Raw genomic sequence first — 128,152 nt, forward strand, 5'->3', positions numbered from 1 at the left:
GAGAAATCCCCGGAGAATCAGACTCTGAAAGCCAGTGGGATTTGATTGCAGGACCTCCACAGGACTGGGGGAAACAGAGACTCCACTCTTGGAGGGCACACACAAAAAATGTGCTCACCAGGACCCAGGGGGAAGGAGCAGTGACCCCATAGAAGACTGAACCAGATGTACCTGCTGGTGTTGGGGAGTTGCCTGTGGAGGTGGGGGGTGGCTGTGGCTCACCTAGGAGACAGGGGCACTGGCAGCAGGGGTTCTGGGAAGTGCTCACTGGTGTGAGCCCTCCCAGAGTCTGCCATTAGCCCCACCAAAGAACCTGTAAGCTCCAGTGCTAGGTAGCCTCAGGCCAAACAACCAACAAGGTGTGAACACAGCCCCACCCATTAGCAGACAAGCAGATTAAAGTCTCACTGAGCTCCACCCACCCAGCCCTACCCACCATCAGTTCCTCCCATCAGGAAGCACACACAAGCCTCGTAGATAGCTTCCTCCACAAGAGGGCAGACAGCAGTATCAGCAGTATTTCACCTGTAGAACTGAAAACCACAGCCACAGAAAGACAGAGAAAATGAAAAAGCAGAGGACTTTGTACCAGGTGAAGGGACAGGATAAAACCCCAGAAAAACAACTAAATGAAGAGGAGATAGGCACCCTTCCAGAAAAAGAATTCAGAATAATGATAGTGAAGATGATCCAGGCCTTTGAAAAATGACTGGATGTAAAGATCAAAAAGCTTACCAAAGACCTAGAAAAATTAAAGAGCAAACAAACAGAGATATACAACACAATAACTGAAATGAAAAATACAGTAGAAGGAACCAATAGCAGATTAACTGAGGCAGAAGGGCAAATAAGTGACCTGGAAGACAGAATGGTGATAATCACTGATGCAGAAAAGAATAAGGAAAAAAGAATGAAAAGAACTGAAGACAGCCTAAGAGACCTCTGGGACTATGTTAAACACACCAACATTTGCATTACAGGGGTCCCAGAAGGAGAAGAGAGAGAGAAAGGACCCAAGAAAATATTGGAAGAGATTATAGTTGAAAACTTCCCTAACATGGGAAAGTAAATGGCTACCCAAGTCCAGGAAGCACAGAGAGTCCCAGGCAGGATAAACCCAAGGAGAAACACACCAAGACATATAGCAGTCAAACTGACAAAAATTAAAGACAGAGAAATGTTATTAAAAGCAACAAGGGAAACATGACAAATAACATACAAGAGAACTCCCATAAGGTTAACAGCTGATTTCTCAGCAGAAACTCTGCAAGCCAGAAGGGAGTGGCATGATATATTTAAAGTGATGAAAGGAAAGAACCTACAACCAAGAATACTCTACCCAGCAAGGATCTCATTCAGATTTGACGGGGAAATCAAAAGCTTTCCAGACAAGCAACAGCTAAGAGAATTCAGCACCACAAAACCAGCCCTACAACAAATGCTAAAGGAACTTCTCTAAGTGGGAAACATAAGAGAAGAAGAGGACCTACAAAAACAAAAACAAAACAATTAAGAAAATGCTAATAGGAACATACATATCAATAATTACCTTGAATGTAAATGGACTAAATGCTCCAACCAAAAGACACAGACTGGCTGAATGGATACAACAAGACCCATATATATGCTGTCTTCAAGAGACCCACTTCAGACCTAGGGACACATACAGACTGAAAGTGAGGGGATGGAAAAAGATAATCCATGCAAATGAAAATCAAAAGAAAGCTGGAGTAGCGATACTCATATCAGATAAAATAGACTTTAAAATAAAAAATGTTACAAGAGACAAGAAAGGACATTACATAAAGATCAAGCAATCCATCCAAGAAGAGGAGATAACAGTTATAAATACATATGCACCCAATATAGGAACACCTCAGTACATAAGGCAAATGCTAACAACTATAAAAGAGGAAATGCAAGGCAGAAATAGAGACACAGATGTAGAAAACAAACACATGGACACCAAGTGGGGAAAGTGGGGAGGGTTGGGGGGAATGAATTGGGAGATTGGGATGCCAACTTGTACACTCTAAATATATGCTGTTTATTGTCTGTTAAGTGTATCTCAATAAAAGTTCTTTAAAAAAAAAATCCAAGCAGAAGAAATGAAAAACACACCTATGTATTTCAGTTATGTATTTCACTGGTGTATTTCACAGTTAAACTGCTGAAAATCAAAGATAAAGAGGCTATTTAAAGCAGTCAGAGAAAAATAACTCATTACTACAACTATCTTTACTAACCAACTTCTCATCTGAAACAATGAAGGCCATAAGACAGTGATGCAACAGCTTTAAAGCAGCTAAAAAATAAAAAACTTTTGGGACTTCCCTGGTGGTGCAGTGGTTAAGAATCCACCTGCCAATGCAGGGGACACAGGTTGGAGCCCAGGTCCGGGAAGATCCCACATGCTTCGGAGCAACTAAGCCCATGCACCACAACCACTGAGCCCACGCTCTAGAGCCCATGAGCCACAACTACTAAGCCCACATGCCGCAAATGTGAAGCCTGCATGCCTAGAGCCCATGTTCCACAACAGAAGCCACCTTAATCAGAAGCCCATGCACCACAACGAAGAGTAGCCCCCACTCACCACAACGAAGACCCAACTCAGCCAATAAATAAATAAATAAATAAATTTTAAAAAATAAAAATAAAAAACTTTCAACTCAAAATGCTAACTCCAGTGAAAATATCCTTCAGCAATGAAAGCAAAATAAAGATGTTTTCAGATAAACAACACCTAAAAGAATTCATCACCAACAGAAGTACACTATAAGAAATGCTAAAGGAAGAAATTCAGGCTGAAAGAAATGATACCAGATGGAAGTTCAGATCTTCAGGGAGACATAAAGATAACCAGAAGTAGTAAGAATGTAGATAAATATAAAAGACAATCTTTTTTTCTCTTAATTTATTTAAATACATATGACCATTTAAAGAAAGTTATAATCTTGTGATATTTTTAGCATACTTATATTAATAAATATGACAACCATAGCATAAACAGGAGGCAACAAACTTTTTCTGTAAGGGGCCAGATGGGAAATACTTTAGACTCTGTAAGTCACTAATACTTGGTCTCTGTTGTAACTGCTCAACTCTGCCATCACAAATGAATGGTTAGGGCTTCCAAGGTGGCACAGTGGTTGAGAATCCGCCTGCCAATGCAGGGGACATGGGTTCAATCCCTGCTCCAGGAAGATTCCACATGCTGTGGAGCAACGAAGCCCGTGTGCCACAACTATTGAGCCTGCGCTTTAGAGCCCATGAGCCACAACTATTGAGTCCACGTGCTGCAACTACTGAAGCCCATGTGCCTAGAGCCTGTGCTCTGCAACAAGAGAAGCCACAGCAATGAGGAGCCTGCACACCACAACGAAGGGTAGCCCCCACTCACTGCAACTAAAGAAAGCCCACATGCAGCAACAAAGACCCAACACAGCCAATAAATAAATAAATAAATTTAAAAATAAAAATAAAAATAAATGAATGGTTATAGTTGTGTTGCAATAAAACAAAAGTCGGTATGGGGCGAGATTTGGCCCAAATGTCACAGTTTGTCAACCTCTGGCATAAAGGATTGAGAGTAAGTGAGACTGTATGGTTGCAAAATTTTTATATTTTACATTAAATGGAACCAAAACTCAAAGTAGACTCTAAAAATTTAAGTATGTATACTGTAATCAATAGAGCAACCATTCAAAACAAAAATGTGAAAAAAGAATAACTAAAAAGCCAATACAGAAAATAAAATGGAATTCTAGAAAAGAAAAAAAAAGGAAAAAGAAAAAAAAAAGAAAACCTAATTGACAAGAGAAAACAGTGAAGGAGAAACAAAGAAACAACAACAACAACAAACAAACAAAAACACCTCAATAGAACCAACAGAAAACAAATAGTAAAATGGTAGACCTAAATCCAAATCTACCAATGATTTACAGTAAATATAAATGGACCAAACATTCCAATTAAAAGGCAGAGATTATCAGACTCAATAGAAAAGCAAGACCCAACTACATGCTTTCAAGAGACCCACTTGTGCCAATTATCAATGTGCTGCCTCTCAGCCCCAAATTCATCTTTCATTTTAGGCTCTGTAAAAATGGAGTTAGGCATCTACATATTTTCCCTTTGCCACCTGCCACATTATTAAGCTTTGTCAGTGGTGACCACTGGAGAAATCTTGCAGGAAGAAAAGATTTTCTTTGCTGGCTTCAGAGTGCTCTCTCACCAGACAGCTACAACACTATCAGCTTCGCTAGTGCCCAGCTCCTACAGTGCACAATGGTCAGCAGCACCCAGCAGCCAGCAGATTCTCCAGAACCCCTTGGGCAGTTTCATAGCAGAAACCAACTCTGTGTGAACAACTTTCCTCAGCACCCTAGAGGGCAAGTTTCTGAGAAGTTCCAGAGGGTGGATTTCCAGCAAGGTTTGTTGATGTGGCACCACAATGACTTCCCTGCCATACTGTGACCCAAGGTCCAACCCTCTCCAACAAGATGGAGCCTTGCCTCAGCCTTGGCAAGAGGGAAGTGGAGGAAGAGACTCTTTGTTGGGCACCCTATCTCAGCCTTAGAAATAGTGGGTGCTACTTATATCTGCTCTTCTTACATTCTTGAGATTCTTTTTTTTTTTTTTTTTTTTTGCTTTTTACTAATCAATCCCTCATTACTCCAATCCCCTCTTTTACATAATAATTATTTATATTAAACTTTTCTGGTTCAAATTACTGTGTAATTTTTGTTCCCCAGTGGACTCTCACTAATATGACACTTTAAATATAAAGATATATAGGTTAGAAGAAAAAGATGTTTTAAAAAAAACCCTGGAAACCGTAAGCATAAAAATATCTCAATTAGCTATATTATTACTATATAGTCTTCAAGACGGAGTATTACCAGAGAAATAATGGGACATTTCATGATTATAAGAGATCTAACTAACCAGGAAGACATAAATATGTATGTGCCTAACAACAAAGTTCAAGATATATAAAGAAAAAGTTGGTAAAATTAAAGGGAAAACTAACACAATCATTATTGAAGACCTCTCTCTCAGCAATTGATAGAAGGAAATAAACAAAAATAGTAAAAACAGAAATTCTCAACAATACCATCAACAACCTTGACTTAATTGACATTTTAGAACATTATACCCACAGCTACAGAATATACATTCTTTTCAAACACGTTTATTACAGTCACTGAAACAGACCATATACGGGGCATAAAATAAGTCTCATTACAGTTCAAAAGATCAGAATCCTACAGAGTATGTTCTCTGACCAAAATGAAATTAAAGTAGAAACACATGTGAATATATTTCAACTTTTCTGAATTACTCAAGGCTTACTATTCTAAATATTAATAATTTACCATGTTCATCAGAACCTAATCAAGGTATGTCAAGATATTCCCCTATGCTAATTAGCTTCAAATTGCTATATTTGGGAACCATATATCAACTTTTCGTAGATTTGCTATTTCCATCCTTCACCATCAGTTTCCTTTTATCTTGCTTTCCTTTTATCTCAAGAAACAATACTTTAAACTCCTATTTCCATTTGTAAAATGGAGATAAGCAATATGTATTTTCCTATTTAATTCATAAGGATTAAAACTAGTTTATTGTATTAGTATCTGTCATTCATTTTCTCAATAAATATTAGATAATCACACCACCCCACCCCACCCCCAAATTTATCTCCAGACCAGACCTCTCTTCTAAGAGTCAAATGAAACCTGATACTCTACTTGGAAACCTCATAGGCACTGCAGTAGACTGACTGCAAAAAAATGTCCCAGTTCTTCCTCCCTCCCTATAACTATGCCTTTTGCAAGACTTTGTAGCTCCTCCCGCAAAGAGGTGGAGTCTACTTAGAGTGACCAGCCATTCCAATTTACCCAGGACTAAGGGGGTTCCTGGGACAGAGAACTTAAAGTGCTAAAGCCAGGAAAGTCATGGGCAAACCAAGATGAGTTGGCCATTTTAAGTCTACTTCCCCTTTTGACTCTGGACTGGCCTTATGACTTGTTTTGGCCAACAGAATGCAGCGGAAGTGGCAGTGTGCAAAGTCTTAGTTGACTCTGGTTCCAGCCAGTGGAAAACGAGTAGGGAAGAGTCTCAACTCTGTCTTAAATGCCCCACTCTGAGTCGTACTCGTGACTCCCACTCTGTTCCATTCATTGCCTAGAATTGAAGCACATCATTAACCTAACTGCAAGGGTCTCTTGGAAATGGTGGTCTAGCTATGTTCCCCAAACGATCAGATTTTGGGAGACAGCACTTGGTCTATTCCACAATTTTCCATTACTAGTTCAGATGATGAAGTTTTATTCTGATTAAACACTAAATTGCGGCACAGAGAAGTTAAGTAATTTTCCCAGGGTCACACAGCTAGCAAAAAGCCAAGTTAGGAATTGAGCCCAGAGCCTATACTTTTAACCACTCCAATATATATCTAATACTGCTTGATTCTCTGACAAATTATTTGAAATTTTTTAAAATTTATTTTATTGGCTGTGTTGGGTCTTCATTGCTGCACACGGGCTTTCTCTAGTTGCGGTGAGCAAGGGCTACTCTTCATTGTGGTATACGGGCTCCTCATTGTGGTGGCCTCTCTTGTTGCAGAGCACGGGCTCTAGGTGCGTGGGCTTCAGTAATTGCGGCACACGGGCTCAACAGTTGTGGCTCACAGGCTCTAGAGCACAGGCTCAATAGTTGTGGCACATGGGCTTAGTTGCTCCACGGCATGTGGTATCTTCCTGGGGCAGTGATTGAACCCATGTCCCCTGCACTGGCAGGCGGATTCTTAACCACTGGGCCACCTAGGAAGTCCCTGTAATTTTTTAACAATAACAACGTTTCCTTTTATTTAAAAAAAGGATGCAAGAAGCTGGGCATAGTCAGCTCCCTATGAATAACCTGCAGGGCTCTTCTTCATCCCCCTCTCCAGTTTCAGAGTGGTATAAAAGCAGCCAGGGAGTGCCACACAGCGAAACTACCTAAGGCTCCGCACAGTGGGGCTCTGCCCAGGGGACTAAATAAGGGTAGTGCAATGCCACATGAGTTAGGAGTAGCCTTAGAGCTTTACCCAAATTCAGTGCTGCAGGCAGCCCTGCACTCCCCACATCCCTGCTCCTGACCTCTTCTTAAGACACATGCGCCTTGCACTGAAGACTGGGAGGCGGACGTCCATATCTCTTTAGTGTGTTATGGGGGGGGGGGGGGGGGGTGGAAAGAAAGGAATCCGTGTACCCAAAAGGGCACTCTGACTTTCAAACGGTTCCTTCCAAGTTCTTTTCCCGGGGCGGGGGGGGGCTGAGTGGAGTGGGTAACCACTGAATATAGACAAAGTAAAATGGACCTGACTAGAGTCTAAGACCTGTAAGGCAGAAGGCGAAATTAGCTCTGAAAGTTCCAGAAGCATGCTATACCTAACAACCCAGCACCACGAGCCTCAGGGGCTGACGATGGAGTTTGGGCGCCCTCACGGGGGTTCACTTCCGCCCCTCTAATGGGAGGAGCTGCTCTTTCAATCCGACAGGCAGCAGCCAGCCGGGGGCCGGGCACGCAGTGGGCAGGAGGTTCCAGGATGAAAGCAGCTCTTCCCGCCACCACCGCCTCCTCCCCACAGGCACCTGAGCTCGCCCGGCGCAAACGTCTCCTGCGGCGTCTGCGCGTGCAGTGCCCGGGACAAAGGGGCTGAGACTGTTTTCTTTCAGCTTCCAGAATAAACTTTGTTGAGAGCCATTTGTTTGCACACCTCTTATCACGCCACGAAGGTGCACCTGGAAGTGCAAAGTGCGGGTGCCAGTGTTTGGAGCTGGGGGTGGGGCTGGGGCGGGGGCGGTAACTTACTCCATCAGCGTGCCTGGCCCGCCGCGCCCGCCGCGGAGAGAGAACGCCTCCCTCTCGCCCACTGAGCCGGCGCTGCCTTGCCGAGTCTCCAGTTGGGAGCTCCAACTGGCCGGCCAGGCCCCGCGCAGCGCCTCCGAGCCTGGCGGACCCTTCGCCCCCGTCTGGGTGCCCTGGCGGGTCAGGAAACCCCGCGTTCGCTCTCTCCGCCTCAACCACTGAATGGCTAATAAAGCGAAATGGGCCTGCACCTGGTCAGGGAGACCTGGAAAGGAGTCGGGGAAACAGGTCTGAAAGTTCCAGAAGCATCCTGCACTGACCACTCTGCGTCAAGACCCACCCGCGGAAGGGTCGGGGCTGTGAGCGCGGTGTGGGCTCACGCTCGCCAAGCGCATTGGGCTTACTGGCTCCAGCAGGGAGCAGGGGTGCCGAAGCGCAGCGCGCACAAAACACCCACGCGGAGCCGGGGTTCACGTGTGGAGCGGGAGGGGGGCGCCCGCCTTCCGCCCCCCCCCCGCAAACAGTGACCCTCGAGTCGGTTTCGGGGTCTTCCCGGGTCCGCCGGGTCCCCTCCCGGGCAGTGCCCGCACAGGCTAGTCTCCCAGAGAGGCTGCTCCTTCCAGTCCGCGTCTGCGGCCGCAGGGCCCCTTCCTAAGCGGTCCTGCTGCCTCGGAGCCCCTGGCCCGTAGGTGTGCCGCGGCGATATCCCGTGACCCCCAGGCCTGAAACCCGCCCCCACCCCCACCCCACCCCCGACCCCCCCGCGGCAGCGGCCTTGCCTCTATGGCCCGGACCTGAGTTCAAGTCCTGACGCTGCTTCCTGTTCTGAAGAAAAAGAAAACAGGAAAAAAAAAAAATCAGTCTCTCTAAGCCTTGGTTTCTTCGATGTAGATAATTGTGTACCCACCACATCGGATGATCCCCAGGGGTCAGTGCTTGGCAGAATTCCTGGCGTTCAGGAAATGCTCAAGAAAGACATGCTGGCCATCACTATTAGTTATCGCAATGTATCTGCTTTTTCCACGAGACTTGAAGGTACTGGAGAACAGGAACTCCCAACCCCTGGCACAGTCCCTGGCACAGTAAGCGAGACTGGCTGGCTGAGGCCCTCAAGCTCGTGGGGGAGGTCGGGGACGGAGAGGTGGAGCACGGGACCGCCAAAGATGCGGAAATGCCAGACAGTCTCTGAGCTGAAGGCAAAAGGAGAGGTGAGGATGCGGCTGGGGCTTCAAGGGCAGCAGAGGGCAGAGCACCCAAAGGCCATCTACGTTCTGCACGGACCCTGGGCCTGACGCATAGTCCCCAAAGAATTTTCTCAAGGGTTTTATTCCTTCCAGTGGATGTGTTTCTATTATGTCCTCTCCTCGAGTCTATGGGGAGGGGGGAGTGTGGGATTCGAGAACGCTGATCCCAGAGTCAGGGATCCCGCCTGCCTATAGGCCAGAGGGGCTGGCCACGCCACGAGTCCCTCGAGGCCGAGTTAGGGGCCAGCGGGTAAAACCAGGTTGAGGACACCAGAAACGCAAAAAGATTGGGCTAGAGTTATGCCCCAAAGATGCAACGGCCGATGAAGAAGGGATGAGAGCATGGCCATTATAGTCCTGGAAAGGTGGAGATGGGAGGCTGCTATAAACCAAACCCCTACCCTCTCCCAATGTCCGTGACTTCTGGAATGACCCCCCCACACACACACCCCCAAACCGCAGGGTCCTAGAGCTACTGCTTCGGGAACGAAAACACGGAAGAATGCCTCTCGGACCAATGGTCCAGAAACCCGTGTCCCTGGGACCCTCGACAGCACAGAGCAGAGCGGGGGCAGGGGGCAGTCTAGCAGCTGCGCGTGTGACCGCCAGTGAGGTAGGCGAGTGAGACTGCGCCTGTCCCGGCTGCGCACAAAGCACTCTGCCGCCCGCGCCGCGCTCCCTGCCGGCAGGGCGCATCCTCTCGCCCTCGGAGTCCGCTTTCTGTGGAACAGAGACCGCCCAGGGGTCCGGCCGAGGCAGTGCGCGGAGCCAGGGGAAGCCCCGAACTCCTGAGCTGGGACAGCGGTGGGGCAGGAGCCTGAAAGCAAGGCGCAGCGGAGCTCTTCTCCAGAGCCGCTCGCCGTCTGCTGTTCAACCAAGGCTTACAGTAAATACCCTGCGGTTTACACTCTGGCAACAGAGAAAGGAGGCGTACCTAACTCAAAGGAAGTCGTTTCTGCCTGGAGCCTCAGTGTTCATGTGTACAATGGGAACGAGGATTCCGTCCTTGCCTGCAAGGGTTGTCACGAGGCTCCCAAGGGAGGAAGGAGACAGTGAGACTCCGTGACCAGATAAAGTGCCGTCGTGACCACCTGGTGGGCACAGGATCCAAAGCAGGAAGGTCTCAGCGATGGTGTTGGAACATGCAAGACCAGAGCAGAGACACTGAGCCCCCTTCTTCCCCCATCCTTCTCTAGAAAAGCGAAAGCAGAAAAGAGGAAGGAGGGAGCCCCGAGTCGTAGGAGGAATTTTGGCCGCAAGGAAGCATGTCTGTTACCCCCAAACTCAGTCTGAGCCCCTCTAAACTCCTCTCAAATCACTATGGGGCCGCATCCACCTACCCTGAACTGGGGCCCAGAGTGTCAATTCTGGATAGCAGGGGTCCCCAAGCCCTTGGGGCCACAGACACGTACAGACAGGTCTGGCCTGTTAAGAACCAGGTCACACAGCAGGAGGTCAGTGGCAGATGAGCCAGCAAAGTTCATCTGCGCCTTCCACCGCTGGCGTTATGGCCTGAACCATCCCACCAAACCCTTTGCGGCCCCTGTCCGTGGAAAAACTGTCTTCCATGAAACTGATCCCTGGTGCCAAAAAAGTTGGGGACCGCTGCTCTACAGTACTGTCTTCCTGACTTTAGACCAAAGTGAGGAAATCATTTGGATATTGTGATGTGGTGATCAGATAATTTAGGCAAACACAGATTTAGTGCCCAGATTATCAGAATAAACATCTCTGGTTGTTATTTGATTCTCCAAATGCACTTGTGAATTCTGCCTTTCTCTCCCTCTCTTTGCTCATTGCCTTCTGTCTATTCTCTCACATACACACACGTCCCTTGTTTTTCAGTTAAAGGGGAACTGGGGTCATATTTCCTTCCTGGAAGATGCCATTTTTCCAGATCTCAGCTGACCTGGACTTAAGGCTGTTAAGGCAGGTTCTCACAGTCAATAAAATTAAACACACTTGCCACCATGAGAAAGTCTGGAGTACATGCCTGGGGTGGGAACAAAGGAGCAGAGAGAAGACAAGACTATGGAAATTAGATCTTTTATATTTCATTTTCAATAGGAAAAACAAGTTTCTACCTTAGGTCAAAACAGCTACCACTGTGGTGACAGAAAGAGTTGTAATTTGGTGTCAAGACACCAAAAAGCAATCTTGATTACATATCAAGAGGTTAACTTTGTGACTGGGGGCCACAAAGCAGCAGGCTGATCGCAGTGATGAGGTGATGCACCCCGTGGTGAGCCCCACCTCCCAAAGCTTTATCTAATCCAGCTCACCCTTCTCCATCCAGGGGTCTTTTGTAACCAAAAGAAAGGCTGGGAACTAAATCCAGGCAGATTTGAAGGCGGATTACCTTCCTCACTATTCCGCAGAGAGAGAGCTCTGTGGATGCTGGAGTTTTAATTACACACCTGCTTTTTCTGAGGAAGAAAACCAAAGATATTTTTCAAAGTATCAACTTGTTTTCCATTAGGCAGTTGTTGTAACAAGTTCCTTCAGCGACATGTTATGTGTTTAGAACGCGGTGCTTCAGATGGCGCGCACTAGCACAATTTTGTGGCTTTTAATTACTATTTTGTTCTTTTGGGGGGTTTCAGTGGCTGGCGCCTCGGCATGATTAGACCGTCTACTGGGCCCACTGCAATCGCAAACAGCTCCACCAGGTGGCGCCACAAGGCAGGACCTGCGGAGTCCAGTGAAGGCGAGTGTCCCTCAACTCCAGGCCATGGTTTCCAACCACCAGGAAACAGATATAAAGGAAGCCAACAGTTAAGATTTAAGAGAAGAAGAAATTGCAGTGATAGTGCCAAACAGAGCCCTAAAATGAAAAAACTGTAAAATAGGGTTAAGTGCAAGAGATAAAACTTTTCTATTTGTTTCTGTAAGTTTACTAAGATTTGTAGTATCGAGACAACACTCTCACCGAAGTATTATCCCATTTCCTTCTTCGTAAAAACACGGAATTTAGAGTTAGAATGAACTTTGAAGACCACCTGGTCGGTCTGGTCTAGCTTTCCAACCTAGAGAGGAAATCCCCGGGATCGTTTTTTGGTTGTCAATTAGCCATCAAATACACGTAATTAACCAGAGTCTCGGTGTGTCAGAAGAATACGAGGGAAATGGTTTCAAATATTATCATTGGCAATAATACCTTTGAATTTATATAGCTTTTCTCTCAAAGAACAAGGAAAATAGTTAAAATATTATCGAATCAATTGTCCTAATATCCTTGTGCGTTGGCTAGGAAGCAGGTATTATTATTATACATGGTTTATGGCTAATTTAAATCAATTGACTATATCAAGTGCCGAGTAGCTGACCACAGTAAATGCCAGACCCTTCGAGGAAAAGCGGAGCTAGAACTGGCCGGGCTCTCGACACCGCTTTATTTTGATTAATGTCTGAAAGCTGATCTCGGATATGAAAATACCAATCACTGGAACTGGACGACACTTGCACACAAAATGGGATGCGAGACCTCATTTCTTCTTCCTCGGAGGTGAAATGACAGTCCCCGTCTTCACGCCTTCTGTCCTCCCGCCATCGGCCACCCTGATTCCCTGCCCCACCCCCACCCTCCCAGCCCCTCGCCTCGCAACTAACATTCAGCAGCAGCTTGTCTGCACCCACGACCGCAGCAGCCGCAGCTCGGGCCCTGTGACACCGCCCCCCTGCCCGGCGTTCCGGAGCGCCCAAAGCCTTGAGGCCCCGCGCTTCTGATTGGCCGTTGCTAGGTGACGTCGCCTGAGCTCACGTGACGAGTGTTAAATGCCCACCCTGCAGGAGCCCGCCCCACAGACAATCGTAAAGCCGCTCGGGGCTGCTCACCTGCTCCCACCTCCTCCAGGAGCCCTGGCCAGGCCCCGCCACCCCTGCCCCCTCCACTGCCCGCCCCCCACCCGAGCCCGCGCTGGGCAAGGAGCCGAGCGGCCCGAGAGGCGGAGAGAGGATGCGGCCGGCGGCAGCTGTCCCAAGCAGTGCACGGTGATCGCCTCCCCCGGAGGAGGAGTCGCCTAGACCGTTGCTACATTTCTTGTTTTCCTTCCCCCTCCCCCACTGTAATTACATTGGCTGCTGGAGGGGACAGGAGAGACAGAGGAGGCGCAACCCCCCTCGCGCCCGCCACCCCTGCTCTTTCCCGTCCTGGGCCAGGATGACTGGAGTCTTTGACAGTCTGGTGGCTGATATGCACTCGACCCAGATCACGGCCTCCAGCACGTACCACCAGCACCAGCAGCCCCCGAGCGGCGGCGGCGCTGGCCCCGGCGGCAGCAACGGCAGCAGCCTCCACAAGCCTCAGGAGTCGCCCACCCTCCCGGTGTCCACAGCTACCGACAGCAGCTACTACACCAACCAGCAACACCCGGCGGGCGGCGGCAGCGGCGGCAGTGGGGGCTCGCCCTACGCGCACATGGGTTCCTACCAGTACCACGCCAGCGGCCTCAACAACGTCCCTTACTCAGCCAAGAGCGGCTATGACCTGGGCTACACCGCCGCCTACACCTCCTACGCGCCCTACGGGACCAGTTCGTCCCCGGCCAACAACGAACCTGGTATGCACAACGTTCGCGTCAAGGGTGCCAAGTCGGTCTAGTTACTGGGATGGGTGGGATAAAAATGTTTGGGACGGGGATCCATCTGGAGCCCTGGCCTTTCACATTGCTTCCTCCCCGCTCGCCTCGCGCCCTTTACCGTCCTCAACCTCCAATCGGCTGAGGGTCACCGGGTACGTCCCTCGGTACCCTGCTGGTGGGACCAAGTGGCCTCGGGGGCCGAATGGGCGCAAGGTGCATGCCTCACGGTAACTTCATCTCCCTACCACCTGCTGCTCCTTTCTCCCCGGTTTGCGCCAGTCTTGCCCCTCCCCGGAGGGGCTAGCTCCTGGGGTCGTCGGCGGCGGGGATGTGAGCGTTGCAAAGTTGTGCCTAAGCGCCGCGCAGCGTCTCCAAGAAGCCGCCTCCCAGCTTAGGCCAAGTTCCACGCTGCTCTCCCGGCGGGCGGGAACTCCCGGGCTCCCGGGTTGCGCGGTTCTCACGATTCCACTTTATTGCAGAGAAAGAGGACCTCGAGCCTGAAATCCGGATAGTAAACGGGAAGCCAAAGAAAGTCCGGAAACCCCGAACCATCTACTCCAGTTTCCAGCTGGCGGCTCTTCAGCGGCGTTTCCAAAAGACTCAATACCTGGCACTGCCCGAGCGAGCCGAGCTGGCGGCGTCTCTGGGCCTCACCCAGACTCAGGTGAGGGCTCGCGACCTCGGAGGCACAAGGAGGACGCTGGCCTGGGATAGACAGGACGCAGGCGGGTTTAGGACTATGTTTTTAAAAGTATTTTTTAAAGAAATGTCAGTAAGTTTAAAGTAAGGATTTCGAGGCCCGCGCCTTGGGCGGCCTAAACTTCTACGCCCGAAGCTGAAACCCCCCAGGGTGCCACCTCGTGTGAGAGAAGAAAAGGACGGGGTGGTCAAAAATCCCGGACCAGGGTGTCCTTCCGCGCACTCCTGATTGAGCGGGTAAAACAATTGGCCCTCCTGACTCCCTCCGCTGTCATCATCAGCTCAGTGCGCACTCACGTCGGCGCTCTCGGGTTTTTTGAGAATACCTCCCGTTGGAGTAGGAACCGACAGAGCTTCCGAGGCCGCACGTGATCGGCGTACCTGCCCACGGTGACCCCCTCTTACTGGCCGTCTTCCTAAGCTTCCTCCCCTCCCCTGCCCCAGGCCGAGGTTCCTCCACTAACGCTCAGGTCCCTTTTCCACAAAGGTCAAAATCTGGTTCCAGAACCGCCGATCTAAGTTCAAGAAGATGTGGAAGAGCGGTGAGATCCCTTCGGAGCAGCACCCGGGGGCCAGCGCCTCGCCGCCTTGTGCTTCGCCGCCGACCTCTGCGCCGGCCTCCTGGGACTTCGGCGCGCCGCAGCGGATGGGGGGCGGCGGCGGCGGCCCGGGCAGCGGCGGCAGCGGCGCGGGCAGCTCCGGCTCCAGTCCCAGCAGCGCGGCCTCCGCTTTCCTGGGCAACTACCCGTGGTACCACCAGGCCTCGGGCTCCGCCTCACACCTGCAGGCCGCGGCGCCGCTGCTGCACCCGACGCAGACCCCGCAGCCGCACCACCACCACCACCACCACCACGGCGGTGGGGGCGCCCCGGTGAGCGCCGGGACGATTTTCTAACCCCCGGAGACGGCTCCAGAGACTGAGAGAGCGGAGACCAGTGATCCTCACTGCTCGTCCCCAGAGCCAGAGGGTCCCTCCGGCTGGCCCGACGATGCCACCCGCCGCTCCCGGGGGTGGCGGCCCGGGATGGCCTACGAAGGCCCTGCTACCCTCGCGGGGCCGCCGGGCGGCCAGGGACTGGAGGGCGTCTTCTCGCACCACGGGCTCCTCTCGGAGAAATCGGGCATCCGCGGGAGAAACCCTGCCACGGCCGCCTTTCAGACCTGAGCTCCGCCTCAGACTTGCCTCCCCTCCCGTCCCCGCCCGGCGAGGCAGTCCGGCGCCTTTTTCGCCGCGGGCCGCGAGCAGAGTCCCGGCGAGGGACGCCTCCCCCCGCCCGCGAGGCTGCCCGGGCTCTCTGAGGCTCCTTTCTCCTCGCCCGCCCCCAGGCTCAGCTCCCGTCCTCTAGGGTTATTGACCTCCCGGGTCCTGCTTGTCCGTCCTCCCCACCCCCCACGCCCCCTTGACCCCGGCGGCCCGCCGCTTTATTTCTGTCCTGCAGTTTCCAGCCCTTGGCGCCCCTGTCCCTCCCTGCCTTAGCTCTCCTCCCAACAACTCTCCCTTAGCTCTCTCCTCATCCTTCACCAGTGGAGTTTTTTTATTTTTATTTTTTTAAAAGTTTAGGTGCCTTTGCGGATGACCTCATTTTGATGTTGGGAAAAAATGATTTTTTAATATGTGGACACTGCAAAAAAATTGTTTAAATTATCTTTTTTAAAACCTATTCAGGATTATTAGCCTGGACTTCGGTATAGCGTTTGTAAATAAAGGTGTCTGTGCAGATTTTCCCACTGATTTATTTGTATAAAAATACTCATCTTTTCAGACATTTTTGTAAACCCCCACTTGTGAAAACTGCGGTTTAGCGGTGACCTCAGCAACTCCTCCGTTTTATTTTCCCCTTTGAAAAGTTTTCTCAGTTTAACTAAGCTACTGATTTGGATTTGTTTTATCTTATCCTAAAGTCTTTGTTCTTGAAATGAAAGGTATTTTGGGGTTATTTATTATGAAAACAACATGCTCTTAATGTTGATTTTACAATATGAAGAGATTATTTAAATAAATTATTGTTTTCATTGGATGTGTGCGCTTTTTCCTTGGTGTCACGACCTGGAAGCTCCAGCCGCTGCCCAGGCGGGGAACTAGATCAGCCAAGAGTAACATTTACATCTATGGAGGCTGCGAGTTGCGGTGAGGTGCGGCGAGGCGAGGACCCGCCCTTTCACCGCAGGGCCGCCGCAAGTGTTCACGCTCTGCCCGCATGCGAGTCCCGGCGCGAGGTTCGCCAGCTCTCGGCGCGGTGAGTCACTCAGCGCGGGGTGGCTCCAGCCTCCGCCCGCCCGGCCTCTCCGGCGCCGGCGCCACAGCCCCGCGCCTGGGCGGTCTCAGCCACCCCTGCGCCCGCCGTGCTGGCCAGGCAGTACATTGGAGCCGCCGCGGGGAACCTGCTGAAGCCGGGGTCAGACCCCTACTTTGGACCCTCCCCTCTGTTTGCCCTGCAGCCCTTCTAGGGCTGGCTGAGCTGAGAATTCAGTGAGTCACCCAGGCTCTCGGAGACTCTGGAATGCAGGGAGACCCCGGGCACACAGGGCTGTGCTAGCACACATGCAATCACACACTGCAACTCTCACAGTCACATCCATACTATCACATACTGAATCACACTTAGGCTCATACACAGAACACTGACAACAAATTTATGCACATTCGCAGGAAGACCCATGCAAATTGCTGTGGAATCGACACTTCCTCCTCACGATCTCCGAGGGGAAATGTCCACACATGATTCAGCTCTGCTTTCCACCTTGGGTCTCACACAGCTAGTGCCCAGCTTTGGAAGTGACCTAATTTCTGACATTCCCTTCAAAGCCCAGGGGAAGGTGGGTAATGCAGTCCTGAACTAAAAGTCTTTTTCCTTGAAAGCGCTAGGGCCTACAGTTGGAAACTTCTTGGCTTCAATCACTAACTGTGTGACTTTAGGCTACCCACTTAACCTTTCTGTGCTGCAGTTTTCAGATCTGTAAGAGGGAATAAATAATAACAGCTACCTTGGAGTTGTGAACCTTTAACCAGGGAAGGATGTAACACAGTGTGTGACACATGGTAAGCACTCAATAAATTTTTGCTTAGTAGTATATAGTTTTATCCCAATGCCCCCAAATAGTGAGGCTTTACTTCTACCTGCAGTTATGAGGCCCAGAGTTACCCAGAGGCATTTCCAACTTTACCTTGTGTGGAAGAGCAGCATTCTAGGGCTGGGAGAGCTCTGGCCCCTTCCTATAGGAGAGGCTGAACCCTAGCCATCCCCCTATCATCCACCAGCGTCTGGTGGAGAGCAGGTTAGGGGCAAGCCAGAGAGCCTTGCTTGCCAGATTTCCTCTAGAATGGCTATTCAGGCCGTGCTTGTTGTGTGTCCTCAACTAATCTCTGCCAAAACAAAACAAACAAACAAAAAAAACACAGGCGTGGGAAAAGGGTGACTTTCTAGGCATTACTGAGAGGAATCCTCACTTTTCTGGCCAGATTGTTTTGAGGCCTGCATCTAACAGAGTATGGTCCGCAGAGTTGGGAAGCAGGGAGGATACTCAGTCAAGTGTCGGTTTGCATTCCTGCATTGTTTTCCCAGGCTAGGGAAGCCTGGGGTGAAGCTCATTGACTCCAGGATTCTGACTTCCCTAAGAAGTCGCTGCCTAGCAGACCCCCATTCCTGCCACCCCTCCCCCTCAGCTCCAAATTCCGTGGTTTTCTTTGAGTGCCAGTAGCTGGTGCCAGCCTTCTTTCTGCGGTTGACTGTGCCCTCCCCTCCTTTGCGCGTACTCTCCTCCCCCTCCTGAAACCAGCGAGGAGAGACGGGGCCGTAAATTGGCTGGTGTCGAGGATCTGCAGCAGACAAGATGATTAAGAGGCCTACGCCGGAGCGCCCGGGGCAGGGAATGTCAGCCCAAGTTGGAATCACGCAACAGGCCTTGGCATGAGCGAGCCTGGGAGCCGGGAGGGCGGGCGGCCCCAGCTTCGGGGTGGGCCGAGGCCCCACAGACTCGCCGGAGTCACCGAACCTGGCACCCGGCGGCGGCGGGGTCGGGCCGGGCCACGGCGCGTCTTTCCCCGGGAAGCCCTTGAAGCAGAGAGCAGAAGGGTGCAGGGGGCAGAGGAAGGGGGCGTTTCCGCAGACAAGGAGAAAGGCAAAGAGAAGGGAAAGCAAGGATGCGCCGGGGTCCCAGAAGTAAGGGGGCGGGGAGGAGGAGGGGTGAGCGAGGGGAGAAACAAAGCCTGGCTGGGGGAGGCGGGGGCTGGCTCCAGCCCCGCCGGGGGCGACGCGCTGGCAAGCCCTTCTCACAGTCTCGCGGCCCGCCGGGAGACGCGGAGCCCTGTGATCAGCCCGCCGCCGAGCAGACACGCTCCCCCCGCGCCCGGCTGCGCTCCCCAAAGCGCGAATGAAAAATGGAAATGGGAAGCAGCGAACTCGGCTCCCTACGCTGGGAAACCAGCCGCGCTCGGAACACACATAAATCTTCATTGTAATTCCCTTCCATTTGCTCGCGTGAAATATCAGGCCAGAGACAGGATATGACAAGCGCTGGGCAGCAGGGGTAGGGAAGCCGAAGAGTGAGGGGTGCCGGGTTCTCTCCGCTCCACCCCCAGGCGGGCTTGCCCGGAACTCAGGCAGAGCACTGGCACGGAGTTCCAACCCCGGTTGCAGGCACTCCCGGCGCGCCTGAGTCCCCTGCTCCTCGCAGTTCCCCCTCCCCCAAGCCCCCTCCCCCTGCCCCGCGCGCGCTACGCCTCGGGCCACCCAGCCCCGGCTGCTTGCCCGGTGTAGACACACACCCTTCCCACCGCCCCGAATTCCCGCCGCCCGCCCCGCCGCTCCCGGGCTTGGGGGGCGCGGGGGGGGTTGGCAGGGAAGAAAAGGAATGGATCCCGGGCCTAATCAGTGCAGCTGCAATGTGGGACCGTTTAGGAGGCTTCCCCTCCGCCTTCTTTCGGGGTTAGTTGTGAAAATTGTGAATATCCGTCCTGTGTAAGGATTTCCGAGACCAGTGGGGCGAGTTTGGGGGAAGTATCAGGTTTGAAGGGGGCGGAGAGAACGCTGGAAGACCGGAGCTTTGTTTACAAACAGTTCTCTGGTAGAAGGTGGGGGAGGCGGAAAAGAGGGGTAAGGAGAGGAGTGCAGAAGTGGTCGAATTGTTCCCCCCACTGTTAAAAGGTCCCGAGAAGGAGAATGATGTCGGGGAGCAGACGGCCCCCTTACCTTTCTAACAAAGACGTCCTCACTGACAGTAAAACACAGGAGCAACTCCTACACTCCCCAAAACACCCCCTCCCCTGTCCCTGTCCCACGCACTTGCTCAAAAGTCACAAGCCGGGTCTTTTCCGGCTAGGGAACAGCGACCACCGGTGCCTTAAACCTGATCAGAGACCTGAGAATGAAACTACAGATTCTCTCTTCCTCCTAAAATACTGGTCCCTTTGCATTTGATTTTGGGGGTCCCCGTAAGCCAGTGGGTGGGACGCGATCCTGCAGTCTTGATTACGCGGGCCCCTGGCCTGGTCTGACCAGGCTCTCCGGAGATTGGCGGGCTCTCGCAGGGTCGTAATACCCAAAACCGCCCCAGGGAAGCCTCCCTCCCGATCTGGGATCTGCCCCCCCCCCCACAAGCCTAACCCGCTGTCCAGTCTCCCAACCCCCCAAACTCAACCGCGCAGTAGGATGCGGAGGCCCCCACAACCGTCCGAGGCCCCCCTGCCGGGAGTTCCCCTCGCCAGGACGGGTTTGGCAGTGGTTGCCACATTACAAGATGTTACATTACAAGATGTTACATTCCGCCCTGGGGCCTGGAGCCGGGCGGGGCGGAGGAGACGCTGTGTTTCACGAAAAGAAAGGGCAGGCAGGTCTTGGAGGAGAAGCCACTCCACCTCCACGTGAGAACACAGGCAGAGCCTCTAGAGAGACCTTTCCCGGGCCGCCTCCACTCCCCTCTGTGCTCCCGGCCCGGCCAGGCCAGACCGCAAACACCGCAGCGTCTCAGCAGTGTGCGGGAGGCGCCGCGCTCGCACGGTTCTCCCGAGGCCCGTTTCGGGAATCCTCGGGAGTACTGTCCCACTGACTGCGGCCCGGGTCCGGTCCCGCCAGCGCTAGGAGCTGGAGGGCGCAGGCCGGGGGTGAGGGTTGGGCGCGGAGCCCGGGAAGGCGGAGAAAGGCTCCCTGTGGCAGGCCCGGCCTGCGGGCCAGAGGATTGTTACTCCGGGGAAAGAGAAAATGCGAAGGAGGGGGAGGAACTGGACTTGGAGCGCGCCGGGTGATCCCAGGGGCCCAACGTGGGCGCTCAGGAGCAAACGTGGCGGGCTCTCCCCACCCCCGCTCCTGCCCTCCTTTTTGTGGTCCAGGAGACTCAGATACCCTAGAGGCGAAATCGTCGCTCACGGAACAATGGCGAGTTCTGGCCCTGGAGCCCGACCGAGTCCCGGCTGCTCCGAGCGGTGGCCGCGCTCCGGGCTGCTGCTCCCGCCGGGAGCCGCGGCTAGCCCCCGCGCCGGGGCAGCCCCCGCCCCGCCCCAACCCTCTGCGGCCCTGGCCTTGGCTTCTTAAAGTCGCAGGCTGCCTCAGTGCCCGAGAGAAGCGCCGCTCCAGAGGGAATGAGGGTTTCTGGGGGGCGCTATCTCTCGGCGGTGGAGATCAAAGAAACGCCTAGGAGGTCGCGGGGCGGGCCCCGAGGATCTTCAGATCCTCCGCTTCCCAAAGCTTCCAAAATAGTAGGCTGGTATCCGATGGCACTGGGCGGCACTCTGTCTTGGGGTGTTGACCGCCTCACACCAACTCCTCGGCCAGCTACCCCCGCCCCCTAGATTCGGCCCTCAGAATCCCGGGCCCTACCCGGCAGCACTTCGGAGGGGGTTTGCGAGAATCCAGGAAAGGGGCCGAAGGAAGGAGGAGGGGAGAAATGGAAAGAAAACGAAGAGGTGGTGGGGGGTGGGGGGGATCCTGCTTAGGCACTTTCTTGTTCAGTTGCCGCATTTAGGGTCGGGGCCCCAGGCCTCTCGGACATCCCAGCTGGGGCCAGCAGGCACTCGAGCAAAGGGATTCTCTTCCCGACTTGTTCAGGGGAGAACAGTGAAAATTTGCCTTGGGTGGCCAATTTTCTCATTTGCCCCTATTAAAAGAAAAAGACCAAGAAATTCAATTAAAGCCACCCTGGCCAAGGCGCTATTTGAGGCATGAATGTCTCCCCTAAAGCTGCAGCAATCATGTGGCATTAGACACTTCCGGAATCCTATAGCCAACCTGAAAAATCCCAGACCCCCTTTTTCCCTAATTTTTGCTCTGATCTGTAATTTTATCCACATTTGCACTAGTTTGAGCATTCTGGCTCTCCCATCTGAAAGCCTGCAATTACTATATAATTCTTCGCAATTTCAGATGTCCTAATATGGACTGTAATTTTTGCGCAAGACAATTTCCTGCTATTTCAAGCATCAACATTGTCAAAGTTGTATGTACATAATAAATGGGAATATCAATGCATAGTTTTTAGCATAACATCTTGACTCCTCGATAATTATATCCGTTCGGAGCCTACGCAGAATTAGCCTGAATTGCATGGTAACTGCTGCTGCTTTAAAATTTTTAAAAATTACTCATAATTTTCCCAAAGATTACCAAGATCTCGAGTGCACAATGTCATCAGCGTAATGAAGAGTAAACATTTATGCTAATAATCTGCAATTTTTTTCATCAGCTATAAAGACAGAGGCTATATAGCCGAAATTTTCAGTCCTATTCTGCAAGCGCAGCGCTGCAAAAAGCCTGCGGCGCTCGGAGGCGCCTGGTCCTGGGGACCTCTTTCCACTCTTTACCTCAGGATAGGAGAATGGGGCTGGGGGATTCTTTTTGGTTTTCTGGTTTTGTTTTGCTCTGGTTTGGTTGGTTTTGTATTTCCTATTTTCCTTTTTTTCTTTTTTTCTTTTTCTTTTTTTGCCTTTTCTTTCCTGTCATTCTCCCAGCCAAAAGCCGCCTTCGACCCTTTTGATTTGATGTAGCAAAGATTGTGTCCAGATTATCTGAAATTGACACTGAAGAAGGTAAGGGTGGAAACCGGTTTCATTTTTCAGAGGGTTGGAAGGCTGCGCTGCGCCCGCCGCAGCGGCTCCCGCGCCGGGAGTAGGAGGGTGGGGGAGTGATTATGTATGCACCAGCTAATTCTTCCATCAAAACTTCTTGTCAGCGATGTCAGGATTATTTTTTTTTCCTTTTTATAAAAACACTTGATGTTTCAGGAAGTGTTAATCCCTGAAGGTTGGGGAATGAGGGCGGGGGTAGGAAAGGAGTGGGTGGGGGTGACAGTTTCTTGAGACTGGGGAAGGCACCCTTTAGAGCCGTTTGCCAGGCTACACTGAATTGGGGTTTGTTGTGGAGCTGGGACGGAAGGAGGATTTCTTTGAGTCCTGGGAGGGAGAGACCCTTACCCTCTGTACTGCATTTGGTAGAGGTTTCTATGGTCATGAGGGATGAAAAGCAGAGAAGTTCGCTTTAGCCTTTGATTTCGGGATGTTTAACCCAGGCGGTGGGATGACAAAAACTAGAGAATTTTGAAATTGGTTTTTTAAAGATACAGAATGAAAGACATGAGTAGCAGGATCAAAACATATAGCTAGGGGCCTGGATTGCTTCTTTCCTCCCACTTTTTCTTGGGGTCGAGTATCTCAGGTTTTATATCCAGCACCCAGACCTACCTTTCCTTAGGTGAGAGAAATTGACAGTTTCTTCAAGGGGAGAGATTTAGTTAATTTCTACATCAAATGACTCTAAGAATAAATTCATACTTCGGTGCATATAGGTGAGGGGAATTCTAAAACTTTTTGTGGCTCTTAAAACTAGTGCAGAATATAGAAGACTGGAGAGAAATCTGACCCAGCATGGTGCAGATCTCAAAAAGAGATAAAAATAAAACATAATAATCAATGAGGGAAAGCTGTGAACTATAAACATGTTTCCAATTTTGTATTTAGAAATATTGCCTAGATTTAGGAGCTTGGTTCTTCCGCAATTAGACAACCACTTGCAGGACCTCTCAGTCTCAGGCTTATGAAACCCAAGACCAGTGAGGAGGGGGCCGGGGATTGTTGCTTCTGCCCCTCCACCGCCACCCCTGCTCCTTTTAGAGTGAGTGTGTGAGAGAAGATATTAAAGAGGTATCTGTTGTTTGGCAATTTTGCTAAGTCTGTCTTCATTACTTCGAGGCTGTGCATTTGCTAATTTGGAGGCCCGGCCATTGACAAGCTTGCTCCATACACCTGCAAGCAATTTGCCGGCTCCGGGTACCGGAGAATTGCAGAGATGGCAGCTCGCACCTATTTGATTTTTTTTTTTCCTTTTCTCAATGCACAGCAAATTTGGCTTTCAGTGCGTTATCTCTTTTGTTAATGCAAAAAGATTCCCTGGGCGAAAAAATTGCTCATAATTACCAGAGAGATGGGGAAACTGCATTAGAATAAATAAACCTGAAATTACTGTAATTATGTTGTGTTTGATGGGCCCGGCTTGTAATCAAGAAGAGAATACAGTGAAATGATGCTGACCCTCTTGGGTTTGCAGCTGTACGCGCACTTTGGGGTCTTTTTTTGCAGAAAAGAGTCATTTTGATAATCATTAAGCTGTGTGTAACCTATTTCAGAAGTGTTTTAAAATGAGGTTCACATTTTTTGAACAAGGGGGAAAAAAATCCCAAAATTGCATTTTGCCATTACAGACTCATACATAAGGAAAGGTTGTGTTTTCTAAGTGACAATTGTTAAGACATAATATTCAAAATCAGTATTTAATCATTATAATGAGGTATTGTTTAAATATAACCACCTTTAGATTATTCATAGTTTAATTAATATACTCATTATAAAAATCTTTGAATCAGATATTTGATGAACTACTTGTCAGTAACAAGGCAGCATTAATTAGGCCTATATTGAGATTAACATTTTTAAAAAGTACACCGCTTATAATTATAATAGAGTCTAACTAAAGACCGCCTTCGTTGAGCTAAAACTAATAATTTCTCTATTTGAACTGTTAGCAAGAGATTATTAAATTAGTATAAGCTAATATCTAAAAGTATTAAAATCCGCTTGACCAAACAGATTTTGCCTGTGGCTTCAAACGCTGGGCCCTGTCTGCCGTCTGGGGTACCAGAGTTGGATGCGTGCAAGAAATCTGCCAAAACCTCCCCGCTAGCAAACTCACATCTCGCAGGGGGAACCAAATCCAGGAAGGTCCCTGTCCCCGCGCCAGAGCCCAGCCCGGGAAAACAGGTCCCTCTTTTTAGCTTCGACACCCATTTGCCCGCCCGCATCCTGGTCTCCGAGGTCCGATTAGCGCTGCAGGTTCTGGGGGCCTGTAGGAGAGGAAGAGCCCCAATATCAGGCCCAGAAGGAGCCTCGAGGTCCCCGACTCCATCCCCCACTACCTCCCCTGCTCCCTCCATCACTTCCCCCCGCCCCCCATTCCCCTCCCTTTCCTAAAGGGCGTCGGAAAAGCCTGGCGCATCTGATCTTTCACCAGCACCAATTGAAAAATGGGTGCTTGTCACAACACAGATCACTGCCTTCCCCTCGCTGCTCCCCACCGCGCGCTGCATAGGGCCCCCCCAAAGGCGTAGGGCCAGCCCCCGCGGGAAGCATCGTGGGAAGGCGAGTTCGAGGGAAGCGGGAATCTTTCAAAGCAGCCCGTCGGGGGCCCACAGCTTTCCCGACCTGTCTCAGCTCCCTGTGGGATCTGGGGCTGAGGATGATCTGAGGCCCGGGAGGAGGGTGCCAGACTCATACTAGCGGCTCAGAGCCCACGTTCTTCTGGAGTGAACTCATCAAAACGGCCCGCCGGAGGTGCCCCTTAACGGCCTGGCCTTGGGACCTTGGGGTCTGTAACGGGTGGGGGCTTGACTTGACAAGCTCTCAGGTTCCAAAGAGTCGGAGGAGCCCACCTGCCCCTCCCTCGGCACCTCCGCTTCTCCCAGGCCAGAGAAAAGCCCGGGGTCATTAGGCAGGAATGGGCCTCTCATTATGGCCGGGCCCGAGTGGGTGGGAGTGACTGTGGAGGGGCCCGGGTGGCGCCTTGGGACTGTCCCCCGGAGCTCACTGATTGATTGGGGGGTAGCATGACAGACGTGTCCTTCCGGCCCCTTTCCGGCGTCTGGCCTAGTCTTTTCCGCGTCGACATCCAGCGCCCTGCGGGCAAGCAAAAGCCGGGAGGCCAGATCCTGGCGGAGGCGAGGGGCAAAGTCGGGTGTCTCCACTTTCAGGCCTCCAGGCCTCTCGCGAGGTGACTGGGCGCAGGGGGCACTCACATCTCACAGGGCGGCTGCTTGTGAGCTCTGCTTTCATCTCATATCAGTCCCTTTGGTTTCTGAGTCCTGGCTCTGCCAGGCCGCACCTGTTCCTGATTCCCCTTCCCAGGGACACTTGCCACCACCCTCTAACCCAGGCAGGGATCAGACCCTTGGAGGTCAGGAGTTAAGCCTGAGGAATTGTCCCAGCGAGGGCTTCACAGGACTCCGCCGTTATCCTGCTATGTCTGGAGCCAGGAGTTGCTGCCCCTGCCTTATCTGTCCCCAGAGGTGGCAGCCTACTGGCCCAGCCCCAGCACCCCCTCACACAGCACACCAGACGGCAACTCTTTCTCGAAACCATAATTTTACTGTCTCAAAGAAACTTTATAACTTATTTACAAAGTTCTGTTTCCCCCCAAGATACAAAGCAATAAGTTAACATTCTCAATATAAAACTAAACTTTGACATAGAGAACACAAAACACGGTTGATTTCAATTGATCACATTTTCCAAATTTCACAAGTAAAATGTCAAGATTCTCATTTCACAAAGCATCGGGTTTTACAGCCACACACAACAGAACGAAAAAAAAAAAGCTAAGCTTGTGCAACATGTTTACCGAACAATAATAATAACAATAATAATTAATAACAATAATAATATGTACAACAATTAGATCCTGCACTGGAGACTGTGCATTCAGGGTGATGACTGGCATTATTCTGTGGTCGAGCCTCTGGGGTTTGCCGTAAAGCTGCTTTCCTCTTACTTTAAAGCCCACTGGCATCAGGGCACTGGCGCACCCCTGCCTGTTTTCTCTCCCTGCCCATCACTCCTCTCTCTCTCTCCACAAGGAAAGAATTAGGATTTTCCTTCTTAACCAGGCAAAGCAATCAAGCGTTCTTCCCGAGATGAGGAACTTGTGTTGGCTTCATTTCTTTCTCTGTTTTTTCCTTTTTAAAATAATACGGGACATGTAAAAAAATGCAAATCATTCGGCTCCAACCTCTCCATACCAGCGAAGTACAAAAGTTATTGTATAAATTAAAAATCACCAGGTCCTCCTTATTCGTTTTCCGAGTGCGTTTAAAATAATGGGTACGTTTGGACCCTGCGCTCCTCGCGCCCCACAGAACCGAAAATTGGCCAAACATTCAGCCTCAGGCGAAGTCCATTTCTCAATAAATAAAACCCCCTCCCTCCAATTTCCCCCAGTCCCCGAACGAGCCACACAGATGATCAGGCAGGTCCAGGAAAAGGTCCGAAAAGACAAAACGTTCCAGTATCCGGAACTGGGTGGCCCGGCGAACCAAGCCTCCTCCGACCTGGTGACTTTTTTCAGAGGCCGAAGAACGAGGACAGCGGACGGACGAGAACCTCGACTTCGTCAGCGCACAGATACAGAGCGAAAGGAGACAAGAGACGGACAGGACAGAAAGAGCTTTTGCTTTTTCTACATTGTTTTTTGTTTCTTGTTTTCCTGATAGTCGCGTACAGCTGCAGGTCGGCGGTCGGGTCCGGCGGGCGCTTGCTGCGGCTCCCGCCGTCTCGGGCCGCTGCGCCTGTGCTCCGAGGCCGCGCTCTGCTGTCCCCGCGCGGCCGAGGCCGCGGTTCGGGCAGGGGCGTGGGCTCCAGGGAAGTCGCCGGGCCAGACCGCCCGGGACTCGGAGGAGGCGGCGGGCGTCCTGCCTTCACTGTTCCTTCTTCTTTCCCTCTGGGCCCTTCTCCTCCGGACCCAGGGCACGCGGACGGGGTGGATGGACCCGGAGGCGGGAGGGGCCCGGGCCGAGGGAGACGGGAAGGGGGCGGGCGGGTGCGGGCGCGCAACCTCACATGAGCTGGGGTTGCTGCATAGCTTCTTGGTGCGCCGAGGGGTACCACGACGTGTAGCTGGGGATGTAGGAGCCCGCGCTGCCGCCCGAGCCCTTCCCGGAAGAGGAGTTGGGGTTCCAGCCGGGCGGCACCGGCGGAGAGCCGGCAGACAGCGCCCGGCCGTTGGCCAGCGCGCTACCCTCCAGAGCCGCCCCGCCCTGTTTCATCAGCTTCTTGAACTTGGAGCGCTTGTTCTGGAACCAGATCTTGACCTGCAAAAGCGGACAACAACGTGACTCGGTCTAGGTCCATTGTCCCTGCCTTGGTCCTCGGGAGATTAGGGGGCCGTGGGACAGCGAGAGAGGATTCCGTCCCCACCCCCACCCCCGCTCTGCGCGACCCGGCAGCTCCCTGCTGGAGAGGTACACCCACCCCACTTCCCCCATAAGAATCAAAGAGGCCCCACCGCCGGTCGCCGTTGGCCGGCAGGGGCAGCTCTCTGAGAGCCAGAGAGCGTGGTGGTGAGTGGTGCAGGGATCCAGGCCTTCGCCTGTCCGGGACCCAGCCCGAGCCCAGCAATCGTCTGGGGAAGACGCCTGCATAACGTCGTCTTCAATTCCAGTATGAACATCAATAAAAGAATCGAATGGAGAAAAGAAGTGGAGGAAATTTATTTGCAAGGCAACCCGCCTTCTCTTTGCCTTTGAGTGAGTTGAGGGCTGACTGAGGAGGCCACAGGATTTTGTTAAACTTTTCATTTGGACTCAAATCAATCTTTCCTTAGTTAGCTTCTCCCAACTCTGCTCCAAATCCCGGCCCGGATGTTGGACACCCGCGCCAGTCGTGATCAGAACGCCCAAAGGGTCCCTGGAATCTTAGAGAAACCAGGGAAGGAAGGTTCCGTTTCTCCTCCAGGGTCTGGGACTTGGGAGGTGAGAGGGCGGAGGATAGGATCCGCCCCCCCCCAACTTGGTGAGAAACAGGAGGAGGAGGAGGGATACAGAGGCTCGGGCCCAGGCCCTGAGTGATTAGCCACACACTTTAAAGGCAAAGAAGGGATTAACCCCCGAGTCTATTGTTCCAGTTGTTCGGGCACGTGTGACCTCAGTGTCTCCAAACAAAACGCCTAGGGAAATCCTTCTTGCGCCCTAATTAGATTGTCCAGGGATGGAGGGCCGGCGGCTGGCAGCGCAGAGTACAGAGTGCAGCGACAGAGCCAGGGCAGAGAACTACGGAGGAAGTAGAGACATTGGAAGAGCCAGGGGTGGGACACACACACACACGCGCGCGCGCGCACACACACACACACACACACACACACACACATACACACACACACACACACACACACACACACACCCCGACCCCTGAGGCCCAGAAAGCAAGAAATGAAGCTCCGGGCGCAGGTGGGCCGCGGGAAGCCTGCGTGGCGCCACTGTGGGGCAGCGGCGAGGTACCTGCGTCTGCGTGAGTCCCAAGGAGGCCGCGAGCTCCGCCCTCTCGGGCAGAGCCAGGTACTGAGTTTGCTGGAACCTCCGGTTCAAAGCCTGCAACTGCAAACTGGAATAAATTGTCCTGGGTTTGCGGATCTTTTTCCCCTTGCCATTGAAGCGGACTTCACCGCCTTCCACCACTGTGCTCTTCTCGGAGTCAGCTCCTGGAGGGACAGCAGAAGTGGGGGCCGTTGTGAAGGCGAGGGACTGCCTTTAGCGCGGGGAGCCGAGAGCAAGTGACCACAGAGGGGTGGCAGAGGCAGGACCAGAAGTGAGAACGCTCAAGAAACTCCTAAAGCCAGGGAAGGGCCCCGCCGAGTCCAAAGGGCCCGACCGGGGCCGCCGCAGGCGGACTGGGGCAGTTCCCAAGGCGCGCAGCTCCTGCCTCTGCAGCGAAAGTTTGCTATTTTTTGCAGGCGGTAGTTGAGGTTTAATTACCCTTAATTGCATACATTGTTTATAGCGCTACGCAATAAATAATTACCGAGACTAATACGTGCACATGTGGGTTTCTGTTTCCCAGCAGGGCATTGTGTGCTCGGCGCACGGAGCCGCCCAGAGGCCCAGCCAATGCCAGGGGACGCTCTCGGATTTATCCTTTGCTGGATAGTTGCAAGTTGGGGTGGATATATATTTTTTTAATTTCTTTGCTATGACAGGGATGGATTTATTGATACCCGAAACCTTTCACTCCTCCGGCGCCCTCCCCACCCCTTTCCCACCTCTCTCTCCTCCTCTCCTCTCCCTTCTCTCTCTCTCTCTCTCCCCTCCTCCTCCTCCTCCTCCTCCTCTCTCCCTTCCACTCCCTCCCTCCCTTCGTACCTCTTCCTCTCCCTGGCAGGCGCACGTACCTGGGTCCTCCAGGCGGCTCTGGGCGAGGCTGGCGCTGCCCGGGTATGACTGCACCGAACTGATGTAGGGGCTGGACGCGTGGCTGCTGACAGAGTTGACGTAGGGGTAGCCCAGCGGTCGGGAGAAGGACGAGGCCGAGCTGTAGGCTCCGTCGGGCTGCGAGTGGCCCGCCGAGTGTAAACAGTGCATGGAGTAGTGCCCGTGGGACATGGGAGAAGGAGACATTTGCTGGTTGGGCGGCCCAAACTCCATAAACACCGCCTTGCCCGACACGGGGCTGTTGAGACTTTCTGGCATGGTGGTCATGGTCATCTCTTCTCGCGGGGTCTGGGTGTGGGTCTCTCTCTCCTCTGCTTCCCTTTTGGGGGTCTCTGTGTTTCTCAGGACGGGAAGGAACCCAATTTAAGCGGAACAGGGGTTTTCACTTTCCATTCATAAGAAAATGGAGTTTGTCTCTTTGAAAAGTCTAAGCATGATGCTGCCGAGCTCCCCAAACTCGCTTCAAAGCTTTGACTCAGCCAAGGTCATAAATATTCATAAGCTGGCGGAGCTGATTGGTCCGCTGTCTTGCATAATCACCGGGGATTGGTCCGAGGCGCTCCGGCTCCGCTGGACTAGAGCGGGCGAGGCGGCCGGGCCTCGGGAGAGACGCATCCACACTTCTCGGCCGGGGCTCCTCTGCAACAGAGCGCGCAGCGTGGGGCGCACAATGGGCTGCGGCGCCCGCGCCGGGACCTCCGCGGCCCGCGGCTCTTCAGCCTCCCGCCTCCCCTGCGCGCCTCACTTCCCAGAAGCCAACCAGTGGCTCGGCGCTGCCGCCCACCCCCTCCTACTGTCCCCACCCTCCGCCCGCCCCCAGCACCGAGGACCAGGGCACCGCTTCTCCTAGCCATCTCCACCCGGTCCGGTGCAGAGCTAGGGCGGCTCTGGTGCCCGGCCGCGGCCTCCCGTACGCGGAGTCGCGCAATGGGGGCGCCGAGGCAGTCAACAGAGCGCTATCCTCCCGAGAGTCCTGTGCCTAGCGCAGCGCTCTCCTGGCGGCGCCTCCCTGGCCTGGGTCCGCTTTGCCACATCCCCGGGGGCGGGTTTGGGGCCCTCCGGGCCAACTCACTCACTCGGCCGCCGCGCCGCCGCCGCTCCCTGGGGCCCGCTCGCATTGCTCCAGGCCAAGCTGGCCACACCAGCTCGAGGCTGCACCGGTCTGATTAAAACGGTGCGCGCGGAGAGCCAGGAACCCGCGCTTCTCCTCCCAGGAAAGGCGGCCGCACCGCCCCCCTCCCCGCAACACCCGCTCCCTCTTTCCCTCCCAACCTTCCTCCGCCTCCCCCTCCCCTCTCCACTCCCTCTGCGCGGAGCGCCCCGGCTCACTCGCCCCAAGGGCGCAGCACAAAGTGGAGCCTAGGAGCTGGCGGGCTCAGTTCTGCTTTAGCTGCGGACGCCAGGTGGTCATTTTCCGGCCTCCTGGGGTCTGGCGAGAGTACCCGGGGTGGAGGAGTCCTGGGGGACACCGAAACCAGCCGCAAAACCAGGCCAGTGGTGGGCTCGCGTGTCTGTGTGTGGACATGTCTCTCATTGTCGCCCAGAATCCTCCTCATCTCCAGGGGTCAAACCGGGCGCCACTGGACCTGGGGCAGGGCTGGTAGAGGCAGAAGCTGCCACGGCGCCTTCTATCTAACGGGGCGCTAAGCACAGAAAAGCGCACAAAAGCCCCCCGCAGCCGCCACCACACAGCCACCCCCGTGAGGCGTGGCGCGCACCACGTTGGCTGCGAAGGGGCTGTTGGTTCCCTATCCCGCCAGCCCCACGGTGAATCCCAAATTACTTTGTTAGGTAATTAGAAAGTGTTGATAATTATTTCTTTCATAATTTAGCGGTGTGACGGGAACGGGGAAATGATCTTGTGAAAGTTCACACGTGCAGATGTATTAGTTACTGATTCATTTGATTAAATGGTAGTCTCAAGTGCTCGGATCCGCAGCTGAAGGCGCCCCATTAGCATAACACTGATGTTTAATTTTCATACGCATAATTAGCCATATATTTAACACTAATAGCAACATGCAGCCTTTCAGCGTTAAACAGCCCGGGATTTGATCTGGCCTGAGCTGAACCTTCGCCGGTGCACCTTCCCCTGTCTAGAGTGCGCAATGATCACAGGACAAACCTCTGTAATCAAAGCACATTTTGGCAGAGGGAACACCAATAAACATGAACATTCAAAACAAATTACATCGGTGCTGTCCTTACAGATATTAGTGGAAGGGGCTTCTCTTTTTTAACTTCTGTAGCAGCAGCTGCAGCTCGCGGAATTCCTCTCCTTTGGTTTAAGGGTACAATGTTGGGGGTAGAAATATTTCAGGGAGCGTGGTTGGAGCAAAAAGAAAAACAAAAGCCAAGCAAAACAAAGCAACCAATCCTCCAAACCAATAACGGGTTTGCCAACGTTTAAAAAGATTTTTCTTTCTTTCTTTCTTTTTCTTTTTTCTTTTTTTTCTTTTCCCCCTTAATCACCGAAGCACACGGTGAGGCTTTGTAGCAACAACCAGCTAATGACTCCGCCACTAGACAACTCCTGGAGCCGTTCCACTCCTCTTGATTTCCGTGTTGCACTTGTGGGTTTAATTGCTCTTTCCTAGCGCCTGTTACGCGGTGTGGAGTGTGGTGCGCCCTGCGCAGCAGCGGATGCCGCCCGGGCCTCTGGTCTCCCGCGCGCCTCGCCGGCCCTGTCCACGTAAGTGACCGCCGCGGCTGGCGCGGGTTTGGGTTTGGGAAGGAGGGAAGCAGGGCCGGAGATTCCGAGTGCCAGGGCAACGCTTGAGGAAACCCGACGGCTGGGCTGCCCAGGACCAGTTTATTCCCGAGAACTGCAGGGTGGGGGATGGAGAGAGAGGTCGCGATGGTCTCCAGGACTGTCTACCGTTCACATCTGGAGGGGGGATCCAAGTCTTTTGCAGCGCAGGGGACGGGACTGGCTCCATGGAACAAAGGACCCGCACGGGAAACGGTTTCAGAGCCTGGCTTATTTTAAAAATGAATTATATCTGGACAAGGGAATGTCTACACTCCGGAATTATTTCTTAGCCCCAAAGAAGCAGGTCCCGGGAGGGATGGCGGCGCTGAGATGCCCGGCCTTGACTAGCTTCTCAATGTGTGATCTTATCTCCATCCTAAGAGCCCAGGGTGGATCCCTTCCAACCCCCACTGCTAAGGCAACACCTGTTCTGAAACATCAATTTGCTTAGATCTTCGCTTGTCCCAACTCATAGAGGAAACAAAACTCTCCCATTTATCCTGGGAGCCCTGGATTCCAAGTAGAACCTGTTGGAGACACTACAGGACCGGGTGCCTGGTGGTGTTAGCAGTGGTCACACGTGGCTGGAATCCCTGCCCCCCGGGGTGAGGTTTGGGGCCAGTTCATTTGTCAGGATTGGGAGTGGCAGCATGGACAAGGTATTTTAAAATCTGCTTCCTAATTTCAACTTCAAATCGTGTTAAATGGAGTTTGTTCTAATTCAAGTTTTTTTCCTACGGAGCTGCTGACTATTGGCTGGTGCTAGTATATATACATATATATGTATAATATTTAAACTTTAGGTTAGTCACTTTAATACGTGGGATTATAAACCTGTCCCATAAATACCTCCACCTCGGAAAAAAGCAGCGTGTTATCCCACTGGTTGGTAAAATTCTGTGGTCCTAATGAAATTATTCTTGGGGAATCTCCAGGTAAACAGATCTGTAGATAAGATACTGGCTAATCGTTGTGCTCTGACTAATCTAGGAGAGAACTGAAGTCATTCTCTGGCAAAATTCTCCCAACACCATCTGGGCCTTGTTCCTCTCTAGAAAATCCGGGTTGCTCTGGGGCAGCAGCCTCAGTCTGTAGGCCTTTGCTTGGCCACCTCACTAGCACCCCAAAAGTTTTCCTATGAATCTTGTAAATCTTCAACCCGTCTCATCTTTTCCAGCTCTCAGATCCACTAGAATCAGAATCACCTCTGTCCAAATGCTATATCCTTGGATGCAGAGAAGGGGGGCAGGAAGGGTTGGAGGATGCCCAAAAGAATCCCGAATTCAGGGAAAAGCTCGAATTAGCCACTTTTCCAAGCGCGCTCATTGGCCTCAGTTTCCTATAACTTTTCCCACACTCTGAGTGTCACAAAGATGGCAATGACACGTGTCCATATTTCCTTGGTACTCTGGAGCTGAGCCAAATCTATATTTAGTGGATGGCAGCTTTGTAAAACCCGCCTCAGTAGAAAAAAGACTTAGAGCAACCACTGACAGGCGGGACACACTCTAAAACCATGACCAGAGGGAGACTAATTTCTACATGGCTTGCTAGAAGCCCAACCCTCTCCACCTCTGAGCCCAGGTGTGAAGAGGTCCTGAGAAGCGTGGGCAAGGGAAGGGAGGGCACTCAGGATGGGAATGAGCCTTGGGAGATGCAGAATGTGGACCCTTGGATTTCCTGCTTCTGAAGCAGATGGAGCTGCTGGCAGACTGAAACCAGAATTAAACTCGCCAGCTCCAGTCCCGACTAACTAGGCCCTTGTCCTCAGAAGTTCCGTGTCTCCTCTTGCAGGGATGCTCATTAGGGTGGGTCTGAAGAGAGCCAGTATTGGGAGACGTCAATTTAGGGACCAGACACTGCTCAAATCTGGGCGAGTGGAACCTACGCTCAAATTCCTAGGGCAACAAAAGGTCTAGCTTACCTTTGTGTGTAGGACAGAGGGTCTCTCAGAAGTTACCTTTGGGATGGCCAAGCAGGGCAGGTTGTGGGCCAGGGAGGAGGAGCCACAGGTCACCAGGAAAGTCATGTTTTTGGAGTGATAACCCCTGCGGAAGGGCCAGGCCCAGGGTCCACAGGCAAGGAAATATTTGCAGTTAACTCTTTCATTCGCGGGCTAATCTTTTCATCGCAAAGTAGCTATGAAGGGGAAAGAACCGGGAGGGTTGGAGGGCAGCTGGCCGCGGCGAGCGCCCCTGGGGCCAGCCAATGTGGGATAAAAAGAGACTTTTGAAAAATTCCTAACAGCTAGACTCGGGTTTTCCTTTCTGCGCGCGCGCGTGTTAAAAGTTCAGACCCCCAAATTAACCACCTACCCTCTTCCCCTAGTAACTGTCACAGACGCAAGGAGCACAAGACGCAGTGGTTTTAAGAGGTGAAAGCTTTTTATTTGGGCTGCGTCAACACAAGGGAAAGAGAGAACTATGCATTTCAAGGACTCCCTCATCTTCCAAATGAAGGCGTCCATACTCCTTCCCAGATGCGTTTCCCGCGTTGGGAAGCAGAGCCCGGAGTCAAGATCCGACTCTCCGAAGCCGCACTGCCAGATCCCAGCTTCAGATCTTAAGTTTCCAACTGCCCCCAACCCGCACCGCGTTTCCCCAAGGCTCTGCTAGGTGCTAGGTAGGTTAGGCGTGCCGTTAGCCTGTCTCTTCTAACAGTTCTCCAGCTGGATTTCAGCAATTTAAGAAAAAAGACGCCGCGTCTCTGAGACCTTCGGGTCTCTCTTCAGGCCTCGTGGGGCAGTTTGGTCAGGATCTGCGCACCCCCCGACGTGATGAGAACTGTGTGCTCGAACTGGGCAGACCTGAAACACACAAGGTAGCGATGAGCACGCGCGCAAGCGCCGGCGGGACGGGGAGCTGCTCACCCGCGTCGTCGGACAAACCTTCCCTTCCTATTCAATTTAAAAGCAACCGGGCAGGAAGCAAACACCTTTGATTGTCCAAGGAGACCACAGTCCATGCATCCTCCAGCACTTGAAATTCAGGGGATCCCTCGGTTATAATTGGCTCTGTAAGAGGGAAGATATTTACTGCAGTGATCTAATCATATTCTTGTCAAACATTATTTCGGCAGATTATCAAAAATGAGAATAAGAAGGTTCTCCCCCCTCCCTCCAAGTGCTTCCTCCCACGGGTTCGTGTTGTCATCTCGCAAGCGCTGATAAGTGATGTTGCTTACATAGTATGCTACAAACTAAACAGTAGGAAAAGGAAACGCTATGGCATTCAAAAATGTATGAAGTTGTCTAGATCGTAATTTTTTCGAGAAAAAAGGGCATTTTAATCAAGCCTTAATTAGGACCCTGTGGATAATAACCACCCAAACACCAGTCCCTCTTATAAATATCAGTCAGTTTTTTTAAATATTTGAATTTTTAAAACATGCTCAAAATGTTCATTAATCAGCAAATAACAATTTTCTTATTTCACTCTAATTGCTTCTCCATTAAGCCCCACAGCCAGAAATATGATGCCTTCGGGGTCTCAGGTGACTGGAATTTGGTGGTGACACCAATCACATGGTCGCCAGAGAGTATATGCCACTTGCTGACAGGAAGCAAGGGACATAATCGCCTCTAGTTGCTGGGTGTTAATGAAAAAAAAAAATCACAAAACACAAAAAACCAAACACCACATTACGCTGGTAACAGAATTAAAGGTTGGACGGCTGCCGTCTCCTAAATGTGTTGGTAAGTATCTCATTTAGGAAGATGGGGCTCGAGGATATTATTTAATCAGATTTACTGTGCATCTGAATTATTTCATTATGCTGATTGGCTTTATTAGTCCTTCATCGGACTGCCTGGCTTAGGCCAGCGCCACTGCTTCTGCTTGGGGAGCCACTGCTTTCTGAAGAGGAGCTCAGCACTGACCTATGGTGAACGCCATGCCCTCCTCCATGAGTAGATCGCTGTCATTCGCTGTAAAACAAAACAAAACAAGACAAAACAAAACAAAAACAATGGGTGTGGGGAGTGGGAATGGGAAATGGAGAGAAGGACAGAGAGATGGAATTAGAGGGGTTAGGCTGCTCAACAAACCTGTTTTTTTCTTTTAGGAAGAAAGGGTGGAGGATTCTAGAATGTGGGGTGGTGGCTACCACCCAGGGATTAAGCACAGAGCTCCTATGCCTCAGCCTTTGCATTTTCTGAGCTTGGGGTCAGGGACCCTAGAAAGGGTGCACCAAGGCTGAGCAGGGGCACCCTGGGTGCTTGAGACACCTGTTGGGCTCTCCCTTGCCCACTGTCCCCTAGCCACTTGCTCTGAGGTCTCCTGGCTTCGCTGGGTTTTGCACCTTGCCCTCCATCTCCAACCCAAAGAGAAAGACATCTTGGGAACGGAGACAAAGGGAAGGCAGGTTGGTAGGAGGCAAGAACAGGGGTAACTTGAAATATTTCCAGGTGCTGGTGCTGGGTGGGCACACGCCTGAGAGGCCCTTTCTGCACTCCAGCCTGGGCCTCTTAATGGGCTGCCTCGGGTAGAGCTCTTTGGCCCAAAGGGAGTTCTGACCTGCTGAGTCTCTAGGGATATTCCAGGGGATGGATTCCAGCCAGTAGTTCCTCCAGGGGCTGCTCCCACCCCAAGCACACAGGTCAAGGCCCCAGGACCAACTTTCCTTTGGTCCGCGTCCAAGTATGCACCCCTCTTGGAGGCACTCCATAGAACTTCTTCCTACACTAACCCAAATCCCCCACCCCTTCTGGCCCACTCTTGCTTTCTCACTGTAGGGTACACATCCAAGCAGTGAAAAACAGGAGATTCTGTGGGAAGAACACAGGGTGGGTATAATCTAGAAATCACTAAAGAATACACGCTGCTAAATACATCAGCTGTCAACGCTGGGTAGGATGTAATGAAGTTTAACCACAACAGTCAGCAGTTAGAGACGGGGGTAGAAAAGAAAAACAGAAAACAGTCATATGTGCATGCTGCTGGGACATTGATGCTGTGGTGTTTTGTTTTCAGTAACTTTTTCTAGACAAATATCCCTTGTGCCTTCCAGCTATCACCCTTGAGGAGAAGACAAAAAGCAAAACAAACCTTATTTTGGGATTGAAACGGCTGGGCTCTAATTCAATAACATAGTAATGTGCTGGTTACGATCAAGCAGGACCTCCCCGCCACCCTCATTCCCACCCACACACTCATAGGAAAGGATGACAATGTGGATTCAAAATTGCAGCAAGAGATTCCGGAGCAAAACTGCTTTATCCTGATTCTATTCAATAAACAGTTCCCAAACTCACTTCTTACCATGATGCCAAATTTCTGGATGTCCATGAAAGTAAGATCCTATCCCATGTCCCACAAAATGTGGACAGACTTGCAAACCATTCTGATGAGTTATCTGGCTTTAAAAGCGACCAAACAAAATATTAAATTGGATCATTTGAAATGCATACATAGATAAGACAAAGTCACTTCAAAATATTCTCTGAAAAAGAAAAAAAAATCAGTTCTATTTAGAGTCAGATGGTAACAGTTTGTTTTCATTACTCAGGAAAAATTTTTTAACTTTGTCACAGCTTGTAACAACTCCCTTTGGATAAATGAAGAAGAAAGGTATGTATCTAACACAGTAGTTTGCTTCATTTACTTTAGTACAAGGCCACTTTTAGATGATGAGTGTGCATGCACACGTATAGAGCTCAACAGAACCAAGATACACGTGCAGGAAATGCAGGTCATAAAAACATGCCTGATTTGTATGGAGTTTCACAAAAAAACTGTGCAAATTACCACTGATTTGGGAACCAAACAAAGAAATTACAATCTGAAACGTGACTTCCTACTTCTAGAATTCCCTTATTCTGGTCTATTTCAGAACATTAAACATTTTACAGACACACTCACACAACAGGTCGCACCTGCTTTGTCAGTATTCTTGAAACACTCCAAAACGTTGTGATTATTTGGGATTTCTACTCAAGACCTTCACCGTTAAAAAAATTCATAAAAATGCTTTTTAATTGCTATGATGATGAAGAGAAGCTAGCATTGTGATTCCTAATTCTTAATGCTTCATTAATTACTTCCACAGGCAAATCTTTTGAGGTCTGTCTATTCCACGTGAGTGAAATCTTAGACTCTAACACGAAAATCTTCACCTACAAGGTTAAGAAATTGTTTTTGAAATTAGGTGAACATGTTCATTTCTGGGAGTACCAGAAAGGCAAGAACATACATATCATTAACAACCTATATTTTCATGTGGATGAAGGGTAAAGTGCCTTCACCCTAACCATAATAATGGATTGGGATTTACAGGACCACTGTTTAAATTCTTAACAAAACCAAAGTTCTTAGATCCCAAACTAGAGTTTCCAACAGCTCTTCAGTTTAGTTTAACATGAACTCAAAGGCATTTAGCCAGCATCTCTGTGAGCATTCCTGTCAATACACTTTTCTCTAGATATTTTTAACCTTCATCTCCAGACCTGTAAAATGTCTTCACTTAGGCCAGGATGTCACTATAAATAGCAGATGGGCAGCCTCTCCTTCAGATTTAATTTCCATGTAGCAGTGCAGAAATAGGTGAGCTATGCATGTGTTGAGGAGAGGAATGGTAAGTGAATGTTTTTATCTCTAAAGTTATTCTTTATGGTTAATATAGTTATTTCTGTATGTCTTTGCACTTTGGACAGGAGGTATAACAACTTTTCCAAGATGTTTCTAATTGTACCACACAATTTCTGAATAGACACTCAGGATGGAGAGTGGATAAAGGGTGGAAGAGAGATTATTTAGTAAGATATACTGATCTAGATTTTTTTTTTTTTTTACAAGAAAGGGTTCTATCTAAACCTGTAAGTTATGTTATCTATGTTCCAACAAACCTCAATAATTCTAAGAGGATTCATTATAAACTGTTCTTCTATTTTCTTTTCTTAAAAAAAAAACCAAACTAGTTTTTTATTTTTTTTAAGGCTCTGATTGGCAGGCATCACAGCTACATCGTAAATGTGTGTTACAACGGCGATCTTCATTTTAATTTCCAATGAGAGGAAAGGAAGAAAGCTCACTCAAAAAACACTTGGGATCCCCCCCCCCCACCCCATACCTCTCATTCCCCTTCATAAAAGAAGCTGTGCAATTACTAGGTGGCTAAAGATATCTAAGTGCATTGTATGACAATTTACTGCCTGGATCCTGCTGGAACTTCTGGTTATAGGAGGATCATAGAACGTATGTGTCATAGATGCAAAGGTCAGAGGATTTCACAGTCATGTGGAAAGAGGAAAAGAGCAGGACAAATTTCCCTCAGTTCCGTGGTTGAGCACCCATCTCAGTGCTTGATTCTAAGGCACTAAGTAAAAACTCCTGTCTGCTTTTTAGGGTATTTTCCTTTTGGATTGGTAGTTAGCTTTTTAAAACATACTTCCTGGGACCGAATGGAATAAAATCTCATGAATGTTTCTAATTACTGTTGAAAAGCATGCCCCTTCTACTATTCTACTGTGTACTGTTCTTCTTCTATTTTGGAATATAAGGGAAGCACAAGATTATTTATCTGACTCTAGGGTTTAAATCTAACCTTATGGAGGCAATCCAAGCACTTTGTAGTAGCAAATTCCACTCTAACATGAAATCAAGTGCTAGGAACCCTAGTTGTGGCACAGAAAGTAGAGCACGTGTGCTTCTCTTGACTGGTGTGTTGGGGAAAATGGAAACTGCTGGGCGGGCAGGGGTGCCCAAGAAGTATACAATTGCTCCCCAACACCAGCCATCGAGGGTCATGACCCATTTCTGAGCATGAGGGTCTTCTTGCCTTGGACATTTCACAGATAAAAGCTGCCTTCTTTTTGTTAAAATCCACTGAAAAGAACTCTCCTGGTATTAGCTCTTCTGTTCTGATTTTCTCTAACTAAAAATTTTCCAAGGCAGCAGCTCACTTACATGAGCCTGAGCACATCTATGATTTGAAGCCCTTCAGATGGAATATTTGGGGAGGGAAAGAGGGGAGAGGAGGAAGGAGATGTATAAAAGGAGTTTATGAACCTACTTGAAAATTATACTGTATTATTACAGTTTATGTTTCAGGTACGGTTCAGAGTTGAAAGAGAAATTTCTCTTAAGGAATTTCATCTTGTGACCATTTTCTTAATTGAATTCCCTTTTAATTCCCTGATAGTTTTCCTCAATTGAAGTTTTGCCTAGATAAATTAAAATTCTTGATACCTTTAAACAACATTTTATGACTTAGAATACATTCCCCAAGAGGGCAGAGGAGTACTATATTTAAGTACATACTCTTCTAAAGAAATAAAAATGCACATGAAAATTGTTTTATTATCATTTTCTCATGAATCCTATAAACAGCACTGATTTCCAAAAGATAACATCTCTAATTAAAGGACCTCAAATGGCACCTGATTTTCTAAGTTATGGAATTTTAATCTTTCCAGACTTTTATTTTAAGCAGTAGTCTTTAAATGCAGGAATGCACAAATTCAAGGATTCCCTTTAATAACCAGGAATGTTTAAGTACAATTAGTAATATTTTTGAAAGCCAGCAACTGTTTTCCAAAAGAGTGGTACATTTTTTTGTTTCAAACTGGATCACAAATTACTGTATTTTTCTTACAATAGTGCTGAACTTTTATTTGAGGTTTTCTGTTTCTGAAAAGCAGACATGATGGATTGAAATAAAAGATAATTTATTGCAATGCTTACTTTCATGTGCAGAGGGAAGCAGTGTAATTGTAATTTACAGTAGCTGTCAAGAAAAATCCATCACAGATGACATTAAAATGACTTATTTTGCCTGAGCCACTTATTGTTTAAATGTGCATAATCTAATAGAAAGAGATTATTTTTTAAAATCTGCTTTATATTCTTCTAAATTAATATCAAAACATATACTTATGAATTAAACATTAAAAACCATTCATTGATACTTTCATCATGACATTTACAAGCATAAGTTATTTTTGATTGAACTGTCACATATTTGTAATGTATGAATCTACACATCCGCAATATCCTCATATGTACAGCTTGTATCATCTAGAAATAATTACAAAAGTACAGATTTAGAAATATTTTAAAGCAAATGGAGGTACAGTGAGTATAATAACACTGTCACCTAAAGATCACTAGCCATCGCTCACGAAGCAGAAGGGCACAGAGAGAACTCTTTTCATTAAACTCTTTTAGCCAATATTTCTTTGAGAATATCATCCTATCCTTTAGGTCAGAGAATTTCAAAATTTCCTCTAAAGATCACCAGGTTTTTGGTGACATAATACTACTGAAAGACGCTTGAATGTTCTTTTCATGGTGTATCAGTAGAGGGAGGCTATGCAAAAGATGGTGAATATCTTAAAATAAACGAGGCTGAGTTGAAAGATGTTTGTAAACCTTCAGTCTGTAATGATTCCAAGTACTTTTGGCTTAAAGGTGGGGACTGTTTATTTACTCCCTTGGGATTTTGCCTGAATAAGAAAAGGCGATGTCCAGAAACACTGCCTGAACACATCAGAACAAACATTTGTTAGAATCGGGGCCAGTTTCCTCCTCAGTGGCAGACATAAACCATCTAAATAATGAAATGCATTAGGGTAAAGGAAAAAGTTCATTGTCTGTTATTTTTCACATAGTTCTGTAAGTGCAGTTGTTGGGATTGATCTGGTTTTCAAAGGAGCTTGTACATGCAAATTCATCCTCTGCGAAAACTGACCTTTGCATCCAGATAGCTAAAATCCAATGTCACTTTCAATTTTACTCTTCCTCTTCTTCTCTTTTTTTTACGTAGCTAGAATTAATGTAGTGAATATGTAATGAAATGCATTATCCTGCATGGAGATTTATCAGATTTTCCGACTGAATGCTATGCTTTGCTAGTACTAGCTGGAGTTCACCTGCATGTTGGTGTGGCGTGTGGCTCTTTTTTGTAAAGAGTTAAGTCGTACACAAAAAAAGGGAACAAAGGTCAGCACCCAGCCGCCACTTGAATGTGAGATTTTTCTTTTTATTCCCCTTGATGTATACTAGGCTCTGTGTTATTAGTCTTAATGATGGAAAATTGTAGTGTTGATACAAATCTTTTTTTCAAAGTAGTAGGCGGGAGCTCCATTTGTTAGTAAGTTTTTTTGTGACTAAAAGCCACGGACAGTACATTTATGTAGCAGTAAAAGGCCTAGATGCTCTTTCCATAGCAGAGCTAATTATTCCTACTGTGACCTTACTGATCTAGCCTGTTCCTAGTACATCTCATCTGCACGCCTGTTCCTCTGTGTAGATGGTGTCAGAGAATATGAAAAACCCTATAATGAAACCATTTTCATGATGGAGAAAGGCTACTGGAGTTGCACTTGCTACAAAGAGGCTCAATTATATGAGTAATTGTGATAATTTTCTACATTCATAGCCTTCAATGGGGAAAAAAGAATGAGAGCCACAAAGGAAAATTACTTTAACAAGAAAGTACAGAGAGTAAAAATGGAAGAAGAGACAAAAAAGGGGAAAAAATAACCAGAAAAAAAGTTTAAAAAATAGATCTGGAGGGAGGAATAGCGAGACAGGGAGAACAACAGAAATGCTCAAAGGCCCATGTGCAGCTGTGTTGCACAATTAAATTGAATTTTTTTTTCTGCAGTTGATGAATGTGACTACTGCAAATGTGCCTCTGTAGTTAGCTATCATTTGTTGTTCCGTGACAGGAAAAGGATAATTACCTCTCAGAGAGAATCAAAGGCTGACATGCCCTTTAGACACAGCCATGAATGCAGAGCTCGAGAGAATGCCTGAATAAGAATCTAGTGTTCTCTGCCCCCTTCTACTGAAGAATAAATTTTGTTAAAATGCAAGAGCACCACCAGTAAATTTGTTGAACCCTAGGTGTTCAAAAATATGAGGTACATCTATCGACTCATCCCATTTGCAAAAATAAAACTGCATTTTGAATTCATTTCTATTATATTCATGGACAGTAAGATAGTGAGATATGCATTAAATTTCTTTTCCCAGTAGGGGTCTGATTCAACATTTCCTATGAAAGAACAGAGAGACACTATCCTTTTTTCCCAGGCTAGTTAGCCTATAATTTAAAACTGTCAAAAACACAATTTTGTTCAAAGTCTTCAATAAAAGCTTCTCCGATATAACCCGAAGAGATTTTACTAAAGTTTGATTCAGACACTGTTACAATATTTTTAAAGCCATAAATACATGTAACTGATATTTCACGGCCTTTTTTCTTAAAGTATTTGAAGGCTTACGAAGAAAAAAGGCAATATCTTTTCAAGGTGACTAAGCCTTCCATCCTTCAGACAAACGGGAAGTATTGAATGGTTCATATTAATGAGAACAGTACTTTAAAAGGTACTGATGTGATCATCTTGAACAAAATATGCTACTTTTAAATGAAAACACGTACTCTGAATGTCTACTTCAAACCAGTTATGGGGGAAAAAGAGATCTAAAGTAGGTAACAGATTACAAAGAAAAGTCTTGAATTCAGAAAATATACATACTCTCAAAAAGCAAGCATAGAAGGCTGTGTGGAAAGTAAACAACGGTTTACAGGAAAAATGAACCAGCCAAAAAAAAAAAAGACAGACGATCAGCCTTTCAAGCTGTTTGCTAATCCACTAATTTGAAAGGTAAGGCTTGCTTGAGCTAATGCTTTTTATCTACCACAGAAATACGTTCCACTTCACGCCTTTATAAAATCTAGCTTTTCTCCGGTCTCATTACCCAAGAGTTGGGATGCTTACCCCTTCTTAGTTACTCTTCCATGTTTGGCGTGATTTTGAATATAGGGACACTACAGACCAACACGTCAAGCTAAAACTAAAGCAGTTTTAGCTGCCTCTTATAAGTTTTTTGCTGACCTGATATAGTCCATTTTTTTTAAATCTTATTATTTTTTTAACTCAAGGAACAACACTGCAGCCTGGCAGTTCACATACTGATATCAGACTGAAATGATGGCTCTGAATCATGAAACATGTCATCAACTTTGTACCAAGCCACCAATAACCTTTGTACCATTTGCCAACCCTCCCTTTACTTGTCAGTGTAAGGCTTACCTGATTGTGTTTCCAATTACAGAGAAGGGAGCCCCCGCTCTGCAAGCAGCAATTGCTTCATCTCTACACCTCCTGGCAACCTCCACTAACTTTTTACCACATTCATCCACATTGCCCACCAAAAATGTTTCAGAGGTGTCTCCATGGTAGCCATTGTAGTAAACCTAAACGCAGGCAGAAATTGAAAAATACGTCCTTGTTTAAAAATCTACTCTCCTAAAGTCTACATTGCATGCATTTGCGTATTTAGAAGAGTCATGTGTTTCACCCTTTCAGAGTTACTGTCAAGTTTCCCTACAAAAAAAGAAGAAACAGCCTTACAGAAATTATGAAGAGGAAAACATGCAATGATATTGCAAAATTTTAAAATAAACTCGTGACTAGTATGGCTCTTTCAGCATTATGATTAGCAATGTTCTTTAACATTCTCAGCCCTCATTTTACTTCTGAGACAAAATTATATGAGCAAAAATAGTGACCAAAGACATCGACCCACAATTCCACAATAGGTTTAGAGAATCCAGGTATGTTTAACACAGTGAAAAGCTTCTTCAGTGTCATAAAGATACTTCTCGTTTATTTACCAGTCCTACACTTGGAAGTGACAGACAGTGGCCAGAAGAAATAAGATAGACACGTCAGTGTTAGAAGAGACAGAAGGAGAATTCATTTCCAAGAACTGAAGTGGCTCAATATCGGAATGAAATATGTTATAGAAAAATCCTGTCTGGAAGTGAAATCTTAAATGTTCCAGATAGCAGAAAGTTGACAGAAAACACTATACACGGATTTTTAAAGAATCAGAAATAAACAAAACAGGCTTAAGATTAAAATTACAGAAAACAGCATTTTATCCGTCTTCAATGACTCAGAAGGCCCTTGAAGAAGGATCTTGAAAGACACCAGATTCATTATAAGAATCAATAATTACTAAACACTGTAATAAATATAGAAGGCAGAGGAGACTGGTTGAATATTGATCCTTTGATATAGCATGGAATTTGCTATTTTGCATAAATTTGTCCTGTGTAATCATTTTTCACATTTTTCTTTCTCATGAAGTAGAAAGCAGAAACTATAATAAAAAAGATATTTATCTGAGCTTTCTGTTTTAATAATGAATTAATCTGTACACTCTTCTGCATGAAACCATACTCTTGTATACTCTGTGAGGAAGGCAGGAGAAGTTTTTCTTTTATCTTCACTTTATAAGTCAGGAAACTGAGGTGCAGACAAGTAAGTTGTCTAAGGTGAGTGGCAGAATACAGAGGCAGATCCAGCTTACTAGGATGGATTATTGGCTTCTAATCAAGTGTCTTTGCTACTACATCAAATTACCTTAATTACCTTGCAATAAAACAGTGTTTTACACATTTATCCACATTTGTAATCCAAGAGAGTACAAGTTTTGATTTTATACACAAGCATATAACAATTATTAAAACAAAATTGTAACTCTGAATGTTTGTATAGTTGCTATGTAAGTAAAAATGTATTTCAAAAAAACCTTTATTTGCCTTTTCATGTTACTTTTTGCTAGCCTGCAAAATGACTACTTGAAAGATTCAATATATATGGAAATAATACTCTCAGAAGTCTGTGGCAGTTATCTATAATTACTGTTTTTACCCACAAACTATTCTTGTTTTATACTTCATTTATTTAACAAATATTTATTGAGCAACTAATATGGGTATCACATTGTTTTAAGCATTCAACTTTCAAGGGGGAAAGAAGTCTATTTTCCTGTCATATATACTAATGTAAACAATTACAAAATGCAATGAGTATTTTCTGATAAAAGTATAGGATCTAATGATGGACTCTTTCACTTCATAAAATATTTCATAAGAAATATAATTTAATATACTGACCCGTATGTTTCCTTAGTTGCTTCACATTTCTAGACACTTGAAAATATTTCACTTTGACCATTTTAATATAAAAATGGAATTGTTTATTGAGAGTCTTCAGGAAACTTAGAAAAGGCATAGACTATTCTCTTTGGACACACTGGAAACAGGAGGGAAGAATATGCTACTTTCATTCAAAGCAGCAACATTTTGTTAGGGTGTGATTAGGTGAGATCATAAATGGAAAACCCCAGAGTGGGATAGGGAGGATGGGAAGGAGTCAGGGGAGGGAGGGGATATGGGGATATATGTATACATACAGTTGATACACTGTTGTACAGCAGAAATTGGCACAGCAGTATAAAGCAATTATACTCCACTAAAGAGCTTAAAAAAAAGGTCCCAAAATCAAAGAAAAAAGGTGTACATATACACACATATGTATATATATCTGAATCACTTTACTGCACAGCAGAAATTAACACAACATTGTAAATCAACTCTACTTCAGTAAATTTTTTTAAAATAAAAAAATAAAGTTTTCATTGAGTAGCAAAAAAAAAAATTAAAAAAATTAAAAATAAATGGAAAACCCCCAAACCAAGTACAATTCCAAAGAAAAGAGCTTCATGAAAAATGCTTCCTTTCAGGTACACGTCATAAAATACCTCCTTCTACATATTCTGAGTTGGGAAGACAGCAACCATACATGTAGAGCAAATGCTCAAGTATTCTAGGTAGGACAAAAAGATATAGGAGAGAGTATCAGCAATAAAAGAATATTTGGCTACATCCTAAGACAAATTGATATGAAGAAAAAAGGCTGAATTAAGTTAAACTAAAAATCAGACAACTAAACTACTGGATGCCAATCTCTACCACATTCCCGCTCCCACCTAAGGTTCGTGGTCTGGATATGAAATCATTATTATTAAAAATATTTCCTTGTTAATAGAAACTGTACTCCTTGAATGCTGACTATCTCAACTAGTTCTCATCAGATGTTTAATTTATTATTTATTTATTTAAAATGTATTTATTACTCACCAGATGTACAGAATTTATTGACAGTCTCCATAATTGAAAGGTACCATTACAAATTTTTTTAGTAAAACAAACTGCCAAAGCACAAATAACCCAAGTCTGAGAATAGCGAAAGGCTAAGAAAATTAGAAAAGCTTAGAGCTTGTACAGTTTGAAGTTCCTGTGTTAAATTACTCGGGGCTGTTATTTGAAAGAAAGGCTGTTAACCATTTGGTGAAAACTTAAGTTCAGAGAGAAAAGCACTCTGCTTGTACACTTTGAGTTCAAGGCTCTCTATACCAGAAATGGAACACAACGTTACCTTCAGGGATTTTAATAAATCTAAGGAACACTGCTAGCGAAAGAGTTGCTGTCCAAATAGACTGACACACACAGGCCAATGTAGCCCCTAATGACAGAGTAAGATAATGACAGGCCCCACTCAAAATCAGCAGGAAGAGGAAGATCAATCTTGGCAGAGTGAAGGAAAAATGCTGGCTTTCTTCGCGTTAGCTCATCTCATACATATCTAGCTTCAGCAGCTGCCCAGTGCTGTGGGCTCTGCATTAACCACACAGTGGATCAATAACAATTACACCTTCTCAAAAACATGACACATAGCAGGATTGGGCTGACATTTCACTTAGGCCAACATTGATCTCAGTGCATCTGATTCCAGCCCTAAATTCAAGTCAGGCCTGGGTTTACTTGGAATAAACACAGAGTTAAAGACAAAAAAGGAAACCAGCTGCTTGCGTCTGGGTCTAGAAGTAAACAGCACTTCCATCGGTGCAGTTCACATTTTCAATCCACTCTTCTTCCTGTTGCTACCAGCAATTCTGAAGTTGATCAAAGACTATTTTTTATATGAGTTACTCACCGTGACATCAATGTTGATAATATCTCCATCCTGAAGAGGTCGACTGAAACATAAACCGGAAAAGAAAATGGTGATAGACAGATCCCAATAAAAGGAATACAAAAATAAATATCTAATGACTACTATCACAAGCCCAATGAGTTGCAATGATAATTCAGAGTGGAGAAGCAATGAATGGAATAACTATATATAATCTTTAATTTATGTTAGTCATATCAATTTTTACTAGAAATACCTAAATGAACATGTATCGCCACTGTTTAAAAATCTACTATTCTCAACAAAATATACTTACTAGTTACCTTAATTTTGCAAAGAGCCAAAGCAATAGCAGATGGTTAAAAATCTAAGATGCTAAAAGAAATATTTAACGCACAACCGCTCTTTTGTATTACATGTTGCTTTAACAAACATTAAATGGTGTATTATGTCCATTTAGAACCAAAATACTTCAAAATTGTTGCTTTACCATAATCAGCTTCAAAAGTTTGCAGGTGGGGTTCAATTAAACTACAGTGTCTTTCAACATATGTTACAGATCTTAGTTTCATGTTTTAGTTTCCAAAGGAACAATATGTTATTAAGCAATGAATACCTGTCAGGAATACCATGACAAAGCACGTTGTTTACAGAGGTACAAACAGATTTCGGAAAACCTCCATAGCCTAGAGGTGAGGGATAGGCATCATGACTGATGATTTCCTGATGAACAAGAGCATCTATCTCTTCAGTTGTCATGTCAACCTAAAATATTAAATAAAGAAATTGTGGAGCGACAGTTGAAGACATTTCCTGTATTTACTGAGTATGCCTATAGCTACAGCACTTTCAGATGAGACTGTATAAATTTACTGCGATAAACTTGTGGTACAACATTTTAATTAATTATGATTAACCTTAAAATCCTATTGTGCCTTTCTGACAATCATTAGAGTATATGATAGTATTATGGACTATTAGGAAATGTACATTTTAAGCTCTAAGATCCTTTCAGTCATTTGTGAGTCATTAAATGACATGACTCTTTTTAGCCTAAAGATTTAAAAAATATATTTTGAGAACATTCCTTCCTCTTCCTCAATGGTTAGTGTCCCGGGCTGACTGAAGCATATAAATTCTCAAAAGGATCTTTAGTTTAGATGACAAAGCTTGAAAAGTAGGTCAACCCACACCTTTTTATCTCCGCAAAACAGTACATGGGTTTTGCAGTAATGGCATGGAGGTCACGGATCATCATTTAAAAAACTAAGTCTGATCCAGTTTGTAGAGATTTAGGTTCACTAATCTTGATTTCTTTCATGCCTAAATAAAGTGTTTTTAGAAAATATTTTTCTTTTACTAGAAGGTATTCAATTGCTCCCAAGCTAAGAGAAAACTAAAATCAAGTTTTGTGGGCACATGAAGACGATCTCCATAAACTTATACATTATGAGTAAAATTCTAAAACAAAATCTTTTATTAAAACTTAACTACTTCTTCAATAGATTTCTTTATGTTATTTTACATTCACATTATGGTTAGTTGTGTTGCTATAACAAGTCTGTTACACAAATGATATACTAAGTATTTCATCTTTGAGTCTCACTTCCTAAATTCTGCCCACCTTTTGGAAACTATAGGCCAGTGTTTTCTTTTATGATTCTTACACAGCAGGACTCAGATTCAGTTTCAGATTATTCTGAAAGACCTAAATCTTGTAGTAAGATAGTGGCACATAATTACATTGCTGAATTACATGTAGCTTAGTGTATCTGGTCTGATCTTTCTTTGCAGAGCCAATGCAAGAAAATAGGAGACAAAAGATAAGGCAAAGCAACTCTCCAGGTACATGGAAATAATGTGGGGAATAAAAGCAGAAACTACAAGCAGGAGTAAGAGGGCAAAAGTCAAAGCTGTCTGCCATGGATCAACTTGGATAGGCTGACTGAGCTCAAAGTATCTCCAGAATTCTGCTACTTAACATTGAATTTGGATTTTAAATTCTCTCTTAAATAAACACAGAAAATAATACAATCCCTTTCCTCCATCCTAAGGCTCTGCTTGATTTTTAACAAATTAGATGTGTACAAAAGAAGAGTTAAAGGGAAAGGGAAAAATGGGGAGGAGGGTTTGTTGCCCCTTATGTAAGTCTTCTGAGGCTTGGTGAGACACCACCTTTAAACTCTTCCCGGCCAGAAGGAGGACGTGACGGGCCAGCTGACAAGCCTGACGAAGCCCTTGAATCTGATCTTCATTCTTCACTTCTATGCTGTCTCCCCAGTCGGGTACAATGCCTGTCGTCACATAGTCTGGCTTCTTTATGTGCTTGAGGAAAAAGGATTGAAAATGAAGCTCAGAACCCAGCGCACGACAATGGGATCATTTTCTCGGACACAGCCTCCTGCTTCATGGAGCTCTGCCCTTCCTGCCGGAGCACCGACCTCCGAAGCCAGCACAACACACCCTCCAGGCTGCCCCCAGTTCCTTCCCCTGCCCTTTTGAACTTAACATGGCCTGTTAGTGCTGCCTCTGGATGGTCTGTTAACCTTACTGTGCTTTGAGTCACACTGGGCTGAAGGAGACTTCTGGTCAAAACAAACAGGAGTTTTCTTTTCTTCCTCCTCCAACCCTGTTCGAAGCCTATTGCCATTGATGACAAATAGCGCCAAGCTTCCCAATTGCCCAATGGTTAATTAAGAGCACTTTCATCTCCTCGACACAATGATAAAATTTATGCAAAGGATAGTTCACAACACACTCTCCCAATGAATGTATGTAAAAGGCTGACTGTCAAGTTCACGGATGCCTATCACATATACACTTCTCTTACACTTTGCAACTGTACCCAAACTAAGAAGGAGCTAGAGGACAAAACAAAACAGCTCTCTTTCCTTTCTCTTTCTTTCTTTTTTCTCAAGTACATAAAAATGCTTTGAACAGTTCCATCATTTGTCAAAAACAAACAAACCCCCTCCTCTTCCAAAACTCAAAATGTTCAACTCTGATCACCCTTGGAGAACATTCTCCACAACTAAGTTAAATCCATGGGCAGTATTCAGAAAATAAATACTATCTTACACACAGAACTCCTTTCAGTCCCAAGGTTTTGCACAGCTCTTTACAAACTATTTATGGCAACTGCTACATAAGTTTTGTTGAACAGTACCCAGTAAGGCACACAGCAGTTGGGGACAGGAAGCTGAGGGAGATAACACTATGTAATGGACATCACAGCAACTCTGGAAGGGCTGAGTTTAGGGCTCTGCGTTTTGTGAACTGCATCATGCAGGATTTAAGGACCTTCACTTATTCTTGTGTTCAGATGGGCCTTTCTGACACAGGTAACACCATTGCTTGGGCTGCCGCAGCCGAGCTCAGGGTGAGCATCTTCTCTCCTACAGCTTTACCACCAGTGCCCACAAAGCACACCCGGTCTCCCACAGCCCTGCCTCCTCTCTCTTTGTGATCTGGCCAGTTATAACCACAGGCAGAAGGGCTACTGGCTTGTCACTGAAACCCTAAAATAATACATTCACCTCTCTGGAGACTTTTCTTTTTTCTTTTCTACTAAGGAAATGCCAGAAACATAGTCTGAGCTCTGGTGGCCTGTCTTGTCAGCCCTTGTCACAAAAATGGGCCACTCACCTTCAGGGGGGTATGATACACTTAATATGGGTTTACTGGAAAAAAAAAAAACAAAAGCCTGAAAAAGAGGGAAAGCAGGTGATTTCTGTGACAAATCTACATTTCTTTCCGCTATTCTCGTTCTTCCTAAATGATCCCCACACTTCCTGTACACTGCATTTGGAAAAACGGATAGATTGTCTTTCACACAGCTGTAATCTCTGAAAAAAAAAATCAAGAATGCTCTGAGACAAGATGTTTTATTTAATTTACTCTAAAGGACGATTCAAAGACAGCATCATTAGTAACACAGAAAGGACAAGAGCAAGCTTTAGGAAAAACCATATAGTGTATTGGTTTCAAGGAATCTTTCTTAAATGATTCCAATTGTATAGTCAATTCCTTTTTTCTTTAAAAAAGTTAGGAAACTACATACATATGGAAAATTTCATGATAAAAATTTAAATTCTAAATGAATTAAGCAGCTATAAGCTCAGTGCTTTATTTAAAAAAATGAATATTATAGAACTGCAAAATGTTAAAACTTCCCAAATCATAGTTTTAAATCACAGACCAAGTTTAAAAATTATGATTCAAATGGCTCAGAAATCAAAGGTGCAAAAACACTGGATAGCTTATTGGCTGGAAAAAGCAGCAGATAATAGGCAATACAGTACCTTAGGGACTGGATGAGCTGAAGAAACTGCAGCCGGCAAAACTATCCTGTGTGAAATCTCTCTTTGTCTCCGGAAAAAGAAATTTCTTCTTTGTTGACTGCTTGACTGCTTGTGTAAGTAGATATGATTGAGTGGTGAAGAGAAAATCCTATGACAACCTAGGAGCAGAAATAGACACATCTTAAGTTAAAAAAACTACTTAGTGCTACATTTTAAGATGTTGCATTGTTGTCTATTAAATCATTATTATAATCTTTTATTGGCTCAAAAAGAAAAAGCCCCAAATAGAAAGGAAATCAGTGGTATTCTGAGTTCTAGTACAATAAGAGCACAGCATATTTATTACCAAATACTATGTTTACATAAATGTTTGACAATGGAAAACTCTATTCTAATGAGAAACACACCTATAGAAACATCTGCTAAACACCAGGTCTATGAGAAGAGCAATTTCTGCTGTGGTACCTTAAACGCAGCCATGTCCAGGATGACCCTAGATTCAGGGCACTGTTTGGGTGGCTTTATATCCTTTATAGCCGTTTTCCTTTCACGAATCCTGGACAAATTGCCAGCTGCACTTTTTGCCCTCGATAGGATTACTACTCTGTGTTAAGTTCATGTGCAGTGAAGCATTTTACTGAAATTCACTGCAATGAATGCTCAAGTCAGATAAAGACTAAATAGCAAAAATGTAGGGTGTAACTCTGAAAGAAAACTAATGTAGGATCCTAAAGTACCCACAACAGGAACTTGGAAATAGCTATCAAAATTTTAAATGCACACATCCTTTAACTCAACAGTTCACCTCCCAGGACTCTACTGTATATAATGATGGATGTTTGGAGATGAACTATAGCACTGTTTGTGGTAGGAAAAAATAAGAATCCAAATGTCCATCCGCAGGGGACTGGTTACATATATTATGGTAAATCTATACGATAGAAAACTACATAGGTATTGAAGAGAATAAGCTAAATGATCTCTATGTATTGATATGGAAAGAGGTCACAATATATTGTTAGGAAAATAGCAAATGCTGAGCACTACGTATTAAAACCTCATTAATGTAAAAAGAGCTTATATATTTATATAAGCTTGTATATGCCTATAAAAATTCTGAAAATTGATATTCATCAATAGTGGTTATTTCTGGGGCATCTGATTGGGGCTGGGGTGGGGAGGAAGACTTCCTGATTCATCCTACTTTCTTCTATACTGATAGACTTTTAAAAATATTCACTTGCATTACTTTTATAATTAAAACAATAGTTTTAAAAATCCCCAACATGCCATAATTACATGTCAGGGATTGGCAAACTATAGCCCAAAGGGCAAATCTGGCCTGCTGCCTGTTTTTATACAACCCACAGCCTAAAAATGATTTTTATATTTATAAATGGTTGAAAAAAATCATAAGAAAAATCATATTTTGTAACGTGAAATTATACAAAATTCAAATTTCAGTGCCCATAAGTAAAGGTTTATTGGAACATAGCTACACTCATTCACTTACAATTAGCCACTGATGCTTCTGAGCGGCAGTGGCAAAGCTGGATAGTTGTGACAGAGAACATATGGCTCACAAAGCCTAAAATATTTACTACCTGCCTCTTTGAGAAGGAAGTTTGTCGACTGCTGGTCTAGCGCACTGGTTCTCAAATTGTGGTACCCAGACCAGCATATTAGTGTCACATGGGGAAAAGATGTAAATTCTTGGGCCCCTCCTCAACTTACTGACTCAAACTCTGGGACGTGGTCAGCAATCTGTGTTTTCACAATCCCTCTCCCAGGGTGATTCTCACGCACACTAAAGTTTGAGAACTACTGGCCTAGAGTAATCTTTCAGCTGTGAAACATAATGGAAACATAAATTACAGGTGAGTATTGGCCCCAAAACTCAAGAGCTCTAAGTGAATTGGAAAAAGGCACAGATGCAAACAAACCCCAACGGGCACTGATTCAGTGTCATACGTTTCACTCAATTATGTTCTTCCAGAAAGCTGAATGTAATATTGTTGAATCAAATGTAAAGAGGTGTTTTCGGTATTATTTTAAACAATTCCAAATACCAGACAAAATGCTGCCAGTAATATCACTTCTTTAAAAAAAAAAAAGCTTGATAGAGGCAGGTACATATTCCCTAAAGCTTGTAAAGTACAATATTTCCCTAAAGACACCACCACCAGCCCCAGGATGTTAGCTGTCTGTGAGGGGCAAGGTAGTTTCCTAGCAAAAGCAGATGGCTGGAAAGCAGAAGCCTGGACTTTTGTCTCAGCTCTACTACTTACTAGCTGTGTGGCCCTGACCAAGTGTCTTGTTTTGAGTCTCAAGTGCGAATTAATTGGAATACGTATGTGAAAGTGCCTTGCATTTAGTAGCTGCTCAAAAAAATGGTAGCTCCTTCAAGAATACTTAAACAGTAAAATGAGAAAGAAACCATGGGCTTCACTGTAGCTTCTAATACTGAGAACTTATGCATCAATTACTATGCTAGGCCCTGTACATATTAATATTAATATCCGTGAGAACCCTGTAACTTGTGAACTGTTATTACCCCATTCCACAGTTGAAGATATAGAAGCACACAAAGGTAAGTAACTCCCCCAGAGTGCCAAAGCTGAGGGAAAGCAGGTCCAGTTGCCTTCATAAACTATATTACTCTCCCACATGTGAGAAAAAGATGAACTAACAACACACAAGGAAAACACTCTGAAAATGTAAAAAGCTTCATAAAACTATTAAAAGTTGCTACTATTATTACTGCTTTTTTTCAAGTGGTGATGGGTTGACCTAATCCATCCTCTCACTCAAGCCAAACTCCCTTTGCTGACCAAATACATGATGCAGAGGCTGGGTTGGGCAGTTTGCAGACACAGGATGGAAAATCTGGGCCCCAGTTAAAGCCAAGGAAAGGCTCAGGTGGAATCAATCCATGATTCTGGGTTCCCTAACTGCATCCCTAGGTGGACCAAAGACAAACTCTCAAGTGTTTCCCTTCTGAGAAAAGCATATATTATGATGACTATTAATAATGATAGCACTAATAGAAATAGAGATAATAATACTGGTTAACACTCAATGGCCAGTGTCTTTAATTAAGCACAGTGCTAGCTGCTTCACACATATTAACTCTTACCAACGCTGTTAGGGAGGCAGGTAGCTGTTGATGTCACTATTTTATGGGTGAGGAACAAAGGCTCCCACCTCTGGTGGCCCCGGCTAGAGCCCTCGAAGTCCAAATCCAAGGCTGTGTCGCCGCTCCAAGCTGCCTTTCAACAGTGTGCACAGGCACTAGTAGCTGGCATGCCTGGCTGTAGAATGTGTTTTTTTCAGGGATTCAAATTCAAAGAAAGTTTTTTTTTAAATCATGAAAAAAATAAACATCATGGGACCAGCCAACATTCAGAATGAAGGTATTTTTCATGAAAAGTCTTAGAACTGATCTAACTGGGAGACACTGTGTAGCGAAAATAACACCAGCTTTGAAAGTCAGACATCTGAGTTACCAAAAGTTCTGAGCCCCACTTTCTTCACCATTACATGGGAATTGTAGTGTTTTCCTCACCAGGAGGCTGTTGTAAGCATTAGCTGACATAATATGTATCCCTACACCATCTTTAAAGAGTAGGCTCTCCATGGGGGAGTTCCCAGGTGGCCTAGTGGTTAGGATTCCAGGCTTTCACTGCTATGGCCTGGCAGCTACATGGTGCAGCCAAAAAAAAAAAAAAAAAGTAGGTGCTCCATAAATGTTAATGTGTCTTTTCCCTTCCCTTCTCAATATTCAACATGTTTACCTGTGGGCCTCAAAATTTATTTATTCTTTTATTTGACAATTAGTTACTGAGCTCCTCCTATATGCCATGCTTTGGACACAAGGTGAACCAGGTGACAAAAACCCTGCCTCATGGAGCTCATATTCCATGGTGGGACACAGACAAGAAGCAAACAAACACACACATTTGATTATATCAGATGGTGATATTCCTGATGAAAAATGGGCCTGAGTGACACTGCATTGGAGCTAGAGGTTCTGCTCCTGATCCTGCAGGAGCTAACTGTGACCTCGAGCAGTCACAGCAGTGAACACTGGCTGAGAGCTTACTGGGGCCAGGCTCTGTGCTGAGCACTTCACAGACAATACCCACTGCTACAGAAGGCTTAGTAAAATCAGGGAGTGAACTTCATAATCTTTGAGGCCTCTTTCAGCTCTGACATCTGTGCCTTCATTCAGCAGCTTCTGACTGTCACGCTATGTCCCAGGCAATGGGACGATGTAGAGTTGGATCAATTTTAGGACTCATGAAGATTTTTTGCAATGCAGCTGATAACATGAAAGAGAGGTCATCTTTATCAGTATTACCGAGTTCAAGTACACAGTCATCACAGGGGGAACCTTCCCTATGAACTTAAACTCAACGCATGAAGTCATCAGGCCTCTACTAGGATATCTGAAGGAGGCTTCTGAGACATTCTCATCTAGAATGAACAGTGTTGCCAACGTACCTGTTCTGCTAAGTAATGGGCTCGCTGCCAAAAAGAGGCAAGCACCCCCACATATGACTTAAACATTGGGAACACAGCTTGAACATATCCAATCTGTTGACAATTATGGTTTTGCAGTGTACTCAGCAACTCTACTTTCATAAGATACTTTTTTACTGGAAGCAAAATCTTTTCTTTCAATCCGATAAATGACACCCTACAAATGCTGTCACAAAGTAACAGGATAATAAGGTACCATACCGTGTTTATTCCACTAACTATTCATTACAAACCAGGAAAAAAAAAAACAATTTAGTGTTTTCACAGGTGAAATGAAGAAATGGTCTTACATCAATATGTGCCTTTAGAGGATAATAGCTCTCCAATTAACATGGCAAAAAAATGGGGAGCGGGGAGATCCTCGACTTTGCTTATCATAGTGTAATTAATAAATAGCAATCAACAAATTTTCTACATGTAGAGGGAACAAAATTAAAATCCCCCATCCCAATTATATTCAGGGTCATAAACTACAGTATCTGCTATAGATCATTCTAGAAAAGGCTTGAATTTCCTATATATTTCCTTTCTTTATAAAAGCACTGCTTTGTACATCCAAAACGAATACATAGGTTACACAACAGTTATATCCCAATTCAAAAAAATAATTAAAGAGAAGAACTGCTGATGCCTCCTTATAACCACATCTAGCTTCCAACTTGCTACTGTCAGTGTTACAACGAATCTGATGCACCACGTCCATCATCAGAGGCAGGGATGCCAGCCAGGTTTCCATCAGCCTGAGGACTGGCCCCTCAGTCTTGGCACCATCATTCACCCAGGAACCACAGCAAACCCTCTTTTGTTAAAGCTGTTTTTAGGAAGCAAGGGTTAAGTTGACTAATCTGAAGTTTAGGAGACACCAGTAGGAAATCATCAGAAACCTCAGAAGAGGAGAGTCCCAGATCAGCAAGGAGCTGCTTTGGACTAATTTGATCTTAAAAGTCATAATCACAGTGGGTGTCGTTCCTGTCAGTTATGTAACAGAAACTCTGTACAGGGTTTCCACAGGCAGTAAATCTATATGTTATTTGTTACAAATACTTAGAATATTTACTGTTATCACAGGTAATAATAAGAATTTATTTTCAGTGTTATAAACATTCTATCAGCTCCTAGTTGGAGCTGAACGTCGAAAATTATAGGCAACTGTTTCTTTCCTTCCACAGAGGAGCACACGGTGCGGCCTGAATGTCTTTTGAAATTGCTATATGTCCTTTGGATCCTGCAGCACATTTTTAATATTCTAAATTTGTATTTCCAATGTAAATCCAGGGTACATCAACTTCAAAAAGCTGCATTTTATTTCCCTTCACAGATGAAGCCTGAAAGGTGGGACTACAGAATCCAAGTATGATGGGGGAGGAATGCATTTAAAATAAATAATATTGCTGCACACGACATGCCCTATATTCACTGGCCTCTTACTCAGGGTCCATTTTAATTGTTATCTGCGCGTGCATTCTATACTACATAATGAAACGCTTCCATTTCACCCACTGAGCCCTGGGTTTTTATGTGCACCTCTACTAATGACCCTTAATTAAGCTGATTTTACCCTTGGAAATGCAAGTTTTCTTTTGGTCAACAAGTATTTTTAAGGGAGAGCTCTGAATGAACTTTCAAAGAGGCATTTAAAATGCTTATTATCTTCAGCAGTTGTAAAACTGAACAAAGTACATTTGTACTCAAGTGTGGGCTACCAACACCTCTATGTTTCATTGTACGTTTCTGGGGAAGCACTTTCCCCCTGCAGAGTGCCATCAATCCTCAGTTATGTTATACATCAGAGGCTTCAAGTATCTGAGTAGAAAACAACACGATAAAGTAGCCTGTATCACTTTACATTAGCCAACAATGTCAACCAGAGATAATATGTAATTTAAAAGACACCCTGTAAAATGTCTTGCTGAATGTATTTTTTCATAATGATCAGCAAATGCCAAAAGCTAGTAACAAAACTATTATTTATAGCATATCAACATCTAATTGATTTTACAAATGGAGGCAATTATTTTGGATGAAGGGGGGAATGCCTGCCAGATTTAAATGATTTATGATTACTAAGAGAGAAAACAACGTTTTGCTAATTCATTTTCAAATATGGCTCTTACACTCATTGATGATTTTAATTTTAAATCAAATAATTTGCCAAAATAATACATTAATGTTAAAAAAAGCAACTTTGTGACAATAACCTGAGATGTTTTTAACTGTTTAGAAATATTGCTTCCTACAGTAGGCTCAGGAGGGACTGTACCACAGAAATACATTTTCAAGATGCTGATTTAGAACCACAGAAAGATCATACTTCATGAACTCCAACCAATTACCCAGGGTAGGAGCACAGGCTCTTACAGCACTGCGAATGCAGCCATGTCTCGTATTTCCTGACCTAAAACATTGACTGTCCACTTGATAGGTTTGATAACTTGCACAAATGTCATGAAAGGAAAATTAAACAGTCTGCCTCACTTGCTGTAACTCCCACTGATTTTTAAAATCTGGTACTAAGAGGTACCTGTTTCAAAAGCAAATGAGAAAGATTGAAAGTTCCTTCCCATTTCAAGGAGACTATAAAGCAGAAGAGAAGCTCATATTTCACACGAAATAACCTGTGCATCTGTTGAAGAAGCAGAAGAAGAAGGAAAGAAAACCTGAAACAGTTAGGGCAATGCCCCAGGCTGAAGCAGATACTGATTGGGCAAAGCTTAAGGACAAGGGCCCTTGGAACTAAACAAAAGCAAATTCATTCCGTTGACAGATGTTGATTACATCAAAGCAACAAGGAACTCCCCCAACTCCCAATTTTTTAAACAATTAATACCGCTCTACAATGTACACAATAAGGACAAAGTAAGTTTTTAAACCGACCACAACAAACATTATTAAACTTGTTTTTTAAAAGTTTCAGTTGAGTTCTGGTGTGTTTTCAGCTATGGGCTTCGCCAAACAGTGCTTTATTCATTCCCATGGACATGTCTGGGGAGCTAAGCTGGACATGCCATCGGCCCCTTCCTTCCAGGGGTTAACTGCTCTGGCTGCCAAATAAAATACAGAGCAAGCCATGTAATTATGGAGACAGTCAAAGGGCAGGCTCTATTTTGAAATCTATTTGCACAGACAAGGTCTTCCAATTGAGCTTACAGGAAACAAGCTGGTAAAGAGCCTCCTTTTCCCCAGATGCTTTCCACACTTTTTCTCCAATTCAGGAAATCATGGATATGGACACCATACACCATTACTTCCTGGATTTCAAGCTAAGATGCCATTACAAGGAGAAGAGTTGATCTGTTTCACAAACCTGTAAAAAAAAAAAAAACAACTTTTTTTTTTTTTTTTTGCTTAATTGACAGCATTTGGCAACAGCCTCCCGACAGTAAGGCTACAGTGTTTATTAAACAACATTTCTCAAGAGGATGCAGGCCAATTGTTATGCAGGTGTTGGAAAACAGATCATTTTCTTTAATGCTCAAAATAAACCACATAGTCAAGTCTAAAGTATACTGGCATAAATACTTACCTGAAATAAAGATTCTACTTGACATCCAAGTGTTGTCCTTGAAGTTATCTATAGCTAAGACTGCTTAAACAGGAACACAGATTCCACAGAAATAAAAAGAAAAATGTGTAAAGCATTTTAAGTGACAAAAAAAACACAAGTCACTTTTATGCTGAAACATAAAAATTTGTCCTAATTGCTTAAAGCTCTAAGTTTGCAATTTCTATGAGACTTTATCATTCTCATATTAAAATAGAATTGGGCCACTACACCTAATAATGCTACGTAGTCAAAGGAAGGTGAGACAGTAGTCTTCACCACATGTACGAGGTTATGGATGTCAGAACTCATCATCAAGCCCACAAACCAAAGCCTGGGAGTCCTGGTTCTAAAGAAGATGAGCTGGAAAGCCAGCCACAGAGCACTTCTGGGAAGAGGAAGAGTGGCAGCCTGAGGGCACCCTCTACCAATAATAACAACATTCAAGAATGATGCCCAGGTCACGGCAAAACATGACCTTCCCCAAGGCTCCATCAGGAAGTTGGCTCCGTTCTACATCCCTCTTCCTTTTAAAACATGTATCAACAGCAACTGATATAGAGTATAATGTCAAAGACAACTTCAGAAATGGGTTTAGGAAAAATACTTCATTTTGCTTCTTAACAAAAGCAAATTGGATAATATGTGATTGTTCATTAATTTACATCACCAGCACCTAGGGATCTGTGATTTAAACAAAAAGCATTCCCCTCTTCTTGGACGACAAAAATAACCCAACCTATTTTAGAAACACAGATCAATAAACATACCTATTTAATAAAGCAGACTGATGTTTGTGAACCTAGAAAAAAGTCCCCTTAGGCTGGCCCAACCATACCAACCACAGCTGGGGGAGGAGGGTCAAAGATTACAGTAGGAACATAAAATCTAAATCTAAAAGCAGATCATTTGATGGATAAGTGGAAGTTACATAGAAATGATTACTCTGTAAAAGGAACTAGGACTATTGTACGAAATTCCTCCATTTAAGATGGAAAATATTTGGTGCAAAATTGGAATTTGAATCCATCCTTATAATCATAAAATATTGAGTCACACGGAAGTAGTATATGCTTAGAAAATCCCATTGTGTCTCAGCTAAAGTTTAGAGAAAAGCAGCTTTTTAGCAATTCAACAATACATATACTCAGGCAACTTCTTGGACAAAGAAATATTGTATCCTTTCACAGGAAATAAAGAAGCTGTTTACTAGGGCCGTGGTTAAAATGTAATAATTCATTCTAGTTGAGCCCTGTGAAAAATGTCATCAAAATATCATTTTCTTTGCCAGATTTTCTGGATGCCGTAATATCATTTAAATACAGAATAAAAGACAAGCTCTGATCAGAGTAGAAGAACGACACCAAAATGACCCAAAAGCAAACATTCATTCTGTCAAAGTAACAGGAAAGAATTTCACACAGTCCTGATACCCAGAGAATGCACACTTCTAGGTTAGCACAGAACATCTGGCAAACTTCAACTTTCCAAAGTCTCTCAAGAAAACATTCCTGTTACCTCACATACTTGAGTTAAAGAAGAGGAAAAATAGAAAAAAATTATATTAAAGCACACAAGTAAGCATCAGAAAGAGCAATTTCACAGAAATAACATATGGAACTCAATTTTAGAGAAAGTCCATATAAAAATGTGAGTTTTAACAAAACTGACACAGTAAGAAAGTCCTTTAATTCTTTAAAAAAAGACTTCTTAAATACTACTGTCATGTAAAATACTACTCAAAGTATTAGTTATTTGGATAAAAACATCTAGTAATAGATGTTGGGACATAATTTATGATCGAAGGCACAGCTTTAGTATGAATATTTTCAATTGTATTAAAGCATTTGAAAAGAGTGTAATTTTAGTCTTCCTCTCACAACAGGGTCAACTGAATTCTATATGCAACATGCTCTAGTTATATTGTTGGATGTATTTCTTTTTTTTTCTTTCCTTCTTTTTATGAGCCCTTTAAAGTTATTTATGCAAACAACTGATATAAAATAGCTCAGAGCTTTGACCCAAACTGCAGTATCATTACCAAAAAACCCCCCACAAAACCTAAAAGAATCTTAATATTTTCCTGAGAATGTTTTCACCATACAACTCCAAGTGAAAGGTATGAAATAGAAAGAAACCATCTGAATATAAATCCTACGGTGGTATTTTGACAATTGTGGGAGTTTTGTCTCTGCCCTGTAACCAGGCAATAGAAGTGGTAGGTAGTTAGGTAGGTCAATAATCACAACTGAAAATGAGAAAGCTAAACTCCAGGAAAACAATATATTTCCAGCTTCTGCAGTTAAGATTACACAGATTCAAGACAATGGAAGTCAAGATCACTCATCAAGGAGTCATTTTCACAAAAAATAAAGAGAAAATACACAGTAGCCTCTTTAGCAGAAGAAAAAGTTCCAAATTATCTGAAGGCAGCTTTTTGAAGTGATGTAGTTATGTTGCCACAAATAGCTTTATATTCAATTCAACTGTGTAGCCTTAGTTAACCACATGAATAAATAACCACTTCATTGCTTTCAGAATTAATGCAAGAAGTACAATGTACTAAAATGGTACAGGCTTAAAAGGGGAGTCCCACAGAAATCTGCTTAGGAACTGGCTCTTGTATTTTTTTTTTTCAGATATGGATGCTCAGCTATAAAATCATTATCTTCTGTACTAAAGATTAAAAATGAAACCCACCACCACCACTACCCAAATGTGTACTCCCGATCTGTATAAAGCAGGCTGCCTCTCATAGCTGAAAACACAATATTACCTGAAAACCTTAGCTGACCGAGGCCATTCACACTTGGAGAACGACGAATTCGTTGTCTCATTTTTAGATTTAAGTCTTTAGGAGAGCCACAATCCTGAAATATTTGATGTGTACAGTATTTGAAGCATGCTATTATCTAATGTGAACATTTTTTGCACTATAGTTCTACGAGAGCATTACAAAACAAAAACAAAAATGCCTAGGTAACACGTAGCCCATTTGGAGGTAAAAAGAAAGAAACTGTGGCATTTCAAACACTTTATATTTTGCTCGTGACTGGACCACGGGATTTTCCTCCAGAAGGTGTGCCTTCCTAATCACATTTACTTGCGTTCTTGTTTAAGCTGGTTTCCCTTCTCCGGGCATTAGCTGGTTTACTTGGACAAGTTAGTTAAACTTTCTAAGCCTTAGTTTGCTCACCTGTTAACAGGAATAACAACACCTTCCTCACAGAGTTGCTATGATAACTGTGTGGCACAAGGTATGGAAAGTGGCACAAGGTGAGCACTCAGTAATTGGTAGTTACAATCACTGATTGCCTGACTGTGGGAGAAGGTCACTCTAAAATGGACTAATCAGTAGGTAGAAGCCAGCCTGAATGTCAAAATGTGTTGTGGATAATTCACAAAATATCCATGAGATCCTAGGTTGGGTCCCAGAACTGCTACTTAAAAACCACGCTAACCACAGCACTGGTCCTCTCCTGCCTTTATCATAGGACCACCCTGACCATTAAATGAGACTGCAGATGTATAAACCAGACGGCATCTCATGATTGTAGCCTATTGAGAAAAGGCTTAAACTGGGCAGGATGAATTACGCACAGCCTGATTTTGACGTTTTTCTGAGAGTTCTTGGTGAGGCCTTACTAGAAAGCTGATGGTAACGTCTAAGGAAAATCTCTTCTTCCATTTAGAAGCATAAAAGATTCCAGCTTCTTTCAAGAATCATATCCTTCCAAACACATTAGTATACAGAATAGATTTTATATTTGTGCAAAGGGTGGGATGAGAGAAATCATGTTCTAGAAAGATTCCACTTGGCAGTGACCACCTTCCCTGTAAAGCTCCTTATCACAAATAATTTTGAGATGGCAGAACGTTGCTATCTTTATTCTGTTATCAAATAGCGTCAGTCAATGTTATGCTTATCCATCAACTGTTATGTTGTCCTTGGTAACCTCAGTAACTTAAAGTTTGTAAGAGTTTAAACATATTTCTGTTGGTGTTTGACTATTTAATAGAAATATTCTAGAGCTCACTGAACCTTATTGTTTAAATGTACCAAGAAGTCTTCTTTGCATAAAAATCCCTGTTTATTAAACAGTAATACAAGAACTTATTTACATTTCAAGCACTACCAACATACATCATTTATGACAAAAAAGGCAAGCACTCCATAAGAAATGCTCAATCACTGTCAATCACAAACACTAAAATATACATAAACCAAAGCAAGCCGTGTGAACTGTATTAAATTCAGCTAAACACAGAATTACCAACAGAACAAACAAAAAAACAAATAATTATCAGCGACTCACAGACCTATTTACACAAGATACACAAAATAACTTGGAAAAGTGTAACCATGGTAACCTGATAGCCTAAACTGAGTGCCTTTAAAATTTGCATGTATTTAAACACTATGCAAACTGATGTCCTTAAAACATTTAAATATTTCAAAAGTAGTCAAAGCTTATCTTTGTTATCTGATCATTGATCAAAATAGTTTCAACTATAAATTAGCTGTCTTTAAAATTATTCAGTGCCCATTTAATGAAACCATGATAAAAATGTCAAATGATTTTTTTCTAATTTTTCAGAAAACTGTTATTTTCACAACCACTGATTAACAATTGAAAAAACTCAACTATATACAATAAATTCCATAGTAGTCAAATAATATTAAAACATGCTTTGACATAAAGATTTTTCTTAAACTCACACTGTTGCATGTAACCACCCCCACTTCTTCTAATTAGCTACTAAAGCAGAAATGCTATTGGCTGTTTCAGTTTATAGGTGATTTTCATTGACAATTACCATTTGAATAGTTTAATGTTTAATGCTACAGTTAGTCTTAATGTCTTCTATTTTATTTCATAAGCTACAGGAATAAAACATTATTTTGTAGTTCACTGGCTCCCACACTTAAGTTGTAATGTTCGGTGTGTATTTCATTATGTAGATGAGCAATGGATGTTGTTTGACATGATTTAAATGGGTCAACAGTATTTTCCTAGTCACATTAATCATTCAGACAGCTAGAATTTTGAAAATGGCCTTGAAAACTAAAACTAGAGAATCTATTCACACAAATGACACTTACCGTTGGTGGGTTACCTAGGATGTGGTTAAGGAGAAGGAAGAGTTACAGACTTTGAACACATGTTTCATTATTTATTCGGAAACCACTTCAAGACCCTAGCTCTGTTTTCAGAATCCAAGTGAACACCCACAGGGACAGATTTCTGAGATACCGAAGTGTAGTTAAAAAAAAAAAAAAAAGCATTAGATGGAAATCTGTGAAAACTTTTCCATTGGAGAAGAAAGAAAAAAATTGGGGGAGCCCAGCTGCAAATGAGACAGGGCCCCAAGGGTATGATCAGGCAAATGGTATCTATACAAATATACAGCAGCACGGATGAGAACACAGCACTCACCCTGGACAAACATCATGTCTTCACCCACGTATGGCTCCTAGGAAATGAAGAAGAGAAGGAGAAAAAGGAAAAGCAGAACTGGCCTTTAGAAATAGCTGCATCTAAATAGCTCAACTGGTTTCAGCTGCATCTAAAGAATCTGATAAGGAACATGGAAAGTGACAGATGTGAACCCATGAACAGCAACTCCAGTTTCCTCTTCCCTTCATCGTCATAGCTGACCTCTCTACTGAGTCTGACCGAGGGATGCTCTGGTCTACATGGCTAGGCAATGTGCCAGAAGATTATCCTGGACAACCATCCTACCACTTTGTTCCATATGAATTAGATGTTTTCAAATAAAAGAATGGAAGCCACATGCAATCGCTTCCCTCCCACCAGAAGCTCTTTGGTGGATCTTTGGCAGCTATGAAGAAGACAATGTCTGGCATTAGCTTTTTCTTTCTGAACCCACTTCTCAACGATCATCCTCCTGAGTGGATGTGCTTTGTCCTTTCCTGAAACCACAGAGAATAAGCCAGAGTTCATGGGAAAACTACGTTTTGTTTTGTTTTGTTTTTTCTGATTATGAAAATGGTATATTCATGGTACTAAACATTTTTATAACAATACTGAAAAAGCATAAACAGTATAAAGTAAAAAATGGTAAAAGCTTCCTCAAATGATCACTGTTAACATTCAGCAAACACACTTTAGACCATTTCTCTATGTACCCATTAATATAGTTATTATATTTTTAACAATATATTAATTTATCATATATTATAAATACTCTGTACATGTAGTTTTATAAACTGCTATTTTGAAAGCAAGCAATTTCTTTCCACAGTATACTGAAGGTACCTGTCTTTAACAAAAAATAGAGATCTAGATGATACTTTTCATCCTCTTGGGTTACTGGTTTCATAGTGTTCCTTTATATGGATGGGTAACATAGTACTTTAACCAATGAGGAGCATTTAGGTGAGTTCTTTTTTTTTTTTTTTTTGCCCTGCATAATATACCTTTTACAAATACATGTATTTGTAATTATTCTTTTTAGCCTAAATTCCCAGAAGTAGAATTCTTGGGTTAAAAAATATACAAAATTCTGACATATCTGCAAAACTGCTCTCCACAAAAGGGCAATTTATATTCCCAATGGTGCCTATTTCCCTACACCTTCACCAATATTATTAATGTTGAAACCTTTGTCAGTCTGATAAATGAAAAATGGTACCTCGCTATTTTTCTTCAGATACTACTGAGGTTGAAGATCTCTTTATTTATGTATTTATATTCTTTTGCGAAATCTCCAGTTAGGCCTCGTGGATTGTTTTTTGCTGGATTTACTTCTAAGTGTGCTCTGTGAATTAGAAACATTAAACATTTGTGTACTATATTGTTTCAAAATTTTTTTTAGTTTGCCATTTGCATTTCAACTTTGTTTAAAGTGTGGGCTTAATTTGAATTTATAGATTAATCTAGGGAGACTATGACTCCCTAAAATGTTTAGTTGTCTTATTGAAGAGGTATCCTTACATTTACTGCAGTCTTCTTTCATACATCTCAGCAGACAGCTAATGTCTTCACATTGGCCCTGTATATTGCCTATTATTTGTTTACTCTGGGATGTTTTATATTCTTGGTTGTTATTATAAATGGATTTTTTCCATTATATTATCTGCCTAAATATAGGACAATAATTGTTTCCTTCCTCTCTCCTTCCCTCCTTCTTTCTTTTTTGACTGCGTTGGATCTTCATTGCTGCACATGGGCTTTCTCTAATTGCAGCAAGCGGGGACTACTCTTTGTTGCAGTACGTGGCCTTCTCATTGCAGTGGCTTCTCTTGTTGCAGAGCACGGGCTCCAGGCACGCGGGCTTCAGTAGTTGTGGCTTGTGGGCTCTAAAGCACAGGCTCAGTAGTTGTGGCGCACAGGCTTAGTTGCTCTGTGGCACGTTGGATCTTCCTGGACCAGGGATCGAACCCATGTCCCCTGCATTGGAGGTGGATTCTTAACCACTGCGCCACAAGGGAAGTCCTGATAATTGTTTCCTTTAAAAAGGCATTAAGGTCTATCCACCTCATTACATATAGCTCCATCTCATTCCTTTTTATAGCTGAGTAATATTCCATTGTATATATATGCCACATCTTCTTTATCCATTCATTTGTTGATGGGCATTTAGGTTGCTTCCATGTCCTGGCTATTGTAAATAGTGCTGCAATAAACATTATGGTACATGTTTCTTTTCAGATTATGGTTTTCTTTGGGTATATGCCCAGTAGTGGGATTACTGGATCATATGGTAGTTCTATTTTTAGTTTTTTAAGGAACCTCCAAACTGTTTTCCATAGTGGCTGTACCAACTTACATTCCCTTGAGTCTGTCATACAGAGTGAAGTAAGTCAGAAAGAGAAAGACAAATATTGTATGCTAACTCATATATACGAAATCTAAAAATGGTACTGATGAACTCAGTGACAAGACAAGAACAAGGACGCAGATGCAGAGAATGGACTGGAGAACTCGAGGTTTGGGGGGGCGGGGGGTGAAGGGGAAGCTGAGACGACGTGAGAGAGTAGCATAGACATATATATACTACCAACTGTAAAATAGATAGCCAGTGGGAAGTTGCTGTATAACAAAGGGAGTTCAACTCGAGGATGGATGATGCCTTAGAGGACCGGGACAGGGAGGGTGGGGGGGGAGTCGAGGGAGGGAGGGAATACGGGAATATGTGTATACATACAGATGATTGAACTTGGTGTACCTCAAAAAAAAAAAAGGCATTAAGTTTAAAAAGTTGAAGTATAATATTCCAGTGTCATACTTTTATGCTCCTTAATATATCAAAGAAATCAAACAGACATACTAACAGGTGCTAGAAGTATCAGTAAATTAAAGGCACCGAAAAAGGATAGATTTTGGGGAAAGGTTTGATAATTAAAATATTTCCCCTCAAAAGCAATGACCTAATCATGCGCGGTTGGGGGAAAGAGAACTTTTTAAGACTTACTATTCTACACGTATTTACCTAAATTTACAGCTTAGTCTTCTTGTGTTGAATTATGTGTCTGTGTTGGGTTGGGGCAACCATAGTCTTTTCAGTGGTAGGATTCCCGTCTCAATTCAGCCCTTATGCAGCTGTAACTGTGCCTGTAGGCACAAGAAGGCCTGAATGCACTGAGCAAACAGCACAATTATGAAAATTCCCCCCATCTCATAACAGTGAAAGAGATCAAGAACTTTAAATAAAAATCAATTTAATCTGCCAGCTTTCTGAATAAGGTCTCTGTATAGCTTTAGTTGCCAGGATCCTCTCCTATTCAGTTTGACTTCCCCATGGGAAGTCAAATATTTCTTAAAGTTGTAGAAAGGGGACCAGGGTGTGTGTGTGGGGGGGGGGATCCTTTCCTTATTGCTCCCTTAGAGCAAATGCTCTCCTGATGTATTCTCTTCCACGAGTTTCAGAATACTACTTCCAACTCCACCTGCAAGTTTGGAAAATCCCTATGATACAGAGTTGGCAGAAAAAAGTGACTAATTTTTTCCATTATAAATATCTGATCCACAGGTAACAGCATGAAGGATTATACCATTTTCTCTACTTTTATCTATATTTGAAATTCTCAGTAATAAAAAATTCAAAGATCATTTGATCTAGCACTAAAAAAGAAAAATAGGCTTCGTAAAGAATTCAAAGAAGTGTGAGAAATGGAAGGGTTATTTGAAATCTAAAATGCTATTTACACAGGAAAAAACAAAGCATTTAAAATGAGCACTGGGACTTCCCTGGTGGCACAGTGGTTAAGAATCTGCCTGCCAACGCAGGGGAAGTGGATTCGAGCCCTGCTCTAGGAAGATCCCACATGTCGCGGAGCAACTAAGCCTGTGTGCCACAACTATTGAGCCTGCGCTTTAGAGCCCGCGAGTCACAATTACTGAGTCCACACATCACAACTACCGAAGTTCGTGTGCCTAGAGCCCGTGCTCTGCAACAAGAGAAGCTGCCTCAATGAGAAGCTGGCGCACCGCAACGAAGAGTAGCCCCCGCACGCAGCAACTAGAGAAAACCCACATGCAGCAACGAACACCCAACACAGCCAATAAATAAATAAATAAATAAATTTAAATAAATAAATTAAATAAATAAATAAATAAAATGAGCGCTGATCTGCAGTTGCTCCAGTTAGGAACAGCCCCAGGACGGGTGCTTCTTGATGGTGGAAACTGTAGAGTTATTCACACATTTCTAATTTGCAGTTCACAGCCATGCATGATTTTTGTAGTAATCCTGGGGTCGCGTTTTAGCTGCTCACATATTATGCAAGTAAAACTCCTAAAGTACGTTATAGCACACGAGGGCACAGGTTTGGACACCAAACTGTTTCTGAGTGCAGTGTGATATAAGTGCTGGCTGGGATCTGACACCTGTCTGGGGCTTGGCCATCGTGATGATGTAGAGAGAGGCAGGAAGTCTTCACAGAAGTTCAACACTGGAAGTGCTGGAGAAACACTGCAGTGAGGGAAGTTCCACTTCCATCTTTGCGTCGTAAAACCTTAGGCAGCAAGTAGACTTTTGCACAATGGTATGGGGCCCCTCAGGTAAGTATTTCAGGGATAATATATAAAACAGGAAGGCCACAAATGCTGTAAAGGAGGTAGCAGTGGACTGACATGGACAGAATTTATACTTAAAACTAACGTGTCATCATTACCAAATCCACCCTGCTCTCCACTCCACTGCCAAGACTAGATGATGCTGACCTCACTGAGTCATCCAAAAGCCTGGCAATATTTGGGTTTGGTGATGGCTACCTTCAGACCTCATAAATATTATGTAATTCTAGTCTTTTTTGCCTCTAGCCAACCAGCCTGACTGCAATTTTCAGCCACAAGTGACAAACTGACATTGAGAATTTATAAGCTCTGCCACATTAGTACTGTACATTTCCTTTTGAATTATTCTAGCCTGTAGCCTAAAGCAGATTATAATTATCATTCCTTCTGCCACACAAATCTGAAGATCTACAAATGGTTCAGGTGGTGACATCAATGTTTCAATGTTCTACGTAGGTCAGTAAATAAAAGCCCATATATGACAAATGAAAAGCAGATGGATTTTTGTGTTGCTAGAATTTTTAAATATCTTAGCTACTTAAATCTTGGTCCCCATCACAGTGTGTCCATAGAAAATGATCCCTATCTTATTAGAATTGGTTTCACTTTACTATCAAACAAATGCATGTTGTACAGTTTGCTTGGAGCAGCATATTCAGGTAGTCAATGATAAAGTCAGTTCTACACCAAGATACATATGTGCTCTTAGCTGTTTGGAAAGCATTTTCCTACATAAACAACGTGGCTAAGTTCTAGGCTGGCCCATTTGCCCATAATATACACAAATGCAATGAAAACAAAAAGCTAGGAAACAATTCAGCTGCAAACACCTAATATTTTAGCTACATTATGGATTTTCTGGGAATGTGCTGCCATTTACAGTGTGGTTTCTAGAGGAAAACATGTTCTACACAGACGATGAGGGAAAGTGAAACGTCCACTCTATGGTCTTCTACCCCTCATTCTCAGCCTCTTCCTTTGCAGCTCCTACTGGAAAGGGGATGGAGGCTGAACGGCCCTGAAAACACTAGAGAGGAGAGATGGCCAAGTCTCATTCCTTCTCATAAAACCTGTCCCAGCCCCAGAGCTAGGATCCTCATGCTGCTTTAGCTTCTTCCAACTTCCAGAGCACGTGAAAGGAAGCAAGGCTGTTTTGAAGTTTAAGCAACCCCCCTTCCCTGACCCTTAGCACCAGAATGAACATCTCAAGCCCCAGTACAGCCACCCCGAGAGGAAACATCGTGGCTCTCTAGGACTACTGTCACTCTATCTGGAGTTCACCAACATGGGCAGGAGGCCTGGTTAATAACTGTTTATAACTTAGATGGAGCCAGTGGAGCTGGACTGTCTAACTTCAGTTCTGACTCTAAGATTTACTAGCTGCCAATCTTCAGCAAGTTACTTAATCATTCCGTGCCTCAGTTTCTTTATCTGTTAAAAAAAGGGAAACTTAAAAAAATTGTGAACATTAAATAAGTTCATATGTATTAAGTATTTATCAGCATGGCACCTGGCACACAGCAATCAAGAAGTTGAACTATGATCTATTATAAGTTTAATATCACTATGAATGAAAAAGGTACATAAAGGCTCTCTCCTTTTTTGAAACTATACTATTTTTTTTTCTGGTCTACAGAGTAGTAGTGGTTAGGTAGGAAGATGTAATTCAGCAAGTGGACATTAATGCCCAGAAACACTTTATGTACCTCTAAAATACTCCTACACTCACAAGGATGGTTCAAAATATGCAGATCAATCAGTGTGATATACCCATGTCAACAAAAGACAAAAACCATGTGATCATCTCAACAGATGCAGAAAAAGCATTTGACAAGATTCAACATACATTCATGACAAAAACTTTCACCAAAGTGAGTATAAAGGGAACATATCTCAACATAATAAAAGCTATTTATGACAAATGCACAGCCAACATAATACTTAACAGCAAAAAGCTGAAAGCCTTCCCTCTAAAATCTGGAAGAAGACAAGGAGGCCCACTCTCACCACTCTATTCAACATTGTACTGGAAGTCCTAGTCACAGCAACCAGACAAGGAAAAGAAATAAAAGGTATCCAAATTGGAAGGGAAGAGGTAAAATTGTCATTATATGCGGATGACATGATATTCTAAATAGAAAACCCTAAAGACTCCACACAAAAACTATTAGAACTGATAAAAGAATTCAGCAAGGTAGCAGGATACAAGATTAACATACATAAATCTGTTGCATTTCCTTACACTAACAACTGAATATCAGAAAGAAAAAGGAAAAAACCAATCCCTTTTAAAACTGCATCAAAAAAATACCTAGGACTATAAAACATTAATAAAGGAAATTGAAGATGATACAGAGAAATGAAAAAATATCCCATGCTCTTGGATTGGAAGAATTAATATTATTAAAATGGCCATACTACCCAAAGAAATCTATAGATTTAATGTGATCCCTATCAAATTACCCATGACATTTTTCACAGAACTAGAACAAATAATCCTACAATTTATATGGAACCACAAAAGACCCAGAATTGCCAAAGCAATCTTGAGGAAAAAGAACAAAGCAAGAGGCATAACCTCTCCAGACTTCAGATAATACTACAAAGCTACAGTAATCAAAACAGCATGGTACTGGCACAAAAAAACAGACATATGGATCAGTGGAACAGAATAGAGAGCCCAGAATTAAATCCACACACCTACAGTCAATTAATCTTACACAAAGAAGGCAAGAATATACAATGGAGTCTCTTCAGCAAGTGGTGTTGGGAAAGCTGGGGCAGCCACATGTAAATCAATGAAGTTAGAACACACCCTCACACTATACACAAAAATAAACTCTACATGGCTTAAAGACTTAAATATAAGACATGACACCATAAAATTCCTAGAAGAGAACATAGGCAAAACATTCTCTGACATAAATTGTAGCAATACTTTCTTACATCAGTCTCGCAAGGCAAAAGAAATAAAAGGAAAATACTCCTCTACACACACACACACACACACACACTCCCCAAATAAAACCCAGACTTTTAAATTACAAGTACATATGAGTAACAGACAACAGTAAACTTATTTATCCATGTTGTTTCTACTAATAATGTTTTGAAGAAAGCATTTTAAAACTTAATACAAGTACAGGTGAGGATGCGGGGCAACAAAAACACTCAAAATATTACTGGAGAATGTGTTGATCAGTACAACCACATTGAAAAACTGTCAAATGAAGGCACTAGTTCACTCCTAGGTATACACACAATAAAAATGCATACAAAGGTACAGAGATGCACCAAAAGACATGTACAAGAATGTCTGTGATAGAAAAAAGTGGAACCAACCCAAATGCCCATCAACAATAACACAAATTATGATAAATTCATAAAATGGAAGACTATACAGCAACCAAAATAAATGAACTACAGCTACAGACAATAATATGGATGAATCTTTAAAATACAAAATCAAGTCAAAGAAGCCACACACAAAAAAAGAGAATCTGTGATTCCATTTACATAAAGTACAAAAACAGGCAAAATCAAATCACACTCTTTAAGAATCCATACATGGGGGTAAGACTATAAACAAAAGCAAGAAAGTAAATACTATTAAAGTCAAGATTGTGATTACCTGGGAGATGAAAGAGATTTGGACTGGGAAAGGCAATGAGAGTTCTTCTGAGGTACAAGCAATGATCTGATTTTTTTTTTTTAACTGGCACGGTAATAGTATAGGTGTTTGCTTTATAACCACTCATTAAATTGCTCATTTCTTTCACATATATTTCTCTCTATATATTATACTTCACAATAAAGTGCTAGGAGGAAGAGAGAAAAGAAGGCAGGAAAAGAAGGAAAGAAAGAAGGAGGGAAGGAGAGAAGGGAGGGAGGGAGAGAGGGGGAAAGGGAGGGAGGCAGGGATAAAGCCACAACTAGAAAACAAAATAAACCAAAAAAGGGGGCTTCCCTGGTAGCACAGTGGTTAAGAATCCTCCTGGCAACAAGAAAAGCCATGTCAATGAGAAGCCTCTGTACCGTAATGAAGAGTAGCTCCCACTCTCCACAACTACAGAAAGCCTGCATGTAGCAACTAAGACCCAATGCAGCCAATAATAAATACATTTTTTTTAAATTTCTATTTTAAAAAATTTTTAATCTTTTTTTAAAAAGATGAAAAACCATTCTAACAATTGGATTTCTGTATATTACAATGCAAGTAATTCAAAATATTTATTAATATGTTAAATTCAAGCAATTTTTAAAAATCAAGTAAAACAGAAAATCAGAAATAATTCACAATTCTTACTATACAGTGAAAATAAATAGCAGTTATCTATACTCTATTTAATTGACTAGGCTATGAGAAATTTGTATTTGAAAAAAATTTAAATGAATTCTTATAATTATTCTATTACTACAAACTAGTTAATAAATATTCTTGATGGCCATGTAACTATATTCTTATTCCAGGGCTTTTTAATTGATATAATGTACATGGGACAACTATACTGCTTGCTGAAGCAGAAAAATCTACCAAATTTTCTTAGTAGGAAAACTGTACCCTTTCAGAAGCTTTATAATAACAATCAGAAAACAGCTGGCATGTTGGCAGCAATTTACAAAATAACTTCATACAGATTATTTAATTTGGTCCAACAATCTGTGTAAGGTAAACTGGGAAGATATTCTTGTATTATTTTATAGGCAAATAAACCCTAAGACTCAAGGGGGTTAAGGGATTTGCACAAGATCACAAAAGTTACAAGTGGCAGATCTGAGTTTCAAACCTAAGCCAATTTTTTTAAAACTTTTTTTAAATAGAAAATTAGAAACATGTGCAAAAGTAGACAGATTACTATAACAAACTCCCACGTACCCATTATCTAGCTTTAACAGTTATCCACTCGTGCAGATCTTGTTTAATCTACAACCATTCTCCCTTCCCAGTGAATTATTTGGAAGCCAATCCCAGATACTGTAACTGTAAATATTTCAGTATGTATATCTAAAAGGTGAGAACTCTTCTTACTGATTTAACAATATAATGTTATCATATCTAAAAAATTAACAGTAATTCCTTAATGCATCAACTATTTGAGGTCCTCAGATACTCCTTTTGTTATATATATGACAATTACACATATAATTATATATAACTTAATTTTTATTTAAACAAATGTTTTGTTAAAATAAGATCCAAAGATCTACACATTGCATTTGATTGACACGTCTCTTATGCCTGTTTAATCAATTCCTACCTCTTCTTTTATTTTTTCTTCCATGTAACGCATTGGTTAAAGAAATGAATTTCTTTGTCCTTTGCATCTTTCTCATACTGGAATTCACTAGTTACATCTAGTGGTGTCTCTGTCCCTTATATTTCCTATAGACTGATATTAAATCCAGGGACTTGTTTGGATTCAAATTCAGTTTTTTTGGCAAGAATATTTAAGGGGTGGTGATACCCTGACAGCTGTCTCTCTTTTTGTGACGTTAGCAGCCCCTGATGGTTAGTGCCTAGATCCATTAACTCATTAGGGGTTTGCCAAATGGTAATATTTCATCAGTCCTTCTTAATTCATTGGCAGGAATATTTCTATAAAGAAATTTTTTCTTTTTTCAGACTATGTATTTGGTCAGCCTGATGTTCAGTTCACACAGGAAATCAAGCTAAAGGCTTGATTCTTTCTCTCTACTTAACCAGTTTTCAGAAGAGCAAGTTAAAAACTCAGAGCTTTGAACAAAAAATTGTGTTCTTAATCAGAGAGTAGATAAAATTTCTACCTAAAAGATTCTGATCTAAAATATTATCTATTTCTATGCAAATAATTTCTATAGGAAAGATGGAGTCAGTGAAACTTAATTGCACTTTGAAGTAAAAATACTGGTCAGAGTCTAGTAAAACAGAAAAATTTTTATTAATTTTTATCATGAAGTAAGAACATTAGTCACCCAGGCGTAATAAATCACATACCTTCTCCATCCTTTTCTTCTCACACTTTCATTTGGGGGGTGGGGTGGGGCTGCAAGATTAGAGGTAACAAGACTGCAATTTAAAGGGAGGGGGATCCAACTCCAAATGGATTTTTCTTTAAGAAAGAAACCCAAAACCAAAAGAAAACAGGTAAAATTAGCTATTGGAAATTATGGCCATGTGAATCAACTCTTGCTCCCCACATCTGGCAGCACTTAGCTCCCTGAGGGCACACTTGGTGCCCTAGGGCACCGTTACACATGTTTGACCAGCCGGGCAACAACAAAGGACACAGAGGCTATAAAAAGAGGCAGCAGGTAACCATCAGGCCGGCCAAATGGCTGAGGCACTTTGACAAAACACACAATGAAGCAACCAGTTATTTCCATGGCTGAAAAGTCAACGAGGGAAGCCTGTACTTTAGGATTCAAATTCCACAGCTCGCCTCTCTAAGTCCCTGGGTTACTTCCTTGTTTTAATCAGGTCCACAAATCCTCCCTTTTCTTTCAGACACTCAGTGAAAAACATTGGAGACAAGCTATATAAAGCGACCTTGTGTTCTTGCCAAGAACCCATCTAAGAATTCAACTAGACTGTTTTCTGGACTTTCCCCTCAGACGATGGAGGAAATGAAGGTGCCAAGTTATTCTGCACACCCTGTGGCATTCTGCTCAAAAAGAGACAGAAGCATTCGCGAATGACACAGTCCATCTGATTATACCCATTCTACAACTTAGATGAGTACAGTGCAATTAGTTTTAAATACGGAGCCCACATAAGCAGTCATTTCACGGTTAGGAAGTAGGGGCTCTGCCTTTCCCACAGCCTAGAGCTCTCTTTTGGAGCCCTTGGTACTGGAGTGTCTCCCTTCTCTCCCACCAAGAATGCCCCCACTCCCCTCCAACTCTTCACTAAGGCTATTAAAAACATACCAACTCATTCCTTCTAATCCAGTCTCAGCAAAACACAGGAATGATCACACCTATTAAACAAAGGCTTTGTGTGGATATTCCCTTAATCCAAAGGAATGATTCTAATTGTAGGAAATTTTAGATTCAAACATGCTATAGAGTGGAGATATTTGGGGGTCAGCGGACCCTTCCCATGTTTTCAGTTACACCACTGTTAATAATCTATTTTATAAACATGAAGATCTGAGGGTAGGGGGGACTATAAATGTCTTTAGTCTCCCTTGCCAGTGATATACTTCTGAATTATGAGTTTTTGAAAATGATGAGCACTTACAGTAAAACATTTCTAAATTATCTTGAGTATTTACTAAATAAAACAATTTATTAAAACTAAGCAACAGGAAGATTTCTTGATGTATCAAACAAACACATACATGTGGGTGAGCGTTTAATTGTGGAATTAAGAAACCTTTTAGCAAATGCATCACATACAATTAAATATTTGGAGAAGCTGAATATATTTCCATTCTTAAGTACAGAAGAAAGTTACATGAAATATTAAGAAACAGAACATTTCTCACTGATTGATGTTCCTCCAGGGTCTCCAATTTGGCATAAAAAGTCAGAAAGGTAAACAATGAGTGCATTACTATTGCTTGTGACAAAACCAGAAGCATATCAAAAGTGAGAATTTAAAAAGATACTTCCAAATGCTGAAGGTTGGGGCCAGGGTTCATGGGTTAAGAATGCAGATGGGTTTTGTCCGAGACATCCCCCCTGTACTGTGACAGCAATGCTGTGTCACACATCCTCAGTGCCCTTACTTGTTGCCTGCTTTAGTTCATTTCCACCAATGCAATATGTGTGTGTGTTTCTTTTTTAATGTAGGCTTAAAAATTAGCTAAGTCAGGTTTCATGAGTTTGAGGCAGTTATTTTTGTATTTACCTACTATTTTGGAAAATGTCTGGCATAAAACCCATTCTATACAGGACTCTAAGTCCAGAAAACATAATCCCTGTCTTTGCCTTACTGTAATATAGACAGTTTCTCCTGTTCAAGCTTTTGCTTAGATTTTACAAATGGGCAAGAACTAGAAGATGCCGGAGTTTTTACAGTTCAAGGATTTTTAGGTCTATTTTTCACAAAAATTAAGTATGTTTTAAAAGTGAATAAATATGTACATTTATAAATACTGGCAATAGTAAACTGCTTTTAAAGACACATTCTCTGTGCAGTCTATTGATCATCTCTTGGTTGGTTATGGTTTGACCACACACTTCCTGCTGCATTCCTATTCTTCTATCTTCCTTCTTTGTTCAAGCTGTGCTGTATCTAGAAGACTAAAAATGACCTATAAAGTTGCTTTAACAATAAATACATGATTAAAGTAACATACTAATCACCATAAGCTTATGAGAAAATCAAGAATCAAGTTAGAATATGTTTTTAATGTTCTTAAATTACTGAAGTGAATTTGTATCTATAATGGACATTAAAAACAAGCACTGTCCTTCGTTTTTAGCCATAGCTTCAAGTTCTTACGTATCTCATCTATTTGTCATGTCATTCTCAGCAAATCAAACTTATTTTTCCTTATAAATCTTCCTTTCATAGATGCCCACATTACTGGTAAATGAAAAAGCAAGCTGCAGATCATGTACACCATGCTACCATTAGAAACTCACACACACAGGGAATTCCCTGGCAGTCCACTGGTTAGGAATCCACGCTTTCACTGCAGAGAGCACGGGTTCGATCCCTGGTTGGGGAACTAAGATCCTGCATCTTGCAAGCCACAAGGCATGGCCAAAAAAATTTAAAAAGACAAAGCACACGCACACATAGAGGTTTGCACATGTATAGAAAAAAGCCTAAGTGAAGATAATTACTAAGTTTTCCTGCTTAAAATTCTTCAGTGTTTGTCAACTGCTTTTAGAACATCAATTCCAGCTTCTCAGAGTTGACGTGGTCCTGCGTGGTCTGGCCTCTGCCTACCTCTCACACTTCACTCTCTCTGTCGCTCACGGCCAGCCAGCCACCCAGCCCCCTTTCTGTCCCTCAGACACACTAAGTCCTTTCTCATCTCTGCATCTGCTCTTTCACCAGCTCCTCATGTCACTGGCTCATTCACATCCTTCAGGCCTCAGCTCAAATGTCACTTCATCGGAGAGGCCTTCTGGGACCACTCTCTCTAAAGTGGTCTCCCCAGTTACTTACTCCTTCTTAACTTTGTTTATTTCCTTCCAAGCACTTTCCTGTTGCGGAGCTATCGTGTTTGTCTAATTGTGTCTTCACGTCTCTTCTATCAGGACGCTAGCTCCACCAGGCCTAACCCACAGCACCTACTGTGCAGCTTTTGGGTCTGTCCCTCTCCTGCTGTAGGTCCCTTTAGCCTGGGGAAATCTTTAGTACTTTGCACTGGGATTTTCTTCTCAGAGTCTAATTTTCACAATTTGGATTTCACTTTCTTGTCAAAAGAGCTAGTCACGTGAGCAAACTCCAGAGCGGGTATAAAGTATAGCTAATTCACTTGCTACCTGAAAAGCTGGAGATGAGAAAACTTCATGCAAACGTCAGTGCAAATGACATTTATAGATAAATTAAAAACGAAGAAAATGATTTTTTTTTTTTTTTGCCATTTTAAGTGAGTTGGTTTAATTCCAGGTGGTACAGAATTCAGGATAGAACAAAGACTTAAGAACACACTTTGGCAGGATTCTGGACTGGGTTTATGCAGATCTCATAGCTAAGGCAGAAAAGGCTAAGGAGAACTAAAGACAAGATAAGCCACTGTATGATTTAAGAAAATGATTTTGAAATTATAATGTAAATCAGAGGGGAAAGTCAAATAACACACACACACATATGCCTACATATGTGTAAAATTATATACACATATATATAAAATCAAATACACACACATATATAAATATATTATACATTTGATTACCTATAAGTATAGGATGCCACTCGACGGCTCATTCTAGACACAGAGGTATATGGTTTGGTGTGTTAGGCTGGGAGTACTCTAGTATTTACCATCCTCCCCAGTGCTGGTTCCGTGTCCACAAGCACTTGACCATCAGTACGTGTTTGCTGAATGAAGGAATGAACCCATTCATTCCCAGTAACTGGAGTGATCTTGGCATATCCAACTCCATTCTTCTAGACCTCTTCACCTTGCCCTGAAGAAGGACACTGGAGGATAGGGAACCAATGTGGTTATTGCTATAAGTAATAATTGTCTGCCCCGATCCAGAAACCTCATGTTTGCTTTCAGGACAAAATAAATAAATACAGGTATTAAAAACTCATAGCCTTCCTCTCAGAATGGGACGATGGTACAGAATTGGAGGCTCTGACTCACTTATACTTATATCAGCTCACCTTGCCTGCAACTGTGGTTTCATTATAGGGCCCCCAAATTTCTGTTCAATTGTGTGGTCATCCATTCATCTTAAGATGTCTCAGAAACTGAAATACACGTGGAAGGCACCAGGACAAATTTTAAAGATTACAATATTGTGAAAATGAGACTAAGATGTGAAAGCAAGAAAGCCTTTTTGCTTTTTGTAGCAAACACAACGTCTAAGCAGGCAGTTATGGGTTCACTGTGAAAGCTGTGAAAGCTTTAAAAGCCTAACTTAGAAAAGGAAAAATCCATGATGAGAGGGAGAAGGTTCTTCCATGAACTACTTACTAAGTCAAAATATGGGGCTCTCCCTAGGTAAGAACAGATCTCAGCAATGATCCTCAACGGCTGCTAACACGACATAAAGAGAGAGAACCAGACATGTGCCTCCTGATGGAGGTACATGATACTGCCAATGATGCATTTTAGACCTCAAATTGAACTTTAATCTGATCAAGGATGGAAGTGAAGGAATTTACAGGAAATACAGGGGAAAGAAAAATGATAAATGACATCATGGGGATCCAATCAGAAAATCTAGACTGAGAAAATCTGTGGAACAAATGACCTAGTTTCTTCAACAAATAAATCACAAGGGAAAAAAAGAAAGGAGGGAAGGGGAACCTCTAGATTAAAAGATTAAAAAGACACATCAATCAAATGCAAGTGTAGACTGTGTTTGGTTCCTATTGCCAACAGATCAACTGTGGAGAAAAAAAAAAGAGAGAATCAAGACACAGACATACTGGATACTTGGGAATTATTCTCAAATTTGGTAAGGTTTAATATGGTATATTTTTTAGAGTACTTATATTTTAACATTTTAGAGTTGCCTACTAAAATATTTATGGGGGCAATGATATGTCTAACATTTGCATCCACAAATAATCCGTGGAGGAAGGGTATAGGGAGTAGATAGGGGTAGAAGTGAACCAAGATTGTTGAAGCTGGGTGATGGGTCCACGGAAGTCCATTGTACCATTCTCTCTACTTTAGCGTATGTTTAAAATTTTCCCTAAGAGAAAGCTAAAATAAGATTCTATCAGTTAACATAGTACCCATCAAAACACACGTACACGGGTTCTCATATGGTCCAATAATTACCTCAGTATCACACCAGGCATTTATTAAAATGCAGATTTCTGAGCTCTGCCCCAGACCTACTGATTCAGAAAACCCAGGTGTTAGAAGCTGAATCTCTAACAAACTAAATTATTTTTATACATACTAAAGCTTCTTATGTAAATGATTCTTACAAACACTAAAGTTTGAGAACCCCTGACCAGGCATTTTGTGTCAGGTTTCATTTCTCATTTTCCAAGTGAGAGAAATCAAAGAATGAAGAGAAATTAACTGGCCAGGGTTCACTTTGAGACCCTGAAAGAGCTGAGATCTATGAGCCTCTTAAATCTTGACTTTCCAGTTTACCATGCAAGGGCCAACTGGGCAACCTGGCCTCATTTAAAAATGTATTATCATTAGCTTTTAAAAGTTTGGTTCAAAATTCCACCAGAACCAATTTACCCTTTTGACCCTTCAAGACTAAAACACACATAAGTATCACAGTGGTTCCCATATATGTTTAAAGAGGCCTCTATCAGGATGTAAGAGATAGCTTGGTATTCTGATAAAAGTAGAGGTCTTCATGGCCAAATCCCTGAGATTTGGCTGAAAACCGAAAGCCCGTTTTCATTTGATAGGGCCTTAGTATAAGGTATACAGCAGGGGGTTTAGCTGCTGCTTACCATTGGTGAAGGGCATGTGTCAGGAGGCCATGTCCTTTTCCATGGTTAGGGGTCCGGAGGCCAATTTTTATCCGCCCAGAGAGGTCACTGGTTGGGGGCATGATGTGGGTTTCTCAGAGCTCTTCTTGTTTGTGAAGACATTCTTGGCTTCCATGCTTGGTAACAGCCTTTCAAAAGGTAACTTGAATATGAGGGGGGCACATTCTTCTCTTTATCTAAATGGCTCACATTCACACCCTCCCCCCTTTCGATATTAATCCAAGTGGCTTAATTTTGAATGAACAGGGGGTAGAATTAAAAATGGAGGTACACGAATGCTTTAGTGAGCAATAACCGGTACCTTCGCTTTTCCCCCAACATTTTATGAATGTTTTCAAACACACGAAAATGTTCAAAGAAGTTTATGGTAAACACACTACCTAGATCCTACAATTAACACTTTACTGTAGTTGCTCTCTTCATCACATTTCTAAACATTCTGTTATCCACCTTTTTTTTTTTTCTTTTGGAGGTATTTCAAAGTAAGTTTCAAAGACAGTAACCCTCTCCCCCATATTTCAACATGTATAACATCAAGCAAACTTCAATATATGCTTAGAATTCCTTTTTTTTTGTATTTTGAGGTAAAATATACATACTATGATACCAACAAATTTTCAGATCTTAAGTTTATCATTTGATGAGTTCTGACAAATGCATACACCTGTGTAACCAAATACCTATCAAGATACAGACTATTTCCAACATTCCAGAAGTTCCTTCTCTGCTCTTCCCAGCAAACCCAACTCTCACCCAGTATCTATGGAAATATGTGATCTGATGCTTCCACATCATCAGGGACTGAAATTATTGCAACACTTTCCAAGTAGGATAATTTGGGCCAGAGAGAGATTAACTGTTTTTCTTAGATCACATGAACATGGCATGAGAACAAAAATCTCAGACCCTGAAGAGTTTCGTGCTTTTCCCGCTTGATTATATCCCAAAATTTCATTTCAAAAATTCTAAATTAAATTAAAATCTAATTCATGACTTCTGACTGTTTCCAAGCAAATTTTCTATAACCTTTTATCAGGGCAAACCTATGGGAATAGCTTGTATAGAGGAAAAGAATCATAAATGCATTTTTAAAAGACTAAAAAATAATTCACATAGGAAATGCAATTAAGTTTAATTACATTGAATGCTAGTACTCCCCCTGCAATCATAAAAACAAATGTTTGAAATATATTCTAATGAAAGGAAAAGCCCCTAGTATATTACACAGCTAAAAATAATACATTTACTTAATATTTGAATTTTTATCATTACTTTAAATTTAATATAAACCAGATTTCAAAAATGAGTGATTCTGTTCATTCTACTATTTTCTACTCATGCAACCAAAGGCAGCAATGTTACAAGGATATTCTTAGGATATCTGCAAACTACCCACAAACAGCAGCTTTTTTCTTATTTGTTTAATAACTGCTGTCATTCTTTTTGTAAGCAGCAATCACAAGATGTCAAACAAATTCTGCCTTGACTGTGGGTATGATAGATGTCTCTGCTTGTTTTTATTAAAAACAAAAAATTTTCTCTGCGTTAATTACCAACACTGGAGAAGTGGGGGCATGGCTGGGATGTTCACTGGCCTCTGGGCAAGCAGAGATGCAGCGCAGAAAACCACAGAGCAAACTCGACTACCTGAATACCGGAACACATTCTTCTTTAACTCCCTTGGGGACCAAGCGACTCAAAGCCTTAGATTCCCTTAAAGGGAAAAGAGGGAGCATGCATGGGGGCAGGGTGGGATCAAGTTTATCAGTCACAACAGTTCCTCTGGGCCTGGATCCAGGTAGTCTGCACGTCTAAGTTTGATGAAATATAGGCGCCACCAGGTAACAGTAGTGGTCAGGGAGCTTGCCAGAAACCTGTAACTCAAAACTGAAAAATGAAATTAAAAGGCTACTTTGGCCAGGCAATTTCTTTCTGCAGGATGCAATAACTGCGAACTACAAAGTGGAAAGAACAGACAACTCTTTGTATGTTTTAAAATTTCTTCTTCCGAGTGTGACACAACATCTGGGCCAGAAAAATAGATACAAATGTTTTCAAACTTGTATTTCATGACTGAACTGTAATGTTTCGGCAGAATTTCGCCTGTTCTTCCTCCTTTCTTCTTTCCCTTCCCACATTGTGCAGGGGGGATGGGTTTATGGCAGGGAGCCCAGGCCGGCCGAGGTCTTGGGTGTATCCGGAGGGCAGGTACGAGGGGCAGTGGTGGTGGAGCAGACGCCTGACCCTGTCCTGTCAATAAACCTTAACCCCGACCTGCCAGGCCCCTGAGCAGGCTATTCTCTGTCTAGCCTCATTTCTAATTGCTCTAAAAATGACTCTTCATTTAAAAGTACCTTTGTGTAAACACCCCACAGGAACTGACAGTCATCTGAATTACCACACAGTTCTAGTTTTCAAGGAGTGCGAGAAAAGTCATTTTCTACTTCATGGTGGAAGGACTTTGAAAACAATTTCAACTGCTGTGCGAAACAATACTCATCACTCTTTTAGCTGACTCTGCGGGTGATATTAGTTTGACTTTTAAGGCTGTTTACACTGAAATGTTTGATCTTTTAAGTTATTTCAGAGTAAAGATGGATACGTGATATTCTCCACAAAAGCAGCCTATTTCTGAGCACCCAGAGAGGTAAAGCTAAAGTCCCATGCTTCTCACCCATATCATGAGGCTTCCCTATACATTCTAAAAGGAACCACACTTTTTACCTAAACATGAAAATCTAACCAAAAATTAAAAAGGAGAAGAGGAGAGATAAGAAAAGAGGCCTTGGAATGAAGTGGGGTTTTTTTTTTTAAGTAGTAAAATTAAATCAGCCTTGCAGATTAGTATAAATCACAAACTTCTTTTTACTGGTTTGCGGCTTAATTCTTTTTTTCCTTTTTCTTTACAATGGTAAAAAAAAATTATATCACATAATTTACTAGGACTCCTTGAGAGCAATTCCTTAAATTATTTCTCTTTTACCGATACATAATAACATAATGGGAAAGACAGTTATTGTCAATTTTATAAAAGGAAACCAGACTTGAATTCTGCAAACCCCAAGCTCTCTTTTGATTGGGTGCAGGCTAAATTCTGCCTTTTAAAATATGGCTTATTTAAACAGCTCAAATTAAATAAATTGTTTTCTCTAGTAATTTATTACTAAGTCCGACAAAGTAAAAGAAAGTCCCACCTCCCTGTTCCATTTTCTCCACAGTGCTTATTACCTTCTAAAATACTCTGATTTACTTAACATATTTGTTTATTGCCTATCAATGCAAGCTCCTTGAGGGCAGGGATTTTTGTCTGTTTCGTTCACTGATGTGCTCCAAACATACCAAGTCCTCAATAAATAGTTTCAGAATTAATGAATAAAAAGTTGAACAGATTAACCCGACACTCTTAAATGAAATCAGGGCATTTGTCTTATTTCTAGATATATATCTTATCCTACATTCAGTATAAAAAGCAATGTTAAAGTGGGCATGGAAGAAGACTACCTATGCTTTTTTTGTCTTTAATCAACTTCCCCAAAGCTTTTTCTCCCCTACTCAACACCAGTTAAAATGCAAGAAGGAGGGACTTCCCTGGTGGCATAGTGGCTAAGAACCTGCCTGCCAATGCAGGGAACACGGTTCGATCCCTGGGCAGGGAAGATCCCACATGTCGCAGAGCAACTAAGCCCGAGCGCAACAACTACTGAGCATGTACTCTAGAGCCCTCGAGCCACAACTACTGAATCCACGTGCCACAATTACTGAAGCCCACACGCCTTGAGCCCGTGCTCCGCAATAAGAGAAGCCACCACTGAGAAGCCCGCGCACTGCAAGGAAGACTAGCCCTGCTTGCCACAACTAGCGAAAGCCCATGTGCAGCAACGAAGACCCAAAATGCAGCCAACAAAAAAAAAAGCAAGGAAGAAAAGCCTTGACATTTCAGAGTTGAAGTAGATCTTAGAAACCAATTAAAATTGAGGTCTGAGCCTTCAGAATTCCCCAAGGAGCTTGTTGAACATGCAGATTCCCAGGCCCTGCTCCACACTTACTACTCAGAATACTTATGTTTAAGTAATTTATTGCCTAGAAGGGGAAAAAAAGATAAATGGATTAACCCATGGTTACAATACAGCACTAGAGGATGCTGTTAGAACCAAGAGATGGTGCATACCAATCAAAGTGCACTTGAGCTGAATTTTAAAGAATGAGCATAAATGTAGTGCCAGATGAAGCCTAGTGGCGGTCTACCATTCCACACAGAGAGTAGTCTGTAAAATCTATAGGTGTTATGGCCTGAGGGAAGAGTGCCCATCACAAGATTAGAGATGCAGGCAGAGGATCAAAATATGAAGAGCTTTGCAATCTAAAATAAGGAATTTAAAAAACTGTGGGAAGGCATTAAAGACTCTTGTGATTCTAAATGCACAATACAGTTTAGAATCAACAGGAGAGCCTATCTCTAACTCCAGAGGACAGTTACCTCTGGGGAATGGACACACAGAGGGATCAATCAGCAAAGGAGTGGCAGCCGAAGCCACAGGCTGCCAACTAAGGGACCTGCCTAAGGTCATGTGGTAAGTTACACCCAAGCTGAAGTTACCACTCCTCCTTCAGTCTTGTGTTCTTACCGCTGCACTACTTATGGAAGTATCTCTTAAGAGAGCCTCTTATCTGAGATAAAGAAAAGATTTCAAATACAATTTATCTTATTTGTTATATCTTAATATAAGTCATCCTTCAAATCCTGACTGCAATGTATTATAAATTCTCATAAATTTGTCAATAGCCATGAAGTCAAGTTGACCACCTTGGCTATCTGTGGCATGAAAGTTCTCCTTATTTTCCAGATGCATGTATTTTCTAGTAACTTTTTTTTTTTTTTTACTTCTCTGCTGATTTATTTTAATCATCACAATAAGTCATCTATCTCTGTTCTTAATAAGCAGGCACAAGTTTACATGACTCAAATCCATCTACTACCCTGAGTTTTCTCATTTCAAACATCAATGGCAATTGTACCTCCCCCATAGGACACTTCTTATTCAATGACGTTAAAACCACCTAGAGGCCCTCTATGTTAGAAAAAAGAAGTTATTTGTATCTAGAATTGCAGTTAAACTTCTATCTTTTATATAAACAAACTGAAATTTCCCCTGGAGTTTTTTTTTTTACTTCCTTTTAATTACTATTTTGCCTTGTCTTGGTTAATATTAAAAGGTTTTCTCTTACTCTCTTGCACTGTTGGTGGGAATGTAAGTTGGTACAGCCACTATGGAAAACAGTTTGGAGGTTCCTTAAAAAACTAAACATGGAACCACCATATGATCCAGTAATCCCACTACTGGGCATATACCCAGAGAAAACCATAATCCAAAAAGAAACATATACCATAATGTTCATTGCAGCACTATTTACAATAGCCAGGACATGGAAGCAACCTAAATGCCCATCAACAGATGAATGGATAAAGAAGATGTGGCACATATATACTATGGAATATTACTCAGCCATAAAAAGGAATGAAATGGAGCTATATGTAATGAGGTGGATAGACCTAGAGTCTGTCATATAGAGTGAAGTAAGGCAGAAAGAGAAAAACAAATATTGTATGCTGACTCATATATACGGAATCTGAAAAAAAAATGGTCCTGATGAACCCAGTGACAGGGCAAGAATAAGGATGCAGAGAATGGACTGGAGGACACGGGGTTGGGGGGGGCAGGGGGCAAAGGGGAAGCTGGGACGAAGTGAGAGAGTGGCATAGACATATTTACACTACAAACTGTAAAATAGATAGCTAGTGGGAAGTTGCTGTATAACAAAGGAAGATCAACTCGATGACGGTGGTGCCTTAGAGGGCCAGGACAGGGAGGGTGGGAGGGAGTCGCGGGAGGGAGGGTATATGGGGATATATGTATAAATACAGCTGATTCACTTTGGTGTACCTCAAAAGCTTGTACAAGAGTGTAAAGCAATTATATTCCAATTAAGAGCTTAAAAAAAAAAAGAATACACACTTCATAAGATTGTTAAACAAGAAGGAAAAAAAAAAGGTTTTCCCTTATATCCGAGTAATGATGCTACTCTTGGCAAGACTAAATTTCACTCATATAGCAAATAGTTATTTAGCTCTTACCCTCTACAGAACCTTGTGTATTTACCGTGAGGGGGTATAGGAATTACTCATACTCCTGCCCTAGCAGACTTGATAATCCACTGGTGTGACAAGGTTAGTGTGTAAACTATTACAAATATAACAGCCCATGACTCACAGTAAGTGACCACGGAAAAAATTATCATTTCAGCATCCATCCCAACCTCTTCCTCCGTTGTCTTCTGTCCTGCAGAGACTCAATAGCTAAGAACTATGTTTCCCAGACTCCCCTACATCAAGGTTCTACACCTGAATTTCACTCTACCAATTAGAAACATTCATGGGAGATCTGAAGGGGGAAGTGTGATGGGGGCCTCACTCCCATTGCTTCTGTTACTCTTTCTTCTGCTGGGGAGCACGATGTGTAAATATTAGGGTTTTCTGAGCAGCATCCTAGTATCCCACATTGGTTTCGTGAGTATTCAGAAGCAGTGGGAGGTGGTGGCAGCTTAACTCCCCGGTATGCCAGTTCAGAGGAGCTGTTCTGGAAGTTGTTTCTGCACGCTCAGCCAACAGGCTGTTTCTTTAACCTCCCAACAATTACGGACACCCAATTTCTATGTTAAAGGCCCTTGTGCTTAAAATAGCCAGAATGACTTCAGTTTCCTGCAACTTCCCCAACTGGTAGGGTTCCAATATTGGTGGAAGAAAGGAAGGGAGGCAGACAGGCAAGATCACAACTATTAGGGAAGACCAAGCTATAGAGAAGGTGGTGCCTGACGTAGCCCTAGATATACAGATAGGCTTTTGACAAAAATGAAGGGCATGCCCATCAACAAATGAATGGATACAGAAGATGTGGCATATATATACAATGGAATATTACTCAGCTATAAAAAGGGATGAGATGGAGCTATATGTAATGAGGTGGATAGAACTACAATCTGTCATACAGAGTGAAGTAAGTCAGAAAGAGAAAGACAAATATTGTATGCTAACTCATATATACGGAATCTAAAAATGGTACTGATGAACTCCGTGACAAGAACAGGGAAGCAGATACAGGGAATGGACTGGAGAACTCGAGGTATGGGAGGGGGCGGGGGGTGAAGGGGAAACTGAGAAGAAGCGGGAGAGTAGTACAGACATATATATACTACCAACTGTAAAATAGTCAGTGGGAAGTTGTTGTATAACAAAGGGAGTCCAACTCGAGGATGGAAGATGCCTTAGAGGACTGGGGCAGGGAGGGTGGGGGGGAATCGAGGGGGGGGCGTCAAGGAAGGGAGGGAATATGGGGATATGTGTATAAAAACAGTTGATTGAACCTGGTGTACCCCCCCAAAAAATAAAATAAAATAATAATAAAAAAAAAAAAAAAAAAAAATGAAGGGCAAAGGAACAGCATACTAGGCTGAGGGTAAAGTATGAACAAAAGTGTAGAGTTATGAAAGGCCGGAGTACATGAAGAGTCAAGTGGTCTTATTGTCGGTAAAGTATTGAGTATCATTGTTTGGAAGAGTAAGAAAAGACTATATTCTGAAAGGTTTAAAGAGCTTAGTTTAGATTTAATTCAGCAAATTATTACAGTTTTTAAGTAGTTAATGCCAATATCAGAAATTGCTCTTATATGAAAAAGAATATATATATACATATATATATCTGAGTTACCTTGTTGTACAGTAAAAATTAACACAACATTGTAAATCAACTATACTTCAATAAAATTTAGAAAAAAGAAATTACTCTAGGTAAATTAAAAGGATAGAATGGATTAGAGTGCAGAATCAGGATATTGCACAGCTAAGAAGCTATTACAAGAGGACAGATGAAAAGTAATGAGGGATTAAACCTCTGTGATAATTTAGGGAACGTAAGAAAGGGGACGGACACAAGAGACTGCAGAGGTATAATTTACGTAACTTGATAACTGATTAAACACATAGAGATTAGGGGAAAGGAGTCAGAGATGAGTGATGATAGTTGTGTCATTAACAGAAAGAGGGAAGAAGAGAGGATGAGTTGGTTCTGGCCTAAGGAAGACTTAGTTTGGACCCTCTGAACGTCAAGCAGCAGCAGGACTCTGTGTGAGGGTCTCTGGAAGGTGTCTGGAAAGGCAGGGATGATGCTGAGGAGAGAAGTCAATCATACTGAATCTGGAAACACCTCAGAATCAGATGATACTTCAAAGTATTAACTTAAAGGCAATTAACCATAAAGTCTCCCTACTTCTCTAGCTACTCCTCATACTCTTTTGCAGGTTTCCCTCCCCTGATCACTCCTTACATAACAGTTTTTCTTAGGGTTCTGTCCTCACTCCTCTTCTTCTCAAGCCGCTACCTTCCCCTAGGGAGCTTACATACGTTCCGTCACATAGCCACCGCATGTTCCTGACTTCCACATCTGCGTCTCTACCCGCCATCCCTCCCCCAAACTGTCTCGACCTGTTCACCTCCTCTGCTTACTGGAAACCTCCACCTGGCTCTCTCCGGGCACTTCACCCTCAACACGCTCCATGTTGAATCGATCATATTCTCTTCCAAGTCTTGTCCTCCTTCCAGTGTTCACAATGAATGGTATAATCTACCCAACTGCCTAAACCAGAACCTGGGAATCAGGGGGTCACCCACCACTCATCCTGTTCCATCATCCCCATCCCCAAATCCAAGCAACAAGCATTTTGTGAGTCTACCTCACAAATAGCTCCTAAGACCATTCACTTCTCTCCACCCCCACTACCCTGGTCCAAGCCACTACCATCTTTCGCCCAAAATAGTTGCAAATGCTTCCCTACTCTTCTCTGTTTCTAGAGTCCTCCTCCAAATCATTCTCCTCCCTGAAGCCAGGGAGATCTTTATACCATGCTACTTTGAACCTGTTACTTCCTTGCTTATAATCTTCCTCACTTTCTCATTCAGTGGCCCCATCAGACCACCCCACAACTGAGCTGACCCTCAGCAACCTGTCCCCATCACTTGCTCGGAGCTTCCACTCAGTTTGTCTTGTTTTTACTTTTTATTTTGAAAATAGTACAAAGGGAAACAGAAGTATAAAGAGTTTCTATACATCCTTCAATCAGCCTACCCTAATGTTAACATAGTACATAACCAGAGTTTCTATCATCAAACCCAGGAAATTAATATTAGTAGACTACTATTAACTAAAGTATGGATCTTATTTGAATTACACCATTTTTTCTACTGATGCCCTTTTTTTCTGTGCCAGCCTCCAACCCAGTGTTCCACAATGTAATTACTTAGTCTTCTACAGTCTCTGACAGTTTCTCAGGCTTTCCTTGTCTCTCACGAGCCCACTCAGCTTTTTAAAACCCCCTCTTACACAGAAGCAAACCACCATGGATTTCCAGGTATCTGAGAAAGCCTCTTATATAAAATATAAATACCAAACCAAAAAAAGAAAGAAAAAACTCAGAGGAAGTAATATATAAAGAAAATTTCTAGAAATCTATTAATAATATAGTCAAGAAAAACACTTCAACCATGAAACAAGAACAGAATATATTTTTTAAAAAACTTTCAGGGAACAAAACAGACTCTGGAAGATTAAAAATATGACAACAGAAAGGAAAACCTCAATTGAAGGGGCAGAGAATAAACTTCAGGAACTCTCTCAGAAAGGAGAACAAAATGACAAAGTCCAGAGGGGATCTGGGCATTAAAAGAACAACCACAAAAATGAACATATGATTTTAAAACGTGATGTGTGTTATGAAGGAGAAGCCTAGATCACAATGAGAGAGTATACTGGGGGGTGGAGTACAGGGTGGTAGAGAGGGTCAGGAAATCCCTTTGATGAAGCTAAGACCTCAAGAACAAGCAGGATTTAGCCAGATAAGAGCTGGGGAACAGCTCATGTGCAAAGGTCCTGAGGAAGAAAGGGCTTAGGGAATGAAAAAGCAGGTCAGTAGACAGGAACAGTGGGACTGGAGAGCTGGGGTGAAAAGACAAAGCCTAGGAGGTCAGGATTTTCATGGTGAGTGCCATGGGAAGCCACGAGAAGGTTTTAAGGGGGAGTGACATGATCACTGTGCTATTTAAACGGCCACCTGCGGATACTGTGGAGATGAATTAGAAGAAGTAGTTGTGTGACTGCATAATGGTCTCACTCATCTTATGGATATATTATAATTTAATCATTCCTCTATTTTATTAGACACTTAGGGAGTTTCCAGTTCTTTGCTAATATAAGTAATACTGTAACAGACATCCTTAAAACGAAATCTTTGATAGCATTTCTGGTTATTTTCTGACTATAGACTTCTTGAAGTGGAATTAAATGAGTTAAAAGGTATGAAATTTTCTGTCTACTTTTTAAAAGTTATCTTTAAAAGATAAAGATTTTGATCATTAAATATGAAAAACCTACTTCACAAAATGGATATCTTCCTACTTATTCAGTTAAACGATATCAACAGATTATTTAAAAAGGTGAAACACTTCCATTTGTATGTAAAAAGTACTCCATTTACTTGTTTTTTTGAAATGGTAAAAGCACTTATATCATCAAAATCAATACTGTCCAGCATTCCGGTTGGGATGGGCCACGTTTAAAACAATCAACCCGCCAGCAAGCATTTGGGACTTCCTAAAATAACCTCAATGTAATGCCATCTTCTAAGGGTCTGTCTATTCGTGGCTTAGCTTTTTTATAACAATACTTTTTTTGTTATGAATATATTCATGAATCCGAAAAAATGCTTTGTCAAACCATGTTTCCCAGTTATGCGCCTGGTCAGGTTCTACAGCGCAGAGCTGTCTTGCACTCTCCATTTTCTCTTCCCATTCTCTCACAGGTGGCCTCTTTCACACGCAAATTTACCTCTTTTGTTCCTATCTTAGCAACTGGCATCACAGTACACAAGCTCTTTCACCTCTTTACCTACTTCTTCCTAGTCTTTCTGTCTCCTTGTATACAACCTCCTCACCCCCGTCTGACATACTTATTTTCTCTTCAATTGATGTGATCCTTTCTCCCTCTTTCGCCCACACCCATTCGCTCTCACTTTGATCTTCCCTCAGACTCTTCAGCCCTCTCCCCTCTCCTCTCACACACTCCAACAACTCCTGTCCTGGGTCCTGGTTCTCAGGGAAGGACTGTTGGTTAGAAAATCTGCCAAGGTGGCTGAGGAGATAACTGGGGCAAGGGTGGGGGTGCAGACACACGGATGCTGGGCATGAGGAGACCAGGTGGCCAGCCAGGGTTTCCCAGGCCCCAGTGGCAGGAGGGGGTGGGCCTGAACTAAAGGCTGGGGCCGCCAAAGCAGGCGACAAAGGCCGAGTCCTGCTGCTCGCCAGCCGGAGCGCACACACTTCAGCCACCCAGAAACGCTCTGCAGCCTGGATGGGGTCTGAGAGTTGCCAGTTGGACATACTGACCTAGACAACCAATTAAGGCGTGTTCAAGGTCTGCTGAACAGAAGAGTCTTTTAAACTAGGCTAAATCCCCTATTCAGAGTTGCTGATTTTTCTCTCCCTAAATTTTCCAGATTTAGAATCATAGTAAGAACTAGAAGACAAATCAGACAAGGGTACTGAAATATCTGATGTACACTGAACAGTAGAGCTGATGTACTTTTGGAAACAAACCAGGTGTCTGGTGAACACTGCGGGATCTAGTAGGTATGCTTGATGAGAATCCGTGCAGGGAAGGAATTGAAGATCAAGGTCAGGAATGATTAATATGCATGCAGGAAGTCATCGACATTTAAGGACAAGCAATATGAATCTCATTAAATCTTCAATCGTTTCCTATTGCCTGAAGGAACGGGTGGTAGTTTAATGATTAAAGCAATAACATTAAAGTAGAAAACCGTATTAGAAAATTAACCTGACCCTTATGAGAGAAGCTAGCACAAAGTACCAATCCACCTAACAGACTTTATAAGACTCTCTTCGGCAGCCGTGATTTTTCTCCACTGGTGAAAGAGACTACCGGGGGGCTTTCTTTTTTTTAAACGAGGCAATTGATAATCTTTCACACGCTTCCCAGTGGGCCATCGTACTGCTGTCTGGCTGTCTGTCGTGTCTCCCACGTACTCACTGTATCACCGGAACGCACCTCCCTCCACCCCAGCCTTCTCCTGCTGCGTTGCGCCCTCACATTTCTGATTGCAGCGCCCCTGGGCTCACTCAGCAATGCCCTGAACAGCTGCTATCCACAGAGCATAAAGTCGGGGAGACATGACAGAAGACGACAGAGGGGAGCTGTCTTTTGTAACATCAGTTCTTAGAGGGGCTGGTTTTCAGCTGCACCAGCCAGTTGGCAGGGAGTACGGCGAGGGCGTTCTTTTCATCCGTGACCTATTTCTGTTTGACCTTATAGGAAAATCATAATCTTACTGATGACAGAGATGGGGTATGTGAGGCCCCAAGTGCAGGACTATCACATGCTGAATAGAAGGGTGAGCAAGTGTAATGTATAGACTCCAAATGGGAGAGATGAAAGGATCTCAAAAGTTAATTTTCCTAAGTTAATATTTCAGTAATTAATAAGCTTTCTCTTGTGGATGTGGAAGGAATTTTTGGAAATAGTCCTATTACTAGTAGTCCTCCTTAGGGAAAAAATCATTTTAGAAATGCCAATTCTATCTAAATGGTGGACTGAGAGTGACTTTTACTTTCTTCTTTATACTTTTTTTTTTTTTTTTTTGGCAGTGCCATGCAGCTTGCTGGATCTTAGTCCCCAGACCAGGAATTGAACCCAGGCCACGGCAGTCAAAGCACTGAGTCCTAACCACTGGAGCACCAGGGAATTCCCTCTTCTTTATACATTTTTATAATATCTTAATACTTCCACTATGAATACAGTTGATCATTGAACAACCTGGGGGTTAAGTGTGCAGACCCTCCTCACAGGAGAATATCTGCGAAAAAATAGTCAGCCCTTAGTATCTGTGGGCTGTGTAGCACTGTAGTATTTACTATAAAAAAAAATCCACATATAAGTGGATCCATGCAGTTCAAATCCATGTGGTTCAAGGGCCCACTGTAGTTATTAAGGGCTTATTATTAAGAACTGTGTGGTAGCCAAGATGGTCGCCAATAACCCAGCCTCCTGGCATCACACCCTGGTCTGCCACACTGTGCTGGTCTGTGTGAGCAGGAGGGAGGGGATGTCACTTCTGAGACTGGGTTATAAAAGACTGTGGCTTCTGCCACAGTGGGCGCTCTGGTACCCTCCTTGGATCACCAGTTCTGGAAGAAGCAGGCTGCCATGCTGTGAGCAGTCCGATGGAGAGACGGGGTGGCAAGAAAGTGTTGTCCACAAGGAACTGAGGTCTGCCTAGAGCCATGTGAGCGAGCTTGGCAGTGGGTCCTCCAGCCCCGGTCAAGTGGGATGACTGCAGCTCCCGCCAATGGCTCTGCTGCAACCTCGTGAAAGCTCCTGAGCCAGAGGCACCCAGTTAAGCTACACCCAGATTCCTGGCCCTCAGAAACTGTGATACAGTAAGTGTTTGTCGTCTGGGATAATTTGTGACACAGCAGCTAGTACCTAATACAGCTGCACAGTTATTATTTCTTTAATCCTCATAATAGCCTAGTAAGGTAAGTACTTGTCTCAACTCCAACTTAAAAACGAAAAAACTGAAGCTTGGATACGTTAACAGGCCCAAGATTCTACAACTGGTAGACAGCAGCATCAGGATTCAAACCTAAGCAATGACAAGGCACATTCTTAGCCTCTGTTTATACAGCCTTCCTCGTATTACTTTTATAATCAGAAAATATATTTTCAAAGTATTTTCATTCCTAGAAAAAGAAATTCCCATTCGTCCTTCACTCCTGTTGTAGAAGCAGAGATACTCTCATTACTTCCAAGGGGAATTTTCCCCCTTCTCCTCCTTCCATTCCTTTCCACCTCCTGCAGGTCTGCTCTTACTCCAGGAAGCCCCCTGCTCTCTAGGATTTCCAGTGGTCCTTGTTCCTTGCTAGCTGCCTTCCTTCCCTCTGCTTCTAAACAGAGCCAGGGGCTCTGTCAAAAGCAAAATGTATATCCACACAAAACTTGTACACAAATGCCCATAGCAGCATTATTCATAGGAGTCAAAAAGTGGATACAACCCAGATGTCCAACAATAGGTAGATGGATAAACAAAATGTGATATCCCATTCAGTGGAATATTATTTGGCAATGAAAAAGGGATGAAGTACTGATACATGCTTCAACATGGATAAACCCTGAAAACAGTCCTAAGTGAAAGAAGCCAGTCACAGAACACCACACATTGTGTGATTCCACTTACGTGAAATGCCCAGAATAGGAAATGTATAGAGCCAGAAAGTAGATGAGTGGTTACCTAGGGCTGGTAAAGATAGGGGGGATGGGAAGTGACTGCTAATGGGTAAGAGGTTGGTTTCAGGGGTGATGAAAATTTAAAACTGATGATGGTGATGGCTGCACAACTCTGTGAGTACACTAAATACCACTGAACTGTACAGTTTAAATAGGTGAATTACATGGTCTGTGAATTATATCTTGATAAAGTTGTTATTTAAAAAAAGAACCAAGAACCTCCACACTTCTCTGCAGCCAGCACCATAACTTTTCATCTCTCCTTCCACTGCTAAAATTTTAGTCTAAGTCGCTATGACTTTCAAGTGGCCAAATTTCACTGACCCTTACTTAGTCATCCCAAAATATCCTCCTGAGCCTCTTTTCCTGACTAGGTTCTCCGTTTCTGCCAACTCCCTCTCTTCTGCTTTAACAGCTCCTCTCCTTCCAACCACCAGGTGATTTTCCTCTGATTCCTCCTCCTCTGTATCATTTTTCTTGCATCCATCTCTCCCTTTCCATCCCATAGTCAGTGCACTAATTCAGGCCCTCATCACTTTGTTTCTACCAGTATCTCCCAAATGATGTGATAGCTTTTCCTCTTCAATATATCCAGGGCACCACCAGCTGCAGGTTAAAACAGAGACAGCATTTCACTTATTTGTCAAAAACCTTAATCAGTGTCTGCTGCCTATAAGATAAACCCTAAGCTGGCCTTCAATGTTCTCTACCACCTGGCCCTAACCTGTATTATTAATCTTCCTCTCCTATAACTCTCCTATGCAAACGCTCAGCTCCAGCCAAACCCTCCATTTCAGAACCCTTCAAACAGGTCTTGACTTTTCCTGTATTCACATGGTTTCCCCACCACTGTCCTGCCTCACCCCCTTAGGAATGCCCCCCCCCCACCCCTCCACCTCTCCGCTGGCCACCTTACTCATCCTTCAAGGCTCCATTCTGTGAAGTGATCACTCCAGCCCCAAACTGTCTTTCTTCCCTCTTATTCCCAGAGCACTCTTATACTGTTTTGCGTTGTTATATGCATTAGGCTTCTTTCTCCAGTTAAACTAAAAGCCATCTGACCCAATTCAGAAGTCACTGGGTCATCGTGAAACTCCGGACTACTTCCCCCAAACTTTCTGGTTCCCTCACTCCTCATTCTCACTATACCTATTCTTTGCTCTTGCTGGAAATTCTCATCTTAGGACAACTCCTTTCCCCCCCAAACTGTCAGCCTCTTCCCTTTTTACTTCCGCACTTTAGATTATTCACTGTATATTAACGAGCCCAGAAACAAACACAACAGACAAGGTCCAAGTCCTCGGGAAATGTCCACCCTAGGCTAGACTCTAGGATTCACTAATTCAGTCCCTCTCTTGCTAACCCCCTCTTCTGCCCTTTTCTCTTACTCCCTGGTCCTTTCAGTGCATCCATCTGGAAAATTCCAATCAACCCAACTACCCACCTTCACTCTTTCATACACACAGGATGATGCCCATTTGGAGAAAATCACACAGTGGCAATGAATGGGGCCACTACCAATACACGGTCTCTAATTTCACTTGGATCTCAACACTGCTGGGCAATCCGTCTATTATCCCTTATCATTTTTTCCTCTTATTTCCCAACTCCCTACCTCATTTCATCTCTAATCTCTGCAAAAATGTACAGAAAGAAACAGAAGTAATTGAGGGACGAGGAGCTTCTTCAATTTTCTGCTCCCTCCCAGATGAAAAACTATTTACATGCACACCTATCATTTCCTGCAACCCTAAGGGAGCAGGAATCTGATATCTTTACCTCTTTTCACACACATGCCTCAGCTGTCCCATTCAGGTGGTCCCCAAATCCTGTACATCCTATTGCCAAAAGCAGCATCTCCAGCTGGCTACTCCCTAGCTCAGTAAGGTTACCCTACTTGCCTGCCATATTAAACCAGCAGAGCTCCCAGAGGGCTGCACAGGCTCTCACCCCTCTCTCTGCCTTTGGACAAGAGGCCTCTCTGTTTCTAGACTCCTTCATCTGAACAGGCCCTCCTTGCACAGCAGGACTCAGCCTAGTCTTCTCCTCTGTGAAGGTGAAGGCTCCTTGGTCTCTACTGGATGATCCCATTGCACCATTTGCTTACCTCTATCTGTGCATCCTTCTTACTCTGCTGCAAAACTGACTTATATGTTTGATTCCACCAAGGACTGTGAACTCACGGAGGCTGAGAACTGTGTATTCCAAGGCCAGTACAGTGTAAATAGCACATCCCTCGCTATCTAGGTTCTGTCTGTGTTTGCACAACACTCAGGTCAAATCTCCTCTTTCCCCATTAATTTGTGCATTACTGCTTCATGATCAGAGAATGCAGTTGACACAATTTTTCTTTCTAGAATTTATTGAGGTTTTCAGTGGCATAACTTAACCATTTTTTATCCTATTTCATATATATTTGTAAAATAATCCTAATCCAAGGTATCAAATTTAATATTAAATCAAATCAAATTATAACATTCTGAAATCCAGTAATCTTATTATGTCTATGTTAATTGCCAAATTAGAGGCATGCTAAAGTTTCCTATTATGATTGTGGTTTTATCCATTTTTCCTTTTGCTGTTAACAGCTCTTGCTTTATATATTTGAACATGTTATTTGACTCATAAAGATTCATTATTAACTTTATTGTTTCACTATTAACTAGCCACTTTTCATTCCTTCACTCAAAAACTTTTATTGAGTGTTTCTTATGTACCAGGCATTGTTCTAGGTACTTGGGATACATCAGGGAACAAAACAAACAAAAATTCTTCTCTTTGCCAAACTTACAGTCTATATATTTGGGGAAGCAGGCAACAGACAACATGACAAATAAGTCATACAGTGTGTCAGAAAGTGTTCAGTGCTATAAGTAGGGCCTTACAGGACATTATAAGGACTTTGGCTTTTACTCTGAGTGAAACAGGTTCTGAGTGAAAGAATGACATGATCTGACTTTACATTTTTAAAAGTTCAGTCTGGCTGCTGTGTTGAGAATCCAGTATAGGAGGGCAAGGGTAGAAGCAGGGAGACCAGTGAGGGGTTACTGCAATAATCCAGGTAAGATGTGATAGGGTGGTGACCGTGGGGTGTCAAAAACGCATTCTGGGTATATCTTAAAGGTAGGGTCAATGGAATTTCTTGACAGATTGGACACAGAGAAAGAAAGGAACTGGGGGTGATTTGAAGGTTTATGGTCTGACATACTGATAGGATAAAATTTTTAACAAGCGAAGGGAAGGTAGGGAAGTCTTCGGAGTGGAGCAAATTTTAGGGAAGAGATTAGAAGTCCAGTTTTGGAGTTTTGAACATGTTGAATTTGACATTTGGAAATGTTAAGTGAGCAGATGGATGTATGAGTCTGGTATTTAGGAGGAAGGTCTTGGCCAAGGGTATAAATATGGGAGTCAACAGCTTAATGGGTTATTAGAGTCATACGGCTAATAGATCATTAAGGGGACAGTGAGGGTAGAAAGAGAAAAGATGAATGAACTTCTTTGTCCTGTTTGCTGCTTTTTTGCCCTAAATTCTATTCTGTCCAATATTAATAATCTTACTTTGCTTTTCTCAATGGATAGTTCTCTCCTGACACATTTGACCTTGGATTAACTTTCTAGCTTTGTTCTCCTTGGAAACCTGGCAAATGTGGAAAAGTCAGCCATAATACTCAGTAATCTCACTCATGATAAAAATGACTCCAGGTTGATAAACTTCATCTAGACTGTGAATAAATTATAAATATCTGGTGATAGGGAATTCCCTGGCAGTCCAGTGGTTAGGACTCTGTGCTTTCACTGCCAAGGGTACAGGTTCAATCCCTGGTCAGGGAACTAAGATCCTGCAAGCCACGCGGGCAGCCAAAAAAAAAAATTTTTTTAATAAATAAATCAATCAGTGTCTGGTGATAAGCCACCCTTTTGTGTGGTGATTCTGAGTTTTGTGGGAGACATTTTGTGACGGCCTGATTGCATGCACTCCCTATAAGTTGTTCTTTAGGTTTTCCATGGAAAATTAATTGTGGCTGGCTCTTAGACATTATATACTGTCCTAGTTACTACTGCTGTGTGATAAGTTACCCAAAACTTAACAGCGTGTTAAAAGATCTAATAATTTCATTATGCTCCAGGATTATTTGGGTCAGGAATTTGGAAATGAATGTCTGAGGCTGCATGATATCTGAGGCCCTGAGTCAAGAAATCTTGGCTGGGGATGAATCCAGGACTGAGGGCTGGAACCATCTGAAGGCATTCACGTGTCTGGTGCTTGCAATGGGATGACACAAGGATGAGGTCTCCTGATCGGACAACCTCCAAGGAACCTCTCCAGGTGGCTTGTCTTCCTCACACCATGGCAGCCCCAGTGTCGCTGGGTTTCTTCTAAGGCAGCTGAGGCACCCAGCATGACTGTTCTAGTGAACAAAGCCGAAGCTGCACCCCCTTCTATGACAGCCTTGTAAGTCACACGGGATCACCTCCCCGATCCTCTTCTGGTTGAAGTAGTCACAAGACAGTCTAGACTCAAGGGGAGGGGACACAGACTGCACTTCTCAATGGGAGGGGTCTTAAAGAATATTGATATTCTAAGGGAGATGCTATTTTTTTTTTCATACCACATCTTATTTCGAGAAATTTTAGGTCACGCATATTTTCCTTTAGGAAAGTGCCCAAACAACAAAATTTTGCGTGTATTTAAGGAGTTCACCTTTTCCCGTCCCATTGTATTAAAGAAACAGCCTTAGATTGTCTCGATTCACTAACACTTATCCCATCAAGAGGGACTCTATGTCCCTTCCCCTGAATCTGGGCTTCCCTGTAATTGCTTCAACCAATGTTGAACATCTGCTAAAAGGCAAGGGACATTTCTTGTGCTAGATGCTTTCACAGGTTCTCCCACTTAATTTCTTAATTTTCACTTGACTTAGATAATTTTATACCCTCTTTTTTTAAACAGATGAAGAAAGTGAAATTCAGAAAGGTTAAGTTGTTTTTTTAATAGATGTAATTTTTAGAGCAGCTTTAAGTTCACAGCAAAGTTGAGTGGAAAATTAAGTTCCTTTTTAAATTCACAAGATAAGTAGTAGAGACAGGATCCAAAATCGAATCTTAACCAGTTGCCTTTTCTGATATACAATCACTCTCTGGGTATTAAGAAGCATATTATTCTAAGCACAAGATCTGACATTTCACTAGATACAAAACTGCTATAATGTGAAGGACTAATATTATGAGACTCAACTTGCAACAAACACTGGAGGATGTTCGATCCTTTCTTATTCTATAATCTTCCACTTTAACACTGTTATAGTAAGAATTCCCTAAATTCATTTTTAATGGTATTTCTGTCAATTGCTTTTGCTCTTCTTTCTATAATCTTGCAATCTTGCTTTACGATTACATTTCAACACTGTGTGATCCTTTCACACACTTTCAGAAAATTAAGGAAGTAGATACACAATTAAAAATAAATCCACACAGTTTAAACAATTCATTGGTCACTTTTGGAGGATACATTTGTTATTTTAAAGACTGGTAAATGCAGTTAAATCAAACGTTTAAATTTTTCAAGGGGAGGTCTATTACAGTAATCAAATACTTGATGAGAAAGTTTCTTTCTGTAGATATCTTATAGCCAATAAACAAAGAAGGAATGACTGAATTAAAACATTACCATTTTGCAAACCCTTAATGAGTTAATGGAGACAAGTAATGATCACCAGTAGCCACTAACATCACAAGAAGCAACACTCTAGGAAGTATTCTTGCCAAAAAAAAAAGAAGTCTATCAATATAAGCAAATCAATCAATGTGATACATCACATCAATGAACTGAAGGATAAAAACCATATGATCATCTCAATAGATGCAGAAAAAGCTTTTGACAAAGTTCAACATCCGTTTATGATAAAAAACTCTCCAGAAAATGGGCATAGAAGGAAATTACCTCAAAATAATAAAAGCCATATATGAGAAACCAAAAGCCAGCATCGTTCTAAATGGTGAAAAACTGAAAGAATTCCCTCTAAGAACAGGAACAAGACAAAGGTGCCCACTCTCACCATTATTTTTCAACATAGTTTTGGAAGTTTCAGCCACAGCAATCAGAGAAGAAAATGAAATAAAAGGAATCCAAATTGGAAAAGAAGAAGTAAGATTGTCACTCTTTGCAGATGACATGATATTATACATAGAAAACCCTAAAGACTCTACCAGAAAACTGCTAGCACTAATTGATGAGTTTAGTAAAGTAGCAGGATACAAAATTAATGCCCAGAAATCTCCTGCATTCCTATACACTAACAATGAAAGAGCAGAAAGACAAATTAAGGAAACTCACCCATTTACCATTGCAACAAAAAGAATAAAATATCTAGGAATAAACCTGCCTAAGGAGGCAAAAGACCTGTATGCAGAAAACTATAAGACACTGATGAAAGAAATCAAAGATGATACAAACAGATGGAGAGACATATCATGTTCTTGGATTGGAAGAATCAACATTGGGAAAATGACTGTACTACCCAAAGCAATTTACAGATTCAACGCAATCCCTATCAAATTACCAATGGCATTTTTCACAGAACTAGAAGAAATCTTACAATTTGTATGGAAACGCAAAAGACCCCAAACAGCCAAAGCAATCTTGAGAAGGAAAGATGGAGTAGGTGGAATAAGGCTTCCTGACTTCAAACTATACTACAAGGCCACAGTGGTCAAGACAGTATGGTACTGGCACAAAAGTAGAAAGAAAGATCAATGGAACAGAATAGAGAACTCAGAGGTAAACCCAAGCACGTATGGGCAGCTTATCTTTGACAAAGGAGGCAAGAATATAGTATGGAAAAAAGACAGCCTCTTCAATAAGTGGTGCTGGCAAAATTGGACAGCAACATGTAAAAGAATGAAATTAGAACACTTCCTAACACCATACACAAAAATAAACTCAAAATGGATTAAAGACCTACATGTAAGGCCAGACACTATAAAACTCCTAGAGGAAAACATAGGCAGAACACTCTATGACATACATCAAAGCAAGATCCTTTTTGATCCACCTCCTAGAATAATGGAAATAAAATCAAAAATAAACAAATGGGACCTAATGAAACTGAAAAGCTTTTGCACAGCAAAAGAAACCATAAACAAGACAAGAAGGCAACCCTCAGAATGGGAGAAAATAGTTGCCAACGAAACAACGGACAAAGGATTAATCTCCAAAATATACAAGCAGCTCATGCAGCTTCATACCAAAAAAGCAAATAACCCAATCCACAGATGGGCGGAAGATCTAAATAAACATTTCTCCAAAGAAGACATACAGATGGCCAACAAACACATGAAAAGATGCTCAACATCACTCATCATCAGAGAAATGCAAGTCAAAGCCAAAATGAGGTATCACCTCACACCGGTCAGAATGGCCATCATCACAAAATCTAGAAACAACAAATGTTGGAGAGGGTGTGGAGAAAGGGGAACTCTACGGCACTGTTGGTGGGAATGTAAATTGGTACAGCCACTGTGGAAAACAGTTTGGAGGTTCCTTAAAAAACTAAACATGGAACTACCATATGACCCAGTGATCCCACTACTGGGCATATACCCAGAGAAAACCATAATCCAAAAAGAAACATGTACCATAATGTTTATTGCAGCACTATTTACAACAGTCAGAACATGGAAGCAACCTAAATGCCCATCAACAAATGAATGGATAAAGAAGATGTGGCACATATATACAATGGAATATTGCTCAGCCATAAAAAGGAATAAAATGGAGCTATGTGTAATGAGGTGGATAGACCTAGAGTCTGTCATATAGAATGAAGTAAGCCAGAAAGAGAAAAACAAATATTGTATGCTAACTCATATATACAGAATCTAAAAAAAAAAAAAAATGGTCCTGATGAACCCAGTGACAGGACAGGAATAAGGACGCAGATGCAGAGAATGGACTGGAGGACATGGGGTTGGGGGGGCGGGGGGCAAAGGGGAAGCTCGGACAGAGTGAGAGAGTAGCATAGACATATATACACTACCAACTGTAAAATAGATAGCCAGTGAGAAGTTGCTGTATAATAAAGGGAGATCAACTCGATGATGGGTGATGCCTTAGAGGGTCGGGACGGGGAGGGTGGGGGGGAGTCGAGGGAGGGAGGGAATATGGGGATATATGTATAAATACAGCTGATTCACTTTGGTGTACCTCAAAGACTGGTACAAGAGTGTAAAGCAATTATATTCCAATAAAGAGCCTAAAAATAAAATAAAATTAAATTAAAATTAAAAAAAAATACAAAAAGAAATTAAAAGTTTTTTTTTTTAAATTAAGGACTTTATCTTAATGTGTAAGGCAGTATTAATAAAATATAAATATTAAATGAAAAAAAAAAAGAAGTCTAACAAATCAAGTCAGGCCTTGGATCTAATTGCCAGTTAATAGAGGAATGTTTTAAATGACTCCATTGGATATAAAATCAGCAAAATCCAGAATGTGGAAAGTTCCATTAGGGCAGACAGGTGAATCAGTTGCTTCAACAAATAAATTTCAAGAAAAAAAGAAAAAAATTGGGAAAATAAACTTACTGAATTAAAAAAAAACCAAAAACCTGACAACTTCTTCCAGCCACGTAAGCATAACTGGCACTAGAATTCCTTCCTGACTTAAACAACTAGACAACTAGACAAAATGTGAAAGAACTATTTTTTTGGCATTGGCTGTTGAACAATGTAGGACAGTGAACCTTAAGGGTAAATAAATACACAAGATGAGCCCAGATTGGCTCCAGTGTTCTGCCTGGGGAAACCATCCCAAATGTGGCATTGGGAGATGTAGCCCAAGCCAAGCACAGCACCTCACTATTTAGTTAGGGAGGCAGAGAGCGGAGGGTTGACTGCTGAAGCAGCTGGAATTTGTGTGGCAGGTACTGAGCATTTTGGAAAACAGAAAGGCACTACCAGACAGTGGCTGCTGCAGGCTGAGAGCTGAACAGAGATTCCAGAGGTTGCAGGGCTGGAAGAAGTTGAAGTCTTAGCCCAACCAGAGTATCACTGAGCCCCACAGGCATTCAGCTGGGACCAGAAAAATCTACTGAGCCCTCAGGAGTAAGAACCATGCACATGCAGAACAAGGGTGGGCAAATTAAGACCTGTGAGCCAAACCCAGCTCTCTCTCTCTTTCTTTCTTTTTTCTCTTTCTTTCAATGCACATTTTCCAATGGTAATTTTTATTTTGTCTAGTTACTTCACCCACCAGAGAAACAACTTTCATCAACTGTTCACTTGCTCTGATCTCTATATTGTATGTGTTGTGGGTAAAGGTATGAATCTGGCCATGCCCTGATCTAAGTGACAGGAATCATTAGACTAACCAGTTCTGTTATGTTCACCAGCTGGATCACACATCTAACTGGTCTTATTTTGATTCTATATTTATCCTACAGCCTTCAAGGTATCAACCATCATTCTAGAAATATCACAGGGAAGAATGATAAAAAAAAAAGAAAAAAATAAAATAAAATAAAAAATATTTATTTATTTACTTAGGCTGTGCCAGGTCTTAGTTGCAGCATGTAAACTCTTAGTTGCGCATGCATGTGGAATCTAGTTCTCTGACCTGGGATCAAACCCGGGCCCCCTGCATTGGGAGTGCAGAGTCTTACCCACTGGACCACCAGGGAAGTCCCTCACTGTCTTTCTTATAAATAAAATTTTATTGGAATATAGCTATGCTCATTTGTTTATGTACTGTCTATGTTGCCTTTGTCCTATATTAGCAGACTTGAGTAGCTGTAATAGACACCACAGGGCCCACAAAAGTTTAAGATATTTACTATCTGGTCCTTTATAGGAAAAGTTTGCTGAACTCTGCATTAGAGTAAGAGCCACACTCTAGGACGAAGAGCAAAACAAACGGATCACCCCTACCAAAGAAGAAAACCAAGCCTTGCAGAACAACATAATCTCTACAAGGTATTATCTACTATGTCATATATATATAATTACATAATAGAAGACATATGAAGAACAGAAAAATGTGACCCACAGTCAAGGGAAAAAAAGAGTCAATTAAACAGAAAAAGACCCTGAGATCGCCCAAATGACAGATTAACAGATAAGGACTTTAAAACAGCTATTCTAAATATGTAGGTACAAGTGCTTACAAGAAAAGATGAACATGAGTGAACAGCTGGGAAATCTCAACACAGAAATGGAAACTATAAGAAAAGAACCAAATGCAGGGGTTTCCCTGGTGGCACAGTGTTTAAGAATTTGCCTGCCAATGCAGAGGACACGGGTTCGATCCCCGGTCCAGGAAGATTCCACATGCCATGGAGCAACTAAGCCCACGCACCACAACTACTGAGCCTGCATGTCACAGCTACTGAAGCCAGCGCACCTAGAGCCTACACTTTGCAACAAGAGACACCACTGCGATGAGAAGCCTGCGCACCGCATCGAAGAGTGGCGCCCACTTGCCGCAACTAGAGAAAGCCCGCGTGCAGCAATGAAGACCCAATGCAGACAAAAATAAATAAATAAATAAACCATTAAAAAATAAAATAAAAAAAGAACCAAATGTAAATTCTAGAACTGATAAGTACCATATATGAAGAAAATTTTAAAGGCTCCTGGCTTTTAGAGATACATAATGAAAAATCTACAGATGAGATTATATATCTGAGTTGTGCTTCAGAATAACCCAGCTTGGGGAGGGGAAGTGGCTGGGGGTAAAAGTGAAATAAGAGCTACCATAAATTGATAACTGTTGTAACTAGGTGATGGGTATGTACTGCTCTCTCAACTTTTCTGTATGTTTGAAATTCTGCACGTTCAAAAGCTAAAAAAGAAAAAACTGTTTTAACTGCAAAACAAGATGATGTTCAAATGAAGCTCTGCATATATATTATTCTCCTCCCATCTTTGCCAAATTCCCGAAGATATGTAGCCTCCACTCTGCATTTTCAAAGATTTCCAATGCTTGGGGAAAGTGAGCATTTCATAAAAACTGAATATTTATTTAGGTGAATGCCATTCTCTCTCTCTTTCTCTCTCTGTATGTTATACACTTCGACACACATGGAGATATCAGTGTTTGATTTCACAAAATGAGATAATATTAAATTGCTCTATAACTCGCATTTTCCAAATAATATACATTGTGAATATCATTCCACATCAACAAACAGAGGTCAACATCTTTTTGTTGCTGTTGTTAGTGACTGCACAGCATTTATCACTGAGGGTCTTCACGCCCTGTACTGTGTATTAAATCACAATTTCAATGAGAGACAGGAACTATGTGTTATGGAAAACTATTTCAAGCAGAGAGAAAACATAAGAGCGCATATGGCTTGAAGGACAAGTCTGACTTTAGGGACTTCAGGGCCATGATTTGATTGTTAAGTATGCTTTAATTTATGTAGTAACAAGCCATATCATAACAGAGTTGAAAGGTATTTGTTAAAAAATACCATATAGCGAAAATCCATCTCCATCCTCTGGCTATCAACACGAATACAGTTTAAGACACAGAAAGCTCCTTATTAACAGTATTTTCCAAATCACCCATGCCTTACATCCCAAAAGTTAAATTCTTAGTTGGTTTGATGAAACTGAGGATACATTTTCCTACAGAAGCTATACAAAACAGTGAGGATCTCAGGTCAATTGACAAAAGTTTAAAGTACCTAATTTATGATGTAAAATAGCCACTCCCCTACCTGGAGGTTAAATTTTTGAAAACCACTATCGTAAGAAAATTCTTACTGGAAGAATCTATGGCTTTAGAGTCACAAATGAACAGAAGCACTTGTAAATATTTGTATGTCTATTTAAAAAAAGAATAATAAAATATTAGTAGCATTATATGTATCTTAAATTATAGTAATGAGTATATATAAGTAACTTCTAGTTACCATTCTTTGATCATGGAAATCTTAAAGATATTCCTTTCCTGTATTATAAATTACACAGACATTTTGCTTTGTTGCAGAGAATATGCACAGTAAAAGACATTTTTCCCTTGGGTCTGATCCCATTCAAACATTTGATATCTTTTGTATTTGGTTGGTTTTTTCTTTTCTACAGTTTTTTAAAAAAAGGTTTGGAAAATGAAAGTGCTGTCTTCTTAATGTATAAAATTCAAACACATCAAGTATAAGGAAAGTAAAAATCAGTCCAATCTTACCATCTGGAAATAACAGCTATGAACACTTTGGGGAACATCATTCCAGATATCTTTTTGGGCATATACACAAATAAGGAAACAAAGATACAGATTTTATGCGAGTGGGATTTACTGTTCTATACCCAGCCTTTCTTCTCCATATATGTCCATGATTTTTTAAGTCTACAGTATATCTACATCATCTTTTTAATGGTTGCATAGCACCCGATTGCACGGATGAACCATAATTTATTTAGTCATTCTCTTACCAATGGACATTTCAGATTCTGGTGAATATTTCCCAATTACTATCATTATAAAGTTACGTTTTTATTTATCCATCTTTGTACACTCATCCTACTGTTCTCTCAGGATAAATTCCTAAAAGCAGAATTGTTAGGTAAAAAGTACGCATACCTTACACCTTGATACACAATGCCACACAGCCCTCTGGAAAGACCAAACTACTTCACACACCCACCAACTGTGCCCTTCTTAGACTTTCTGCTGGACTCACCCACAATCTGCCTCTCTCCTCTCACTGGCTTCAGTTCCCTCCACACGGATTGTGGAAGGACAGCAGGATAGTGATTAGATCCAAGGGTTTACTCCCATCACCTTCCTTCATCTCTCCCATGGCTACAATGCTTAAGCCTCAAGTGCTTCTCTTGTAGATTTCTTCCTTTCCCCCTCCCAACCTCTTTTTCTAATTATCTCCAATAAGTCTGACTCACAGCTCAAATTACCTGGAATTCTCACAGCTGCCCAAAAAGGTATACAGAAGTAATACCGTCTTAAATTAGTCTTGGAGGGATGTGGAACATAAAAGGGGGCAGGCAGGGAATAAAGTCACTAACTAGGCCTGGTCATATAATGAAAACTGACATTTTTGAAAAAAATTATTCTTTAGGCCTACCATATAACTTTTGTGCACAAATGCTCCTATAGGAGGTCACATTCTGAAATGTCTTTCATTCAGTTATGAAACTGAGTACTTACTATGTACACACAATTGCACGCCAGGTTTTGGGAAGACAGAGATGAAGAAGATAGGATTCTTGCCTCTAAGAGCTCCCATTCTAGCACAGGAGGTAGAGGTGTAAAGAAATACTTTTCATATACATATACATACTCTGATACAGGGTAATAAGTGTTGTGATAAAGGCATGCCCTGAGTGCTATGTAAGCAGACTGGGTTAGCTTAGCCTGGGCAGAGGCAAAGACAGCTTCAAAGGAGAGATGGCATTTAAAAATGGCCTTGAAGGATGAACGGTTTGCTGGGTGAAAAAAGACAACGCAGGCAAAGCAATTAAGGGGGTACCCAATGGCAAACCTTAGCAGAGATGTGAGGTTAGGACACTGGCAGGACATGAGTCTGAAAAGGTAAACTGAGGCCAGCCTGAGATGGTGTCATCCTTTGATGCTAAGGGATTCAGACTTTATTCCAGCAATGAAGAGTCCCCAGGGGTTTTTTTAGTAGAGAAGCATCATAATCAGATCCGAATTTTAGAAAGACAGCTGGTTGTGGAAAAGAAGATGGACTGGGGTGGATACTAGTTCCAAGGGAGTTACAAGCGATGGTAAAGAACTGTACCCAGACCATGCAGAAAACTGGAGGCATCCAAGAAATGGGATCTACTGACACACTGGACATAGACACTGAAGGCAGTGGTGGGGACCAAAAGAACTTAAATGCTTGTACTTAGGTACTGCCTGGATGGTGATGCCTTTAATGGAGACACAGTACGTATGTGGAGGAGCAGACGATGTGCAGAAAAATATTCATTTCCATATTGGACCTGTTGAGCTTAAGAAGCCTGCGAGACATCTAGGAAAAGATGCCTAACAGAGAGCTGGCAGTGAGGCCTGGTGCTCAGTTCCAGGGGATACTCTTGATTTTTTAAAAATTGTATAGATTTGACAGTCACTGAGGTATATTGACTGTTGACAACAAAGAGAGGAAACGGGGCTTTGAGCAGAATCCTGGGGAACACTAATATTTATAAACCCAGAAGTAGAAGAAGAGCCTCGTGAAAATCTGGGAAAATCAGAGAAACGGGAAGCAAGCCAGGAGAGACTGGCTCATAAAAGGAACAAGAGTGTAAAAGAGAAAATATGCCCCCTTCTTTGCCTTCCCTATTCCTTCCCAGATTCACTGGGCAAAGAAAGAATCTTGTGTAGCAGCTTTGAGAGCTAGAACAAAGATTTTAGTAAAGTGGGAACTGGGAGTGAGAGATTAAGCAAGGAGAGAGCTCCTGGGGCCCCAGGGTAGGGTTTTTGCACCGTGATCTGGGATTTACTACCAGTGCTAATACCAGGGAATATTTCCATCCCTAAAAGGCTATTGCTACCTTCTCTCTACGTTCCAAGAGACTAATCCGTCCTTTCCCCTTTCCAGTGTCAGTACTTATAGTTTCGACCCATGACAGAAGAGAACAAGCCTGGCCGTGCCACAGGGCTTGCGGGATCTTAATTCCCCAACTAGGAATTGAACCTGTGCTCTCGGCAGTGAAAGTGCCCAGTCCTAACCACTGAACAACCAGAGAATTCCCCAGAAGAGAACAAGTCTTTTTTTTTTTTTTTGAGAACAATCCTTAACAGCCTCTCAATTCAGTAAGCTTTTGAGCCAGGTACTGTGCTTGTTAAGATAGACATATAGATAAGACACAGTTCCTGCTCAACACGAATGAACAGTCTAGTTAGGAGTGGGGATGGTGAGAGGAAGAGGTAACTACTGTATAGAGGGTGTACTGTGATTAATGCTACAATGAGCTGGAGAGTCATGAGAGAAACCTCAGGCCCTTCTTAAGAGGTTAAAAAAATCTCTCCCCATTTTCTAGGAGGGAAAGGTGCACACAGATGCTGGTGATAAATCCTAGCACATAAAGACTTACAGTGGATTAATTTACATCAATCTCAAAGGGTGAAAAGGAGGAAGACAGAGGAGAGAGGACCCTTCATAAATTTCCCCTTCCTTTTCAACCCTGGGGGGTGGAAAACAGGTAGTACAGGACAACCTGTCTGCAATGTTTAATAAAACTAGTTATGAATAGTCCATAAATGGGCCTTTCTGCATCACCAAATCTCTTCCTGATGACATATTTTCCCTCCCTCTTCTAATCAGAAGATTCCCCCCCTTCTAGTCAGAAGATAACCCTCTTGTGGGGTACAGTGGGATGGGTTACTATAGCTATTTCTGTAATAGCTTTTGCTAAGATTGTCTGAACCACCACTGTCAAAATCATAAGTGACAAAAAAGATGAATATGTTATTTCTATAATCTGCAAAGAGATTATATACATATGCATACATATGTGTGTATGCATGTAATACACATGTGTGTGTTTTGGCTCCTCCTCTACCTTGACTATCTGCCCAGATCCTCTTCAACATTACCTGCAGTGCACAAAAACGCAGTTGAAACACCATTAATTCTTGTCAAAAGAGGAAAAAGAAAAGTAACTTGATTAGTAAATAGAGTCTGGATTGGAGCCCAGATCTTAAGAGATGTAAATTGGTGCTCTTTTCACAAGGCTGTACTCTCACATTGGCCTCCACTCTCCCATCCAACCAGTCCAAAATACTGCCTACATCACCTTCCCTTTACACATCTCTCACCTCAGATCTTCCTGTGGCTCCTTACTCACTCCACTAACACTGTATTACATGAAAGACTGAGGTCTATCCATCTACCAACCTCCTTCCTCTCTAAAAACATCTTCCTCTTTACTTTTCACACACACTCATCATACTCGTCCTTCTCTGATTTTCCACTTTGCTCACTGATTTCTGTGAAGAGACCATGCCATGCAGGGCAGAGGAATGAGCCCTTAAAAAAAAAAACACACCAAAAAACAAAGTCATGTTCAAATGCCCATTTTGCCTCTTACAATCTGTGCAACCTTAGTCAAATTCGTTAATCTCTTTGTCTCACTTTTCTCATCAGCAAACAGAGAATAATGCCTAACTCACTGAGTTTTAAAAAGTAGTTAGCACATGTAAGGTGCTTAACACAATATCATGTACTTAAAAGGCACTTAATAAACAGTAGCTATTTACTGAGAAAATAATATTTGCCTCACAGGACTGTTGTTCCTACATGCCTGACACCTAAATAGTCCTTCAAAATATTTTAATTCCCTTCTTCCTCCATCCTTGAAATAACTTCCTTGATCTTTCCAAGAAAGATTCAGAAACCGGTTCAAATCCAACAAAGATTCACCTGCAAAAATATCTGCACATTTACTAAAATCTCACCACTCACGCAAGAATAACACCTACTGAAAGCTAACCAGACATAATTTCTCCTCTTCTTAACTTTAAGTCAACGGAAGAGAATAATCACATTTTGCAAGTTCCCCCAAAGCCGTGTTGTATCATGCCAACAGATTCAAGTTGCTTTCTCTGGGGCAACTGGGTGTCCAGGCGCATTTCAGTTGCTGTAGGTTCATCGCTCCGCAACCGGAATAATTAAGTTTGCTACACCAATCACACAACTGACGTGGGCGAAGAAAACTTCAGACAATGTCCCATAAAACTCAAGGAGGGACTGCAAATAGATGCCACGCAGTAACGCGATCTAGACGAGTGACAAATGAACACATGTGGGTATGTTCCTGTGGCAGTGTGTCGCCGTGTGGGCCTGCGTGTGTCCGCAGAACTGAAAGCACATCCGTGTGCGCCGAGATGTCTGATCGAGGACGTGTATTCCTTTGAACCCGACTGCGTAGCCAGTGAGCGACAGTGAGAAGCCCCGAGGGACTGTCCTCCAGGTGCTTACCTCTACGGACGAACAGGTGGACGCCGCTGGGCGCCGCCATGTTGGCATGGGTCACGTGGCCGCGAGCTCTCGCCCCGCCCCGCCCCGCCCCGCCCCGCCCCGCCCATTGGCGTTGTCCAGTCGCAGCCCTGCCGAAGACCGGAGGCGCCGAGGCCGCCCGAGGGGAGCGCGCGTGCGCGCCGGGGGCTGACTGCGGGAGCTCCGGCGGCGGAGCGGCTCGGGCACCGGGGCCAGTAGGGGAACCCGCGGCCGGTCGAGCCCGCTTCGGCCGCGAGAGGCGGGCTCCAGCCGCGGTTCGCGCACTCGCTCTGAGCCCCCGCGCCCAGGTGGGATGGAAGAAGCCTATCAGGTAAGCGTGGTATCCAATATTTGTAGCATCAACATTTTGATGCATGGAAACGTAAAGTTGGGAGGAAAAAATAAAGCACAATCTAGCGTTCAACATAGCACTTTGCATCGTCTGCCACTTTGTTGCAAATTGTTTCCCTGGCTTCAGTTGAAAGGTAAAATTTGGCTCAAAGTCCCCAGCTGCCCCTTTGCTGTCCCAGAATCGAAATTACTCAGCACAGACAACAGACAAGACAGGATCTGTGTGCAGCTGCAAAATCTATTCTGAGTACCACAGTGGGTATATTCAGGGGACTTCTCTTTCCCGAAGGACACCTCTAGCTCAGCGGTATTAACTGGAGTCCTAATCCTAAATTTGACTTTTAAGAATGAGGGGATGACGTTTGCCAATTGCGCTGCCAAAAGATGAAGCCTACAGAAGGCCAGTTATGAATCGAGCGAGAAAGCTGTTGTATCCCTAGTGATGACGGTGCCCCTTTCTTTACCAAATTCGCTGTTCCTCTTATCTGCATGCTGGGGCAGATTTCCATCCTGTCGTGGACCGGCTGTTATTCATCTTGGTAGCCTGGTACCCAGCAAAGAACCTGATATTCAAGGAATGTCTGGTGAAGGAATTGAACTCTGCATGGACCCAGGCAAACCAAGAATGTAACAGCCTCCAAATGCAGTAAAGGTTGATAAGGATTCTTGGTGAACATGTGTGATGTCTCCTAATTAATTTTTAAGAATTTAATTTAACTACACACTCAGTGAAAAACCCAGACAATTCAGAAATGATTTTTTTTTAAAAAGGGTAAATCCCCTTCCTCACCTTCTCTGCACACCACAATCCCACTCTTCCGTCAGCCACTGTGTGCGTCATTCCATGCCTTTTCCAGGCAAATATGTGTAAATATTTTAAATTGAATCAAATGATTGCTGTTACAACTTGCTTTTCCACTCATCATAAACATCAGATCTTAGAACACTTAGAGCTCATTCTTTTTAGTGACTACATAGTCCTGATATTTTTACTTTTAAAGAGAGTGAATTTGGGTAGTTAATTGGCACAGGGGTCCCCAACCCCCAGTCGGGGGACCGGTACCTGTTCGAGTCTTGTTAGGAACCGGGTCACACAGCAGGAGGTGAGTATCGGGTGAGAGAGCGAGGCTTCACCTGATGCTCCCCATCACTCACATTAGCGCCTGAACCGCCCCCTCCCCCTCCGCGAAACCGGTCCCTGGCACCAAAAAGGTTGGGGACGGCTGCATTAGAGGACACATATATACTTCTTGAAGACCCAGTTTTGTGTGCTTTTGGGTCACCTTGAAAAATAAAGAGAAAACATGTTTTCCACGGAGGGAAACAAAATGTGCAAGGATGAGAATGAAAAGTACTCTTTCAGGTGACTTCAAGCCCTACCTTTTTCAAACACAGATCAATTCCAAGGAGAGAGTTTTTGAACGTGGTAATCTGTCCTCAGTGTAACTGAAGCCAACAATCTGAGTGCAGGAAAGGAGACTGAGAGTTAGCAGAGCACCAAGTCTCAGGAAGTGTGCAGAAAAAAGAAAGCTAGAAGTCCCTAGAGAAATGTCAGAAGGCATTAAGTCCAATTTCAAACACATCTGAAATAGAACACATGTTCATGTGATTCAGCTCAGCCAATTCTTGGAAAACAAATGCACAGTTTATTCCCCTGTGACTAGAAGGAAAAGGAAACACTATGAGAACTCAGGTGGCACCACCATAGTGGAATCCAGTGAGGAAATCTCCAGTAAGTTCAGCAAAGAATGTGAATATCTGGGCTGAGCTAGAAATGAAGCAGATATGAACTTGCACCGGTGACAGCTTGTCCACTGATTCTTGATTTAGCTTCTTTCATCACATCCTTCTGACATTAGAAAGGTGAAGAACTACTAGCATGTGTCCTCCAAAATCATCGATTTATGAGATGTATGCATACTGATCAATGGTATAAAAAAGGCTAGACCCCTGACATCTAAGATCCCTGGCAGTTCTAACATCTGTGATCCTGGGCATTAGGGCATTAGATTGCTTTCATTTAGATGAGTAGCTACTACTGACTCACTTCTCTACTCCATTTCTGCCCATCTTCCCACCTGTGAAGTGAAGGTTAATTATGTAGTGGCACTTCATTGATTTGAACTCCCATCATTATTCAGATTTTGTACTTGTGTTTCTTGAAAGAAAAGTTGAATAACTTTTCAAAACCAGGGTTCAAGAAATAAAGGATAACTTTCTAATACCTTCAGTTTCTGTGTCCAGAAATTCATTCTTCAATGTTAAAATATTTTTATTAATTATGATTAATTATTGTTTTATGGGTCTTTTACCTTGGTTTTTTAAATAAATTTGTTTTCTTATTTACTTATTTATTGGCTGCTTTGGTTCTTTGTTGCTGTGCGTAGGCTTTCTCTAGTTGCGGCAAGCAGAGGCTACTCTTTGTTGCAGTGTGCAGGCTTCTTATTTCTGTGGCTTCTCTTGTTGCAAAGCATGGGTTCTAGGTGCGCGGGCTTCAGTAGTTGTGGCATACGAACTCAGTGGTTGTGACTCACAGCCTGTAGAGCTCAGGCTCAGTAGTTGTGGCACACGGGCTTAGTTGCTCCGAGGCATGTAGGATCTTCCCAGACCAGGGATTGAACCTGTGTCCCCTGCATTGGTGGGTGGATTCTTAACCACTATACTACCAGGGAAGTCCTTTACCTTGGTTTTTAAAAGATCGTCTTATTAACATCTTTTAAAATCTTCTAATCTTTTTTTATTAAAGAAATAAATCAGAAATAAATTCTGCCATGCTCATTTTTAAAGTCATTTTTTTCTTTCCTCCTTCTACTTAATGACAGTTTATTAGACATACTACATAACTTTTTCAAAAGCTGTATATAGTTTGTGATAAAATTGAAATTATGTTGGTTTCTGTAATGTAGATACTGAATTTGTAATTCAGATTCACAATTTAAAATGCTCTAGGGGTTATGCTACATGAAGTAAATCCCTTTAAAAATAAATTTTGCTTTGTAGTACATCATCCTGTAACTTGTTACACAAGTTTAGATTTTTAAATACTTATGAAGATTACTTATAATGCAAGGTACTTAAAAACATAGACTATAAAATAAAGACTAAGGTGCTTACATATCTATAGAAGAAGCTTGTTACATATGAACACATAAGACTTCCTGAAATAAAGTGGTGTTTCCTACTAGGCATAAAACAGGTTCTGTGGCCTGCTGGGGGAGACTGGTGCCCTGGGAACCTGCACAGCTTCAGTGGGGCTGTCATTTAGCCTCAGGTGCCTTCATTCTCTCTTCCTGAACTTGCTTCTCAGTTTTGCCATCTGAATCAGAAAAATTAGCCTTTGGTTTAATATCAGGATCGTTTCTTAGCATTTTACTCTGTGCCTTGAGAAGAATATTTCCCATCCTGCCCTCCAATGTGTTCAATTTTAGTGTGAGGAAATATTTTCATTTACATTTTTTAAGTCGATTGAACATTCTTTTCAAGAACTTGGGGTCCTGCATAAACCTAATCTGCACATATAACAGGGACCTGTCTCAGCAGCTGACTGGACCCCTCTTAGAATTAAGGTCCAGCTTCAAATGATTGTGCAGGCAGAAGGTTTCTAGGGCACTATCTTAGCCAACTTGCTGGCAATATATTGTTTCCTATACCAATCACTTGTGACAATAATGGATATTTCACTGGGTAATCTAGGGAGACCCTTAGAGAAAATGTGTGACTGCTCCATGTTCTTTTGAGGAAAAGTAATGTGATATGCAAGGGGATCTCTCCTTGCTGCACGTGCCTGCTTCCTTCATCTCTAGCAGGGCCAAGAGCTTTGAAGCCAGGAGTCAGGGGAAGGGGTTGTAGTCGTATGTGACCCTCCTGGAGCTCCTCCCATCTTTGATTTGTATAATGACGTTTTCTGGACCATATCATTCCTAGGCAAATGAAACTTTATGTTCCACCCCCTTCTAACAAGATTACTCTACCTACGTTGAAATTCTGAAGATTTTGTGGCTCTACAGCCATTTATAAGGCTAATCCAAGTGGGCTCAGCAAGTAGCATGCTGCACCCTCCTGAGCAGCCTGTCAGTGTGATTAAGCAGCATAAAATGGGACCACATAGGGCTCACTTAGCTGTAGGGTAAGACCAAAACTTTGTCCCAAGGGAGTTGTTACTCTCGGGTGCAGTCTGGCCCACATTCATTTCAAGCCACTCCAGCCTCTTGGCTTGAAAGATATTATGGGAGATTTGTAAGCAGAAATAGTGCTTCAGCACAACAGCCTCCCCACTGTTGGAGCAGCAGCCCACCTGGATGGTGGCAGGGGCCAAGCGAGGAAGGGGATGGGGAGGCCATAAGGAAGAGGTGAGGGTGGTCCTACACCTCACTCACTGATGCATCTGAGCTTTATCTTTTTAATTGAGGTATAGTTGATTTAAAATATATTAATTGAAGGGGTATGACATAATGACTCAAACATTTTCTAGATTATACTCCATTTATAGTTATTATAATGTATTGGCTATAGTCCCTGTGTTGTCAATATATCCTTGTAGCTTCTTTGCCTTATGCATAGTGGCTTGTACCTCTTAATCCCTGATGCCTGTCTTGCTCTCTCCCCTCCTGCCACGGGTAACCACTAGGTTGTTCTCTGTATCTGTGAGTCTGTTTCTTCTGTGCTATACTGACTAGTTTGTTTTATCTTTTAAATTCCACATGTAGGTGATAACATACGGTATTTGTCTTTCCGTGACTGACATTTCACTAAGCATAATACCCTCCAGGTGGATCCACGTTGTTGGAAATGGCAAAATTTCATTATTTTTTGACTGAGTAGTGTTCTGTTGTATATATACCATATCTTTATTCATTCATCTGTTGATGGACACTTAGGTTGTTTTCTGACCATTGTAAATAATGCTGCTATGAACATTGGGGTGTATGTATCTTTTCAAACGAGTGTTTTTGTTTTCTTTGGGTATATACCCAGGAGTGGAGTCGCTGGGTCATAGGGCAGTTCTATTTTTAGTTTTTTGAGGAACCTATGCACTGTTTTCCACAGTGGCTGCTGAGTTATATCTTGAAGGACAGGGCTTCCCTGACCTCATTTCTTGGCACTGGCTCTAAGGGAAGTTGGATTAAAGCAGAAGTGGTATATTTGCCCCATGAAATCTAAATAAAAATGTGTACCATTATCAACTACCATCCTTTCTCATTTAGTAAGCCCTGGAAAAGTAGCACCCGCTTACACACTTCTGGAGAATGAAGAATTCCATGCAGAGTAAGGAAGAAAGGCAAAAAGTTTCCAAGAGAATTTAGCAATCAATCAGCCAATCAATAAATGCTCAAGAGCCTACTCTAGGCTCCAAGGAGATATTTTTGTTCTTAGGAAACTAATTGGAGAGCTGAGACTTACATGCTCACAAAGTTGCCCATAAAGAAAGACCAAGTACCCTTGAGACGATAAGCCTCGTAGGAGCAACAGCAGGTGTGAGGAGTCACAGATTTTGGCTATACCTGGCTGCCAAGAACTGAGAAAACTGCTGAACCCTAATTATATAAATTCCCAGGAACTTGCCCCTGTTTAAAATCCTTCCTGCAAAGATGAAGGTGAAAGGGCAATAATGCTTCCTTTAGCATCTCTAATCCACATTTGTAAAAGAAGAAAAAGAAAAATGCTCTCAATCTCGTTAGAATTTTTAAGTCTGTTTTGGTTTTTCCTTTTTGTTTACACATGTATGTAATATGTGCTCTTTAAAAACATTTTAAACATACTGAAATGTAAAATATAGAAAGTAGAAGTCCCCCAGAAAAGCTCTCCCCAGGTAATCACTGCTAATGTGTATTCATCCAGATTTTTTTCTGTGCGTATACCATTTGCTGAACTTTCTAAGGGAAGGTACCTATTTTTACCGTGACTAGTCACACATCTATATAGAATCAAAAACAGCAGACTAGGCAAACCACATGCAGGACAAGAATGCACAGTGTTACCTATGTCTTTGTTGCTGTCTACTGTACATTCTCTTTTCCTTTTGCCTCTACTCTGCCCTTGTTTCTCTTCTTCCAATGTTTCCTTTCTATAAGATTACGCCTTTTACTGTTTTTTTCCCCTTTCCCTCCTGAAATGATGGTACATTCCTGGTTACCTTCTCATTTTTTTTCATCTTTGCTTATTCTTTTGCTGAATTTATGGTTCTGTGTTTGAGTAAAATATATGGTCCTGCAGGATTGTGCGAGACCAGTTCTTATAGAAAGCAGCTGGATCACTACAATCAGAGATTGAAAATATTTGTGATTTTGATATTTCCTACCTAGAAGCATCAAACAGTACTCCTTGGTCAGTGAATAGTTATGTAGAATACACTGCAGTAAGAATCTCCAAAGTGGAGATCATGAAATAACAAGGGATTTAATAATAGAAAAAGAAAACTAGTTGTGTGTCCCTTTCTCCTCTCCTACTCTCCGCCTCCACTCCCCAAACTGGCTGACAAACTAAGCAGAAATGCACTACTGCTCAAATTGCATTTCTTAACTTCTTCTACTCGCCTCTCTCTCAACAAATTCTATATTCAAGACGGAAGCTGTTGAAGCAAACAAGGGGGCAGATGCTGCCTCGACCTCTCTTCCCATTGAGCTGAGCTCCTCTGTGCTCCCCCATCCACTTTAACCCAGAGAATAACCTGTCTGGAGAGCATTCTGCTCATCTGAAGCACACACAAACATCACCGCATTTTCCTTTGCTGGAGAAAGGATAAAGGAAGAAAGGCAGCAGCTGCTCTAGGAGCAGACAGCAAACAAGCCTCACTGTGGTGGCCTCACAGCCTTCACAAAGGGGGATTCAGAGAGCTAGGCAAACACACTGCGTAACCCAAGACTTCTGCACAGATTCACCTGCCCATATTATTCATTAAAAATCTAAAGAACTATCCAGGTGAACTGAGAGTCTAACCAAAGCACATTTTCCAACTGGTCTTTTATGAAGTTGGAAGAGGGAGAATACAGTTGAAGAACTGGAAAGGGCTTCAAAGATCACCTAATCCAACTTGAACTCTACCCGCTTCCAATTTTAAGGTAAATCTATTGAGGCCCAGAAAGGTCGTAGGAGAGAAGATTCATCCCTTTTCTGACCTATGTACATTATAACACTGGAGGTTTTAAAAGAATTTTTTTTTACAAGACATTTATAAGGCATTTCTCGTAGCGTTTTACACACAGTAGCTCTTCAGATATTCATGAGACCGCATTACACTTGCATTGCATTATATTTCTCCACAGGGTTAATGAAAAGCCCCCCCAAATTATGACATGAAAATTTTAAAGCATTGGTTTTACATTTAGTGTCTGTTGATTCATAGGGCCAGTGTGTCAAAGATGGGGATGGTTTGCTTTTGGTAGCCAAATAAAGTATATGTTTTTTAAAGCAAGCTCTTTACCATCTTTTGGCAAATTCTGCTTTGTGGAAGTCGGGCTGAGCACGGTCTCACTGTTTAAAGGTGCCACATATCTGCTTCAGATAAACTTGTTTTTAAATTTCCTTAGTTTACAGTTGTATTTTATTTGACAATTATATGGAGCTTCAGTTGCTGAATAATATAGTAATATTATTTAAACAAAATTTTCTATCAAGGTAACACATATGGTTTTTAAAAACATGCAATTATAACAAGGTTTACAACAAAACGCAATAGTCTCCCATCCTACTGTCTACCAGCTTGACCCGGCTCAACCAATTTGAACTGTTTTTGTTTCTAGTTATGGCTCAAAGCCATGCCAATTATAGTTTATTATATTTAGACTCTGACTTTCTTTACACTTTTTTCTGGCGTTTATAATTTCCTACTCTAATTTGGACCAATTACTTTCGTAGACATGTTATTCAGTTGCCATCCTCAGATTTCTTTTTATTGGAATCAGATTACTTTTACTGTTTTTTGTACTCCACATCTTACATGCTCTTTGATTTCACCTTCATGCCACTGAAATAGATCAACTAGTAACTTCATCAGAAAGTGTGTGAAGTAAGTTTTCTTATATCGTGGATTTCCAAAACCACCTTTCTTTTGCTCTCAAACTTGGGTATAGGATTCTTGATTCAAAAGAATCAGAACTCTGAAGTAATTGTCCCATTGTCTTTTAGCATGAAGTATGGCTGATAAGGAGTGTGATGCTATTTAAATTCCCCCTCATTTCCCAGGTTTCCTGTTTTCCCCTCTGAAAGCATTTAGCATTTTTATTTTATGCTCAGTGTTTTGAAATTTAATAATTTAGTCTGCCTGTGGATTCTTCTAGGTAAGTGGTATATTGGTTAAGAACACAAGTGAATTATACTGCCTGGGCTAAAATCCTGTCTCTGCCACCTGCTAACTGTGTGACCTCGGGCGAAATAATCTCCCTAGACCTCTTGTGAGAACTGAGACGACTGTTGCAGGTGCTCAGCAGATAGTAAGTTCTTCGTAAATGTTAGCGATGATTTTATCCTGCTCAACCTTCAGTGAACTCTTCAAATTTGAAGATTCATGTCTGCAACTCTGAGGAATTGTCCTTCCTTTCTTTGATAATGTCCTTCTGTTTGCTTTTCCTCTCTGAAAATAAGCCAGCTATCAGATTTCCCACATTGATTTCTCTTTTCTCTCATATTTTCTTTTTGATGTTCTGAGAAATTTCTTCAACTTTATACCCCAAGTTTCTGCTGCTTGAATTATAACAATCATTTTAAATTTCTAAGAACTCTTTCTTATTTGCCGATTGTTCCTTTTTTGTAGTATTGTTTCTATTTCATATATGCAGTATCTTTCCCAGTCTTATTTTGAAAACTTAAAAACAAAGGTTGAAAGAATCACATAGTGAACACCTGTATATCCCTCCCACCTAGATTCAGTAGTTTAAAACTTTTGTCATATTTGCTTTATTTCTCTGTTGGTGTATAATACATATGTCTATGTATGTGTGTATGTATGTGTATGCCATTTATACAAACAGGCTTTTTTTTTCTGGACCATTTGAATGTCAGTTTTGTAGATGTCATGACTCTGTTCCTAAATAGTCTAGCAGGTGACTTCTACGAATAAAGACATTCTCCTACACAATCACAATACCATTATCACAACTATGAAAAGTAACAAAATTCCGTATCAGCTAATATAGAGTCCATATTCAGATTTCTCTATTGTCTCAAATGCAGGCAAAACCTGCCAAAATGTGAAATGCCCATGCCTTTTCACTCAGCAATTCCATCACTATCTTGCATACATACCCCCACCACATGAACAAAATGAGGCATTCACAGTAGCACTGCTTGTAGGAGCAGAAGATAGGAAACAGCCCAAATGTCCATTCATCTAGGATTGGGGTAAACACATTGAAACCAAACTGTGGAATAAATATCCAACAGCTATTTAGAATCAAGGTGTTTAGAATTGAAGTGTTCTGATATGTACTAATAAAGATGTGAGTTAAATTTAACTGGAAAAGATTCCAAGTACTGCACGTAGGATGTCGCCACTTGTGTTAAAACAAAAAATGATGGCTGTCTGCAAACTGATAATTACCTCTAGGGGACAAAAGAGAAACTAGGAGAAGTGACTTAGGTGACTGGGTGAAGGGAGGGCACTTTACTTCTCATCAAATACTCAGTTTGAATTTTGTACTATGTCCATGTTACATAATGAAAAATAGTCAGTGCTTAACATGGATGAATATTCAATCCCACATAGCAGTGGTTCTCAACCAAGGGTGATTTTCCCCCTGGAGGACATGTAGCAATGTCTGGAGATATGTTTGGTTGTTACAGCTGGAGGTGGGGATAGTACTACTGGCATCTAGTGGGTAGAAGCCAGGGATGCTGTTAACCAGCCAATACACAGGTCAGCCTGGCACAACAAAGAGTGATCTGGCCCAAAATGCCAATAGTGCTGAGGTTGAGAAACCCTGCTGTAGAGCCGTTCTTCCGGATGACAAGGTTTGAGAAGAGCTAAGCAAGACTAAAGGAATAAACAAAGTCATGTGCATATGTCTAAATGTTCAAATCACTGTGCCTTTAAGATACTTCATATTTCTAGCAGTGTAGGAGGATGGTTGAAGTCCAGTATGCTCCTTTGCATAGCTGACGCCAGATTGGTACAGTATCATGCTTCTGTAACCTTAGTTGGTGTTAATAATTCTAATTGTCATAAACAGTAGTATGATAACTTTAAGAATGAGGTCAGGCTAAAGTCCATGATTTCTAGACTTTAGTATGTAGGTATACTTGCACATGTATGCACAGCACATGTACAAGAACATGCAAGAACTGCAGTACTGTTTGTAATGGAAAATACTGACACAACCTAAATAATAGGGGACTGGTAGAGTAACTTATGGTATATCCATACAATGGATACCATGCAGCCATAGCTCTCATGATCTCCAAGGTATCATTAAGTTTAGGGAAATCCCTGGCTGTCCAGTGGTTAGGACTCTGTGCTTCTACCACAGGGGGCCTAGGTGTGATCCCTCATCTGGGCACCGCCAAAAAAAAGAAAACAAACAACACACCAAAAAAACCCAAGCTATCATTAAGTTTAAAAAGCCGGTTAGAGAACAATATCTCTAGGAGGTTACCATATGTATATATGGTACATCAAAGATATATATGCTCATTTACGCATGCATCTGTGAAAGATATGCAAGATCTCAGAAACAGCAGTTGTTTCTGGAGGACTGGGGCAAGGAACTTTTCATGGTATGCCCTTTTGCATTTTTGTACTATGTGCATACTATGTTTTATATACATAAACAGCTCTAAGTCAATGAGTAAATGCACTGTGTAACTCCCAATGCATAATACAAGGAGAGTGAAATATGTATTACAGTAAAGATGTAAAGGCATATGGAAACAGAAAAGTTGTAGACATTGAAAAATTGAAAATGTTGAGAGGAAATTCAAGCCATACTTCAAATGAGGCATCAATAATTTCAGTCATTACAAATAAACATCCTTTCTGCTAATACGTCTCCTCTAAGGTTATAAAAATAAGAGGGCAGTTGGGGTATTTGTCTAGTGACTAGGGCAAACATGCAAGTGAGGTACTTCCCAGATGGTGATGAAAGAAAAGCCCTTCTTATGAAGAACCCAGTGGGCTGGCATGACTAAGACTTGGTTGGACTACTTGATGGAAGATGAGATGGAGGAGGGGAAGCCAGGCTTTGCCACTAACTCACAGTGTGACCTCTGGATTTGTTATCCATCTATAAAATGAGAGTGTAGATCCTAAAAGACAAATTTTACAAATCAAAATGGATAGTTCCTATCAGGGAAAAAAATCTCACAGAAACATGGAAAAATATTGTCTTCACATTAAGCAAAAGGAATATAAATTTGAGATTTTATACCTATTGAGATGACAATAAAATCAATATCCCATACCATTGAAATTCTGTTAAAACCAGTATACACATTAATATGTTAGTAATTTACAAAGCAGTCTGGAAAATATGGCATATTCATATAACTGAGCCATAGAGATATTCCTACCTTTTGACTCAGTAACTGCATTTCCCAGGAAATTATCTTAAGGAATACTTAGCAGATACAAAAATATATATACAAGAAGACACTAATTCATTTGAATATTGTAATAAAAGGAAAACACCTAGGCAAATGGTTTAACGTGGGCACATCAACATGAAACACTGTATGTCTATAAGAACCATTTTGAATACTAGGAATGTTTGTTAAAAAGAAAATGCTACTATGTTCAATGTATATAGAGAGAATATATAAATATAATTTCATTTAGAAGGAAGAACTAAGGGTACCTTATTTAATCAATATTTAATATTCTTAAACTGGCTTTTAAGTTCTAATAAAAAGAATTTAAGAATGAATTTAAGGAATTAAATCATTTGACCTCTGAGGTCCATGATTCTAATAATTCTCTGATATGGCATTGGAGGCTTCGCTGTGAGCTTTCTTCTAGTAGGCAAGATAAGGGATCAGATAAATCTTCAGAATAGACAGGACTCTGGTACAGCAAGCTGAGGCCCCTGCATTTTGAAGACAATCTGGGAGATACAGTGGGTTTGTTTTTTTTTTTCCTCTCACATAAACTAATATATAAACTGAATTTTGTGTGATTTATAAAAATACTTTATTTTAGACATACAACATCTACACCCACATCTGAGTAGAAAAGCTTAAGAGTGTTGAGAAAAGATGTGAAAAGGATAAGCACAGATCTTAGAAACAGGGAGGGAGCCTTGAGATTAATTCTGGTACAACCTCATTTTACAGATGAAAAACACCGATGCTTAGAAAGGATACGATATTACACATAGAGAAAATGCAATTTGGAGAAGATGGGGAAAAAAAGGGTGGTGGAGGGGGTAGGGAAAAAGATAAAGGCAGCAAGTAAATACAGTCAATGTGTATGTGAGTGATAAAGGGGATAAAGGCTACTACCACAGGGTGAAAAGTGACCACTAAGCTCTAGAAGATGGCTGTGTTGGGTTTCACACACGGTCCTATATATCTATCCTGGTACTTAATTCTCCTGCACAAGGTGCAGACCTAACTATCAGACTTACTCTTCTAACTCAAAATGAAGGTACAGCCTTTCAAGTCTGAAAGATTAACGCTAAACGAGATCTTTAACCATGGAGCATAGAACACTGTTTAAAAACAAAGTACAGAAATTGGGATCACATTGGCTTTTTCTGATTTATACATAAAAAGGACGTTGAAAGGTAATTTGTTTAGATTGTACTGATTTTTTTCCCTCAGAGCTCATTTTTAGCTATCCATTGGGAATTTTCAATAAAAAAATTTAAAATCTGCTAATTTAGGTAGAAAACAAATTGTTTCATATAGTTTCAGAAGGACTTTGAACTGGTTCATTCTATCTGTACAAGTTATGTACATGTATATACTCTCAGAAATCAACAACTTCAATCTATATATAAGCTTCTGAGATGAGACTGTCTGAAATGTTTGCAACACTCATTTTAAGTGGATGGCTTTAGTGCCGTTGGTATGCTGCTGCCCACAGCTATTTTGTGTCCAGAGGGCACTATTCACTTTCCTTCTCCTATGTTTGACAGATTTTACTGATGGAAAGCTGATCTAAGGACAAGATAGTGGTTGTCCAAGTTGGGATTTTGCCTTGAGCATTAAACAAGTCAGATTTTAAAAGTAAAGTTCAACTTAACATCCCATTTTTGATGTTCTACAATACGTGGCTTACTGGCACACATTTAAAAAACAACCTTTTACTTTTAATGACTGTTATCAAGCAACTTATTTAGCTTTACTTCAATAAAATAAAGACTATATTAAGCAATTTATCATTACTTTTTTTCCTTCTTGGACTTAAACATCTTGGTAACCTTATATTAAATCACAACAGATATATACCTCATTTTACACAAGATATATTTCAACAATGGTGTGTAAACTGCACTTAGTGAACTGATTTCTATCGTATATTATTATTTATAAAATGTTTGTGGTAACTTCTTAATTATCTTCAATTAATATTTGATGCCAAATATTTAGGTTTTAGGCTGTATTTAGTTTCTTTATTACCCACCCCTACTCCCAA

At 42.5% G+C, this 128,152-nt stretch overlaps 3 protein-coding genes across 4 annotated transcripts; 1 reads left to right on the forward strand and 2 right to left on the reverse strand.

Moving 5' to 3' along the window:
- Positions 1-12,925: 12,925 nt before the first annotated feature.
- Positions 12,926-16,334, forward strand: DLX2 (distal-less homeobox 2). Its single transcript, XM_057745883.1, has 3 exons — positions 12,926-13,666; positions 14,167-14,351; positions 14,874-16,334. The coding sequence occupies exons 1-3, from the start codon at positions 13,267-13,269 to the stop codon at positions 15,279-15,281; spliced, it is 993 nt and encodes a 330-aa protein (XP_057601866.1). The 5' UTR covers positions 12,926-13,266; the 3' UTR covers positions 15,282-16,334.
- Positions 16,335-26,452: 10,118 nt separating this feature from the next.
- On the reverse strand, positions 26,453-30,272 carry DLX1 (distal-less homeobox 1). 2 transcript variants are annotated; one of them, XM_057746126.1, is made up of 3 exons: positions 29,797-30,272; positions 28,910-29,109; positions 26,453-27,724 (listed from the first exon to the last, which is right to left on the reverse strand). In XM_057746126.1, exons 1-3 carry the CDS (start codon positions 30,107-30,109, stop codon positions 27,470-27,472), a joined length of 768 nt encoding a protein of 255 aa, XP_057602109.1. In that variant the 5' UTR covers positions 30,110-30,272; the 3' UTR covers positions 26,453-27,469. The 2 variants fall into 2 exon arrangements, with proteins under 2 accessions (XP_057602109.1, XP_057602110.1); XM_057746127.1 differs by lacking the exon at positions 28,910-29,109 and having other exon boundaries at positions 27,525-27,724; positions 29,797-30,216.
- A 4,681-nt stretch (positions 30,273-34,953) lies between these two features.
- Positions 34,954-114,613, reverse strand: METAP1D (methionyl aminopeptidase type 1D, mitochondrial). The gene is given in 12 exon segments (XM_057746629.1): positions 34,954-35,394; positions 35,523-35,601; positions 36,466-36,513; positions 37,847-37,944; positions 44,626-44,789; positions 48,382-48,424; positions 48,977-49,125; positions 50,536-50,685; positions 52,662-52,819; positions 114,220-114,304; positions 114,306-114,385; positions 114,388-114,613. Coding segments are annotated over 12 exon segments (1,359 nt in total). The 3' UTR covers positions 34,954-35,315.
- Between the last annotated feature and the right edge of the window lie 13,539 nt (positions 114,614-128,152).

This window comes from Hippopotamus amphibius, chromosome 8 (assembly GCF_030028045.1).
Source record: "Hippopotamus amphibius kiboko isolate mHipAmp2 chromosome 8, mHipAmp2.hap2, whole genome shotgun sequence".
Classification (NCBI taxonomy): domain Eukaryota; kingdom Metazoa; phylum Chordata; class Mammalia; order Artiodactyla; family Hippopotamidae; genus Hippopotamus; species Hippopotamus amphibius.

Bases quoted from the DNA above. Each gene is read 5' to 3' on its own strand.
- DLX1 (XM_057746126.1), bottom strand. From the start codon at position 30,109: ATGACCATGACCACCATGCCAGAAAGTCTCAACAGCCCCGTGTCGGGC. The intron at 29,110-29,796 runs GTACGTGCGCCT...CTGTCCCTCCAG, and splicing joins GAGCCGCCTGGAGGACCCAG to GAGCTGACTCCGAGAAGAGC. The intron at 27,725-28,909 runs GTACCTCGCCGC...CCGCTTTTGCAG, and splicing joins TGGGACTCACGCAGACGCAG to GTCAAGATCTGGTTCCAGAA.
- DLX2 (XM_057745883.1), top strand. From the start codon at position 13,267: ATGACTGGAGTCTTTGACAGTCTGGTGGCTGATATGCACTCGACCCAG. The intron at 13,667-14,166 runs GTATGCACAACG...ACTTTATTGCAG, and splicing joins CCCGGCCAACAACGAACCTG to AGAAAGAGGACCTCGAGCCT. The intron at 14,352-14,873 runs GTGAGGGCTCGC...TTTTCCACAAAG, and splicing joins TGGGCCTCACCCAGACTCAG to GTCAAAATCTGGTTCCAGAA.